Source organism: Phyllobates terribilis, unplaced genomic scaffold, assembly GCF_046119375.1.
Source record: "Phyllobates terribilis strain yellow unplaced genomic scaffold, ASM4611937v1 Scaffold_1__5_contigs__length_1240528914, whole genome shotgun sequence".
NCBI classification, from domain to species: domain Eukaryota; kingdom Metazoa; phylum Chordata; class Amphibia; order Anura; family Dendrobatidae; genus Phyllobates; species Phyllobates terribilis.
Genome location: NW_027362761.1, coordinates 1,066,037,649 through 1,066,181,827, shown reverse-complemented (window position 1 = coordinate 1,066,181,827; position 144,179 = coordinate 1,066,037,649). Strand labels below are relative to the sequence as shown.

General features: G+C 44.1%; 1 protein-coding gene across 3 annotated transcripts; it reads left to right on the top strand.

Moving 5' to 3' along the window:
- Positions 1-74,322: 74,322 nt before the first annotated feature.
- TRMT9B (tRNA methyltransferase 9B (putative)) lies at positions 74,323-131,902 on the top strand. Of its 3 annotated transcripts, XM_073645435.1 has the most exons (5): positions 74,323-74,674; positions 96,497-96,659; positions 109,319-109,473; positions 118,756-118,929; positions 128,069-131,902. In XM_073645435.1, exons 3-5 carry the CDS (start codon positions 109,320-109,322, stop codon positions 129,067-129,069), a joined length of 1,329 nt encoding a protein of 442 aa, XP_073501536.1. In that variant the 5' UTR covers positions 74,323-74,674; positions 96,497-96,659; position 109,319; the 3' UTR covers positions 129,070-131,902. The 3 variants fall into 3 exon arrangements, with proteins under 3 accessions (XP_073501536.1, XP_073501537.1, XP_073501535.1); XM_073645436.1 differs by lacking the exon at positions 96,497-96,659; XM_073645434.1 differs by lacking the exons at positions 74,323-74,674; positions 96,497-96,659 and adding an exon at positions 104,266-104,319.
- The last annotated feature ends 12,277 nt before the right edge of the window (positions 131,903-144,179 follow it).

The following is a 144,179-nucleotide window of genomic DNA, read 5'->3' as shown; positions in this document are numbered from 1 at the left end:
TTGTACATTCACACTGAAGGCATCAAAACTATGAATTAACACATGTGGAATTATATACTTAACAAAAAAGTGTGAAACAACTGAAAATATGTCTTATATTCTAGGTTCTTCAAAGTAGCCACCTTTTGCTTTGATGACTGCTTTGCACACTCTTGGTATTCTCTTGATGAGCTTCAAGAGGTAGTCACCGGAAATGGTTTTCACTTCACAGGTGTGCCCTGTCAGGTTTAAGAAGTGGGATTTCTTGCCTTATAAATGGGGTTGGGACCATCAGTTGTGTTGTGCAGAAGTCTGGTGGATACACAGCTAATAGTCCTACTGAATAGACTGTTAGAATTTGTATTATGACAAGAAAAAAGCAGGTAAGAAAAGAAAAACGAGTGGCCATCATTACTTTAAGAAATGAAGGTCAGTCAGTCCGAAAAATTGGGCAAACTTTGAAAGTGTCCCCAAGTGCAGTTGCAAAAACCATCAAGCGCTACAAAGAAACTGGCTCACATGAGGACCGCCCCAGGAATGGAAGACCAAGAGTCACCTCTGCTTCTGAGGATAAGCTTATCCGAGTCACCAGCCTCAGAAATCACAGGTTAACAGCAGCTCAGATTAGAGACCAGGTCAATGCCACACAGAGTTCTAGCAGCAGACACATCTCTACAACAACTGTTAAGAGGAGACTTTGTGCAGCAGGCCTTCATGGTAAAATAGCTGCTAGGAAACCACTGCTAAGGACATGCAACAAGCAGAAAAGACTTGGTTGGGCTAAAGAACACAAGGAATGGACATTAGACCAGTGGAAATCTGTGCTTTGGTCTGATGAGTCCAAATTTGAGATCTTTGGTTCCAACCACCGTGTCTTTCTGCGACGCAGAAAAGATGAACGGATGGACTCTACATGCCTGGTTCCCACCGTGAAGCATGGAGGAGGAGGTGTGATGGTGTGGGGGGGCTTTGTTGGTGACACTGTTGGGGATTTATTCAAAATTGAAGGCATACTGAACCAGCATGGCTACCACAGCATCTTGCAGCGGCATGCTATTCCATCCGGTTTGCGTTTAGTTGGACCATCATTTATTTTTCAATAGGACAATGATCCCAAACACACCTCCAGGCTGTGTAAGGGCTATTTGACCAAGAAGGAGAGTGATGGGGTGCTACGCCAGATGACCTGGCCTCAACAGTCACCAGACCTGAACCCAATCGAGATGGTTTGGGGTGAGCTGGACCGCAGAGTGAAGTCTAAAGGGCCAACAAGTGCTAAGCATCTCTGGGAACTCCTTCAAGATTGTTGGAAGACCATTTCCGGTGACTACCTCTTGAAGCTCATCAAGAGTGTGCAAACCAGTCATCAAAGCAAAAGGTGGCTACTTTGAAGAACCTAGAATATAACACATATTTTCAGTTGTTTCACACTTTTTTGTTAAGTATATAATTCCACATGTGGTAATTCATAGTTTTGATGCCTTCAGTGTGAATGTACAATTTTCCTAGTCATGAAAATACAGAAAAATCTTTAAATGAGAAGGTGTGTCCAAACTTTTGGTCTGTACTGTATATATATGGTATGCTGGAATAATAAACACATCTTTCTTGCGCCATTTCTCTTCAAGGGAAGTTCAGTATCTGACTCTGTCTGTCCGATATCAAAGCTTCACGTATACACTTGATTAAGTTAATTTGGCAAGGGATAAGCAAAGGGTTGGGGTCCTTTGAGCCTCACTTCCACAACCCTTTAATCGTTGTGCAGGGATCTGGACTTATACAAGGTCTCCTGGTCTGCCTGCTGGCCGATGGAGAGGGGTGGCAGGGAATGCTCAGAAATCTGCATTAAAGGAATAGAATATTCAAGCAGCAGAATAGTCTAAAACAAGTCAAGGCCAGAAACAGAAATCATCAAGCAGGGCAGTGTGCAGTGTGCAGATACTTGTGTGAACCAGAGTGAGGGATCTTATAACTGGCAACTAGAGGCAGGAGCCAGGAGTTTGGATCATGTGAGCCCTGTCCAAGGCTCATAGAATGGAGTTAATTAAAAAACCAAGTTAAGGAATGAACCCCTAAGCTCCTGGCACCGCTAATTCCAGAATATCAATTCAAACCGCTTCACTTCCACCCAGCATCACACATAATGAAGGTGCGACACTGCCCGGTGGCAGAAACAGTAGGAACGAGCACAGACATGAATGCAACAGGAGAGAAACTAACAAAATTTGCATATAGTCTGTAAATTTATAGACACATAGGGTAATTTTAATGAACACTATTAGCATACTTACAAATTCTGGTATAGTGTTCCATGTATTTAATGTAACTAAATGACATGTATGGATTCTAATGAGAGAAGTCCTGACAACATTTTCATAAACTGCCCTAATTGCTTATGTAATGATGTGTAAACCAAAGACATACTGATAGGGAATTTAGATTGTGAGCCCCAATGGGGTCAGTGATGCTGATGTTTGTGAAAGTGTTGTGAGTTAATAGCACTATATAACTGAGTAAAATAAATAAATAAAAAATAAGTGTATTGCTTACCGATCACCATCTTCTCCGGTTTCCGGTGCCATACCAGTCCCACATTAGCGCTCCTCTTCTTTGCCGGCTCACACAGTGACCATTGTGTGGGGCAGAACTACAGAACTACTTCTTTTAATATAAGCCGATGAAGCTTCGGAATGAGACTCTCTAGATTTACATAGAGAAAGCGACTTCTGGTTCACACATAAACCCTAGTGTGAGCTGCTTAGTCTGTTTACCGATCACGTGGGCAAGAAGAGCACCGGAGTCATGCTGCAAACTGTGGAAAACCCCACTATAAGTAATACACTTACACATATTGATATAGGTAATTAGGACAGTTTATAAAATATATTTTGTTTTTGCGAGTACTTCTTGAAGAATCATGAGATGAGACTAACAGCTCTTCCATACGACATCAGTGTAACTCCCTGGAATTCTATGGCGCTGTGCACACCATGTTTACAGTATTGTAAAATTCACGAGATGTTTACGCTGTTCTCATTGATATGGACAAACTTACAAATACTGTTTCATGTGAATTTTTTTAAATCTAGTTGTTTTCTTAACGATTGTGTTATTCTCATCTGCAAATTCATTCAGTTTAGACAAAGTGATTCTCATTGAGCAGACAGGGAAACATGTTTTCTGTGTAGGTGGATGAAATCTGTTTCCAAAATTGTATGTCTAGCAGCCAAAGGAAAATTTGGCATATTTCATTTCAGTTGTGAAAGAATTAGGTGTGAATTAAATGTAATCATTTTTCATAGTAACTTGATACATTGATTCACACATTGGTCATAGATGTCATCGTTACAGTTGCACATTTGCAAGATTACTTATGTAATTAAAATGTTGCATTCAGGATGTAATTGTCCTTCATTGCAGGTTGTAGAAAATTAATATATTTCATAGGTTTTCCCAACAGTCAACAGTCATCCTAACTAATTTTTTCATTCATTCAGAGACAATAAAGGCTGGCTGATTTTTGTTGCATACCGGCACAGCAAATCTTTTTAAGTGGTCGCACCATCAATTTCCCTTTGATCCTACAAAGGGCTATGAACCCTTAGGCTACGTTCTCGTGATGAATATTTGGTGAGCTATTGATGTTGCACCATTACTACTTCCTAGTATTTGGCTTTGACAAAACTTTATTGATACAGTCATGTGCAGATTACATGCATTTCTAGTGCCTTTTTAGTGCGTCTTTGTAGGCGAAAAGCACTAAAAACGATTATTATATGTGTTTGTTACTTGCTAATTTTCCACATCTAATGCAAGTCCATGAGGAAAATCTTCACATAAAACTCAGCGTTCATGTAATAGAAATTGACATATTGCGGACAGGGGGGGATTAAGAGTAGCAAGGGCCACGGGCAGTTTAGAAGGGCGGCCCCCCCCCACACACACCTGATGTATCACGTGACATGTCACATGATCCCCTGTGATAGATCATGTGATAGTTCACGTGAAATTAATTTGGCACAATTTAATATATCAATTATAATAATTTTTTTTACATTCATTTTATGACTTAATATTGAGCACAATTAAGTATGCTGACATCCCCTATATACAGTATGAGACCCTACATACAATATGAGCTGCCACAATCCTCCCATACACAGCGGGAGGCCACACGTAGCCATCTATACACAGCAGGAGGCTGCACGTAGCCATCTATACACAGAGGAAGGCCGCACGTAGCCATCTATACACAGCGGGAGGCCGCACGTAGCCATCTATACACAGCGGGAGGCCGCACGTAGCCATCTATACACAGCGGGAGGCCGCACGTAGCCATCTATACACAGCGGGAGGCCACACGTAGCCATCTATACACAGCGGAAGGCCGCACGATGCCATCTATACACAGCAGGAGGCCGCACGTAGCCATCTATACACAGGGGGAGGCCACATGGTGCCATCTATACACAGCGGGAGACCGCACGTAGCCATCTATACACAGCGGAAGGCCGCACGTAGCCATCTATACACAGCGGGAGGCCACACGTAGCCATCTATACACAGCGGGAGGCCGCACGTAGCCATCTATACACAGCGGAAGGCCACACGGTGCCATCTATACACAGCGGGAGACCGCACGTAGCCATCTATACACAGCGGGAGGCTCCACGTAGCCATCTATGCATAGCGGGAGGCCGCATGTAGCCATCTATACACAGCGGAAGGCCGCACGAAGCCATCTATACACAGCAGGAGGCCGCACGTAGCCATCTATACACAGCGGAAGGTCGCACGTAGCCATCTATACACAGGGGGAGGTCGCACGGTGCCGTCTATACACAGCGGGAGACCACACGTAGCCATCTATACACAGGGGGAGGCCGCACGGTGCCGTCTATACACAGCGGGAGACCGCACGTAGCCATCTATACACAGCGGGAGGCCCCACGTAGCCATCTATACACAGCGGGAGGCCGCACGAAGCCATCTATACACAGCGGGAGGCCGCACGTAGCCATCTGTACACAGCGGAAGGCCGCATGGTGCCATCTATACACAGCGGGAGGCCGCACGTAGCCATCTCTACACAGAGGGAGGCCGCACGGTGCCATCTATGCACAGCGGGAGACCGCACGTAGCCATCTATACACAGCGGGAGGCCCCACGTAGCCATCTATACACAGCGGGAGGCCGCATGTAGCCATCTATACACAGCGGGAGGCCACACGTAGCCATCTATACACAGCGGAAGGCCGCACATAGCCATCTATACACAGTGGGAGTCCGCACGTAGCCATCTATACACAGCGGGAAGCCGCATGTAGCCATCTATACACAGCGGGAGGTCGCACGTAGCCATCTATACACAGCGGGAGGTCGCACGTAGCCATCTATACACAGAGAGAGGTCGCACGTAGCCATCTATATACAGCAGGAGGCCGCACGTAGCCATCTATACACAGCAGGAGGCCGCACGTAGCCATCTATACACCACAGGCTGTAGCCATCTATACACAGCGGGAGGCCGCACGTAGCCATCTATACCCAGCGGGAGGCCGCACGGTTCCATCTATACACAGCGGGAGGCCGCACATAGCCATCTATACACAGTGGGAGGCTGCACGTAGCCATCTATACACAGCGGGAGGCCGCACGGTGCCATCTGTACACAGCGGGAGGCCGCACGGTGCCATCTGTACACAGCGGGAGGCCACACGTAGCCATCTATACACAGCGGGAGGCCGCACGTAGCCATCTATACACAGCGGAAGGCCAACATAGCCATCTATACACAGTGGGAGTCCGCACGTAGCCATCTATACACAGCGGGAAGCCGCATGTAGCCATCTATACACAGCGGGAGGTCACACGTAGCCATCTATACACAGCGGGAGGTCGCACGTAGCCATCTATACACAGCGAGAGGTCGCACGTAGCCATCTATATACAACAGGAGGCCGCACGTAGCCATCTATACACAGCAGGAGGCCGCACGTAGCCAACTATACACCACAGGCTGTAGCCATCTATACACAGCGGGAGGCCGCACGTAGCCATCTATACCCAGCGGGAGGCCGCACGGTTCCATCTATACACAGCGGGAGGCCGCACATAACCATCTATACACAGTGGGAGGCTGCACGTAGCCATCTATACACAGCGGGAGGCCGCACGGTGCCATCTGTACACAGCGGGAGGCCACACGTAGCCATCTATACACAGCGGGAGGCCGCACGTAGCCATCTATACACAGCGGGAGGCCGCACGTAGCCATCTATACACAGCGAGAGGTCGCACGTAGCCATCTATATACAGCAGGAGGCCGCACGTAGCCATCTATACACAGCAGGAGGCCGCACGTAGCCATCTATACACCACAGGCTGTAGCCATCTATACACAGTGGGAGGCCGCACGTAGCCATCTATACCCAGCGGGAGGCCGCACGGTTCCATCTATACACAGCGGGAGGCTGCACGTAGCCATCTATACACAGCGGGAGGCCGCACGCTGCCATCTGTACACAGCGAGAGGTCGCACGTAGCCATGTATATACAGCAGGAGGCCGCACGTAGCCATCTATACACAGCAGGAGGCCGCACGTAGCCATCTATACACCACAGGCTGTAGCCATCTATACACAGTGGGAGGCTGCACGTAGCCATCTATACACAGCGGGAGGCCGCACATAGCCATCTATACACAGTGGGAGGCTGCACGTAGCCATCTATACACAGCGGGAGGCCGCACGCTGCCATCTGTACACAGCGGGAGGCCACACGTAGCCATCTATACACAGCGGGAGGCCACACGTAGCCATCTATACACAGCGGGAGGAAGCACGTAGCCATCTATACACAGCGGGAGGCCGCACGGTGCCATCTATACACAGCGGGAGGCCGCACATAGCCATCTATACACAGCAGGAGGCCGCACGTAGCCATCTATACACAGCAGGGGGCCGCACGTAGCCATCTATACACAGCGGGATGCCGCACGGTGCCATCTATACACAACGGGAGGCCGCACGTAGCCATCTATACACAGCAGGAGACTGCACGGCGCCATCTATACACAGCAGGAGGCCACATGGTGCCATCTATACACAGCAGGAGGCCGCACGTAGCCATCTATACACAGCAGGAGGCCGCACGTAGCCATCTATACACAGCAGTGGGCTGCACGGTGCCATCTATACACAGCAGGGGGCCACATGGTGCCATCTATACACAGCGGGAGGCCGCACGTAGCCATCTATACACAGCGGGAGGCCGAACGGTGCCATCTATACACAGTGGGAGACCACGTGTAGCCATCTATACACAGTGAGAGGCCCCACGTAGCCATCTATACACAGCGGGAGGCCGCACGTAGCCATCTATGCAGAGCAGGAGGCCGCACGTAGCTTTCTATACACAGCGGGAGTCCGCACGTTGCCATCTATACACAGCGGGAGGCCGCACGTAGCCATCTATACACAGCGGGAGGCTGCACGTAGCCATCTATACACAGCGGGAGGCCGCACGTAGCCATCTATACACAGCGGGAGGCCGCACGTAGCCATCTATACACAGCGGGAGGTCGCACATAGCCATCTATACACAGCGGGAGGTCGCACGTAGCCATCTATACACAGCAGGAGGTCGCACGTAGCCATCTATACACAGCGGGAGGTTGCACGTAGCCATCTATACACAGCGGGAGGTCGCACGTAGCCATCTATACACAGCGGGAGGCCGCATGTAGCCATCTATACACAGCAGGAGGCCGCACTTAGCCATCTATACTCCACAGGAGGTAGCCATCTATACACAGCAGGAGGCCGCACGGCGCCATCCATACACAGCAGGAGGCCGCACCGTGCCATGTATACACAGCGGGAGGCCGCACGTAGCCATCTATTCACAGCAGGAGGCCACACGGCACCATCTATACACAGCAGGGGGCCGCACGGTGCCATCTATACACAGCAGGGGGCCACATTGCGCCATCTATACACAGCAGGAGGCTGCACGGCGCCCCCCCAAAGACAGCGGGAGGCCACATGGTGCCCCCCAGAGGCAGCGAGAGGCCGCACGGTGCCCCCCCAGAGACAGCAGGAGGCCGCACGCAGTCACACACATACAAACATATACAGACATATACATACATACACGCATAAACACATTTGAAACACAAAAATACATATAAACAGACATCACACAATGATATCTATACACACACACACTCACTCACCATCCCCCGGATCCCGTCGTCCAGCTCCTCTCCGGTGGTAAGTAGCAGTGCAGGGCGCGAACTGCGTGACGTCACACTAGCAGACATGGCCACGCACAGGGCCGTGTCTCCTAGCAGTGACGCGGCCGGGTCAGCACACAGGGAAGTTAACAGGTGCAGTGCTGGCCTGGCCGAAGAAGAAGCAGCGGCCGTGCGCCGCTGCTGGGGGAGCGGTCCGGGGGCCCCCCGCCTCTGACTGCCGGTATGTTCCGCGGCGCCGCACATATTATAATGAGGGCAATCTGGCCATGGACCCCCAGATTGCCCTCATTATAATCCGCCTATGATTGCGGATTTGAAACACGCACCGCAGCTCAGTTTATGCTGCATAAAAAAGGACAGTGGGCATGAGATTTCTAGAAATCCCATCCACTTTGCTGGAAGTGAAAGACACTGCATTTTTTGCACAGTGAAATGCATGGGAAGGGGATGATTTCTCTAGAAAAGGTGCCCGCATGGCGTGGGATTTCTCTAGAAAAGGGGCCCGCACGGTGTGGGATGTCTCTGGAAAATGGGGCCGCATTAGGTTGGGTGTCTCTGGAAGAGGGGACTGCTTGGGCTGAAGTGTCTCTGGAAAAGGGGGCCGCACGGGGTGGGATGTCTCTGGAAAAGGGGGCCGCATGGGCTTGGGTGTCTCTGGAAGAGGGGGCCGCATGGAGTGGGATGTCTCTGGAAAAGGGGGCCGCAAGGAGTGGGATGTCTCTGGAAAAGGGGGCCGCACAGGATGGGGTGTCTTTGGAAAAGGGGGCTGCACGAGGTGAGATGTCTCTGAAAAATGGGGGCCGCATGGGGTGGGGTGTCTCTGGAAAATGGGGGCAGCATGGGTAGGGATGTCTCTGGAAAAAGGGGTTACATGTGATGGGCTGTCTCGGGAAAAGGGAGCCACATGGGGTGGGATGTCTCGGGAAAAGGGGCAACGTGGGGTAAGATCACTGTACAAAAGGGCTCAGCGTCGTGTGGAATGACTGAAAAAGGGGCAGCATGGGGTGGAATGACTGAAAGAGGGGCAGTGTGACATCACTATGAAGAAGGGCCAGCATGGGGGTGGCATGACTATGGCAGCGTAGGGTGGGATCACTATGCAAAAGGTGCAGCCTACGTAGCGGTGTAGCTAAGGCCTGTCAAGACCAGGAGAGCGTGCATCGTGCGCACTAGGCCCCGTCAGAAACTGCGGAGCGCACAGCAGCAGAGGACAAGGAGCGTGTCGGGACCATGCCGAGGGCTGGGGTGGTGAGTAAACCAATGTCCCTGCATGAAGGGAGAAGGGGATACCATGCAGGGGCGCCGGTCATAGTGCTGCAGTAACATTTGCTCTTGAAAAGTGTCTTGATTGGTATCAAGCTTTACTAGTGCTAAGAAAACAATTTTATTAACATTGCTGGCCCAAAAGTACCAACTCTACAGTCTTTTACAACAGCTGATGACAGATTCAAGGAAATTGATAAAGACTTATTAGCTCCAATTCAGAAGTTTGGCTCCCCCGACCACATCCCCACAACTGTAGGTCAATGCTCCTATTGTCCACTGTCCTAGAGAAAGATTAAAATCCATAAGGTATCTCCAGGAAGGGGGCATTGTAGTGCCCCAAAGCTGTATGTGTATGTACCTTTAAGATGTAGCAGACCCAGCAGCTACCTTATTATGTATGCACAATGTTCTTATTCCCTTTGCAGCTAATGTACAGAATGGCTTATATATGCATAGAGTGATGTACTTATTGTGTTCTGCTATCAGATTACTAAGAGTTAATGAATTAGCCCCGCTTTCCATATATAGGAATAAGGTCACATGGTGAGACCACTTGACCAAGGTCCTGAGCTAGGTTCAGTGTGTGCTCAGGGAGAAGGAGAGAGGAGGAGACATGGTGTGGTGTCTGGTCTTGGCTGTGATAAGCTGAGAAACAGGTATGGAAACTCAGATCTCTGGTGTATGAGAGACCACAGTCCCAGCTGCAATCAGCTGTGTGATAGGACTGTACAGATAAGCAGAAGCTAGGACTCAGGAGTCACTGCACCATTTGTGTATCTGCATTATCATGCTGGAAAGTAACTGTGTTTGCTGCATTGAAATAGAAACTCTGCTGAATCATCTGTCTGGATTTACCTGTATTTGTTTGCAAGAAGTAAAGTTTACGAATAGCCTATCCGTCTCTCTGTTTTCTGGACTATCGGGTGCACAACATATCATCACACCAGGAAACAGAAGTTAAAACAGTGCACCCTGGCGTCACAAACTACATTTTCTTTTACTTTTATTCCTACCTTAGTGAAGTGGTAATACTAACACACCACCTATGTGTGACCTATGGCAGAGTAGAGCATCACTGGCATTACACATTGACCCCCCCTGACATAAAACATCAGGGACAAAGGCTGACACTCAAACCCTTTTGAAATAGATCTCATACATCTGCACATATGGAGCAGAGGAAAACTTAAGTATAGCTAGGAAGGAAAACTAATTAAAATCCTCCTTGAAGCAGAGGCTCCCAGCAGTGCCCAGGTGATTAAAACAGGATATCTATTGTGGGAAGCAGACACAGAATCTAGGATTTGTAGATTCAGGAAGCAGGGGCTCCTTGTTCCAAGATAGCTCTTCCTCCCATCAAAAAGATCCTGATGAGAAGGGTCCAGCCGTGGTGTTTCCATTTTCCAGATAGGGATATTGGGCTTAATATCCATCCAATATTGATGAGATATAGATTTTCGGTGTCGTATTCCAGGAACGGACGTGACACACTCACTCACATCACTGTGGGGCCACTAGAATCCCTTCAATTGAATAAAGGTCTGATAAATTATGCTAACCAAGTCATCTTTGGTCTCTATGTAATGGTAAAATCATGATAAAAAATATAACGTCAATATCGAATGCCTGGAACCTTCAGAGGCAAAGATATCTCGTAAGTTAGGGATTTCATAAAATCCTGAAGGGCTGAGCACATCCCACAATCCGACCCACATGAGGTCATCATGGGGAGGTGTGTGAGTGTAACTGAGCAGCTAATAAAAAGCAGTATCTGGGTGTGGACCAATTGTCAGTACCTAGGAAGACATAATTCACTGTGTGGGTTTGGTCCATTTTCTCCAATCAAAATGCTTTCCTTTGCTAGGCTCTGCGCCATTTCTGTGACCAAGTTTAGTAAGTTCTTTTGTTAACCCTTTTATTTTATGTAATTGTATATATCGTATTGTTTTGTCCCATTTTCTATCATCTTGTATATTTTTTTATAAAAGAAAAGACCCCTAAAATATAACCTTTAATAATAAAGTTAAAACAAACATATACTCTCAAATAATATTAAAATATTAGAGGGTGTATACCAATGTACGCATATTCTATCAAGGGAAGGAATAAACGTAACCAGAAAAAAATATGTAGACAGAATAAAATGTGCAAACTAGCCTGCCAGCGGAGGTTGGCACCCTAATTTGAAACGGTATGGCGCCCCGGCTCGTCAGCGGCTATTCTTTATATTTACAGGTAGTAAAACCTAATAGATAGAGACATAATATTGCTACTATCTCATAATCAGAAAATTTGCATTATTTTAGACAGATCCTTAATTCCCATAATATTATATTAATTCCTGTTTTAACGTTATTATTAAAAGTTATATTTTAGGGGTCTTTTCTTTCCTTCGGTCTACAAACTAATTGTGCTGTTTGTGACAAAACGGTAACAGCAGGGTAGATCAGCGCGACATCCCCGGCTGTGATCTTTGACATCCACCATTGCACTATGTTCACAGTAGGGATAATGTGACCGCTGCAGTCAATCACTGCCCACATTAATTATACCAGTAAATGCAGCACGTCACTGCGCCTTCACTGGAGCGATGTTAACAGACAGCTGTTGGGTACCATAGGTGCACTTGAATATTGCCTACTTTGGTTTTTAATATATTCACCAACCAGAATAAATTTCCACTGGACAATCGTATAACACACATTTACAGTATCTATTTATCTATCTGAAAATAGAAGAGAATAGTGTGAGGAAGGAAAGGAAGGGTTCATGATCCAAAGCATACCACACCAGCTGTCAAACATGGTGGAGACAGTGTTATGGCATAGGCAAATATGATGCACAATGAGACAGGGTCACTGCTGTTTACCGATGATGTGACAGTGAATAGAGGAAGCACGATGAATTCTTCTGACAGATACAGAGCTAAAATGCTCAGCTTGCTTCAGTCAAATTCTGCAAAACTGATTGGACAGTGATTCACAGTTCAGATGGATAATGATCAAAAAAGGTAAATATTCTTCTTTGAGCGTGTCAGTCACAAGACCTCAACCTGATTGCACGCTTATCCTTTACTAGAGTCAAAACTGAAGGTGGAAAGACCCACAAACAAGCAGGAATGGAGAAGTCGCCAGTAAAAGCCCAGCAAAACATCACAAGGGAGGAAACACAGTATTGAGCAAGCAAGTACATCTCCACGATTGATAACCCATACATTAGACACATCCGTGCATATTTTAGATATGTGGATGATGTGTTTATTGTATGGGCAGGCACACAATCTGATGTCATGTCTTTTGTTAGATATTTGAATGATATTAACGTTGAGAATATGAGATTTACAGCTAATTGCGGAGGAGATTTTATGGAGTTTTTGGATGTAAAAATCAATATAAAAGATGGGAAAATTTTTACAGAAACTTATAAAAAAACAACTTCTACAAACTCGCTGTTGCATTTTAATAGCGCTCATCCTTTTCATACTAAAAGAAGTCTCCTTTATAGTCAATTAATGAGAATAAGAAAAATTAACAATAGTGATGAGATATTTTTAAAACAGGCTAATGAATTAAAAATAGTTTTTTGAGGAGAGAGTTATCCTCTTTCATTATTAGACGACGCATTGGAGAAAGCATCTAAAAAGACGCAAAGAGATCTATTAAGAAGCAAGATAGGGAGTAACACGGAAGATTCAGAGAGAGTTGCATTTACTAATCTTACAAATATAGATAAAATCATTCATTCAGCAATAAGAAAAAAATGGCATCTTGTGGAGAGCGATAAAGATTTCAATGAGAAAGCAGTACAGAAACTATTCTCCTACAAAAGAAGTGGTAATTTGAGGGATTTATTGGTGAAAGAGGCAGACAAAAAGAATTGGTTAGAGAGAAGTCTCCCTAAGGGAAACTTTAAATGTGGCCACTATCCGTTTTGCCATCAACACCTGACTGACACTTCCTTTCAACTAGGATCTGTCTGATCATATCTTGCAACGTAATTTTTTGTCCCTGTCAATTTTATTATATAGGGAAAACGTTAGGACCTTTGTCCGCTTTAGGGAACACTATCGTTCCATCAGTGCAGGAAAGGGAGTCCCTAGACTTATAAAACACATGCGAGAATGTTACAATGCCGATCCGAATCTCCTTTGCTTCACAGGGATAGAAAATGTTTAATATCCCCAAGAGGTGGAAACTATAATCTATTACTACTGAGAAAAGAGGCTCGGTTGATTCTGAATACTAATGCCCAAGGTCCGCTAGGACTCAATGACAGACTAGATATGTCCGTTTTTTTATGAGTATATTTGTGAGTTTATTTGTTAAAATGTACCTTTATGGTTATCACATGATTTTAATTGTATGTGTTGATCACTGGCACTGAACAGGTGCATCGGCAGATGCTACTCACCTTGTTTTAACCGGTTCAGGACCGCCCACTGTACATAAACGTCGGCGCTGCCTGGGCTCTGTGCAGCGCCGACGTTTAAAAACGGTGGGTGGTCCCGCAGCGCTCAGGACCCCCAGGGTCCTGCTAGCACTGCGGTACCGGTTCAGAGCGATAGCTCTGACATGTGGCATCATGGGGACCTGATTGGATCAGGTCCCCATGATGTTAACCTGTTCCTATCTTCTAGATGCCGCGATCCATAGCGATCGCGGCATTTAAAAGATAGGGACAGCCGGTGGTCGGCGATCGGGACCCCCCACATACCTGTCAGCGGCGGGGATCCCGGTGCTGTGACCTCTGACATCATCGAGACCTGATTGGCTCAGGTCTCGATGATGTCAGCGTCACACCAGCCAATCAGAGAGATCACCAGGGAAGTTTGTTTTAGCAACAAACTTTCCCGGGCGATCTGCCTGATAAATGCTGTTTCTCCTCCGATCTCAGTGAGAGAGCAGAGGAGAAACAGTGTGACAAGAGCTGTCAGCCTTGCCACTGTGAAAGTAAAAAAAAAAAAGAAAGTAAGAGTTAGGGTTAGTGAGTCTGTCAGTCCTGTCAGATCAGTCCAGTCAGATCTGTCAGTCCTGTCAGATCTGTCAGTCAGATCTGTCAGTCCTGTCAGATCTGTCAGTCCTGTCAGATCTGTCAGTCAGTCCTGTCAGATCTGTCAGTCAGTCAGATCTGTCAGTCAGTCCTGTCAGATCTGTCAGTCAGTCAGTCCTGTCAGATCTGTCAGTCAGTCAGTCCTGTCAGATCTGTCAGTCAGTCAGTCCTGTCAGATCTGTCAGTCAGTCAGTCCTGTCAGATCTGTCAGTCAGTCAGTCCTGTCAGATCTGTCAGTCAGTCAGATCTGTCAGTCAGTCAGTCCTGTCAGATCTGTCAGTCCTGTCAGATCTGTCAGTCAGTCAGATCTGTCAGTCAGTCAGTCCTATCAGATCTGTCAGTAAGTCAGTCCTGTCAGATCAGTCAGTCAGTCCTGTCACATCAGTCAGTCAGTCCTGTCAGATCAGTCCGGTCAGTCCAGTCCGGTCCCGTCCTTTCAGTCCGGTCCGTTCAGTCCAGTCAAAAAATATAAAAATAAAATGGGCCGTCAGACTTATACCGCAGAGGAGGTGTATGCCCTGCTGTGTTCTGACACTGATGACAGCGCAATCTCAGATGGCGATGTGGATTTTGAGGGCTTTAGTAGCGGCGACACTGAGAGCCCAGAAATGAGCAGTGATTCTGTTCCATCCTCAAGCCCAAGGACCAGTACAGCAATAGGGGCAAATAGCGCTACTGGAGAAACGTCTCCAAATCAGGGAACACTGCCCAGTACAAGCGCTGTCCCTGCTACTAGTGAATTGGCGCACGCCAGTGTACAAGGGGCGTTGCCACATGATCTAGCATTTCCCAGATGGGAGGCTTCAGATTCGGCTGCTCCATTCAGCCCTGATTTCAACGCCATTCCTGGTATAAATGTGGAGGTGGAAGATTTTGGACCAATTCATTTTTTTAATTTGTTTTTTACAGACAGCTTGCTAGAGCATATTGTCGTGCAAACAAATTTATACGCGTCCCAATTCATAAGCCAGAATCCCCGATCTTACTATGCTAGGGAAAATTTATGGACACCAACTAATGTCCCGGAAATAAAAAAATTTTTTAGGACTTACATTTGCCATGGGGCTTGTTAAAAAACCGAGCATTCGATCCTACTGGTCCAACCACCCTGTTCAAGCCACCCCTATGTTTTCAGTCATTCTGCCTAGGACCCGTTATGAAATGCTCATGCGGTTTTGGCATTTTAACGACAATAGTCAATGCCTGCCCAGAAATGCCCCAGAACATGACAGGTTATATAAAATTAGACCCATCATTGAAAATTTGTCAGAAAAATTCTTAAGCCTCTACACCCCAACACAAAATATTTCTATAGACGAGTCCCTTGTAAAATTCAAAGGAAGACTGCACCTCAAGCAATTTATCCCATCTAAAAGGGCAAGGTTTGGAATAAAGCTCTATAAAATGTGCGAAAGTTCAACCGGATACACATCCGCTTTTCGCATATATGAGGGGAAAGATAGCCAACTAAACCCACCAGGATGCCCTACTTATCTGGGGACATCTGGAAAAATTGTTTGGGAGCTGATAAGTCCATTTTTTCAAAAAGGCTACAATCTATATGTGGACAATTATTACACCAGCATACCCCTATTTAAAAGTCTGGTTGAACACAACATCGGGGCTTGTGGGACCATCCGTAAAAACCGTCAGGGGTTTCCACAACCATTGGTCAACCAAAAGTTTCAAAAGGGGCAGTCAGGGGCTGTACGCAACGGAGAGCTGCTTGCCCTGAAATATAGGGATAAGAGGGATATTTTTGTCCTCAGCTCGATCCACACAGATGCCACAAGGGCCACTGTAGAACTAGGATCCACCACTCCGAAGCAAAAACCTGTGTCAGTCATTGACTACAACAAACACATGGGGGGTGTGGACCTTGCAGACCAGGTTCTACAGCCATACCAGGTATCAAGAAAGTCCTATACCTGGTATAAAAAGTTGGTTATTTATTTGTTTCAGGTGGCCACATACAATTCTTTTGTGTTGTACAAAAAAGCAGGAAATTCAGATCCTTTTCTTGATTATCAAGAAAAGGTAATTGAAAATCTTGTCTTTCAAAGTGTTAGCCCCGCTCATCCATTAGAATCTGAGGATGTGAAAAGACTCACTGAGCGACATTTTATTGCACTTATTCCAGCAACGGAAATGAGAAGGAACCCCCAGAAAAGATGTCGTGTATGTACTAAGAGAGGAATGAGGCGTGATACCCGCTACTATTGCCCACAATGCCCATCATTGCCAGCCTTATGCGTCACTGACTGCTTTAAAATCTTCCACACAGAACCACGTTTTTAAACTGTAAAAATGTATCCCAATTTGTCATTCAAACATTTGGTTCATTTAGTGAATGACACATTCGAGTAGAGCTCACTTAATTTCCAGGGGGGTTCTCCAGAATCTAAACCTTCCATTGCGTGCTTGTTTCTGGAAATCATCCATTGAGTTAAAATGGTCACTAAACCCATAGATGAATTCCCAGAGGGGTTTCATTTCCAAAATGGGGTCACTTCAGGGGGGATTCTTTAGCTCTGGTACTCTGAAAAGTGCCAGAACAGCATAATCCCCCCTGAAGTGACCCCATTATAGAAATGACACCTCTGTGGGAATTCATCTATGGGTTTAGTGACCATTTACCTATCTACTTATTTTCCCACCACTAGATTAATTTATACAGAGGAGTAGATTGTAAAATTCGGTCACTTGTTGTGGGTTTCCTCTGTTTAGGCACCTCAGGGGCTCTCCAAATGCAACATGGCGTCCGCTATCCATTCCAGTCAAATTTCCATTCCAAAAGTCAAATGGCGCTCCTTACCTTCCAAGCCATGCCGTGCGCCCAAACAGTGGCTTTGCACCACATATGGGGTATCAGCGTGCTCAGGAGAAATTGCACAACACATTTTGGGGTCCATTTTTTCTGGCTGCCCTTGTGAAAATTAAAAATTTGAGGCTAAAGTAGCAGTTTTGTGTTAAAAATGTGTTTTTTTATTTTCACACTTCAACATTATAAAATTCTGTGAAGCCCCTGGGGGTTCAAGGTGCTCACCACACATCTAGATAAGTTCCTTGAGGGGTCTAGTTTCCAAAATGGGGTCACTTGTTGGGGGTTTCCTCTGTTTAGGCACCTCAGGGGCTCTCCAAATGCAACATGGCGTCCGCTATCCATTCCAGTCAAATTTCCATTCCAAAAGTCAAATGGCGCTCCTTACCTTCCAAGCCATGCCGTGCGCCCAAACAGTGGCTTTGCACCACATATGGGGTATCAGCGTGCTCAGGAGAAATTGCACAACACATTTTGGGGTCCATTTTTTCTGGCTGCCCTTGTGAAAATTAAAAATTTGAGGCTAAAGTAGCAGTTTTGTGTTAAAAATGTGTTTTTTTATTTTCACACTTCAGCATTATAAAATTCTGTGAAGCCCCTGGGGGTTCAAGGTGCTCACCACACATCTAGATAAGTTCCTTGAGGGGTCTAGTTTCCAAAATGGGGTCACTTGTTGGGGGTTTCCTCTGTTTAGGCACCTCAGGGGCTCTCCAAATGCAACATGGCGTCCGCTATCCATTCCAGTCAAATTTCCATTCCAAAAGTCAAATGGCGCTCCTTACCTTCCAAGCCATGCCGTGCGCCCAAACAGTGGCTTTGCACCACATATGGGGTATCAGCGTGCTCAGGAGAAATTGCACAACACATTTTGGGGTCCATTTTTTCTGGCTGCCCTTATGAAAATTAAAAATTTGAGGCTAAAGTAGCAGTTTTGTGTTAAAAATGTGTTTTTTTATTTTCACACTTCAACATTATAAAATTCTGTGAAGCCCCTGGGGGTTCAAGGTGCTCACCACACATCTAGATAAGTTCCTTGAGGGGTCTAGTTTCCAAAATAGGGTCAGTTGTTGGGGGTTTCCTCTGTTTAGGCACCTCAAGGGCTCTCCAAATGCAACATGGCGTCCGCTATCCATTTCAGTCAAATTTCCATTCCAAAAGTCAAATGGCGCTCCTTACCTTCCAAGCCATGCCGTGCGCCCAAACAGTGGCTTTGCACCACATATGGGGTATCAGCGTGCTCAGGAGAAATTGCACAACACATTTTGGGGTCCATTTTTTCTGGCTGCCCTTGTGAAAATTAAAAATTTGAGGCTAAAGTAGCAGTTTTGTGTTAAAAATGTGTTTTTTTATTTTCACACTTCAACATTATAAAATTCTGTGAAGCCCCAGGGGGTTCAAGGTGCTCACCACACATCTAGATAAGTTCCTTGAGGGGTCTAGTTTCCAAAATGGGGTCACTTGTTGGGGGTTTCCTCTGTTTAGGCACCTCAGGGGCTCTCCAAATGCAACATGGCGTCCGCTATCCATTCCAGTCAAATTTCCATTCCAAAAGTCAAATGGCGCTCCTTACCTTCCAAGCCATGCCGTGCGCCCAAACAGTGGCTTTGCACCACATATGGGGTATCAGCGTGCTCAGGAGAAATTGCACAACACATTTTGTGGTCCATTTTTTCTGGCTGCCCTTGTGAAAATTAAAAATTTGAGGTTAAAGTAGCAATTTTGTGAAAAAAAGTTAAATGTTCATTGTTTTCTTCCACATTCCAAAAATTCCTGTGAAGCACCTGAAGGGTTAATAAACTTCTTGAATGTGGTTTTGAGCACCTTGAGGGGTGCAGTTTTTAGAATGGTGTCACTTTTGGGTATTTTCTGTCATAAAGGCTCCTCAAAGTCACTTCAAATAAGATGTGGTCCCTAAAAAAAATGTTTTTGTAAATTTTGTTGTAAAAATGAGAAATCGCTGGTCAACTTTTAACCCTTATAGCTTCCTAACAAAAAAAAATTTTGGTTCCAAAATTGTGCTGATGTGAAGTAGACATGTGGGCAATGTTATTCATTAACTATTTTGTGTGACATATCTCTCTGATTAAAGGGCATGAAAATTCAAAGTTTGAAAATTGCAAAATTTTCAAAATTTTCGCCAAATTTCCGATTTTTTCACAATCAAACGCAAGTGATATCAAAGAAATGTTACCACTATCATGAAGTACAATATGTCACAAAAAAACAATCTCAGAATCAGGGGGATCCGTTGAAGCGTTCCAGAGTAATTACCTCATAAAGTGACAGTGGTCAGAATTGAAAAAATTGGCCCGGTCACGAAGGCAAAAACAGGCTCTGGCGCGAAGTGGTTAAGTAAGTCGTATCACATCACTGCACAGTTGGACCCGTAGACGTGCTGGTTGTAGCACGAAACGTCCGCCGTCCGTTTCTCCTCACTCCCGCACACCCCCTGCGCACCGCTCCTCCGGACATGTATGCTAGATTAAAGGACTGTTAAGATTGCAGTTTGTGGTGAGTGCCACTTTTCATTCTTCTCAAATACATTTTTCATGTGATTTTCTACTGTGAAGCACCACCAAGTAATGCTGCATCTGACTAGCTGAAAACTGCAAGGGCAAATAGAGTAGCCATAAACCACCAAAAGTTAAAATTAAATATAACTTTATTTAGACAAAAATATCATAAAACCACATATGTATGTCAGATAAAACAATACAGGTTTATATATAAAAAGGAGACATGGAAGACATGATGCAGGGAGAGGCACAATCAAGTGAGGGGCATATGAATAGCGCTAAAAAAAAACTATAGAGAGGGAGTATCAAAGATTATATGGCACAATTATGCTATCAAAAGAAGCCCCCAACACATAGTCAGAGATACTAGTAAACACAGAACTCACTGTGCAGATCATAAGTGCTTACCCATAGTATGCCAAGACCGTGGACAATCCTCTCTTTGCAGCCCCTGATGCGCGTTTCGCGTGGCTGCTTTCTTAAAGGGGTATCTGGCTAACTGTTACATATAAGAGGACTTTCTATGCAGATGAGATATAGGACTGGTGCCCACATAGCTTTACTTCTATACCGCAGTATTGTGAACTGTCCATGTGTTCCACACTACATAAAAGGAAGTATTTGCATCTAAGGATGAAACATAGCTCTTATATTTATAATTATGTCAGTTTAAATATTCACTTTTGAGACTTTGGAGACTTTGGAGATTGAAGGACTGTGTAATTTTAAAAATGGTTATATTTTTGTTCAACCCCTGATCAACACCTTACGTTTGGTGAGAAAGCCCCTGACATAAGACCCCAACTACAACACCTAAAGATGCATCACCAGATGAAGAGCAGGAGATTCACTATCAGTTTCAGCAAATATTTCTAGATATAGGGATACATGCAGGAATTGTTTTGCACTTTTGCCTGGCAATCTAATCAATTATTCCTTTTGTCAAACACAACTTTGAGTCTCTAAATCTAATTTGTCTTCATTTGGTATGCTGCAGAGACGCTCTGCATAATGCATTCTCTGTGTCACTGAGGCACATCCAGAGAATCAGTTGCAGGATGATTGCAGTCACAATGTATCTGTGAGGCTGATATTAATTTTCCCTTATTTTTGTACCACTGATAAATAGTTACCACTTCACCATCCATTATTATCATTTTTATGCGGTTCAAGTATTATTGTACTCAGGTACATCTGGTGTTACTTGCTGTTCCCTGCTTTACGTAGCAATATTCTGTACTTTGGACCTTAGGATAAGAAGAAAATTCAACCATAACGCATAAATGTCAGCTACTAACAAGGAGTAAGATATAGGAAATAACATATACTTGGTCCAATTAGTCTAGGGCCCACAACAAGTCAAATTGATTCTGGGGGCCAAACCTACAGATGCATTGAAACAACATATTTATGTTCTTAGGTCTCATTCATATTTTGCATGTAGTATAGTGTACAACGCAAAATCATGATACTAAAAAAAGGAACAAAGCCATAAAGGGGTTGTCCGATACAAAAAAAGCTGTTTATAAATATCTACAGTGGGTATAGTTTTTAATTTGCGCTAAAGTAGTGGAGAAAACTCAAAGAGTAGATAAAAAGTGTGTTTTTTATTTAATACAGTTTACTATTAAAAGTATTAAAAGATATTAATAAAAACAAGGTTTGTAAAAAGATATAAAAGGATATAACACAATCACTTGGAGCTGGCGTAAGGACTAGGCAGCCCACTGGGTTCAGACGTGGAAGACCTGTAAGGGAATTAGAGAGTAGATTTATTGAACTCAGCTAGGGGGTGATAGACTTATAGTAATTTTAGTACTTAGATCCACATATACCTGGTTAGGTGGTGAATAGGTTACTGGGTACGGTGGATGCTGAGCCCCTTAGTAGTTCTGAAATTTAGATACAAGAGTTACTTGATTATATTAGGTCCTGCTAGGAGAGGCAATCCTGCAGTGATTATATCCATAGGTACCTGATATGATGGTTAGTAGAGTACTGGGTATGGTGGATGAACAGCCCTTGATTAGTTCTGAGTGGAGGTTGGGCTATAAGGCAATCAGAGTAGTAGGGGTTTATATGAATCACCAGAAGTGATAGGGGTTTATAGAAATCACCAAAGGGGTGAAGTACCTTTTATTGTTCGGGTGTGGGAGTAGTTCTTTTGGTAAAAATGGTAGTTTAATTCGATTACCAAATGATACACATCGTGTGTGCATAAATTCTGCTTCAGAGTTTCTGTAGGGTATGACTGGTGGTTCAAAATATGCCCATAGGTTTGTTAGATTAAGGTATGTTGTATACCAGTCTAGGGTCCTAAAGACCCCGTGTACAGTGGAGCTGAGTGCTCGATTTATAATACCTGATGCTAGGATCCAGGGACGTTTGGCAGAGTCCAAATGTACTCACAGTTTTGTGGAGGACGCTCCCTGAGGAAGGAAGCAGACGCTTTCGAAACGCGTTGGAATCGTCCCTAAATCCAGCTCAGTCAGCGCTAACCAGCCACCGTACCTTCCGGACCACGTGTGTGTCATGTGCCGCCACGTCACACAGGTCCTTGCAGACTCTCATCGCATAGCGTGAACATCAACCCGGAAGTACGCGAGTAGCGGCAGTCACCAGCCGGGACTCCGCTCTCGCTCCGGCTCCCAGACACTCTGTCTCCTCCACAAAACTGTGAGTACATTTGGACTCTGCCAAACGTCCCTGGATCCTCGCATCAGGTATTATAAATCGATCACTCAGCTCCATTTGATGGTGATCTGCGGGATCATCAGAAATTGGGACTTGTACTTCTCAACAACTTTGTCTCTGACTTGTTTGGAGATCTCCTTGGTCTTCATGGTGTTGTTTGGTTAGTGGTGCCTCTTACTTAATGGTGTGGCTGCCTCTGTGGTCTTTCAGAAAAGGTAAAATGTATATACTGACAGACCATGTGACACTTAGATTGCACACAGGTGGACTTCCTTTCACTAAGCATGTGACTTATGAAGATAATTGCTTTCACCAGAAATTTTTAGCGGCTTCATCGCAAAAGGTGTGAATACACATGCCAATTTTTAGTTATTTGATTCCATAAATAAAATGTATGCTTATATTTTTCTCACTTCACTAACTTAGACTATTTAGTGCTGATAAATCACACACAAATCAGATTTAAAAAATATTTAAACTCAGGTTGTAATGTAGCAAAATAGGTAAAAAGCCAAGGGGGCAAATACTTTTGCAAACCACTGTATCTTTAAGCCCTAACCACTTTTGTAATATGTTTTATTTAAAATCCCCTATTGTTTTCTCTATATAGCTAATCCCTATATACAGTTGAAACCAGAAGTTTACGTACACTTTATAAAAAGACACATATACATGTTTTTCTCAATATCTGACTTGAAATCAGAATAAACCTTTACCGTTTTTGGTCAATTAGGATTACTATAATTTTCAATATTTGCCAAATGCCAGAATAATGAGAGAGAGAATGTTTTAAGGCATTTTTATTACTTACTGCAAAGTCAAAAGTTTAAATACACTAAGATTACTATGCCTTTAAACAATTCTGGACTGCCCATATGATGGTGTCATGTGTTTGGAAGCTTCTGTTTTTTTGGCAACATCTGAGTTAACTAAAGATACACCTGTGGATGTATTTTAATGCACACCTGAAACACACTGCTTCTTTGTGTAGCATCATGGGAAAGTCTGCAGCATCATGTTGTGGGGTTGTTTTGCTGCAGGAGGGACTGGTGCACTTCACAAAATAGATGGCATTATGAGAAAAGAAGATTATGTGGCAATACTGAAGCAACATCTCAAGACATCAGCCAGGAAGTTAAAGCTTGTACGGAAATGGGTCTTCCAAATGGACAATGTCCCAAAGCATACTGCCAAAATGGTAACAAAGTGGCTTAAGGATAACAAAGTCAATGTTTTGGAGTGGCCATCACAAAGCCCTAATCTCAGTTCTATTGAAAATGTAGGTGCGAGCAAGGCGACCTACAAACCTGGATCAGTTACATCAGTTTTGTCAGTAGGAATGGGCCCAACTTCCGACCAACTATTGTGAGAAGCTTGTGGAAGGATATCCCAAACATTTGACCCAAGTCATTCAGTTTAAGGGCAATGGTACCAAATACTAATGAAATGTATGTAAGCTTTTGACTTTGCTGTAAGTAATAAAAAATGCCTTAAAACATTCTCTCTCTCTTATGGTAATCCTAATTGACTTAAAACGGAAAAGGTTTATTTTGATTTTATGTCAGATATTCAGAAAAACATGCATATGTGTCTTTTTATATAGTGTATGTGAACTTCAGGTTTCAACTGTATATATTTTAAACTTTACTTCCTTTGACGTTTAATGGGATGCCATAAGGAGGATGGCCCATCAGTCACTTCCCTGCAGCTTTTATCACTACCCCTGAAACAGTAAATCATCCCGGGGGTGGCACTGCAGTCACTTATCACAGCTTCTGTTACCATCACCCTCTAATGGCATTCCGAATCAATCGTAGTGATGGTGATGGAGGCAGGGAGAAGTGACCAGAGCTTTTTTACAGCCAACCACCCTTCTTCAGTCCATGCCGCCTTGCAGCTCCTGTGTCCACTACCTCGTTCACTGAAATGAGATGTTGTCGGGTGTAGGTGGGGGCGGTGATAGAAGCAGTGTAAGTGACAGCAGTGTAGATTTATGATACCAGCTTTGCACAAGAAGCTCCTTTTGTAAGACTTCAGAGAGTGGGATATACCAGGACAATACCATCTTCCTTGGTATCTAGCTTACATTGTTGTTATGTCTTGGTGAAATCTTTCACCTTCCTCTTCGCTTAAGTCACTAAAATTCTCTATAAAGCGAACATTCCTGCTATGAAATGTGGGTCATTTATAAATTATCTAATTTGTGAACCATTGAAAATTCCTGCCTTCAGTTTTTCCATGGGAAGTCAGATAACTTATGCTCTATGTATTTAATGTACATTTTTTTCAAAGCCTTTACAAATTGTTTCATCAGGTCTAGCTTTATATGTAGTGGTGGCAGTATGATTCTTGCTTGTGCTACCAAAGGTCCATTGATTACATTTTATCTGCAAACCACCATATATTCTCTTGGAGATCAATCTTTACTTTCCCAATGTTCATGTTTTGCTTTAATATTCGAAAGGCATAAAGCTGATGTCAATACAATGCAGCTTTCTGAATCAGTGCCCCAAATAACCCTAGCATCAGGCATAAAAACTAAGATATCAAGAATTTGTTTTTGAGCTGTATTATTACACTAAAGCAAATACAGCACTGATCAGATTAAGACTAGTGTTGAGCGAACATGCTCGACACTGCTCGGTACTCGCCCGAGCATCACGCTACTCGGGATGTTCGGCGAGCACCGAGCATTTCCGGGTTACTCGGGCGGGAGCTCGGGTCTCCGCCCTGCATGTTTGGCGCTCTTTACAGAGCCAATGAACATGCAGAGATTGCCAGCCAGTCACTGTAATGCTGCAGCCATGTTGGTTGTGGGCATTACAGTGACTGGCTGGCCGCACAGCGTCACCTCGAGTATTTAAAACTGGGCGCCGCCATCTTGGACACAGTCGCTCCGGATTAGACAGTGTAGGGACAGCGCTGCTGAATTAGGGAGAGATATAAACTGCGAAATAGTTAGTGTAGGGTCTGTAAAGGCTGCCAGAACAAACAAACAGGACTCATATCCATCCCAGATACCAGGCAGGCAGGCTGTATAGGAGACACAGTGGTTATACCAGCAAACGCTGCATTACAGTCCTGTGTGCTCCTTTTTTCATCTAAATCCTCCTTTTTTTTTCCTCCTTCACACTGTACAAATACCCGTCTTATTAACCTTTTGGTGTGTCCCCCCCCCCCCCAAAAAAAAACGTGTCTCTGATTTTTCAGACACAAATATAACTGTTGAAAATAGTCTGGTGTAGGCTAGAGAAACAGAAGTGTTGTTTTGCACTTCCACGGTTCAAACCTCTGTATTATCCATTTTGGGCCATTTGTATCTAAAAAAAAAAAACTGTTTGAGTGTGTCGCTCACTGTTCAGCCGCAAATATCTCTGTTTAAAAAAGTGTGGTATACCCCAGTAAACAATAACTGTGGTTTTGCCATCCCACGGTAAAAAATCTCTATTATTCAGGTTTTGGTAGTTTTTTCCGTAAAGAAAAACAATAGTGTCTCCTGACTGTTGTGACACAAAAATATATCTGTTGAAAATAGTCTTGTGTAGGCCCGACATCCCAGTGTGGTTTCGCAGTTCCATGGGTCAAATCACTGTACTATCCAGTTTTGGGCATTTGGTATCTAAAAAAAAGGCAGTTTGAGTGTGTCGCTCACTGTTCAGCCGCAAATATCTCTATTTAAAAAAGAGTGGTATACCCCAGTAAACAATAACTGTGGTTTTGCCATCCCATGGTAAAAATCTCTATTATTCAGGTTTTGGTATATTTTCCATAAAGAAAAACAGTAGTGTCTCCTGACTGTTGTGACACAAAAATATATCTGTTGAAAATAGTCTTGTGTAGGCCCGACATCCCAGTGTGGTTTCGCAGTTCCACGGGTCAAATCGCTGTACTATCCAGTTTTGGGCCTTTGGTATCTAAAAAAAAGGCAGTTTGAGTGTGTCGCTCACTGTTCAGCCGCAAATATCTCTATTTAAAAAAGTGTGGTATACCCCAGTAAACAATAACTGTGGTTTTACCATCCCACGGTAAAAAATCTCTATTATTCAGATTTTGGTAGTTTTTTCCGTAAAGAAAAACAGTAGTGTCTCCTGACTGTTGTGACACAAAAATATATCTGTTGAAAATAGTCTTGTGTAGGCCCGACATCCCAGTGTGGTTTCGCAGTTCCATGGGTCAAATCGCTGTACTATCCAGTTTTGGGCCTTTGGTATCTAAAAAAAAAGCAATTTGAGTGTGTCGCTCACTGTTCAGCCGCAAATATCTCTATTTAAAAAAGTGTGGTATACCCCAGTAGACAATAACTGTGGTTTTGCCATCCCACGGTAAAAAATCTCTATTATTCAGCTTTTGGTAGTTTTTTCCGTAAAGAAAAACAGTAGTGTCTCCTGACTGTTGTGACACAAAAATATATCTGTTGAAAATAATCTTGTGTAGGCCCGACATCCCAGTGTGGTTTCGCAGTTCCACGGGTCAAATCGCTGTACTATCCAGTTTTGGGCCTTTGGTATCTAAAAAAAAAGCAGTTTGAGTGTGTCGCTCACTGTTCAGCCGCAAATATCTCTATTTAAAAAAGTGTGGTATACCCCAGTAAACAATAACTGTGGTTTTCCTCTTCCACGGTTCTAATCTACTCTTTATTACCCTTTTTCCATTGATAGTGCAAGTGTAAGCTATTTTACTTCATTTACAATGGGCAAGGCGCGTGGCAAGGGACGTGGAAGTGGACGTTCTGGTGATGGTTCGTGCAGAGGACGGGGCCGTGGCCAAGGTGAAAATGTGCCACAACCAACAGCCACATCTTCTCGCTCCCACTTCTTGACCGAATTACTAGGGAAGCACAGAACAACACCAGTATTGAGAACTGATCAGTGTGAACAGGTTATTAATTGGATAGCAGATAATACTTCCAGTTACCTGGGCACCACCACCTCCGGTCTGTCTTCCACACGGTCAACTCTTAGTAGCCGTGAGTCTCGACCGCATACTCCTCCTCACCCTGATGCTCCTTCCTCCCACCATGCCGAGTGTCGTCAGACACAAGTGATTGTGGAGTACCAGCTGCAACAAGGCCGTCGATATTCAGGTCAGACTCCACACATAAGACCTCAGGAGTGGACCTGGATGTCTGACATATGTACCATCCTGACAAACTTTGAGGAGGCCACCAAGATGGTGAGTGGTGATGACGCCATCATTAGTGACAGCATCCCACTTGTCTGTCTTTTTCAACGCTCTCTGCAGAGAATTAAAGAGGAGGCATTGCAGCCAGAGTATGATGAGATGGATCAAGAAGCCATAGCGGGCGATTACACACAGCCCAGCCTCATCTCATCCCAACGTGCATTGGGGGACAATGAGGGAGAGGAGGAGGAGGAGGAGGAAGAAGAACAGGAGCTGCTATCATGCGTTGTAGACGGTAGTACCTGTACAAGTGTCATACCGTCGGTTCAGCGTCGGTGGCCTGAGGACAGGGGGGAGGAGGAAGAGGAGGAGGAGGAGGAGAGCATGGTCAGTCGTCATCTTGGTGAGGACACGGAAATCTTGCCCGTTGCCAGTCTGGCACGCATGGCTGACTTTATGTTACGCTGCCTTAACCGTGACCCTCGCGTTGTCAAAATGTTGGGTGACAGTCATTGTTGGTTGGTGACACTTGTAGACCCCCGCTACAAGGAGAACTTTCACTCTCTTATTCCTGAGGTGGAGAGGTCTACAAAAATGGGGCAGTACCAGAAGGCCCTTGCTGCAGAACTCTTAAAAAAATTCCCACCTGAACACGCTAGCGGCAGAGGTCACAGTTCGTTGCCCAACCAAGGCGTACAGGCGAGAGAGATGCAGCTCCAATCCAGCAGAGGCAGGGGAACACTGTCAACGTTCTGGGACAGTTTTCTGACACCCGCCCAGCTTACAGGCCCTGAGGCGCGGGGTACTCTCACAAGGAGTGGAAAGTTTCAAAAGATGGTGAGGGAGTACCTTGACGACTGTACCAGCGTCCTCCGTGATTCCTCTGTGCCTTTTAATTATTGGGTATCCAAGCTGGACACTTGGAATGAACTCACTCTGTACGCCTTGGAGGTCCTGGCCTGCCCTGCCGCTAGCGTGCTATCGGAGCGTGTTTTTAGTGCCGCTGGGGGAATTATAACTGATAAGCGCACTCGCCTGTCAACTGACAATGCTGACAAGCTGACCCTTATCAAAATGAACAAGGGCTGGATTGGGCCAGACTTCTCATCACCACCAAATGACAGCAGAGTAACATAAAGTCAAATCCACTGTGTTATTTCGGGAGGTGTATTCACATGCACAGCTTCACACCCACACATGGGTATACGCTTCCTCGTTTCGGCTGTTTTATCTTCTCCTTATCCTCAGCCTCCACCACCACTATACCACCAGGGTGCCAGCATTGCAAGTTCCTCTGTCCTTATTTTTGGCAGCTTTTGCTTGCAAGGCATAAGCAAATACTATGGGATACCCACTCCCCAATAATGGGACTTATGTTTGTAATATGCTGTACTGCATGGCTCTTGTAAGGGGCATTGCAAGTTGCTCCGTCCTAATTTTTGGCAGCTTTTGCTTGCAAGGCATAAGCAAATACTATGGGAGACCCACTCCCCAATAATGGGACTTATGTTTGTAATATGCTGTACTGCATGGCTCTTGTAAGGGGCATTGCAAGTTGCTCCGTCCTAATTTTTGGCAGCTTTTGCTTGCAAGGCATAAGCAAATACTATGGGAGACCCACTCCCCAATAATGGGACTTATGTTTGTAATATGCCGTACTGCATGGCTCTTGTAAGGGGCATTGCAAGTTGCTCCGTCCTAATTTTTGGCAGCTTTTGCTTGCAAGGCATAAGCAAATACTATGGGAGACCCACTCCCCAATAATGGGACTTATGTTTGTAATATGCCGTACTGCATGGCTCTTGTAAGGGGCATTGCAAGTTGCTCCGTCCTAATTTTTGGCAGCTTTTGCTTGCAAGGCATAAGCAAATACTATGGGAGACCCACTCCCCAATAATGGGACTTATGTTTGTAACATGCTGTACTGCATGGCTCTTGTAAGGGGCATTGCAAGTTGCTCCGTCCTAATTTTTGGCAGCTTTTGCTTGCAAGGCATAAGCAAATACTATGGGACACCCACTCCCCAATAATGGGACTTATGTTTGTAATATGCTGTACTGCCTGGGCCGTGTGTACACGTGTGTGGGATACCCGGTGCCGGGTCTCTGGGGTCTGTAGTCTCCGTGGCGGTGACCCGGTCCCGTGGCTCAGGCTGGTCAAAGCAGTGGCAGTCTTTCTTAGGTTTTGAGGTTAATTGTCCGACTGCGCCACCCGTGGATTGCGGTCAGGGAGTACCACCGCTGCGAGGCAGACCGCTGAGGCTGGTATTGTGTGCGCAGCAGAGAATGGGATAACTCCCCACGGGAGGAGTGTAGCCTCAGGGCAGTGAGTGTGGATGATGGGGGTGATGGTGCACGAGCGCAGCAGGAACGACTCAGAGTCTTTGCAGTGAAGTTCAGGGTATTTACTGATGATTATAAGGTAGACCCTCCCGGGAGTACTGGCTAGCATAAGAGACCTGGTCAGTCTGTGAGCAAGCAGGAGTTCCCCTGGCCAGGTGGAGTTGTAGGCCTCCCCGTCTGTCTGCACTCTTCCTGGCTACCTTGCTGTAAGCGGGTAGAAGTAGCCCATGTCCCTGAGTGTACCGTGTAGTGCTCACCCGTATGGCTGGTGACTTCGGGCCTTCTGTTAGCCTCCGCTCCACGACGGCGGTGCTGGTCCCTTGCTTGTGACTGAGCCTCCGGGCTTCTATGGCCAGAGGACCTGAAATCCCCTGCCGGCTGGTTTCTGCTGCTGGATATATAAGTCCTCACAGCCTCGGACTCCTGTGTCCGGTTCCTATTGTCTTCTGCCAGGGCGAGCTCTGCTCAGCTTCCAGCCCCTGGTCTTTAGCTCCTAGCTCCTACAGAGCTCCTTGCTGTTACTTTCCCTTGCTCTCACTCTGACTCTGACTGTTCTCTGTTCTTTGACTCACTCAACCCCGCCCCAGATCCAGTTTATAAGGGCAGAATTCTCCCCTCCCAGGACTGGGGCAGGAGGATGTTGCATGTTTAAGGGATCCTGACCAGGAAACCTCCCACTTGCTCTCCGACGTAATAGCTCTATTACTGTGGTGACCAGACCCCTGGGGTGCCACACATGGCTCTTGTAAGGGGCATTGCAGTTCCTCATAATTTTTGGAAAGCCTTCCATTCACTGCTTAGGCCAACAGTGCACAGGAGACCCAGTTGCTATAAATGGAAAAAAAGGTTTAGTTAACGCCCTCTGACCTCCATGTCATTTCCAAGGGGCATTGGAGTGCCTCGAAATTTTTGGTAGGCATTGCACTCACTGTATGCCCTATAACTGTGTAGCCGAACCGCTCCTTTTGTTACAGAAACATATCCTACAAGACATATCTGGTTGACTGGCCTGATATTGATGTGAATGGTCCCTGTTCTTCCTGCTCTTTCTCCTTTGCCACTACCTCATCCATCATTTATCACCTGAAGCTTTGTTTTAACGGGAGTCATAGAACTTGGATAGTAGCAGGAAAACATCCAGCAATCCTCGGAGGAGGTAGGATATGCGCCAAAACGCTGACCACCTCAGGCCTAGCCGCTACTACATACATGCGCTTGCATTACAACAAAACAAAGCAGATGCTAACTTCTATCATCCTCATCATGCTCCTCACCTTGGCACTCTCAACTCCCCTGATGGAGAAGCCAGGGCCCACCGGAGGAGTCTGATAGTCCGGTGGGCTCGGCCAATGCTGCCCTAAAGCAGGCCAGGCTAAGAAAAGTGTGGGAAAGGTTACCGGGACAAATAGGGGTGGCTGGGGACCGAGTATGGACACCCGGCCACCCCCTGAAGGCTGGGGAGCAAGCGGGGACACCCGGCCACCAGGAGGCTGGGGACTGAGTATTGATACCAGGCCGGAGACACAGCCATGGCGTGGTGGCCAGATTCCGCCTCCACATGCCTAAAAGGCCCAATTTAAAGTGCAAGCAAGCAAGCAGTATGGTATTGCAGCCTGGGGTGGGTGGGTGGCAGGCTGCATACTTGCGCTTGCATTGCAAGGAATGGGAGAGGTACAATTGAACACTGCCCTGGGACAAGGACTTGAATGGGGATAGTTGCAAGTCTGCAATGACAGGTGCAAGGTGGGAGGCATCTTCGCATGTACCATGAACAGGGGTTTGGCATGCACACACTACAGCGGAATAGGCTCTCCTTCCCACTAAATGCACTGGGGAGGGCACAGGTAATGTTTTGGTATACGCGCTTAATCTTATGTGTAAGGCACACCAGGACAAATAGGGGCGGCTGGGGACTGAGTATGGATACCTCGCTGCCGAAGCAGCCATGAGGTAGTGGCCAGCTTCGGCCTCCTCCAAACTAAAAGGCCCCATTTCAAGTGCAAGCTAGCAGTATGGAATTGCAGTCTGGGGGTGGGTGGGTGGCAGGCTGCACACTTACACTTGCATTAAAAGAAAACATAGCAGATGCTAACTTCTGTCATCATCATCATGCTCCTCACCTTGGCACTCTCAACTCCACCGATGGAGAAGTCAGGGCCCACCGGAGGAGTCTGGTTCTCTGGTGGGCTCGTCCAATGCTGCCTAAAGCAGGCCGGGCTAAGAAAAGTGTGTGGGGGGATGTTCCAAGGAGAAATAGGGGCGGCTGGGGACCGTTTATGGCCCCCCGCTGCCCCCAGGCGGCTGAGGACCGTGTGTGGACACGCGGCCGCGGGGCGGCTGGGGACCGAGTATGGACACCCGGCCGCCGGGCGGCTGGGGACTGAGTATGGATTCCAGGCCACCATCACAGCCATGACGTGGTGGCCAGATTCCGCCTCCACATGCCTAAAAGGCCCAATTTCAAGTTCAAGCAAGCAAGCAGTATGGTATTGCAGCCTGGGGGTGGGTGGGTGGCAGGCTGCATACTTGCGCTTGTGTTGCAAGGAATGGGGGAGGTACAATTGAACACTGCCCTGGGACTAGAACTTGCATGGGGATAGTTGCAAGTCTGCATCTTCTGATGCGGCAAGGATCACTTATGATGGGCACACTTTTAGACAGTGACCTGTGAGTCAGAGATGCTTCCAGGGGTCTTCCCCATGCTGTTCCCATGTCTTTTCAGCACTTTATGCATGTGTCACACAGCACATGGCCAGATAAGGTTGTAAAATGTTAAAATGACATTTCCCGGTGAATGCATTTGTCATAGTTGAAAGCAATACAAAAGTGCAAAAACGCATAAAAAATGCTACTTGTGAACATAGCCGAAGGTGTGGAGGAGTATTTTTGTTTTTGGTGATTTATTTTAACTTATACACAAGTCTTTTCCCTGGAAAGGAACTTCCTTAACATATTTCACAGGAAAAAAGTTTCACTTTCGTTTTTGAACGTTTTATTGTGAGCCCGTAAAAGTGGCTTAATACCTCTGACCACGTTGTTGACAGCAGTGACCTGGGGGTCAGAAATGCTTCCTGGGGCGATCCCCATGCTGTCCTCATGTCATTTGAGCACTGTCACTATCGTTTTGGGCACTTGTTAGGCTTTTAAAAGACTGCCGGGGGTGCCACCGCAAAAATGCTCGAGTCTCCCATAGACTAACATTGGGCTCGTTGCTCGGGTCGAGCACCCGAGTATCACGGCGAGCTCGGCCCGAGCTTCAAGTACCCGAGCATTTTAGTGCTCGCTCAACACTAACTAAGACACACACAGAATACATAACATCCAGGGACTTGCAGGTGACTCCATTAAGTTCAGACCACCATGTCTTCCTTTCCTGCCCACTGCAGAGTTTGCTAGAGAGAAATTTTGGGCCCCTCACTTCTCCAGCTCATCCTTTCTCTCAATAACAACACAACCCCTTCTATCCTGTAACACAGCCATCCTTATGCTTTCACTAATTCTTCTGTGCCTAGTGCTGCCCTATCTACGCCCAATACTGTATGTGGAATGTTTTCCAATGCCCCCAAGTACTATACTGTAAAAAATATTGCCTGAAGCCATGAATGCAGATAAAAGCAGGGCTATGCCTAGAAAATACCAGGCCCCATGGTAAACTTTAAGGACCAAAAATGAATCAGACTTCAGAGAATATCCAAAACATATTTACAACCCAGACCGTAAAACTAAATTCACTCCCTGAGGAAGCGTTTGCGAAACGCATGTTGGAGGGTGAGGTGTAGGATACAGTGTCCTTGGAAGCATTGGGTCTGTAGTGCCCATTATTATTCTCATTTATCAGGTCACTCAGTGACAGATATGATAGGTTTGCAGCTACTAGTGCCTCTATTATGCACTTTATTGTTGGAGGTTCTTTTATGAATTAATCTTTCATACTGTTTGTTGAGAACACCTTATCTTTAATAATGTTCAATAGTTTTGATCTTTCATAATATGTATTGAGTGCACTAAGCACTATATTGCTGTGTCACTTTCACAATTAATTATCATCTACTCATCAACTGTGAGAATTGTGATACATGTTTATTCCCATCATTATTTATACGCTGTGCTTCTTTATCTCTACTACTTTTTTAATTTTTCTGTTGTGTCAGGGAAAATATCTATCTTTGTACCGTGTTAGCCAGTAGATAGAAAAAAAATTTAGTTTTGAGTGTCCTCAGTGGTTGATACGTTTTAATGGCTAACTGAAAATATGGTAACAAATTGCAAGCTTTTGAGACTACTCAGGTCTATTTGATGAAGAGGCCTGAGTAGTCTAGAAAGCTTGCAATTTCTTACCATCTTTTCAGTTAGCCATTAAAAGGTATCAACCACTGAGGACTCTCAAATCTAAATATTTTTCCTTTTGTGTCATTAATTATTTTTTAATTGTTCATGTCTAGTTCACTCTATATAAACCCCTTAATGACTTTTGACATACCTGTACGTCATGATCAGATAGGGGCTCCCTACTGATGACGGATAGGTACGTCATGGCGATCGTGCTTGGCACGATTTTCACCGGGAGCTGGGCTTACGTGACAGCCGAACCCCAGCTCTCACATCCAGGAGCAGTGCCTGCACTTCCCCTGGCTGTTTAACCCCCAAATTGCTGCGATCAATATCGATTGCAACATTTAGGAGGCTGGGAGTGGGAGGTGGCTCCCTCTCCGGCTCCCCCACAACGTCACCGCGAGGGTACAATTGTCGTTATGGCAATCTCAGGTCGCCATAACGACCTTGGGTCTGCCAGCTATGGAAAGCCTGTTAGACCATACTGAGAGCATGGTCTAAGAGGCTTCTGTGTCATACTGACAGGTATAAAGCATTGCAATGCTGGTGCATTGAAATGCATTATATGAGCGATCAAAATGATAAAAGTTAAAGTTCCATAGAGGGACTAGTTAAAAAAGTAAAAAAAAAACATAAATAAATCACATAATAATAATAAAAAATATATATATTATACCTTAAATACGTATTTTTATGTAAAAAAAAAAGTACACATATTTGAGATCGCTGCGTCCGGAACGACCTGATCTACAAAAGTGTCACACTAGTTAACCCCTTCAGTGAATACTGGAAAAAACAACAACAAAAACAAGGCAAAAAGCTATGCTTTTTCATTATACCGCCGAATAAAGAGTGGAAACGTCATCTTATCCTGCAAAAAACAAACCACCATACAGCTCCATCAGTGGGAAAATAAAAAAAGCTATAGCTCTCAGAATAAAGTGATGCAAAAACAATTCTCTTTTCTATAAAATAGTGTTTATTGTGTAAAAGCAGCAACATATAAAAAAATTATATAAATTGGTGTCGCTGTAATCGCACTGACCCAAAAAATAAAGCTGTCATATTAATTTTACCAGATGCAGAATGGCATAATAATAATAAAAAAAATAATTCCTGAATTGCTATTTTTTGTTCATTCTGCCTCCCAAAAACCAGAATAGAAAGCAATCAAAAAATGTTATGTGCCCAATAATGGTACCAATGAAAATGTCAACTTGTCCTGCAAAAAACAAGCCCTTACATGAATCTGTCTATAGGAATATAGAAAAATTATAGATCTCAAAATACGGCGATGCAAAAACTTGTTTTTACAAAAAAAAGCATCTTTTAGTGGGTGATTGTTGCCAAACATAAAATAAACACTTGAAATAGATCACTCTGTTTGTAATGACTCTATATAATATATGAGTTTCACTTTTTGTACTGAAGAACTGAAATAAATTAACTTTTTGATGATATTCTAATTTAGTGAGATGCACCTGTATGTCTCTATGCCTGTGCATTACTGCTTGTGCAGGTAACAGACACTGACCTGCCTGCCCTGGCAGCCTTTATTAGGACCATGGCTGTTGCAATTTCCCAGACAACCACAGTTATTGAGGGATCTACAGTTATCAGGTCACAGAAAGGGTTAAACCTCATACATTTTTGTATTTTCTCCTGTTCTGCTGGATGGTAGCTGTCATTTAGAGCTGTTCTCCAGTGGGTGATTGTGCGGGGCACATCTTCTGTGACCTTCAGCGTCACCATTAGGTGCCTACAGGCTGCTGAGATGTAAATTCAGTACTGCAATATTATAGGTGGATTGTAAAGTTAGACAAGTGTTCATTTCTAAAAATGACAGGCTGAAACGTCTTGTATAAGTTGTGGAATAAATCATAGAATCATAGAATCATAGAATGGTAGAGTTGGAAGGGACCTCCTGGGTCATCTGGTCCAACCCCCTGCTCAAAGCAGGATTCACTAGATCATCTCAGACAGATGTCTGTCCAGCCTCTGTTTGAAGACGTCCATTGAAGGGGAACTCACCACCTCTCGTGGCAGCCTGTTCCACTCATTAATCACCCTAACTGTCAAAAAGTTTTTTCTAATATCTAATCTGTGTCTCCTCCCATTTAGTTTCATCCCATTGCTTCTAGTCTTTCCTTGTGCAAATGAGAATAAAGATGATCCTTCTACAATGTGACAGCCCTTGACATATTTGTAGACAGCTATTAAGTCTCCTCTCAGTCTTCTTTTTTGCAAGCTAAACATTCCCAAATCCTGCAACCGTTCCTCATAGGACATGGTTTGCAGACCAGTCACCATTCTGGTCGCTCTTCTCTGAACTTGCTCCAGTTTGTCTATGTCTTTTTTAAAATGTGGTGCCCAAAACTGTACACAGTATTCCAGATGAGGTCTGACCAAAGAGGAGTAAAGACCGATAATGACTTCACGTGATCTAGACTGTATGCTTCTGTTAATACATCCCAAAATTGTATTTGCCTTTTTTGCTGCTGCATCACACTGTTGACTCATGTTCAGTCTATGATCTATTAGTATACCTAAGTCTTTTTCACATGTACTGTTGCTTAGCTCTATTCCTCCCATTCTGTATATGCTTTTTTCATTTTTATTGCCCAGATGTAGTACTTTGCATTTTTCCCTGTTAAAAACCATTCTGTTGGTTGCTGCCCACTGCTCCAGTTTATTTAGGTCTTTTTGAATCTTCTCTCTCTCTTCTCTAGTATTAGCTATCCCTCCTAGCTTTGTGTCATCAGCAAATTTAATCAGTTTACCCTCAATTCCTTCATCTAAATCATTGATAAAGATGTTGAACAATACAGGTCCCAGGACGGAGCCCTGTGGTACCCCACTTGAGACATTCATCCAGCTGGATGTGAAGCCATTTACAACCACCCTTTGAGTCCGATCACTAAGCCAGTTATGAATCCACCTAACAGTTGCCTGGTCCATTGCATACTTGGTCATTTTTTCAATAAGGATGGTGTGAGATACTTTGTCAAATGCTTTGCTGAAGTCAAGATATACTATATCTACAGCATTTCCCTGATCCACCCAGTCAGTGATTCTGTCATAGAAGGAAATTAAGTTAGTCTGACATGACTTGTTAGTTACAAACCCATGCTGACTCTGGTTAATCACTTCATTCTTATCCATGTACTTACATACATGTTGTTTAATAATTTGTTCAAAGATCTTTCCTGGTATAGAAGTCAGACTCACCGGCCTATAGTTCCCTGGGTCCACCTTCTTCCCCTTTTTGAAGATAGGAACAACATTTGCTCTTCTCCAGTCTTCTGGGACTTCTCCTGTTCTCCAAGAATTTTCAAAGATTATGGAGAGTGGTTCTAAAATTTCTTCTACGATCTCCTTCAGTACTCTGGGGTGTAATTCATCTGGACCTGGAGACTTGAACTCATTTATGTTAGCTAAATATTCCCTCACAATCTTTCTGTTTACAGATAACTTGGATTCCTCTATTCCTTTAAAAGGACAGTGAAGATCAGTTGATGTTACATTTTCTTTCTGAGAGAAAACAGATGCAAAATAGGAATTAAAAAGTTCGGCCTTCTCAACATCCTCTCTTACCATTTCTCCATTTTCATCCTGTAAAAATCCTATAGCATCTTTGACTTTTCTTTTACTTTTGACATACCCCCAAAATCCTTTTTTATTGCTTTTGACATCTCTTGCAAGCCTTAATTCATTGTCAGCTTTAGCTAACCTGATACGTGCCCTGCAGGATCTGCAGACTGCATTATAATCTTCTTTAGATATGCCTCCCTCTTTCCATTTAATAAACATTTCTTTCTTTCTTTTTAGCATGTGTTTAAGTTCTGTGTTCATCCATCCTGGTTTCCTTAAATGCTTCCCATTCTTCCTACTTTTCGGGATTGTTAACGATTGTGCTTTGAGAATCTCATTTTTAAAAATTTCCCATCCTTCCTGGACATTTTTGTCCTTAAGGACATCCAGCCATTGGATCCCTCCTATTCTCTTTCTGAGTCTCTTAAAATCTGCCTTTCTAAAATCTAACCTTGAAGTTTGAGTCTTCACATGTCTTCCTCCTCTAGTTATCCAAAATTCTATAATAGCATGATCGCTGCCTCCTAGGGTCCCAGCCACCTTTACCTCCTCAACCATTTCCTCCCTGTTTATAAGGATTAGATCCAAAGTAGCAGATCCCCTTGTTTTCTCCCCTACCTTTTGGAAGATAAAGTTGTCAGCAAGAGAGGATAAGAATTTGCTTGACCTGTTAGTTTTACTTGAGAGAGATTCCCAACAAATGTCTGGATAGTTGAAATCTCCCATGACCACTACGTCATATTTTTTGGAGAACTTGGTCATTTGATACATAGAGTTCATCCATATCTTCAGCTTGCCCAGGTGGCCTGTAGTAAATGCCTACAATGGTGTCCTTTCCGTTGTTCTCTCCTTGTATTCTTACCCAAACAGTTTCCACAGAACTCCCAGTCTCTGAAGCTTCAATCTCTGTGCAGATATACGCTTTTCTAACATACAATGCAACACCTCCTCCTCGTTTATCAAGTCTGTTTCTTGCAAATAAGTTGTATCCTTTTAGCCTTTTATTCCAATCATGTGTATCGTCCCACCAAGTTTCAGTGATTCCAATGACATCATATTCCTTTTCCTGCATTAGTAGTTCCAATTCTCCTTGTTTGTTGCCCATGCTTTGTGCATTTGTATAAAAACATTTTAGTTTGTGATTGGTTTCTCTTCCTCCCATATTTTTATTATTTACATTGTTTTGTCAACTGATTATCAACACGTGAGTGCCGGGATTTTCTTTCTCTACAGACATTTCTAAAAATAAGACTGTCTTGAAGCGAATGCAGATCCTCCCATGCGAGATCCCCTGGGATTATAGTCAAAGTAGACGTCCTTTGTACTGAAACTCTTTTATGATTATATATATTTTCGCATATTAAATACGGCTTCCAAGTTTCTTGACTGCATGATTAAATAAATCAGTCTTTCCAGTTTAATATGTGTTGACAATTTTTTCAAGCTGAATAAATCTTTAATCTACCATGAAGCAGATGCTAATTTTATTTACCCCCCAATCCTACTGTTATCAGGATTAAACAGTAAACATCTATATAATTTAGGATTATATTAAATGTTTTATTATACAGAAGAAGATGATCCGGATTTATAAAATGCGGGATCATACAGGAAAATCTAGTTAGTGGCAGGGAATATAGGGTTTTCCTAATGACTTTTCAGTGTTATGTAGTGCATGATCCAGAGTGATCCGCTGAAATGTCATATTCCATATTGAATAAGCCGTCTGATCTGTAGTCATCATGTTATAGAACCCGAGCAGCCGAGTAGACTGATATCTGGAATTGTTGGAAAAAAATTAGTAAAATCAGTTTAACCCCTTTCTGACGTGAGTTGTAATAATAATACGTCTCTGTGCCCTGAGCCTTACTGACCAGGTACGTATTATTACGTCTCAGCGATCACGGCTGCACACAGGCTGTGCGGGCACGATCGCTGCCGGGTGTCAGCTGATTTTCACAGCTGACACCCGGCACTCAGTGCCAGGAGCGATACCCGCACAGCTCCCGACACTTTAGCCCCCTAAATGTTGCGATCGCATAAACCACAGCAATGTTAGCAAAACAAACACAGCCTTCCCAGCCTGAAAGGAAAAACAAAACATAACGTATGGCACAGTCCTTGTTACTACTGGTAACCTTCCGCTTCAGGAACAAACAACCCAAGGTTTATCTTTCCTTCACATGACAATACAGCTCCAGAGCTTGTGTCTCCAGGCGCACCCCACCACAAATGCTCTAAAAGGCTGGAAATTTATCCTCTGAATGTTTTTCCACCTACAAAGAAAGGAGAGGTCTGTAATTTTTATTGTAGGTACACTTCAACTGTGACAGACAGAATCTAAAAATAAAAAAACATAAAATCACATTGTATGATTTTTAAATAATTAAATTGCATTTTATTGCATGAAATAAGTATTTGATCACCTACCAACCAGCAAAAATTCTGGCTCTCACAGACCTGTTAGTTTTTCTTTAAGAAGCCCTCCTGCTCTGCACTCATTACCTGTATTAATTGCACCTGTTTGAACTCGTTACCTGTATAAAAGATACCTGTCTACACACTCAACCTATCACACTCCAACTCTCCACCATGGCAAAGACCAAAAAGCTGTCTAAGGACACCAGGGACAAAATTGTAGACCTGCATAAAGCCTGGATGGGCTACAGGACAGTAGGCAACCAGCTTGGTGAGAAGGCAACAACTGTTGGCACATTTATTAGAAAATGGATGAAACACAAGATGACTGTCAATCTTCCTCGGTACACGGGAGGACCTGGTCAATGACCTGAAGAGAGCTGGGACCACAGTCTCAAACATTACTGTTAGCAACACACTCACACCAGCACATGTCCAGCCTCGTTTGAAGTTCATCAATGACCATCTGGATGATCCAGAGGTGGCATGGGAGAAGGTCATGTGGTCAGATGAGACCAAAATAGAACTTTTTGGTATCAACTCCACTCGCCGTGTTTGGAGGAAGAAGAAAGATGACTACAAAAACAAGAACACCGTCCCAACCATGAAGCATGGTGGGGGAAACATCATACTTTGGGGGTGATTTTCTGCAAAGGGGACAGGACCACTGCATTGTATTGAAGGGAGGATGGATGGGGTCATGTATCACGAGATTTTGGCCAACAACCTCCTTCTCTTAGTAAGAGCATTGAAAATGGGTTGTTGTTGGGTCTTCCAGCATGACAATGACGTGAAACACACAGCCAGTGCACCTAAGGAGTGGCTCCATAAAAAGCGTTTCAAGGTCCTGGAGTGGCATAGCCAGTCTTCAGACCTGAACCCATTAGAAAATCTTTGGAGGGAGCTGAAACTCAATGTTGCCTAGCGAAAGCCCCAAAAACTGAAAGATCTGGAGAAGATCTGTATGGAGGTGTTGGCTTAAATCCCTGCTGCAGCGTGTGCAAACTTTGTCAAGAACTACAGGAAACGTCTGACCTCTGTAATTGCAAACAAAGCTTTCTGTACCAAATATTAAGTTTTGTTTTTCTGTTGTATCAAATACTTATTTCATGGAAAAAAATGCAAATTAATTATGTAAAAATCCTACAATGTGATTTTTTGATTTTTATTTTTAGATTCTGTCTGTCACAGTTGAAGTGTACCTACAATAAAAATTACAGACCTCTCCATTCTTTGTAGGTAGGAAAACTTGCAAAATCGGCAGTGTATCAAATACTTATTTTCCCTACTGTAACTGTGTGGAGGTAGAGGGGGTGGTCTGTTAAGCTGTAGGGTAGACAAAACTGGTGTGTAGTAACATGATTTATGTCAATAAAGTTTTCTCAAAGCTAAGTTCTGAGCAAACGGAAAGTTTCCAAAACAAACTAGTTTTATTTAACCCTTGACATACCAAAAAAAGAGAAAAAAGTGATAAAACATATGTAAAATGCAATAAAAATGCAAGCAACATAAATTAGCTAATTGGTGCATAAATCCTTCTGAAAATCCGCAGCATTAAAACTGCACCAAATATGCACCAAGAGAACTCAGACTAAAGGGTTTTTAGGACATTCTACTCCCAGCACCCACACCAATTAGTTGATTAAAGGGTCTCAGTCATCGGGAATAAATAGTACAGGTGCATCTCACTAAATTAGAGTATCATCAAAATGTTAATTTATTTCAGTTCTTCAAAACAAAAAGTGAAACTCATATATTATATAGAGTCATTACACACAGAGTGATCTATTTCAAGTGTTTATTTCTGTTAATGTTGATGGTTATGGCTTACAGCCAATGAAAACACAAAAGTCATCATCTCATTATCTCAGTAAATTAGAATAATTAACAAAAAACACCTGCAAAGGCTTCCTAAGCGTTTAAAAAGGTACCTTAGTCTGTTTCAGTAGGCTGTACAATCATGGGGAAGACTGCTGACTTGACAGATGTCCAGAAGGCAGTCATTGACATACTCCACAAGGTCCCAGAGTTCCAATTTTCATTTGGAAATCAAGGTTCCAGAGTCTGGAGGAAGAGTGGAGAGGCCATAATCCAAGCTGCTTGAGGTCTAGTGTGAAGTTTCCACAATCAGTGATCGTTTGGGGGGTCATGTCATCTGCTGGTGTAGGTCCACTGTGTTTTATCAAGACCAAAGTCAGCGCAGCCATCTACCAGGAAATTGTAGAGCACTTCATGCTTCCCTCTGACGACAAGCTTTTTGGAGATGGAAATTTCATTCTCCAGCAGGACTTGGCATCTGTCCACACTGCCAAAAGTACCAATACCTGGTTTACAAAACAACAGTATCACTGTGCTTGATTGGCAGCAAACTCGCCTGACCTTAACCCCATAGAGAATCTATGGGGTATTGTCAAGAGGAAGATGAGAAACACAAGACCCAACAATGCAGACGAGCTGAAGGCTGCTATCAAAGCAACCTGGGCTTCCATAACACCTCAGCAGGGCCACAGGCTGATCGCCTCCATGCCACGCCACATTGATGCAGTAATTAATGCAAAAGGAGCCCCGACCAAGTATTGAGCGCATTTACTGAACATACATTTCAGTAGGCCAACATTTTGGATTTTAAAAACATTTTTCAAGCTGTTGTTGAAATAAATGAACTTTTTGATGATATTCTAATTTAGTGAGATGCACCTGTATATTTGTATAGGAGTGCTTATTGAATTAAAGCCAATTTAATCAATGGCCAGATTTAATCTTATACAATCAAGCAGTATGGCTTACTCTTTATTTTCTATCGAGCTTTCATCTTGTGCAGAATATAATATAGGACCTGGCTGATTGCCTTTATAGATTGTATGTAAGACCAGTAAGTTAGGAGTAAAAGCTTAGTAGAAAAAGAAGGGAGGAGTGTAGCAAAGCAATTCTTCCACCTCCTGAGGCAGGTTATTATAATCCGCAGAACAACAGGATGCCTACTTTTCAGTTTCACGAGATTACATCCAGGATAAACAGTGGGTGTTTCGCTTCGCAGAGAAGAGGCTCTTAAATCTTGGTGATTATTAGACTGTCAGTAGACGCTGATGGGTTAAAATGACTGGTAATGTTCAATAATAGATTGGAACTGCTCGAATAAATAACAAACCACTTTAGAGAAAATGGCAAATTATTTGTAAGGAACTTAAATGGCATGAAATTGAAAAGATTTTGAGAACATTTTGTGGACATATGAAGATGCAGAGGATATTGATGTTAAAACTTTATAAATGAGCTGACATTTTTACTTTTTTCACTGCAAAAAGTTAATATTGTTAAAATTCTAATTTGCTCTGTGTTTCTTTTTCTTGTCGATCTTTTTCTATAGTTTTGCCATTTTTTCATAAGCAATTTTTTTTTTTTCCATTTTAAGTCTTATTAGTTTTAATCTCCACCATTAGAAAAACGTTTGTGCCTGTAAATGAACTTCCAATTTTCATGGATGATGGATAAGTTACCGTCTGAGCATTAAAAAATTCAAGTACAAAATAATGCATTACAAATAGTCTGAAAAACCATAAAATGGTAGAGATGGTAGTTAGATCTACAGTGGCCTGTAAAAGTTTGGGCACCCCTGGTCAACATTACTGTTAGGCTGTGTGCCCACTATGCGTTTTTTAAGCGTTTCCGCAGCGGCAATTCTGCCGCAGAAATGCTTAAAAAACTCTTGGTAGAAGGTCTGCAATGTTCCCCAATGATAATCCGCATGTGCTGTGCACATGCTGCGGAAATTTCCGCTGCGGATTATCATTGCGGAAAAATCCGCAGCACTACCAATTATTTTGCATAATCGCGGCGTATTCGCCGCCATTGACTTGCATTGAATTGCTTAATATCCGCTTGACTACGTGTGCACATGCGGATATTAAGCGATTCAATGTGCAGATGGTACCCGGGAAGAGAAGAGAAGACTCTCATCCAGACCCGGGTACCATAGTACCTATAAAAAAAAAGAATTTAAAATAAAAAAATACATCATTCTCACCCCTTATAATGCTCCATACAGAATAATGGACCACATATGATGCTCCATACAGAATAATGGGCCTCATATAATGCTCTATACAGTATAATGGGCTCCATATAATGCTCCATACAGAATAATGGACTCCATATAATGCTCCATACAGAATAATGGGCCCCATACAATGCTCCATACAGAATAATGGACCCCATATAATGCTCCATACAGAATAATGGGCCCCATATATTGCTCCATACATAATGGGCCCCATATAATGCTCCCTACATAATGGGTCCCATATAATGCTCCCTACATAATGGACCCCATATAATGCTCCCTACATAATAGGCCCCATATAATGCTCCATACATAATAGGCCCATATAAGGCTCCCTACATGATGAGCTCCATATAATGCTCCATACAGTATGGGCCCCATATAATGCTCCATACAGGAAAAAAAATCAAATACTCACCTCTCCTCGTTCCTCGCTGGTTGCAGCTCCAGACTCCTCGGCGGTGGCGTCTTCCCGCTCTCTGCACTGCGATGCTTATAGCAGAGGGCGCGCTGTAGTGATGTCATCGCGCCCTCTGCTCTGAGACGTCACAAGTCAGCAGACACGGAAGACACCGGAGCTGCAGGTAAGTATTCCAAGTGCTGGGACACTGAGCAAGCGGAGAGCTGGCTCTGGGCTCCGACGACTTACTGGCCCCTTAGTGCACCTGTGTCCCCGACGGCGAGTGGGCCCTGGCACTTGCCTGGGTGCACTGGGTGGTGACGCCAGCCCTGCTTTTGTTAATTCCTTTTTTGGAATGTCGCCTACCCTTTTGATATCTATCTATCTTCTATCTATGTTTCTCAGGGGTAGCTCTCCTTCTTTGTTTGTATCATCTATTCAGGTATTTATAGATTCAGGATGTTTATATTTTCCTTCCTGTCCTTAATACTCCTTTGTGTTAGACCTTCCCGTTCCCTTTACAGGCGACATTACTCGCTTCCTGAAAATGTTTCTATAAACCATGATAAAGCTGCTCCATCACATTTACACTTTCATAGTGTGATACAATCCAGTTATTCTTCTGTTGGTGACTTGTATCTATTTGAACAGAAATTTTAATTCCAATCGGTATTTCTCTATTTTATGACATTTTTCCTGTACATGGCACAATTTTGTGAACTTTATTGTAAATAGTACATTCCAGTATACTGACTTTTTCACTAGAGGGCACTGTTCTTATTCATTCAGTAAATGACATTTACACTCTACCCGACTGCAGTTGCATTATAGTCACTATTCTTAGAGAATGCATACTTAACAGAAACATATCTGCTGAGGAGGAAGACAAAGCTACCACCCAAGGCCCACTTGCATGATGAGGCCCACCTGGACTCCTGGGTGAGCCCCACTTTCAGCTGCATCAGTGGCGTTCACAGGATACCGATACAGTTAAATCTTGAGGTAGTGCATGAAGAGTTGGGCTCCCTGTGCTATTACTCTGTATTGTAAGCAGCAGGCCTGCAAAATAGAGTAGCTATGCAAGACTTCAGCATCCTTGCACATGACGTCATACTCACCCCATCGTGGCGATTGTGCTCGGTCGCTGATTGTGCAGGAGAGGACTGACTGATACGAGGTCAGAAACTTAAAGTTAGGTAAGTATATAGTTTATTATTTTCTTCTGATGTATTAACTTATTAAGAGATCACTCTGGACAGTATTATTGTTACGCTACCGGGTGGTGGAACCACTGTGCCGTGGTACAAGGAGGGACTGGAGGGGCGTAACTAGGGGCCTCACCCGGACCGACCTTGGCTATATGGCGGCTTAGTCGACTCCGTGAATCAAAGAAGGACCAGAAAGCTGGACCAGGTGCTACTCCGGGACTGACCTCATGTGAGAGCAGGCGACTCTCATGGGATTGATGGCTGGCACGACTGGTAGACAGGCAGGTGGACACGGCTGATTGACAGGCTCGTGGGTACGGGTAATAGACAGGCTGGCGGGCATGGCTGATAGACAGGCTGGCGGCACGGTTGATAGACAGACTGGCGGGCACAGCTGATAGACAGGTTGGCGGGCACGGCTGATAGGTTGGCGGGCAGAGCTAATAGACAGACTGGCGGGCACGGCTGATAGACAGGCTGGCAGGCACGACTGATAGACAGGCTGCGGATAGCACTGGGACCTGACAATCGTGTTAAACACAAACAGACAACATTGCTCAGGCACCTCCATATTGGCGGAGGTGCCTTATATAGTAGATGCCCTCCGGCCATTGGCCGGGGACATCTTAGGATGGTGTGCGCGCGACCCCTTTAAGAGACAGGGAAAGCACGCACCCTAAGCACAGTGCCCGGGATCTGTGCTCGTCGCGCGCACGCCGGGCAGACTCAGCGTGGGAGCCGGAAGGAGGAGCGGCGCACACAGGACCAAGACCGCGGCGGTAAGGTGGTCGGCATCCCTGCCGGGGGAGAGAGGCAGAAGGCAGAGACGCCGGCGCTACAATTATTATTAAATTACGGGGCACACCAGGCACTATTAACATTGATTAAAGTCAAACTCAGCAGAAGACTGACTAGAAGAAGTCGTCATGGTCGTCTGGGACAGAAGGAATAGACAGAATTGAACAACTCCCATCAGAACTGTAAGTCACTATAAATAACTGTAATATATTTGCTTATAGGGTTGAGCTAGTATCCACCACTATCTGGTCACTCACCATAGTTGGAAAAATACACCCACTCAGATGTGTCTCGCCCTCTCTTGCTTAACTCCTAGCTACACATCTGATACATAATATAGAAGCAACACATTTAGATTTTTGTTAAGCAATTTGTAATTATGCATAAGGAATAACCTTAAAGGGGTTTTCCACTTCTCAGACAACCCCTTTTCAATTGCTATATTCCGCTAAGTAAAATAACAATAGCCTATAGTCACCTCCAGTGCCAGCTCCATTCCAGGGATGTTGGCACCTGGTCTCCCAGGGATTGCGTGACCCTGTGATGTCACATGAGCCTGGCAGCCTGTCTTCTGGGTGCCAGTTTCCGAAGGAAGTTAAAGTGAAGTGGCTGCTGATTGGCTGCAGGGCTCATGTAGCATAATAATGTCACGCGAGCCCTGGGAGACCCGGCTCCAACCTGGAATAGAGCTGGCACTTGAGTATCGGCTGTTGTTATTTTACAAGGGAGAATATAGCAATTGAGAAGAGGTTGTCCAAGTAGTGGACAACCCCTTAAGTTGTAATTACCAATTCTAGTTGCATTAGGACACTACTCTAAGGGCTGTCAGTGTGACTGATGTGTTGTATGGATCCTTTTTATTGCACATGTAGATACCTATAGGCCCATACTATACTTCTGTGTGGCCCTAATTTCTTACAGAGGAATGCAGAGTTTTTCTGGTCAATTGCTTGCCACATTGGATAAATATTCTCCACTTGTCTCTTAGAATACAGTGTTGTATGAGAGAACCATATTGGAGAGAACAAAGTGGAAAATTATTACGACTAATGTGTTTTACTCCAGTTTATATTTGAAGCTTTCTTGAGTAAGATGCATCCAATTTTTTGGCAGAGCGCGCCTCTACATTTGATGAATCATGGGCTAATGGTGACCCACAGGCAGAACTGTATACCAACTATGAGAACTATGTTTTATAAATTATAGCAAATATGAAAGCTGCTTTTGGCCACTTGCCCCTTCTGCTAAGTCATGACTACTTTTTTTTTTAAATGGCAAAAGTGCCATGAAAAATTGGTTATTTTATGTCAGAAAACTGGTGCAAATGATTTGCTAAATTGCCCCAAAATCACTTGAAGACTCTGGTACAGAAGTTATTATAAAGGGACTTTTGTTTAAATCAGTTTTACATATGGATGCATTCCCATTATTCCACCTAATCTGATCAAAGTGTTTGATAAATTTGACTAATCTTTAGATATACCACTTCTGTCTAGAGCTGCTTCAGGGGTTCCTGCAAACGACCGTAAAAATCAGACAAGTGCTATCCGTCGTTTTGATGGATAGCAATCGTCCCCATATTATTCTATGGGGCCGTGCACATGCTAAGGAAGAAAATAACAGCTTGCACAAGTTGCATCCGATTATTAGATTACACTCGGCCATTCATGTCTTTGTAAAAAAAATCTGACCACACTTGGATGACATCTGAATGCGTTCGGATTTTCACGGACTGAAAGAATGGAGAAGATGGAGATCTATTTATTTTTTTATTCTCCACATCCAAGAAAATCGGGTAACACTGATCATACTCTCATCAAACTCTGATTAGAGTGTGATTAGCATAATCAGCCCTATTTTCTCGGATGAGAGAAAAATGGTTGTGTGACCCCAGCCTTATTCTTATAGGATCTCTTCCATACCGGAGTGAGTTTGCAACTGTTTCGTGAATTTTTTAGTAAATGTTTGTGAAGACACAGGGGTCTTCCTGGGCAAAATACTACTCGGACAACACAGGGGGAGGGTAAAACAGTGAGGCAATACTTTATTGAACCACCAAACAGACAATAAACATATAGAACAGTCCCAGCAAATAGCCAAGATGGTGCAAAATTACACAGTCTCACCCTTTCACTGGCCTGCCGGGAGTAGAGCAGCTGCGACTTTGGGACTTCAAGGGCCAACTACCTCAACCAGTGGCACCTCTCTTTGGGTGGACACCCACAGAGAGGAGGTAGCGGCAAGCTTAGGAAGCTGACAGTCCATTGAGGAACGTAGCCAGGAGACCCGAGGGTCCCAACCTGGCTTCTTCGAGTGTATCCATGTGTTCCAGGTGACCGATGGGTCCCAACTTGGCTACCCCAAACATATCCATGGAACCAGGTGACCGGTGGGTCCCAATCTGGCTTTCTCCGAGCGTATACATGGGTTCCAGGTGACCTGTGGGTCCCAACCTGGCTACCCCAAACATCTCCATGGAACCAGGTGACCGGTGGGTCCCAACCTGGCTTTCTCCCGAATGTATCCATGGGTTCTGTGATAGTCAATGGAGCAGATCTGTATCCCTCTGGATAGAGCCACGCTGTCCTGTAGAGCTGTCACGTAGAGTGCTCCTTTGATTTTGTAAAACACTTCTGATGCAGAGGCATATCTCCCTTATATGGTTCACATTTGTCCTTCTATATATTGTCTACAGGTCAGGGTGAGGTGAGATGAGTTTAACTCTCCATTGTTTGAGCATTTAATCGATCTGCATAGCTTATACTCCTCTGCTCTGCGAGTCAACAAGCCACAGGGCCCACACAATGGTTAATCAGCATATTTAGCAAACATTCATTGTTCAAAGACACTGTCCTCCAGAGATAACAGTCAATAAACTGTAGGAGCTGATATAAGATGTAAATAACAGCCATTAATCAATTAACAAATATCAACTCAACCTACAAGAGAAGTCAACATTCAGATTTATGACAAAAGTCCATGTTTCTTGTCCCACCCGAAGAAAGAAACACATAAATTCAAAAGTCAACATAAAGATAAAGGTGTATGGCTCCTGGCCTACTGAATTTAGACGTCTGGATAATTAAGATTAAAAGCTGTGTTGTCACAATGTTTAATGAAAAAATCTGGCTTGTAGCTCATTTGCATAGCTAACCACACCCACTTTTAAATCCAGTTTTAAAAATTTTATAAAGTGGCATAAAATAGCAAATTTTTGTGTCAAAACAGTATGTAACAAAATTTGCAACTTTTTGACACCAGAAAGCTGCAAGAAAGCCTTGGTTCCTTATGTCTGTCACCATACAGGGTACATGCATATGGCTTTGTTATGTGCATAAAGTCTAATATTTGTCAGAATGTGCTGTTAGCCGTGTTTCATTTATTATTTGGGGAAAGTCACTTTGTAAAATATAATGCTAGCTATAGAAAGTCAGGCATACTAACAAGTTATTAACTTGCGGTTAATGCATTGTTGCCAATGAGGAGGTCAGACGCAATTACGAGGTTAAAATAATCCGTTGAAATTGCGTCAAGTCTGCTCAGAATAATCTTAAAAGCTCATTAAAAGAACTGTGTGAAATAATTCTCAGAATGAAGCCAGGGTTTTTCATTCACTGATTTATCACTTCTCTAACATAATGTAATAGAAATTTCTCTCCAATTAACTTCACTCTACCTAGTCTGTTATAGAGTAGAAGAAACAATTGAATCTAAAAGTACAAAGAAATACTGCCAGCCACTAACATATGTGGTAAAAAATTTTTTTTTCCAGTTTTTTACATAATTATAGCTGCGCTGGATTTCTTTAGTTAACCCCTTAACACGGAATGACGGATATATCCGTTATGAACACGTCACTTAGTCCTCTATGATGGATATATCCGTCATGAGCACATGTCACTTAGTTCTCTATGATGGATATATCCGTCATGAGCACATGTCACTTAGTTCTCTATGATGGATATATATGTCATGCTGATCGCAGGTTACAGTTTCTGTGGCAGTTTGATCAACTGCAGGAGGCCCACTATAAGGGCTTGTTCACACCTCAGTATTTGGTCAGTATTTTGCATCAGTGTTTGTATAACAAAACTAGGAGTAGAACTTACAGAAAAAACTATAATTTAAAGATTGACTGCGGTGCTCTGTTTTGGAGACATTCCTGGTTTTGGCATACAAATACTGATGAAATACTGATCAAAAGTACTAATGTATGAATAAAGTCTTACACGCAGCCAGGCTCCAGCTAGGACCGGCATTCTTGTTGATACTAGCAGTCTAACCCCTTATATGCCGCTATCAAGAGTGACAGCAGCACATGAGGAGTTAGGGCAGAGTCAGGTGGCCGTACTACTTGTGTGAGGATCGCATTGCCATGCTTGGACTGGCCATTGGCACTCCTAACCTGAGCGTGACAGCATATATTTCTAAGCAGCAGTCACTCTCAAGTCAGGAGTGCCAATGGCCAGTCCGAGGATTGTGATGCGATCCTCGTGCCAGTAATACGGCCATCTGACTGCGCCCATAGACAGAGGGATAGCGATCCCTCATTCAGCCCATTGGCCACCCACCGCAGTACGATAATCATATTGACCCATAATATAAAAATGTATTATTATTAATCACATTTGGTGAATGCCATAAAAAATCATAAATGGAGGGCTGTGCAGCCCTCCAAAGAAATGCCACCCCACAACATTACTGACCCACTGCCAAACCGGTCATGCTGAAGGATGTTGCAGGCAGCAGATCGCTCTCCACGGCGTCTCCAGACTCTGTCTCGTCAGTCACATATGCTCAGTGTGAACCTGCTTTCATCTGTGAAGAGCACAGGGCGCCAGTGGCGACTTTGCCAATCCTGGTGTTCTGTGGCAAATGCCAAGCGTCCTGCACGGTGTTGGGCTGTGAGCACAACCCCCATCTGTGGACGTCGGGCCCTCATACCACCCTCATGGAGTCGGTTTCTAACCGTTTGTGCAGACACATGCACATTTGTGGCCTGCTGGTGGTCATTTTGCAGGGCTCTGGCAGTGCTCCTCCTGTTCCTCCTTGCACAAAGGCGGAGGTAGCGGTCCTGCTGCTGGGTTGTTGCCCTCCTACGGCCCCCTCCACGTCTCCTGGTGTACTGGCCTGTCTCCTGGTAGCGCCTCCAGCCTCTGGACACTATGATGACAGACACAGCAAACCTTCTTGCCACAGCTCGCATTGATGTGCCATCCTGGAGGAGATCCCACAGAAGACCATCTGCAACCTCATCAGGAGCATGCCCAGGCATTGTAGGGAGGTCATACAGGCACGTGGAGGCCACACACAATACTGAGCCTCATTTTGACTTGTTTTAAGGACATTACATCAAAGTTGGATCAGCCTGCAGTGTGTTTTTCCACTTTAATTTGGGGGTGACTCCAAATCCAGGCCTCCATTGGTTAATAAATTTGATTTCCATTGATGATTTTTGTGTGATTTTGTTGTCAGCACATTCAGCTTTGTACAGAACAAAGTATTTAATGAGAACATTTCATTCATTCAGATCTAGGATGTGTTATTTGAGTGTTCCCTTTATTTTTTTGAGCAGTGTATATATATATATACAGTGGGGAAAAAAAGTATTTAGTCAGACACCAATTGTGCAAGTTCTCTCACTTAAAAAGATGAGAGGGGCCTGTAATTGACATCATAGGTATACCTCAACTATGAGAGACAAAATGAGAAAACAAATCCTGAAAATTAATTGTCTGATTTGGAAAGAGTTTTTTTTTCAAATTTTGGTGGAAAATAAGTATTTTTTACAAACAAGCAAGATTTCTGGCTCTCACAGACCTGTAACTTCTTATTTAAGAGGCTCCTCTGTCCTCCACTCATTACCTGTAGTACTGGCACCATTTTGAACTTGTTATCAGTATAAAAGACACCATTTCAAGTCACCATTCACCAAGTCAGCATTTCAAGGTCTTGGAGTGGCCTAGCCAGTCTCCAGATCTAAACCCTATAGAAAACCTTTGGAGGGAGTTGAAAGTCTGTGTTGCCCAGTGACAGCCCCAAAACATCACTGCTCTAGAGAAGATCTGCATGGAGGAATGGGCCAACATACCAGCAACAGTGTGTGCCAACCTTGGGAAGACTTACAGAAAACAATTGACCTCTGTCATTGCCAACAAAGGATATATAACAAAGTATTGAGATGAGCTTTTGTAATTAACTAAATACTTATTTTCCACCAAATTTGTAAAAAAATTTCTTTCCAAATCAGATAATGTGATTTTCTTATTTTGTCTCTCATAGTTGAGGTGTACTTAAGATGTTAATTACAGGCCTCTCTCATCTTAAGAGTGAGAACAATTGGTGGCTGATTAAATACTTTTTTCCCCAATGTATATACATATATATATACATCCTGTTATGTGTATATACGGTATATATATGTATATATATACAGTACAGACCAAAAGTTTGGACACACCTTCTCATTTAAAGATTTTTCTGTATTTTCATGACTATGAAAATTGTACATTCACACTGAAGGCATCAAAACTATGAATTAACACATGTGGAATTATATAGTTAACAAAAAAGTGTGAAACAACTGAAAATATGTCTTATATTCTAGGTTCTTCTAAGTAGCCACCTTTTGCTTTGATGACTGCTTTGCACACTCTTGGCATTCTCTTGATGAGCTTCAAGAGGTAGTCACCGGAAATGGTTTTCACTTCACAGGTGTGCCCTGTCAGGTTTAATAAGTGGGATTTCTTGCCTTATAAATGGGTTGGGACCATCAGTTGTGTTGTGCAGAAGTCAGGTGGATACACAGTTGATAGTCCTACTGAATAGACTGTTAGAATTTGTATTATGGCAAGAAAAAAGCAGCTAAGTAAAGAAAAATGAGTGGCCATCATTACTTTAAGAAATGAAGGTCAGTCAGTGCGAAAAATTGGGAAAACTTTGAATGTGTCCCCAAGTGCAGTTGCAAAAACCATCAAGAGCTACAAAGAAACTGGCTCACATGAGGACCGCCCCAGGAAAGGAAGACCAAGAGTCACCTCTGCTTCTGAGGATAAATTTATCCGAGTCACCAGCCTCAGAAATCGCAGGTTAACAGCAGCTCAGATTAGAGACCAGGTCAAAGTCACACAGAGTTCTAGCAGCAGACACATCTCTTCAACAACTGTTAAGAGGAGACTTTGTGCAGCAGGCCATCATGGTAAAATAGCTGCTAGGAAACCACTGCTAAGGACAGGCAACAAGCAGAAGAGACTTGTTTGGGCTAAAGAACACAAGGAATGGACATTAGACCAGTGGAAATCTGTGCTTTGGTCTGATGAGTCCAAATTTGAGATCTTTGGTTCCAACCACCATGTCTTTGTGCGACGCAGAAAAGGTGAACGGATGAACTCTACATGCCTTGTTCCCACCGTGAAGCATGGAGGAGGAGGTGTGATGGTGTGGGGGTGCTTTGCTGGTGACACTGTTGGGGATTTATTCAAAATTGAAGGCATACTGAACCAGCATGGCTACCACAGCATCTTGCAGAGGCATGCTATTCCATCCGGTTTGCGTTTAGTTGGACCATCATTTATTTTTCAACAGGATAATGACCCCAAGCACACCTCCAGGCTGTGTAAGGGCTATTTGACCAAGAAGGAGAGTGATGGGGTGCTACGCCAGATGACCTGGCCTCCACAGTCACCAGACCTGAACCCAATCGAGATGGTTTGGGGTGAGCTGGACCGCAGAGTGAAGGCAAAAGGGCCAACAAGTGCTAAGCATCTCTGGGAACTCCTTCAAGATTGTTGGAAGACCATTTCCGGTGACTACCTCTTGAAGCTCATCAAGAGAATGCCAAGAGTGTGCAAAGCAGTCATCAAAGCAAAAGGTGGCTACTTTGAAGAACCTAGAATATGAGACATATTTTCAGTTGTTTCACACTTTTTTGTTAAGTATATAATTCCACATGTATTAATTCATAGTTTTGATGCCTTCAGTGTGAATGTACTATTTTCATAGTCATGAAAATACAGAAAAATCTTTAAATGAGAAGGTGTGTCCAAACTTTTGGTCTGTACTATATATCTATATATAGATATATATCTATATCTAGATATATATAGTGTGACAAGGTCACTGGCAGAATACTGGAGGCTATTAGCTTCAGTGATGTGAAACGTGGAAGTCATCTTCTGCATGGTAGGTGCAGAGAGGGTTAAGCAGCCATATTTAAAAGGGCATATTTTGTGTGAATGGCCATAGTGAGGGCCGGGGGCCATTCACCATATCTCCATCACAAGGTGTGATCTGGGCTGTAAACAGCCAGCTTTGCGACTCAGGTGTAGTTCAGTATCTGGAGAGACTTGCTCCAGAGAGGAGCTTGCATGTGTTGTGCTGAACCGTGTGTGGCTAACCCTGAGTGGACGGACTCCGGCCGATATACGGACTGTGCTGAATCTTTGGATTTTGTTTTGCCGTTATGCCGAATGGGCTTTGTTTACCTTACGAACTCTAGGTTGGTTTATGACGTTTAATAAATCAACCCGAAACTTAAAGAGACAGTGTTCCATGTCTACCTCCATGTACAGCCGAGCAAGCAGCTTTACCACAATAGATATAGATATAGATATACAATGCATTATGGTTCCTGGAGTGTGACATTGAAAAAAAGAAAATAATTTTCTTTGCCCTAAAGGCCTAAAATGAGCACATCCCAAATTTACTTTTTTTTTTAAACTTTGTTGCTGTCAAAATAAAGTAGATATGTGAAAATATAAATTTCTTCACATATTAGTAAGTATTTAAACATATATGAGACATATGGGATGAAATATGAAAAAAAAAAATTTTCTTTATTTTTATTTTAATATACATATTATAGTGGCCTACTCTTGCCGCATAAATATAGAACAATATGTTAGAAAAAAAAACAAATGTCATAATTTCTTGGATACATAAAATTTTTACAGAGTTATTAAATATAGTCACTAGTAATGAGCGAGCACTAAAATGCTTGGGTACTCGTTGCTCGAGTCGAGCAAACTGGAATACTCGGGTGTTCGACCCGAGCAACAAGCCCAGTGTAAGTCTATGGGAAACTCGAGCATTTTTCAGGTGGCTACCCATGGCGGTCTGCAGAGGGCTTAAAAATTGCCCAAATTGATGGGAACAGTGCTCAAATGACATGGGGACAGCATGGGGAAGACCCCTGGAAGCATTTCTGACCCCCAGGTCACTGCTGTCAGCAACGTGGTCAGATTATTACGCCACTTTTATGGACTCACAATAAAACAAAACCAAAATGGATTTTCCTGAGAAATATGCTAAGGAACATCCTTTCCAGGGTAATGACTTGTATATAAGGCAAAATAAATAACCAAAAACAAAAATACACCTCCACAACTTGTGCTATGTTCACACGTAGCGTTTTTGCACTTTTGAATTGCTTTCAACCAAGACAAATGCATTCACCAGGAAATGTAATTTGAACATTTTACAACCTTATCTGGCCATGTGGTGTGTGACACATCATCAGACACATGCATACAGTGCTGAAAAGACATGGGAACAGCATGGGGAAGACTTCTGGAAGCATCTCTGACTCCCAGGTCACTGCCTAAAAGTGTGCCCATCATAAGTGATCATTGGCGCATGCGAAGATGCCTCTCGCCATGCACCTGTCGTTGCAGACTTGCAACAATCACCGTCCACGTCCTTGTCCCACTGCAGCGTACCCCATTCCTTGGAATGCAAGCGCAAGTATGCAGGCAGCCAGCCACCCACCCACCCACCCACAGGCTGCAATACTATACTGCCAAATTTTTGACAGCTGCTTGCACTTGAAATGTGGCTTTTTAAGTTCATGGAGGCAGAAGCTTTTCACAACCTTATGCCGGCGGCGGCCGGGTGTCCATACTGGGTCACCAGCCGCCACTATATTTCCCGATATCGCCTCTGCCTTCCACAAGCACGGGTCCCACAACATTACCCGTGCCCTCCCCAGTGCACTTACTGGGAAGGACCGCCTAACCACAAACACGTGGACAGGTGAATGTGGCCAGGGATGGTACGGAGCCAGTCCACAATTTTTTTTGCTAAGAGTTGTATTTAGCTCGGTGAAAGGACTGGAATAGAGGGAAACCGTATGTACCCTTTGTGTAATTTCTCCCAGGAAGTCCTGTAATTGAGCTTGTTGCAGAAGCAATGGCAGCCCGTCCAACATCAACTCGCACTTGTCGTGGTGCTTTGACACACACACATTTCTTTGCGCATTTAATTTCTTGAATACAGAGTTGGACAATGGCCTGATCTGTAATGCGTTTTGAGAAATAACATGCATAAGCATGGCCGATCCACATTAAAAAAGCAGCCATAGAGTGTCCGGGAACCTTCCCCCACACTTTTCTTAGCCAGGGCAGCTTTTTGGCAGGGTTGGACGGGCCCACCAGAGAACCGGAGACTCCTCCGGCGGGCCTTGGCTTCTCCTTCAGGAGAGTTCATAGTGCCGAGGTGAGGCCATGATGATGATAGAGGCCACCATCTGCTTAGTTTTCTGTTACTTGGAATGCAAGTGCAAGTATGCAAGTATGCAGCCAGCCATCCACCCACCCACAGGCCGCAACACTAAACTGCCAGATTTCTGGGCAGCTCTTTGCAATTGAAATATGGCCTTTTAAGCTCGTGGAGGCGGAAGCTTTTCACAACTTCATGTCGGCGGTGGCCGGGTGTCCATACTCGGTCCCCAGCCGCCACTATATTTCCCGGTGAATGTGGCTAGGGACGGTACGGAGCCAGTCCACAACTTTTTTTGCTAAGAGTTGTATTTAGCTCGGTGAAAGGACTGGCATAGAGGGAAACCGTATCTACCCTGTGTGTCATTTATCCCAGGAAGTCCTCTAAAGCTGCCTGCACTTGAAATGTGGCCTGAACATTACTGCTGGTACTTTTCTGTGGGAATTTGCTTGCCTCCTGCCAGCCTGGAATATTTCCAGCAAACTATGGTGCGACGCCATGGTATTAGCACAGCCCCCAGTACCAGTAGCGAAGCCATCCCCAATTTCCTTTTCAGAAATTTTATTTGGTAGACTGAGTGGCTGCCCAAATACATTTTCTCACAAAGGAGCTGAAGATAGAGTGGCAGTAGGTGAAAGTTTCTCCAGCCTGTTAGATATTAGAGGGTGAATGGCAGCACATTGGATCAGTGGTTAGCACTGAAGCCTTGCAGCGCTGGGATCCTGGGTTCAAATCCCAGCAAGGTCAACATCTGCAAGGACTTTGTATGTTCTCCCCGTGTTTGCGTGTGTTTCCTCCTCAGTAAAAAAGCAACCATAGACTATCCGGGAACCTTCCCACACACTTTTCTTAGCCAGGACTGCTTCTCGGCAGGGTTGGACGGTCCCACCAGAGAATCCTCTGGTGTGCCTTGGCTTCTACCTCAGGAGAGTTCATGATAGCTCTAACTTTGCAGCTGCTATGGGGCTCTTGAGCGGGTGAGAAAGGTTAGCCCTCAGAATCAAATCCTCTGGTGGGCACAATGTTTTTCAATCTGAAACAGCTTCTCAGTGAGAGTTGTATTTCACCACAGCCATTTTCTTTAGATCAGTGAAAGGACTGGCATAGAGGGAAACCGTATCTTCCCCGGCTGTCATTTCTCCGTCACCAGGTTCCGCCCATTGTCACACACGACCATGCCTGGCTGTATGTTCAGCGGTGAGAGCCACAGATCAGGCTGTTGTCTGGCTGTATGTTCAGCGGTGAGAGCCACAGATCAGGCTGTTGTGTTACAGCTTTCAACAACTCTGCAGTGCTGGACGGTTTGTCAATTAAGCATTAAGCATGTTATCTTCAGCACAGCCTGTTGCCGCTTGGCCAAGGCAGTGCTGCAGTGCTGTCAGCTTGTGACTGATGTGGTCATTTCGGAGATGGAGGAGGAGGTGCATGAGCTGAACAATGTGATTACATTGAGGTTAAATTGGTGATGCTGTTTTTTATACTAAAGAAAGATCCTATTATTTTGTTTTTTTTACGTTATTTTTTAAGACAAATGCATTCACCAGGAAATGTCATTTTATTTTAACATTTTACAACCTTATCTGGCAATGTGGTGTGTGACACATCATCAGACACATCCTTTTTTATTTATGATGGAGGGACTCTGAAAGTCATAAAGCCTATTTTTATAGGGACATCAGACGGCCCTTACTATTCTTAAAAGGCCAGCAGTCGGCCCTAGCTATTGTTAGAGAGCCTTCAGCCGGCTATGCTTTGTTGTTCCCATTATTAACCAGTGGGTCTCCTATACTGTTATTGCGTATCCAGTGACTGCAAGGCTGCCAAAAATTTGGACGCAACCCAATACGCCTTTGAAGAGACATAGAGGAGGGTCTCAGTAAAAAAAATGTTCCCATTATAAAGGAGCAGGTCTCCTATAGTGGTAATGCCCATGCTGTGACTGTAAGGGCTGCCAAAATTTGGGAAAAACCCCACTAAGAATTTAAAGACACATAGAGCAGGGCCACAGTAACAAGGTACGACATGTTCCCATTAGAAAGGAGAGGGTCTGCTATACAGTTATAGGGTATGCAGTGAGTCCAACGGCTGACCAATTTTAGGAAAAACCCCACTAAGAATTTAAGGACACATGGAGCAGGGCCACAGTAACAAGGTACGACATGTTCCCATTAGAAAGGAGAGGGTCTGCTATACAGTTATAGGGTATGCAGTGAGTCCAACGGCTGACCAATTTTAGTAAAAACCCCACTAAGAATTTAAAGACACACAGAGCAGGGCCACAGTAATGACAAATTCCCATTAGAAAGGAGAGAGTCTCCCATAGTGTTGGCCTATGCAGTGAATGCAAGGGCTGCCAAAAATTTGGAGGCACTTCAATGCCCCTTGGAAGAGACGTGAAGGAGGGCCTCGTAAAAAAATTTTCCCATTAGAAAGGAGTGGACCTCCTATACTTGTAATGCCCATGCACTAAGTGTATGGGCTGACAAACATTTACCCCCGGGGGTATACATGAACATACTGTCTAAAAAACTTCTTTTACGGGCATCATAAACACCCTTTAAAAAAATTATGTGGGTGTTGCATCATGGACCACGGTCACCCTGGTGATATGGTGGTGGAGGATGAGGATGAGGAGAAGGAGGAGGACAAGAGAAAATAGCCAAAATCAGGAAGGGTGTACCCATGTGTGGGTGTGAAAAGGTGCATGGGAATACACCTCCCAAGAAAAGACACTGGATTTAAGTTTATGTTACGCTGCTATCATTCGGTGATGTTGAGAAGTCTGGCCCAATCCAGCCCTTTTATAACAGTCAGCCTGTCAGCATTTTCAGTTGATAGGCGGATGCGCTTATCAGTTATAATTCCACCAGCGGCACCAAAAATCCTCTCTGATAAAATGCTATCGGCAGGGCAGGCCAGAACCTCCAAGGCTTAGAGAGCCAGTTCATTCCACGTATCCACCTTGGATACCCAATAATTATAAGGCACAGAGGAATCACGGAGGACGTTGGTACGGTCGGCAAGGTACTCCCTCAACATCTTCCCAAACTTTGCACTCCTTGCGAGAGTACCCCGCGCCTCAGGGCCTGTGCGATGGGAGGGTCTGAGAAAACTCTCCTAGAACTTTGACAGTGTTCCCCTGCCTCTGCTGGATTGAAGTTGTGTCTCTCTTGCCTGTACTCCTTGGTTGTCCAATGAAGTGTGCCCTCTGCCGCCAGCATTTTCAGATGGGAATTTTTTTAATAGTTCCACAACAAGGGCCTTCTGGTACTGCCTCATTTTTGTAGACCTGTACGCTTCAGGAATAAGAGATATAAAGTTCTCCTTGTAGCGTGGGTCTAGAAGTGTCACCAACCAGTAATGACTGTCACCCAAAATTTTGAGAACGCGAGGGTCATGGGAAAGGCAGCGTAACATAAACTCAGCCATGCGTCCCAGACTACTAACAGGCAAGACTTCCGTGTCCTCACCAAGAGGATGACTGACCATGCTCTCCTCCTCCTCCTCCTCTCTGTCCTCTGGCCATCCACACTGAACAGATTGTATGACAGCTGTGCAGGTAGTACCGTCTATAGTGCATGATACTAGCTCCTGTCCTTCCTCCTCCTCCTCCTCTTCCTCATTGTCACCCAATCCACGTTGGGATGAGATGAGGCTTGGCTATGTGTAATCACCCTGTATGGTTCCTTGCTCCATCTCATCGTGCTCTGCCTGCAATGCATCCTCTTTGATTGTGAGCAGAGAGCGTTTCAGAAGACAGAGAAGCGGGATGGTGATGCTTATTATGGCGTCATCGCCGCTCACCATCTTGGTGGAGTCCTCAAAGTTTTGGAGGATGATACATATGTCTGACATCCATGTCCACTCCTGAGGTCTTATATGTGGAGTCTGAACTGAATACCGACGGCCTTTTTGATGCTGGTACTCAACAACGGCCCTCTTCTGCTCACAAATCCTTCCCAACATCTGCAGTGTAGAGTTCCAATGCGTCGGGACATCACACACCAGTCTGTGAGCCAGAAGCTGCAAACGCTGCTGAAACACTGCAAGGGTGGCGGAAGCTGTAGCTGACTTTCTAAAATGGGCACACAGGTGGCGTACTTTAACATGCAGATCCGGCAGCTCCGGGTAGGATTTGAGAAGCCGCTGAACCACGTGGTTAAGCACATGGGCCAGGCATGGTACGTGTGTGAGCTCGCCTCGCCTCAGAGCAGCCACCAGGTTCCGGCCATTGTCACACACGACCATACCTGGCTGTAGGTTCAGCGGTGTGAGCCATAGATCTGCCTGCTCTTTCAGAGCTGTCCACAACTCTTCAGCATTGTGCGTTTTTTCACCTAAGCATATTAGCTTAAGCACAGCCTGTTGCCGCTTGGCCGAGGCAGTGCTGCAGTGCTTCCAGTTTCTGACTGATGTGGTCATTTCGGAGATGGAGGCTGAAGAGGAGGAGGAGGCTGAGGAGGATAAGGTGCAGGAGCTGTAGACCGTGGGGGCAACTCTGATTGACCTAGGGCCCACAATCCTTGGCGTCGGGAGGACGTGTTCCGTCCCAAGGTCCGACTGGGTCCCGGCTTCCACTATGTTAACCCAGTGTGCCGTCAGCGAGATGTACCATCCCTGCCCACAAGCACTTGTCCACGTGTCCGTGGTTAGGTGGACTTTACCTGTAACTGCGTTGTTGAGAGCATGGCTAATGTTTTGGGACACGTGCTTGTGTAATGCGGGGACAGCATACCGGGAGAAATAGTGGCGGCTGGGGACTGAGTACCGAGGGACGGCTGCCACCATCAGGTTGTGGAATACTTCCGTCTTCACGAGCCTAAAAGGCAACATTTCGAGCGCAAGCAGTCGTGAAATGTGAGAATTTAGCGGTGTGGCTTGTGGGGCATTGGCTGCATATTTGCGCTTGCGTTCCAAAGACTGGGGTATGGACAACTGAACGCTGCGCTGGGACAAAAACATGGACGTGCTTCCTGATGCTGCTACTTGAGAGTGTGCAATGACAGGTGCAGGGCAGGAGGCATCTTCGCATGCACCATGGACAGGGGATTGGCTTGCATGTACAACAGTGGAAGAAGCAATGGTGGCACCCGCAGACACTGTTCCTGGACCCTGGGGTTCGGCCCACAAAGTCGGGTGCTTTGCTGCCATGTGCCTGATCATGCTGGTGGTGGTCAGGCTGGTCGTTTTGCCACCCCTGCTGATGCTGGCCTGGCAGGTGGTGCAAATGGCCTTTTTGGGGTTATCAGCGGAGTCTTTAAAAAACAACCAGACTCGGAAAGACCTAACAGTTGTACTGGCCACTTCTTTCGTGTTGGTTTTACGGGGAACGGTTGCCTGCCTTCTGTCTGCGGCCACCACACTGCTTCTTCCTGCCTGTTGGGGTGCTTTGCCCCCCCCCCCCGTGTGCTGCTGTCCTCGCTCTGCATGTCCTCCTGCCAGTTTGGGTCAGTCTTCCACTTCCACACCCTGGTCCTCCTCCTGACTTTCTGGCAATTGTGTCTCATCATCGTCCACCTCTTGTGACACTTTCCCACCGTCGCCTTCGTGAGACCGTGGCTGCTCAAACATTTGGGCGATCTCCTCTTGCCCTGCTTCAAGTGGACCGGGTGAGAGGCCCGAATCTATAAATGGAAAAGTGAACAGCTCTTCAGAGTGTCCAAGTGTGGGATCAGTTGTCTCTAGGTACACAGCATGGTGGGAGGAAGGAGGATCAGGGTGAGGAATATGCGGTCCAGAATCACGGCTACTGAGACAGGGTGGTGGTGGTGGTGGTGGCTAAGTGACTGGAAGCATTATCCGCTATCCAACCAACAACCTTTTGACACTGCTCTGGGTTCAATAGTGGTGTGCTGCGGTCCCCTAGGAATTGGGACAGGAAGGTCAGGCGAGAAGATGTGGGTGTTTGCTGTGGCACAATTTCGGCTTGCCCACAGCCTTGTCCTCGGCCTCTGCATGCACCATTACCATCACGTCCAGTACCCCGTCCCTTGCCACGTGCCTTGCCCATTTTAAATGGAGGACAGTATCTTCCACGCTCACTACAAAGACTGAGTTTGGAGCGAACTTATATGTGATCCGTGTGACAGAGAAAACAGTGTTTTAAATACCTGGCCGGTAGGTAAGTAGTTTGAACAGCAAACTGCGATGAATTGCTTCAATGACACATTAAAGGAAATTTTTAATGGAGGCCAGAAATGGCAGTATTTTCTGACAACGTATATGTGATCCGTTTGACGGAGAAAACACAGTTTTAAATAGCTGGATTTCTAGCGCTCTAATATGGAAAGGACCTGAAATCAGAAGTGATGATGTCCGATTCTTTAGTCGCTAGATTGCAGATAGCAAGGTTTCAGAATACAAGGAGCATTGCAGATGGTTGTATTTGCGGCATTTTCTCAAGCAGCTTCATCAGGTGCGGCTTCCAGTGAACATGTTTGCTTCGTCAAGAGTTTGTTTGTGGAATCATCGACCTTCAGAACGTGTTTGTAAATATCAAGTGTGTTTTGTACAGGCAGTGTTAGTACGCAGTATTGAGCCCTATTCCACAACTGCTTTAAGCTAGAATATGGCAAGACCCTCTCAACTAAGTAAAGAGAAATGACAGTCCATCATTGCTTTAAGACATGAAGGTCAGTAAATCCGAAAATTGCTAGAACCTTGAAGGTATCCTCAAGTGCAGTTATGAAAACCATCAATCATAACGATAAAACTGGCTCTCGTGAGAACTGCACCAGGAAAGGAAACCAAGAACTACCTCTACTGCAGAGGATAAGTTAAGATCTATGGACTGGACACAGATTTTCTTGACAATCTGCCTCTGGAGCTTATTTGAAATGAAAATGAACATTTCCAGTGTGAGACATGCAATAACTCCTCTACTGATTTACATGTCTCACACAAGTAATACCCACTTTCATTTAAAATAAGCTTTCAATGCAGATTTTTGGAGAGATCTGTGATCTGCCCATAGATCTTAGGTCATTTACACGTCAAGAAAAACATGGATTTGTCAGCAATAAGACATTGATATCAGATATAACAGATATCAAGGTATCAATATTATTCAACACTCTATGACCTGCATGTCCACGTAGAGAGTTTTGGAAGGTTGATCCTACTAACAGATTCCCTCCTTTAGCCCTAACCCTGGCACAGGCAGGGCAGCTTTGGACCTGCAGGGATCACAGAGGGATTTTTATAGTCAGTCATTCAGTCTGCAGGCAACCTTAAGGGTCCCCAACAGACAAAGAGTGGCGATGAACAAGTGAAAGTTCCTGTTCTTCCTTCATCCCCTTTTGCATTCTGGTGTTTTTTTCCAGGATAATTTAATTCTATAGTTGTCTCTACTGAGAAGCTTTGTGAACTCTACAAAGGTCTTCAAAAGGCGACAAGCGTCCCTCATCAGCTGCCACCGGTGGATTTCAAAGTATCCCATGCTCTCGTTTGGATGCTACATAGTTTTTTTCGTCACTGCTTTTCGCTGTTCATACAGATGCTCCAACATATGCAGCATCAGATTCCAGCTGGAAGAGACATTGCAAATCGTGTGGCACTCTAGCAGACCGTTCTGTTTGCAAAGCCAAGAGGGTGTGCTTTGTCACATAAGAATGGTTGAAATGAGCAGACACTTTCCTGGCTGTAGCCATCATCTTCCTCAAGCAAGTATATTTCTGAAAGAAACGTTGCACTATTAAATTCAGGACATGTGCCATGCAGGGAGTGTGAGTTGCTTTGCCCTACTGTAAGGCAGCCTAAATTTTCCAGGCATTGTCGCTCATGACAATTTCCAGCTGCAGTTGATGGGAAGCCAGCTAGCGCAAGATTTTTAGCTTTATGCACAGCAACTTGTCCATTATATGGCTTTTGTCCCATCTGCTTTCAAGCTGTTAAACCGCTTTGAACTGCTTTACCTTGCATGGGTAAAAAAAATGAGGTCAGTGTGTTTATGCAACGCTGTGCCTTGTAGCTGTTGGGGATGGGGTCATGTCTATTGAGTAGGATGCGGACGGGGTATAGTTGGTGACAGATAACCGCGGACTGGCGGTGGAAACAAACATAACGCCCAGTAGCAAAGGCTTTACCAGCTATCCAGATTGTTGTGGCACATAGCAGCCGCTCAAAACATTCACCCAGTGAGCTGTGAAACTCATATTTTGTCCCTGCACATAGTTTTTGCTCCATATGTCTATGGTGCCGTGCACTTTGGAGCTAAAACACAATTCGAGAGAGCAGCTTATGTTCTCCTGCACGTGAAAGCACATAATAAGCACTACTTATAATGGCAACTAGGTATCGTCCAGTGAGGCTGGGAACAAGCAATAATTTCTCAAAAGACAGCTGCATCACCAGCAACTTGACCAGATTAGAGTTACGGTGACACACTAGTGGAAGACTGAGAGCGCACGCCTATCAGAGATGGATATCTGCAGATGCAGGAGGAGAAGGAGGAGGAGTTGTATTCGGAGAATGAAAAGCAGTAGAGCAGGATGTCAATGATGGTTTTAGTAACACTGACCATGCACGACTTGAGGGTATGGCCCGGCTGACAGAAAGAGGTGCAGGAGGAAAAGGGGGAAGAGGACAACCTGAGGCTTGCTCTGATTACTATCCAGCTTGCTTTTCAAAAACAAGCAGGTGATATTGCTTCATCTGCTGATGCAGGACCATAGTCCCTAGTCTGTATAAACCAGGGCATCCCTGGTTTATTTTGCTCGCAGAGACTGCAGTCTACCAAAAGATTGTTTGGCTGCAATGTGCAAAAAATGTTCAGGCATGCTCCTTGGCACCATCGCAACATGACCTTACAAGCTGTGTTGACCCTAGTCCACCAACAGCACATGCGGCATCACCAGCTTCAGAACTGACTACAGAACAAGCAAATTTTGCCCCCGAATACATTTTAGCCTTTTTTCTCTTTCGCTGTTTGATGCTGAGGCAAGCACCCTCCTCCTCTTTTGACATCAACTCCTTGGATCCATTGTCTATTTCCCACAGAATCATCATCATTGTCTTCCCTGGTCCAGTTAGCAGTTGCCTGTGTGTTGGATATGGCCTGAGCTCCTTGCCCTCCCATCAGATTCCCTCTTCAGGATTTGCACTGGCTCAGCGTGCTACTACCACCATGGCTCCAGAGCCGGCAACACAGATAGGCATTAGGATCATGTCCTCCATTGCCTCCGACCCCATGTCATCCAAGTACAAAGGCTAACTGTTCATCTCTTCCAGTAAACCAACTAGAAGGAGCTGTTCTGGTGTAATATCTTCTTTAGTGCCCCAGGTGCTGTGGGATTGGGAACTATGGGGCAGATCAAAAACAGAATCAGACTAAACTGTTTCTGGCGTGCTCAATGCAAGTGTACTGCGTGAGGCCGGAAACAGTCTAGTTGGGTTCTGTTTCTGATCTGGATATTGCATACTTGTGGTCATGTGACCGCTATTCCCAGCACTGACACCGGAGAATCCTCACAGCACTCAGTGTGCGCTATGTGAGGCTTCACAAGTCTGCAGTCACATACAGTGAGATTGTTATGTCACGTGAGCCCTGCGCCCAATCAGCGCTGGTGTCACTGTCCCCACCTCCGGATGTATAAGTAATCAAGAGTAAGAGCGGTCAGCCGCAGCCCTGACTTCCTCTTGATTACTTATACATCCAAAGGAGAGCACAGTGATGCCAGCGCTGATTGGGCGTAGGGCTCATTTGGTATAACAACCTCACGTGAGCCCAGGGAATGTAAGTGCCAATAGCGCTGTAAAGGCGCCGGCATGGGACGTGAGTATAGGTGTAACTATTTTAACGGGTGGAAACAATCAGATTGAGAAGTTGTCCTAGTAGCGGACAACCCCTTTAAAAAAGTCTGCAAATGATGAATTGGGACCTAAGTCTTTCCAGTTTTATAATACCCTTAGGGCTCGCTCTCACTTGCGATGCAATCGGACAAGTGCAAATCAATAAAAAATCGGATTGCACTTGCCCCAATGTTACCCTATGGTGCAGCTCACATCTGTGATTATTTTCTCATGCAGATTCGGCAAGCAACAACAATTCTGTCATTGCATCCGCAAATCGGATTGCACGCACTCGACTCCCGCCGACACCGGCAACAGAGGAGATGGAGAAATTACTTTCTCTGTCTCCTCCGCAGTTGTGCTGCGATTCTCTCATGTGAGAGGGTCGGAGCACTGATACTCGGCTCCCGCTCGCAGCAAAGCAGGAGCCAAGTGTCATTAGCACATCAGGTCCGATGCTCTTGCATCGGATGTGATTCGTTAGTGTGACTTCGGCCTTATAATGAAAATTACCTTGCCTTTGGACCACCCTTTAAGGCTGGTGTCTACTGAAATCTAATATTACTCCACCCAGCAGGTCTGTCTCTTTAAATTCTCAAGATGTTCACTGACCAGTTTGACAAATAGCTCTATATCTGAGCTGAGACTTGGCAGTGGAACTTTATTTAATTTGCTGTACAGAGGTTTACTCAATATTCACCTTCTTCCTCTAGGAATCCATCTTTGGTCCACTGTGTAACCTTTGTAAAATCAGGTTTCTTGCAAATAAATGAACATCATTGACTGCTGACCATCCACACAAGAGTATACAATGGAGAAGCTACAGATGTAAAATAAGAATAAATAAAGCAGGAAAGAGGAAAAATCATGACCTAGAGGACCATTCCAGCCAAAGTTGTAGAGTTGACCATTTAAACGTACTAATTAAGCTTTCTATGCCCAAGCTAACTAGTGCACCAGTGAATGCTCTGACTATAGATCTAACTTTCCCCCACTAATCCCATACACTAACATAACTGTGACATGTATTTCTTAGTAATAATGATTCCTTTCCAGGCACATTGTGTACGCTGCGCCCAGATTTTCTTTGGCCTGGGGTCACACCACCATATTTCTCTCATCTGGGAGAATAAGACTGCTTATGCTAATCACAGTCTGATCACAGTGTGATCCGATTCTCTTTGATGAAAAAATGGGAAAAAAAAATTCTCCATCTTCTCCATCCTGTCAGTCTGTGAAAATCAGACTGCACTCAGATGTCATCCGTGTGCAGTCCGATTTCTGTGACAAACCCATTGCCTTGTATGTGACGCGCCCCCTGGGCCTGTGCTGTGCAAGGGGATACCCGGAGCCGGATCGCTGGGGGTTGTAGTTCTCCGTGGCAGTGACCCGGTCCGTGCCCAGGGCGGTCAAACCAGTGGCAGTCTATTTGTATTGTAATAAGTGTCCGACTACGCCACCCGTGGATTGAGGTCAGCTGAGGCTGATGTTGTTTGCGCAGCTGAGTATGGGATGACTCCCCACGGGAGAAGTATTGCCTCAGGGCAGCTAATGTGGATGATGGTGGTGATGGTGTGAGTGTCCCAGTACTGATGGTGCTGGTGCGGCGAGGAACCACAGAGACGTGCAGTTGCAGTTTTCAATGCTTTACTCACAGTTCTTTATCAGGTCACTTGTGCGCAGTTAGGACCGCCCGAGTCATGCTGCGTCCACCAGGTGAGGGACTCGGTCAACTCCCAGGCAATTCCGGAGTGTGGTTCAGAGCTCCCTTCTCTTTCCTTTCTCTGGCCGTCCCCACCAGTGACCCACCTTTGTTCAGCTTCCTCGGGCCTTCTGTTGGCGAAACCTCTCTTCGGTTTCCCTGACCCTATACGGTATGCCTTTCTGGTGGATGTAGTGAGGGGTCGCACCAAGATGTGGTAACAACCTCCGGTCTTTGGCTGAGGAATCTGTTGCCTCCACCAATTTGGGTTCCGGTACCCTGTTCTGCCAACCCTTCACCCTGTATCTCCTCTGGGCATATGGGGTTCCTTCTGTCCTCGTGTCTCTGGGCCTTTCTCTGTGTTCCTTGCTTCCTTTCTCCTCTGTTCCAGTTCCTTTCCTACTTTCCTTTCTGTTCCTTCTTCTCTCTCTCTCTCTCAGGCTCCAGCCTCCTGACAAGGCCTGCCTGCAGAGCAGAGCCCATGCAGGGGCTCTGCTTCCTGTCTTCTCCTCAGACTGTCTCCACTGAACTGAACCCTGATCTAAGATGGTGCCCACCTTTTATACCTCCTTCTGACACCCGAGCCCAGGTGACTTGCAACCAATGGGCTCCTGCCTATGCCCAGAGACCCACCCCTATCTGCTCCTACACCACTGGGTTTCCCTTTCCCCGCCCCACTCCAGCCAAGGACAGAAGCTGTCGTGCCTGCACTTCTGTGGGAGCACCGTTGAGCTGTCCCTCGGAAATGGGGTGTGTGTGGTGCATGCAGCTAAACGAGTCCTGGTCCACACTCCATCCTTACCCGGGAGTGGAATATCACACCTCTGGTCTGAGGTGCAATACCCCTGTAGCAGCCAAGCCCTCGGGGTGCTACATTCCCCCCTGGTAAATCACTGCACATCCTCGGGCTGGAAAAGAGCAAAGACAATTCAAAAACATGCAATACTTTTTCAAAACTTTTCACATTAGAAACCAGCCGGCATTATTCAACTTCCCTTTATGGGAAACACTTTCTCTTTACTAGACATTATACTGCACTTTTAATATTACTGGAACTCTTTTGTCATATAACATTTTCTAGCAGCATATAAAACTATTCAGCATATCAAACTTTTTCTGGTAAAACATTTTAGTAGATTCTCTTCTTCACTAGCCACTGTGCAACTTGCGACCAGGTAAAGGTGCAACAGTCCATTTAATTCCGAGGTAGACGTTGCAGTTTTTGTATAAAACCAGTAGGGGGCGCTTTAAGAAGCGCAACTATATTCAAGGGATGGCCGCTCTCAGTCCTCGGCCAGTGGGGATAGGGGAATGGCTGCTCACAGTCCTCAGCCTGGTTAGGGATTAGGGGCACACAGGTAACAGTTCTTTAACAGTTCCATACTAGTCCCAACGGGGACCACACTTCAATCAGCAACAGTTCTTGTACCCTGACGGGTAACTATATACAGTTCCACTTTACCGTTCACTGGTAACGGTGTCCTCCTCGCTCTTCCGGGTAATCTTCAGGTCCGTCCGGACCCTCGGTGTACTCAGTTTCTGGGCGGTACTGTAGTTCCTCTTCCGTGAGCCGGTGAACGTGGAGGGCGTACGGTCCCTTGGCACCCTTGTGCCGGGTGAAGGTGACCACATCACCCGGGTAGAGATCGCGTCCGCGGTGTCCCTCTGGCAGGTGGCTCTCGACGTCCCTGCGGGTGACAAAGACGTCGCCGGGGGTTCGATGGTCTCGGATAAAGCCCCAGCCATGCTCCAGCTGGAACTTTATTAAGGTCCCGTTGACTCGGGGACCGCGGGCGGCTCGGGGGTCTTGTCGGGCCCTGCGCTTCTGCTCCGCGCTCCGGGCCTGCAGCTGTTCCTCTCGGATTCGCCTCTCCCGCCGTTCCCTTTCAAATACCTCCAGCTGTTGACGGCAGCTCTCCTCACGCCGGGCTGCGTCCGCCCGGGTCTCCTGGGTGAACCCCATGAGATTCTCACTGGTGGGATCCCATGCGAATTGAGTGTCCTCCAGCGGGAGCGGAGCGATTTTGGCGGGCTCCGGAGCCGGGATCAGAGGCTCACACACGGGTCGTTCCCTCCGGAGACGGGGGTTGACGTACTCCGGTGGCCACACGAAGGGCAGCCCGTCCGGGCTGGTATGTTGCGCAAAGAGGTCTGCGCCCAGGGGTCGCACCACGGGCCTCGGTCGGGCAGCAGCGCCCGGGGGTACTCGGCCTTGCGACCAGGCCGGGGAATTTCCGGTTGGGTCTGGGGATGGCACTGTTGAGGAAGAGGGCGCTGGAGGGGCAGCGGCGCCCGGGTTCACCAGGCCTTGCGACCAGGCCGGTGGTACTTCCTCTTTTGCCGCGCCCGGGGTCGATGGGCGTGGCGCGGAACAGGGCGTGACCGCGGCTCCTGCCGCTTGAGGCCTAGTTGGGAGCAGTGGCGGCGCGGCAACGGGTGTGGTGAGTAGGGCTTCGGGCTCTGCGACGGGAGGCTGGGGCAGGCTTACAGCTGCTGGGCTCGGGGTGATGACGTTCCCATTACCTGCCTCAATCCTCGCGGCTCCCTCCGCGGCGTCGTCTCCGGCCTTCGTCCCTCCTGCACCATCCTCAGAGGCAGGCGTGCTCCAGGTTGCGGGTGGCGCCTCCTGCTGGCGGGTTCCAGCCTGCCGGGCCATCTCCCTTCTCCATTCGGCCAGCGCATCCTGCTGTGCCCGGACCATCCTCCGGTCCAAGTCCTCCAGCGCAGCCTGTGCACGCTCCGGGTCTCTGGGGAGCTGCGCCAGGATCTCCACCAGGCTGTCCGGCGGTGCGGCCTGCAGCAGGCTCCGGACCAAGGTGTTGGCACTGCTGGACGCTTCCTCCATTTCCGGGTGCGGTCTGTCCAGACTGATCCAGACTGCGCCCTGCCCCACAGTTTTCTTCACTTCCCGCCCCCATTGGGGGTGGTCCTGGGGCAACTTGGTGACAGTCAGTTTCAAGGGCAGCCCTCCCATGCTGATGGACATCTCCACTGCTGCATTCATGGCTGGTGGGGGCGGGCTCCTTCTTTGGCGCCACTCTGGGACCTGGCCCACGATCGGAGGTGGCTTCCTGCTGTCCTTTGGTGCGCACATAATGGCGTCCGCTCTGCCAGGGCGGGAAAAACGGATGAAGATGGCGGGAAACGGTCCAAGATGGCGTCTCATGGCGGGAATCGGCTCCGGGTGGCGGGAAACTTCTGGAAATGGCGGGAGACTTCTTTTTAAGGTACATGTGCAGTTTTCTTCAGGCACGCAATACCCGCTTGTGGCGGGTTGGTAATGATCCTGCCGACTACGCCAAAGTTGACGCGCCCCTGGGCCTGTGCTGTGCAAGGGGATACCCGGAGCCGGATCGCTGGGGGTTGTAGTTCTCCGTGGCGGTGACCCGGTCCGTGCCCAGGGCGGTCAAACCAGTGGCAGTCTATTTGTATTGTAATAAGTGTCCGACTACGCCACCCGTGGATTGCGGTCAGTGGGGACCGCCGCTGCGCTGCAGACCGCTGAGGCTGATGTTGTTTGCGCAGCTGAGTATGGGATGACTCCCCACGGGAGAAGTATTGCCTCAGGGCAGCTAATGTGGATGATGGTGGTGATGGTGTGAGTGTCCCAGTACTGATGGTGCTGGTGCGGCGAGGAACCACAGAGACGTGCAGTTGCAGTTTTCAATGCTTTACTCACAGTTCTTTATCAGGTCACTTGTGCGCAGTTAGGACCGCCCGAGTCATGCTGCGTCCACCAGGTGAGGGACTCGGTCAACTCCCAGGCAATTCCGGAGTGTGGTTCAGAGCTCCCTTCTCTTTCCTTTCTCTGGCCGTCCCCACCAGTGACCCACCTTTGTTCAGCTTCCTCGGGCCTTCTGTTGGCGAAACCTCTCTTCGGTTTCCCTGACCCTATACGGTATGCCTTTCTGGTGGATGTAGTGAGGGGTCGCACCAAGATGTGGTAACAACCTCCGGTCTTTGGCTGAGGAATCTGTTGCCTCCACCAATTTGGGTTCCGGTACCCTGTTCTGCCAACCCTTCACCCTGTATCTCCTCTGGGCATATGGGGTTCCTTCTGTCCTCGTGTCTCTGGGCCTTTCTCTGTGTTCCTTGCTTCCTTTCTCCTCTGTTCCAGTTCCTTTCCTACTTTCCTTTCTGTTCCTTCTTCTCTCTCTCTCTCTCAGGCTCCAGCCTCCTGACAAGGCCTGCCTGCAGAGCAGAGCCCATGCAGGGGCTCTGCTTCCTGTCTTCTCCTCAGACTGTCTCCACTGAACTGAACCCTGATCTAAGATGGTGCCCACCTTTTATACCTCCTTCTGACACCCGAGCCCAGGTGACTTGCAACCAATGGGCTCCTGCCTATGCCCAGAGACCCACCCCTATCTGCTCCTACACCACTGGGTTTCCCTTTCCCCGCCCCACTCCAGCCAGGGACAGAAGCTGTCGTGCCTGCACTTCTGTGGGAGCACCGTTGAGCTGTCCCTCGGAAATGGGGTGTGTGTGGTGCATGCAGCTAAACGAGTCCTGGTCCACACTCCATCCTTACCCGGGAGTGGAATATCACACCTCTGGTCTGAGGTGCAATACCCCTGTAGCAGCCGAGCCCTCGGGGTGCTACACATGGCCGACTGTGATCTGATTTACATGCATGCGGCAATTTTTTTTCTCGGACAGACTCGGCGGGAGGAAAAAATTGGACATGTGCCCGGCCCCATAGAATAACACTGGTCCGAGTGCGATCCAGTCTTTTGTTGAATTGTACTTGGAACGAATATACAGCCGACTGCACCTGTCCTGAGATGCTGCCATTTCCATTCTTATAATTCATTGTACTTATTCGGCAATGGAGACTTTTGGGAGCAAACATGAGATGTGACTGAGGAGGAGCACTGTCTCCTGTGTGACCTTCACACAAGCAGTAAGACACAAGTCCTGATATCCGTGATGAGACCTTCTCCTTATCCCCATGATGAGACCTTCTCCTTATCCCCATGATGAGACCTGCTCCTTATCCCCATGATGAGACCTGCTCCTTATCCCCATGATGAGACCTGCTCCTTATCCCCATGATGAGACCTGCTCCTTATTCCCATGATGGGACCTGCTCCTTATCCCCATGATGAGACCTGCTCCTTATCCCCATGAGACCTGCTCCTTATCCCCATGATGAGACCTGCTCCTTATCTCCATGATGAGACCTGCTCCTTATCCCCATGATGAGACCTGCTCCTTATCCCCATGATGAGACCTGCTCCTTATCCCCATGATGAGACCTGCTCCTTATCCCCATGATGAGACCTGCTCCTTATCCCATGAGACCTGCTCCTTATCCCCATGATGAGACCTGCTCCTTATCCCCATGATGAGACCTGCTCCATATCCCCATGATGAGACCTGCTCCTTATCCCCATGATGAGACCTGCTCCTTATCCCCATGATGAGACCTATCCCCATGATGAGACCTGCTCCTTATCCCCATGATGAGACCTATCCCTATGATGAGACCTGCTCCTTATCCCCATGCACCTTGCAGAGCTCCTTGTGTGAGCAGAGGCAGGAAAAGAGAAGCAGCAGCAGCAGCAGCAGCACTAGCAGCAGCGGTCCCCGCCCCCTCCTGTCCGCGGCTCATCCTGCCTCACTCTCTGGAGCTGCCAGTGCTGGGGATCACTACAAGGAGTCGGTCCTGCATCCTGCTGCTGCCGGCTCCGGGCTGCCGACACTTCTCTGCTGTCCCCGGGCTCGCTGGCAGGCGGCAGAGCTGCAGCAGGACGGTATGGAAGGGGCACAGCCTGCCAGCCTGTGCAGCCGGAGCTTCCATGGTGGCAATGCTGGGCACTGACTGCAGAACACGGCAGGTAATTCATGCAGAAAGCGGCTCGTAGTTTAGTGTTTGCTTCTAAAGGAGAAGGAGATGAAGTAACACTGTGGAGACGGGAGAAGTGTCATTAATAGCCCAAATATGTGTTCAGTGTCAGAGCATCTAGTGATGCCCCATAGATGTGTGTGTATAAGTATCTGGAGGGTATAGGTATAAAGGGGGCAGTAATAGACCATGTATGTGTATCTGTAGGGTATAGGAATAAAGGGGCCGGTAATAGACCATGTATGTGTATATGTAGGGTATAGGTATAAAGGGGCCGGTAATAGACCATGGATGTGTATATGTAGGGTATAGGTATAAAGGGGCCAGTAATAGACCATGTATGTGTATCTGTAGGGTATAGGTATAAAGGGGGCAGTAATAGACCATGGATGTGTATATGTAGGGTATAGGTATAAAGGGGCCAGTAATAGACCATGTATGTGTATCTGTAGGGTATAGGTATAAAGGGGGCAGTAATAGACCATGGATGTGTATATGTAGGGTATAGGTATAAAGGGGGCAGTAATAGACCATGTATGTGTATCTGTAGGGTATAGGTATAAAGGGGCCAGTAATAGACCATGTATGTGTATCTGTAGGGTATAGGTATAAAGGGGGCAGTAATAGACCATGGATGTGTATATGTAGGGTATAGGTATAAAGGGGCCAGTAATAGACCATGTATGTGTATATGTAGGGTATAGGTATAAAGGGGGCAGTAATAGACCATGGATGTGTATATGTAGGGTATAGGTATAAAGGGGCCAGTAATAGACCATGTATGTGTATCTGTAGGGTATAGGTATAAAGGGGGCAGTAATAGACCATGGATGTGTATATGTAGGGTATAGGTATAAAGGGGGCAGTAATAGACCATGTATGTGTATCTGTAGGGTATAGGTATAAAGGGGCCAGTAATAGACCATGTATGTGTATCTGTAGGGTATAGGTATAAAGGGGGCAGTAATAGACCATGGATGTGTATATGTAGGGTATAGGTATAAAGGGGCCAGTAATAGACCATGTATGTGTATATGTAGGGTATAGGTATAAAGGGGCCAGTAATAGACCATGTATGTGTATCTGTAGGGTATAGGTATAAAGGGGCCAGTAATAGACCATGTATGTGTATCTGTAGGGTATAGGTATAAAGGGGGCAGTAATAGACCATGGATGTGTATATGTAGGGTATAGGTATAAAGGGGCCGGTAATAGACCATGGATGTGTATATGTAGGGTATAGGTATAAAGGGGGCAGTAATAGACCATGGATGTGTATATGTAGGGTATAGGTATAAAGGGGGCAGTAATAGACCATGTATGTGTATATGTAGGGTATAGGTATAAAGGGGGCAGTAATAGACCATGTATGTGTATCTGTAGGGTATAGGTATAAAGGGGCCAGTAATAGACCATGTATGTGTATCTGTAGGGTATAGGTATAAAGGGGGCAGTAATAGACCATGTATGTGTATATGTAGGGTATAGGTATAAAGGGGGCAGTAATAGACCATGGATGTGTATATGTAGGGTATAGGTATAAAGGGGCCGGTAATAGACCATGTATGTGTATATGTAGGGTATAGGTATAAAGGGGGCAGTAATAGACCATGGATGTGTATATGTAGGGTATAGGTATAAAGGGGCCAGTAATAGACCATGTATGTGTATCTGTAGGGTATAGGTATAAAGGGGGCAGTAATAGACCATGGATGTGTATATGTAGGGTATAGGTATAAAGGGGGCAGTAATAGACCATGTATGTGTATCTAGGGTATAGGTATAAAGGGGCCAGTAATAGACCATGTATGTGTATCTGTAGGGTATAGGTATAAAGGGGGCAGTAATAGACCATGGATGTGTATATGTAGGGTATAGGTATAAAGGGGCCAGTAATAGACCATGTATGTGTATATGTAGGGTATAGGTATAAAGGGGCCAGTAATAGACCATGTATGTGTATCTGTAGGGTATAGGTATAAAGGGGGCAGTAATAGACCATGTATGTGTATCTGTAGGGTATAGGTATAAAGGGGCCAGTAATAGACCATGTATGTGTATATGTAGGGTATAGGTATAAAGGGGCCAGTAATAGACCATGGATGTGTATATGTAGGGTATAGGTATAAAGGGGGCAGTAATAGACCATGGATGTGTATATGTAGGGTATAGGTATAAAGGGGGCAGTAATAGACCATGGATGTGTATCTGTAGGGTATAGGTATAAAGGGGCCAGTAATAGACCATGTATGTGTATATGTAGGGTATAGGTATAAAGGGGGCAGTAATAGACCATGGATGTGTATCTGTAGGGTATAGGTATAAAGGGGCCAGTAATAGACCATGTATGTGTATATGTAGGGTATAGGTATAAAGGGGGCAGTAATAGACCATGTATGTATGTGTAGGGTATAGGAATAAAGGGGGCAGTAATAGACCATGTATGTGTATATGTAGGGTATAGGAATAAAGGGGGCAGTAATAGACCATGTACGTGTATATGTAGGGTATATGTATAAAGGGGGCAGTAATAGACCATGTATGTGTATATGTAGGGTATAGGAATAAAGGGGCCAGTAATAGACCATGTATGTATGTGTAGGGTATAGGAATAAAGGGGGCAGTAATAGACCATGGATGTGTATATGTAGGGTATAGGAATAAAGGGGCCAGTAATAGACCATGTATGTATGTGTAGGCTATAGGAATAAAGGGGGCAGTAATAGACCATGTATGTGTATATGTAGGGTATAGGAATAAAGGGGGCAGTAATAGACCATGTACGTGTATATGTAGGGTATAGGAATAAAGGGGCCAGTAATAGACCATGTATGTATGTGTAGGGTATAGGAATAAAGGGGGCAGTAATAGACCATGTATGTGTATATGTAGGGTATAAGAATAAAGGGGCCAGGAATAGACCATGTATGTATGTGTAGGCTATAGGAATAAAGGGGGCAGTAATAGACCATGTATGTGTATATGTAGGGTATAGGAATAAAGGTGGCAGTAATAGACCATGTACGTGTATATGTAGGGTATAGGAATAAAGGGGCCAGTAATAGACCATGTATGTGTTTATGTAGGGTATAGGAATAAAGGGGCCAGTAAAAGACCATGTATGCGTATATGTAGGGTATAGGAATAAAGGGGGCAGTAATAGACCATGTATGTGTATATGTAGGGTATAGGAATGAAGGGGGCAGTAACAGACCATGTATGTGTATATGTAGGGTACGGTTATGAGTATATGGGGGCAGATATAGCCCATGTTGTATTTATATATAAGTATATGTAGGGTATAGGTATGAGTATATAGCCGTAGATATAGGCCGTGTATATAATTATAAGTAGCATATAGGGGGCAAATATAACATGTGTATATATATGTACAGTACAGACCAAAAGTTTGGACACACCTTCTCATTTAAAGATTTTTCTGTATTTTCATGACTATGAAAATTGTACATTCACACTGAAGGCATCAAAACTATGAATTAACACATGTGGAATTATATACTTAACAAAAAAGTGTGAAACAACTGAAAATGTGTCTTATATTCTAGATTCTTCAAAATAGTCACCTTTTGCTTTGATGACTGCTTTGCACACTCTTTGCATTCTCTTGATGAGCTACAAGAGGTAGTCACCGGAAATGGTTTTCACTTCACAGGTGTGCCCTGTCAGGTTTAATAAGTGGGATTTCTTGCCTTATAAATGGGGTTGGGACCATAAGTTGTGTTGTGCAGGAGTCTGGTGGATACACAGCTGATAGTCCTACTGAATAGACTGTTAGAATTTGTATTCTGGCAAGAAAAAAGCAGCTAAGTAAAGAAAAACGAGTGGCCATCATTACTTTAAGAAATGAAGGTCAGTCAGTCTGAAAAATTGGGAAAACTTTGAAAGTGTCCCCAAGTGCAGTTGCAAAAACCATCAAGAGCTACAAAGAAACTGGCTCACATGAGGACCGCCCCAGGAAAGGAAGACCAAGAGTCACCTCTGCTTCTGAGGATAAGTTTATCCGAGTCACCAGCCTTAGAAATCGCAGGTTAACAGCAGCTCAGATTAGAGACCAGGTCAATGCCACACAGAGTTCTAACAGCAGACACATCTCTTCAACAACTGTTAAGAGGAGACTTTGTGCAGCAGGCCTTCATGGTAAAATAGTTGCTAAGAAACCACTGCTAAGGACAGGCAACAAGCAGAAGAGACTTGTTTGGGCTAAAGAACACAAGGAATGGACATTAGACCAGTGGAAATCTGTGCTTTGGTCTAATGAGTCCAAATTTGAGATCTTTGGTTCCAACCACCGTGTCTTTGTGCGACGCAGAAAAGGTGAACGGATGGACTCTACATGCCTGGTTCCCACCGTGAAGCATGGAGGAGGAGGTGTGATGGTGTGGGGGGGCTTTGCTGGTGACACTGTTGGGGATTTCTTCAAAATTGAAGGCATACTGAACCAGCATGGCTACCACAGCATCTTGCAGCGGCATGCTATTCCATCCAGTTTGTATTTAGTTGGACCATCAATAATTTTTCAACAGGACAATGACCCCAAACACACCTCCAGGCTGTGTAAGGGCTATTTGACCAAGACGGAGAGTGATGGGGTGCTACGCCAGATGACCTGGCCTCCACAGTCACCAGACCTGAACCCAATCAAGATGGTTTGGGGTGAGCTGGACCGCAGAGTGAAGGCAAAAGGGCCAACAAGTGCTAAGCATCTCTGGGAACTCCTTCAAGATTGTTGGAAGACCTTTTCCGGTGACTACCTCTTGAAGCTCATCAAGAGAATGCCAAGAGTGTGCAAAGCAGTCATCAAAGCAAAAAGTGGCTACTTTGAAGAACCTAGAATATAAGACATATTTTCAGTTGTTTCACACTTTTTTGTTACATATATAATTCCACATGTGTTAATTCATAGTTTTGATGCCTTCAGTGTGAATGTACAATTTTCATAGTCATGAAAATACAGGAAAATCTTTAAATGAGAAGGTGTGTCCAAACTTTTGGTCTATACTGTATATAAGTGATATGATATGTAGGGTATAGGTATGAGTATATTGGAGGCAGTACTAGCCCATGTATGTAAGTATAATATATGCAGTGATATATAGGGTGTAGGTATGAGTATATAAGGGCCAGATATAGCCCATGTATGTATCTATACAAGTATAATGAGTGCAGTGATATGTAGGTATAGGTATGAGTATATAGGGTGTAGTAATAACCAGGGCTGTGGAGTTGGTAAGCCAAACCTTCAACTCCTACTCCTCAATTTCCATGACACTGACTTCAACTCCACAACTCCGACTCCACAACTCCGACTCCACAACTCCTACTCCACAACTTCGACTCCCTCATACATGGCTCATGTTTAAGTGATAAATTTACTGTAGCACAAATTCATCTCAGCTAAAAGTCTAGACTCTTAGATCAGGAGTAGGACAGACATTTATAGGACATTTCATAACTTTCCCAAATTCTTATGAAAAAATATTCCCCACAAACTGCATTGAATTACTGTACCCAATTTATTATATATTTTAGGAGTTGGAGTCGGTCCATTTTATACCGACTCCGACTCCTCCAAAATGGGCACTGACTCCGACTCCATGACTGCGACTCCACAGCCCTGGTAATAGCCCATGTTTGCATCTGAGTATAGAGCATGCAGTGATATGTTATATAGGGTATAGACTTGATTGCATAGGGGGCAGTAATATGTGATGTATGTATGTGAGTACACAATGTGCAGTGATATGTGATGTAGAGCAGAGGTCCCCAACCGCCGGTCCGCGGACCAGGACCGGGCCGTTGGGGTTTTTCAGCCGGTCCGCGGGGAGAGGGGGCCCCTCCAGCCTCCAGCAGGGCCGCCATCAGGGCATGACTGCCCTGACTCCAGTATGGGGCCCGGCCGGTAGGAGCCCCCTCGGAGCCCCCCTCTTGTGCGTCTCTCTCCTCATGGGGCCCCCGGCCGCATGCTAAGCGCCGGGTCCGGGACATCTTAGCGCTGCGCTGCTGCGGCAGCACCTTCATGATTCCCCTGACTTCCGGTCATGTGACGGCGCCGTCACATGGCCAGAAGTCAGGAGAACCAGGTGTCAGCGATTTGGACGAGCGCCAGGATTCTGCAGGGATCGCATGGGGGTAAGTATAACAAGTTTTATTTTTTTTTTAAATACAATTAACTAGGAGTGGGGGGAATGGGAGATGCACATGGGGGGAGGGGAGAGATGAGAGATGCACATGGGGGAGGGGAGAGATGAGAGATCCACATGGGGGGGAGGGGAGAGATGAGAGATGCACATGGGGGAGGGGAGAGATGAGAGATCCACATGGGGGGGAGGGGAGAGATGAGAGATGCACATGGGGGAGGGGAGAGATGAGAGATCCACATGGGGGGGAGGGGAGAGATGAGAGATGCACATGGGAGGGAGGGGAGAGATGAGAGATGCACATGGGGGGAGGGGAGAGATGAGAGATGCACATGGGAGGGAGGGGAGAGATGAGAGATGCACGGGGGGTGAGAGATGCACGGGGGGGTGAGAGATGCACGGGGGGGATGAGAGATGCACGGGGGGTGGATGAGATATGCACGGGGGGTGAGAGATGCACGGGGGGGATGAGAGATGCACGGGGGGGATGAGAGATGCACGGGGGGTGGATGAGAGATGCACGGGGGGGTGAGAGATGCACGGGGGGGTGAGAGATGCACGGGGGGGATGAGAGATGCACGGAGGGGATGAGAGATGCACGGAGGGGATGAGAGATGCACGGGGGGTGGATGAGAGATGCACGGAGGGGGATGAGAGATGCACGGAGGGGAAGAGAGATGCACGGAGGGGATGAGAGATGCACGGGGGGTGGATGAGAGATGCACGGAGGGGGATGAGAGATGCACGGAGGGGGATGAGAGATGCACGGGGGTGAGCTGCACATGGGGGGGTGAGAGATGCACATGGGGGGGTTATGTTTACATAACTTTGTTGCCTTATGAAGGGCGGGGGGGGCCCCAAAAAATTTCTTGCACAGGGGCCCACTACAGTCTGTGTCCGCCCCTGGGATGAAGTAAATGCAGCTGAACAGCAGCTGTCAGGACAGCTGCCCTGTCCTGCTGCAGGGCGTGATGGGGCCTCAGTGATGCGGCTCCTGGCACAGCACATTATGTGGGGCTCCTGGCATAGCTCCTGGCGGGGACCTGGTCTACACTATATGATAAGTATGCACTAAACTCCAAATCCCTCCATTACCCCGCCCCCATATGACCAAAGCCCCGCCCACCCCACCCCCTCCTTGCTGGGCCATGGAAAAATGATCTTGCTTCAAGCCGGTCCCTGGTGCAAAAAAGGTTGGGGACCACTGATGTAGAGTATAGGTGAGATGTGAGTATTGAGAGTTCAGTAATATCCAATGCATGTATACAAGTCATATATTACCGTATTTTTCGGACTATAAGACGCACCTAAGTTTTAGAAGAGGAATATAGAAAAAAAAATGTAAGCAATAAATGTGGTCATGATGCACTGTCATGGGGGAGGGGATCTGCTGCTAACACTGTTATAGGGGTAATAGCTCCAATTCTGTACTAATATCCCTCATCCTGGTATGCGTGGCACCCCCCTCATCCTGGTATGCGTGGCACCCCCCTCATCTTGGTATGCATGGCACCCCCCTCATCCTGGTATGCATGGCACCCCCCTCATCCTGGTATGCATGGCACCCCCATCATCCTGGTATGCATGGCACCCCCATCATCCTGGTATGCATGGCACCCCCATCATCCTGGTATGTATGGCAACCCCCTCATCCTGGTATACATGGCACCCCCCTCATCCTGGTATGCATGGCACCTCCATCCCCCTCACACAAAAAAATAAACACTTCTACTCACCTTTCTTCCCTTTGCTCCAGCGTCGCGTCCTGCTCTGCTGCCAGCACTGATCTCACTGTGTGAGTCACGCATGATGTCACTGCCATGCGCGCTCACACAGGGAGATCAGCTGCCGGAATAGTCACTGCTCCCCAAGACCAGGACTATTGGCGTGGAGATCAGTGACTTCACTCTCCTTAATAGCGGGCGCACACTGTAGCTGTGCCGCGGCTCCTGCAGCTGCCGGGCAATCGCGTGTGCCCGCTTTTAAAGAGCATGAATATTCACTCCCTCTCCACTCTCATGGGCATGGAGAGCAGTGAATATTCATTTTCTTTAGCAGCTGCTCCAAAATTTTGGAGTCAGAAAAATTCGGTAAGTAGGGTACAGGCGTGAGTATAGAGGGTGCAGTGATATCTCATGTGCGTGTGTAAGTATAATGTGTGCAATGATCTTTTATGTAAGGTAAAAGTATGAGTTTAGATGGTGCAGTTATAGCCCGTGTATGTACAGTATGTAAGGATAAAGTGTCCTGTGAGTGATATGTTATATAGGCTTTAGGTATGATTTGCCAGGGTGCACTAATAGCCTATGTATGCCTTGTGTGTAGATATAGGGCGCAGTGATATACTATATACTGTATATGCAGCTATGGGGAGTGCAGTAATATCATACACATGGCTTGGGTATGGATATGGAGGCTGCAGTGATATCTCATATATGGTTTGGGAATGAATATACTATGAGCAGTGGTTGTAGAGCATTGGGCTCTAACTTGTGGGTCTTTAGACCATCTGGGAATTCAGGAGTCGTAGTTTTGGCGAGTCAGAGGGTGAAGACCACACGTATAGCGGGGGTATTGATATCCTGAGTACGTCTAGGACTTGGCTAGGATGATATTCTATGCATGCCATCAGTATAAGTGCAGCGAGTGCACTGATGCATCTCTTTGACATAAATGTAGAGAATACAGTCATATCCCATGCATGTATTTGGCATGCTTCCTGGGTGCAGTAATATCTCATGCATGTGTTGGATATGGGCATAGAAGGTGACATAATATCTCATGCTTGTCTTTGGCATTAGTGTACAGGATGGTGTGATATTCGCTGGGCAACGTGGGAGTCATATTTTTCTAATACTTGAGGAGCCAGTGGATAAAGACCACAGGTATAGAGGCTGCCATAGTATGGGCAGAGACTAGAGGGTACTGAGATATCCATATCTTTGGTAGAGGAGGCAGGAATATCCCATGCGTGTTTGGTATAAATTTATGTTAAATGTTAAAAAATAATAATATCCCATACATGAATATCAAGAATGCATTAATAATTCATGTGTAGAATGGATATTGGCATAGAGGTTATAGTAACATCTCTTGCATGACTTTGGTGTAAGTTTACAGGATGCTGTGAGTGCACAGTCATACTTATGTGTAAGTGATGTCCCATGTGTGAGTGTATGTTATAGTCAAGACTTCCATACTGATACGTGAGTGTACAAGAGCTGCTACTTCCCCTTTATTTCTTTGTGATATTTCTTGGTCCCAAAGAATTGAGTGACACCCTGTGCGCTGCATGTAGGGTGAATAGTGGCAGGCGCTGCATGTTGGGTGAATAGTGGCAGGCGCTGCATGTAGGGTGAATAGTGGCTGGCGCTGCATGTAGGGTGAATAATGGCAGGCACTGCATGTAAGGTGTGAAGATCTGAGATTTTGGGTTGTAATAATCACCTAGGCAGGTTAACGATGCAACAATATTTTATTCCTTGCATCCAAGGTTTTACAACCACTCCAGGTAAATGGCCAAAATATTTGCCCCCAGTCCATAAGATCCCCTCTCCGGGGCGGTAGTTCCACTGTCTTTGTATCAGGCAATACTCACTGTCTACCAACTTTTGGTTGGCCCACAGATTTCGTATCTCCAGCCAGTATAGTCTGTAGCCACATTCCACACTCCTTCAGACGGCAGATAAAAACGATAGACGCACAGGTATCCAGTAGCAAAGGTCCTTAAAGCGCACCTGTCTGCAGGATTGTGCTCAGTAAACTACACTGCTCAAAAAAATAAAGGGCACACTTAAACAACATAATGTAACTCCAAGTCAATAACACTTCTGTGAAGTCTACCTGTCCAGTTATGAAGCAACACTGATTGTGAATCAATTTCTCCTGCTGTTGTGCAAATGGAACAGACAACTGGTAGAAATAATCGGCAATTAGCAAGATACCCCCTATAAAGGAGTGGTTCTGCAGGTGGTGAGCACAGACCATTTCTCTGTTCTCATCCTTTTTGGCTGTTGTTTTGGTCACTTTTTCATTTTGCCATTGCTCTCACCCCTAGAGGTACAGTAGCATGACGCGGCGTCTACAGTACAACCCACAGAAGTTGCTCAGGTAGTGCAGCTCATCCAGGATGGCACATCAGTGCGAGCTGTGGCAAGAAGAGTAGCTGTGTCTGTCAGCACAGTGTCCAGAGCATGGAGCTGATACCAGGAGACGTGGAGGGGCCATAGGAGGGCAACAACCCTGCAGCAGGACCGTTAGCTCCTCCTTTGTGCAAGGAGGAACACTGCCAGAGCTCTGCAAAATGACCTCCAGCTGGCGACAAATGTGCATGTGTCTGCACAAACGGTTACAAACCGACTCCATGAGGGTGGTATGAGGGCCCGACGTCCACAGATGGGGGTTGTGCTCACAGCCCAACACCGTGCAGGACGCTTTGCATTTGCCACAGAACACCAGGATTGGCAAAGTCGCCACTGGCGCCCTGTGCTCTTCACAGATGAAAGCAGGTTCACACTGAGCACATGTGACAGACGTGACAGTCTGGAAACGCCGTGGAGAGCGATCTGCTGCCATCCTCAACATCCTTCAGCATGACCGGTTTGGTAGTGGGTCAGTAATGGTGTGGGGTGGCATTTCTTTGGAGGGCCGCACAGCCAGAGGTAGCCTGACTGCCAATAGTTACCAAGATGAGATCCTCAGACCCATTCTGAGACCATATGCTGGTGCGGTTGGCCCTGGGTTCCTCCTAATGTAGGAAAATGCCAGACCTCATGTGGCTGGAGTGTGTCTGCGGTTCCAGCAAGATGAAGGCATTGAAGCTATGGACTGGCCTGCCCGTTCCCCAGATCTGAATCCGATTGAGCACATCTGGGACATCATGTCTCGCTCCATCCACCAATGTCACTTTGCACCACAGACTGTCCAGAAGTTGGCGGATGCTTTAGTCCAGGTCTGGGAGGAGATCCCACAGGAGACCATCTGCAACCTCATCAGGAGCATGCCCAGGCGTTGTAGGGAGGTCATACAGGCACGTGGAGGCCACACACAATACTGAGCCTCATTTTGACTTGTTTTAAGGACATTATATCAAAGCTGGATCAGCCTGTAGTGTGTTTTTCCACTTTAATTTTGGGGGTGACTCCAAATCCAGGCCTCCATTGGTTAATAAATTTGATTTCCATTGATGATTTTTGTGTGATTTTGTTGTCAGCACATTCAACTTTGTACAGAACAAAGTATTCAATGAGAATATTTCATTCATTCGGATCTAGGATGTGTTATTTGAGTGTTCTCTTTATTTTTTTGAGCAGTGTACATACACTTGTCGGATGGGCGACATTACACTGATTAAAATGATACCTTGGTTGATGAAATCCATCCTGTGGTTCTTGTGTAATCTTTACTTTCAGTTTGGACATAATGATATGCTCGTGCTTTGTGGTGGCCTGTGGGGGGCGCTCTATCTAGTTCTCTACTTGCATATTAATTTGTATGCTCTTATGACAGCTCACTGTGCCTTCACTTACCTGCCTCCTATTTTACCTAGCCCCGCACTACTAGATGCATTATGTAAAATAGGAGGGAGGTCCATGAAGGCACAGTGAGCTGTCATAAGAGCATACAGATGAATATGTAAGCAGAGCTCAAGATAGAGCGCCCCCCACAGGCCCGCCCCGAAGCACAAGCATATCATTATCTCCAAACTGAAAGTAAAAATTACACAAGAACCACAGGATGTATTTCATCAACCAAAGGTATCATTTTAATCCGTGTAACGGCACCCACCTGACAGTATATGTAGTTTACTGAGCACAATCCTGCTGACAGGTGCGCTTTAAGAAAATTAATCAAATCCAGTCAACATATCCCACAACTGTAGCACGTTTATCCAGCCCAGTTGGCGACCGATCTCCAAACTCTATAGGCCATCCATCCATGGGCTCCAGGACCTCAGCCTAGATCCACTCCCTTCGATGTCATTCCACCACCAACTCCTTGACTAAACATGAGGCTTATTGTCCTCCCTTCCTGGGATAAGCCCCCTGGATGGTCAGAAGTGTTCACACCCTTTCCCTTAAACATTTGCTTTTAGCTCAAAGAATGAAGAATATTGCAGAAGCCTATCACCTGGGACTCCATGTGAGACCCCCTGTGGTGGCGGCTCCTTTTGGTCTACTATCCCCATCCATACAATAAGGGCCCCGTCACACTAAGCGATGCAGCAGCGATCCCGACAACGATACGACCTGTCAGGGATCGTTGCTGCATCGCTAATACATCGCTGGTGAGCTGTCAAACAGGCAGGCTCACCAGCGATCAGGGGAGCAGCAATATCGTGGAAAGAATCGTTCCACGATGTCCTGCTCCCGTTACCAGCCTGCTGCAAGCAGGAGCAGGCTGGTAACTATGGTAAACATCGGGTGCCTCCACGCACCGTAGCAGAGTGGTATCCATGGTAAACAGCGGGTTACTAAGTGCGCGCGTGCCCCTAGTAACCCGATGTTTACCATAGTTACCAGCCAGATCGTTGGTCCCGCTGGTCACACACAGCGATGTGTGCTGGCCAGCGGGAGGCCAACGACCAAAAAATGGTCCAGGACACTTTGCAACGATCAGCGACCTCACAGCAGGGGCCTGATCGTTGCAAAGTGTCACACACAGCGACATCGCTAGTGAGGTCGCTGGTGAGTCACCAAAACCGTGACTCAGCAGCGATATCGCTAGCGATATCGCTATGTGAGACGGGGGCTTAAGACCTGGCTGAGAGAACAATGACTTGAGGCCCCTGAGATACTGATGAGATTAATGGAATGTTTACTTTACATTTCATTTAGCAATCTCCTGTCTGACCTTATCTGTACATAAGATCCACCCAGCAGGTCTCCCCCTGCTTACTGTCACTGAATGGAAGCATTGATTCCTGAGGCTGAACTGATGAGCAAGCAAATCTCTAATAAAGCACAGCAAGCAAATCTCTGATAAAACACAATGATAGGATCGACGGAACTGGTGCTCCGTGCTGGAAAAAGTCTGCATCCCTTAGAGCCGTGCACTCCGCGCCACGTGCATTGGTCCAATAGTCTTAGAACAAGGCCAGCTCCTCACATAAGGTGAACAGTGTCAGGCGCCGCACGTAGGGTGAACAGTGTCAGGCGCCGCACACACTTTCTGTGAGATTAATGACAGTATTTTGCTATGTAAGTCAAAGCCTAGTGAATGAACTGAGAGATGTGACCTCTGAAGCATGGCATAGTTTATTGTCGGGTGCAGGTGACCTCCAGGGACATACACAAAGGTCATTCTAGTAGTAGAAAAATTATGATTTATTTACCAAGAACTGAGGCTTTAAAATCTCCAGCAGCTGCTAAGTGATTTCTCAGCATTTATCTGGCACAGATGATGTTAACCACGCAGGACATGACCATGTAATAGTCTGGAAATGAGGAGATGATTTAATAGTGAAATATATAATTAATAGGAAACCTTTATAATTCAGTGAGAGTGTTTGGGCATTTGGTAAATGACATAAGACTATTGCAGCGAGGACGCTGGCAGCAGATGTCTATTGCAGTCCAGTCACATTTGGGAAATCATTTGGCTGTGTGCTTCTATTTGTGTCTACCCTCCAGCATTGTGTGGCTAAAAATATTTTCTGCTTTATTCAAGGAGCACATGCAAAAATCCAGGTGTTTCTAGACAACATGACCCAAAGGGATTAGACGGGATTATGATAAAAGGTGTAGTCCAGCAACCACTACGAGATAAGATATTGTGGATGGCAGTTGCCGCAAGACTGTCAAAGGTTATACGACTTCATTCATATCACGTGTGTCGTACAATTTAAATTCAGTTAAGGAAACGTGGCTGGGATCCCAAGTCTGATAATCCTTCACTATAACATTAAATGGTCACGGTCGTTTCAACAAATTTTGCACAAATCAATAGCAGAAACTTTGTAATGTATGAGGATTCTGATTCATTTTCTGCTTATCAGTCGCTTTTTCTCCTCCACTGCCTTTTGTATTCATCATCCACTCTGGAAAACAGTTAATCTCAGTTTTGTTCAAAAGAATTCTATGAAGTGGGGGTAGTGAGAAAGCAAGCAGAGGCAGGCAGATTATACTGAAGTTAGTGATTTAGATTATTTCAGAGCTGGATTCACAGCTACATTGCTCAGTGTTGCTGTGTAATGTACTCTATGGTGGTGCTGCTACTTCTGAATGCCAAAATGCTGGATACTGTGTTACGCTGAGTCACTACTCACGGGCAAGTCGTGAGAAAGGGTAGTTCGAAGGTCCGAGGTCAAGTTCCAGGAGGGCTCGTAGTACAGAGGGGTAAGTCAAAGGCGTGGTCAGGAAACTGTCCGGGGTCAAATGCCAGGAGGGTGTGTCAAAACCAGGGGGTACAACAAACGGATAGTCAGAGGTCAAATCCGGGGTCAGATGCCAAGAGGGTACGTCAAAATCAGAAGGGGGAATCCACAAGAATAGTCACGACAAATCCTAGGTTTGGCAACAGGTTCAGAGGAAAGAGACACAGAACTAAGCTAAAACATCCAGCTAAGCAAAGCTACAACTGACACAGACTACCACCAGGTAGCCAGCTAAATACCTTGCAAATGATTCAGGATGGGAGACACCTGGGGGAAAACGCCTACAGACTAAACCAGATGGACAGCAGGGCTTCAATCAAAATGCTGACAGCCCAGCACAATCCAGATTCCATAGGGCGGCTGAGCTGTCACTCACAGCGTCCCTAGGCCACAACCAGTTATGAAACCATGACAGATACAAGTCATGTATGGTCAGAAATCGTGCTATTCCATCTATACACAAATACGACCGCCTATTCTAAAAAGTTACCTGAAATGAGTGATGCGCATAAAATTGGCTTATTCCTGCATTATAACACAGTCCTTGATGTTCTGGAAAATAATTTCTTATAAAAGGCAAATTTTTATGTGTAGATTAGCCAGGGCTAGTCTTGTTTTAGATCCCATAATCATATCCAAGAGGGGCGTCCTTCTAACAATTCTCAGCATTTTAAAACTGTCGGAGAGCTCGTCTGCTATTATTCCTTTCAAAACACAATATTGATTTTGTTTGAGTGTGTTTTTGGATGAGGCCTCATACAGGAGGCAGCTCAGGGGAACCATGAGATCCCTCTGAGTCCTTCCTTAGTACTGAGCAGCTAGGAATCCACCATTTGGGGCTTCGACAGTCCCCAAAGTACCTTCATGGGTGAAGACCTAGTGCTGCGCCGTATGACATGGAGACGTAATATGGCTGTGTACATGTGGCCTTGCCTACAGGCACCCTAACAGAGTGGTCCACTATGACAGCCACGTGTACACAAATTCACCCTTGTAGGAATGTCTGTAGCCGCCCAGAGAAGCAATAACACAAATATGCACTAGATTTATTAGATAGAACAGTGGTACATAATATGGAACTGCTGGAGTCGTGTTCCTGTCGGCTCCATCTTGTTCGCTCAGGATAACATAAATTACTTATTGTAGCTATAACATGAGATGAAATTGGACTTTTGTGTTTCATTCCCTGCAGCCTTGATAATTGTATATTTTCCTTTATGATGGTCGATGTGAAATCATTCACTATAGAGATTAGAAAGGCGTGGGTGGTTTCCTGAATCTTTGCTGCGTATGGCATGGGTGGGCAAACATTTCTGACATTTCAGCTACTTTTTGTCAAGCACCAGAAGCGAAAGAAGGACAAAGGACTGGGCATAGTGACGTGAAAGGTTAATGTGGTCCTGTATTATTCACCCAATGTTCCTGGCAGTAGGCTCTGTGTGCCATGCTCGGTGCCCCGGACAGTTGGCAGCAGTCACACATTCCTCTTACCATCCAAGTGACCTGCATAATACTGATGACCCACAAATGTCCCGTCTAAAGGCCTTTACACATTAGACAAATGTTGGCAGAGCCAACCAACCATGTGATATGTTTGGGGGCTTCCCAACTCTCCCCAACAGATGATATCACTGAAGATAAAGATCAGGCATTTGAAAATTTCAAGGGAAATACCGGTAGGTCTAACAGCGTCTTTCTCCCCGCGCTCGGCCTATTGAAAATACAGCTGAGTGTTCTGGTTTATGGGGGAGTTGGGAGAGATAGTTGGCCGACGGTTATCCCATGCGTATGAACGCAGTACAAGTAAATGGGGTCTTCAAAATCCAATTTACAAATTGCGAAATTAAATCTGCATGAAAATAAGAATACAGTACCGATATCAAATCTGTAGCCTGCTCATTCCTTTACATTTCAGATTTAACCCAATTCTATGCTTTGTAATGAAATAGCGTGAAATCCACAGATGAAATCCATAGGAACACATGTGGATTCTGTCACAGATTTGTTGCGTATTTTTCGTGGATTTATGTCGAAATCTGCCTTGGAAACATTCTGAGACATACAGGTGCATCTCACTAAATTAGAATATCATCAAAAAGTTAATTTATTTCAGTTCTTCAATACAAAAAGTGAAACTCATAATATATAGAGTCATTACAGAGTGATCTATTTCAAGTGTTTATTTCTGTTAATGTTGATGATTATGGCTTACAGCCAATGAAAACACAAAAGTCGTTATCTCAGTAAATTAGAATACTTTATAACAACAGCTTGAAAAATGTTTTTAAAATCCGAAATGTACTGAAATGTATGTTCAGTAAATGCACTCAATACTTGGTCGGGGCTCCTTTTGCATCAATTACTGCATCAATGTGGCGTGGCATGGAGGCGATCAGCCTGTGGACCTGCTGAGGTGTTATGGAAGCCCAGGTTGCTTTGATAGCAGCCTTCAGCTCGTCTGCATTGTTGGGTCTGGTGTCTCTCATCTTCCTCTTGACAATGCTCCATAGATTCTCTATGGGGTTAAGGTAAGGCGAGTTTGCTGGCCAATCAAGCACAGTGATACTGTTGTTTGTAAACCAGGTATTGGTACTTTTGGCAGTGTGGACAGGTGCCAAGTCCTGATGGAGAATGAAATTTCCATCTCCAAAAAGCTTGTCGGCAGAGGGAAGCATGAAGTGCTCTACAATTTTCTAGTAGATGGCTGCGCTTACTTTGGTCTTGATAAAACACAGTGGACCTACACCAGCAGATGACATGGCTCCTCAAACCATGACTGATTGTGGAAACTTCACACTAGACCTCAAGCAGCTTGGATTGTGGCCTCTCCACTCTTCCTCCAGACTCTGGGATCTTGATTTCCAAATGAAAATTGGAACTCTGGGATCTTGTGGAGTGTGTTAATGACTGCCTTCTGGACATCTGTCAAGTGTGCAGTTTTCCCCATGATTGTGGAGCCTACTGAAACGGAGTAAAGGACCTTTTTAAATGCTTAGAAAGCCTTTGCAGGTGTTTTTTGTTAATTATTTTAATTTACTGAGATGACTTCTGTGTTTTCATTGGCTGTAAGCCATAATCATCAACATTAACAGAAATAAACACTTGAAATAGATCACTCTGTTTGTAATGACTCTATATAATATGAGTTTCACTTTTTGTATTGAAGAACTGAAATAAATTAACTTTTTGATAATACTCTAATTTAGTGAGATGCACCTGTACTATTTATTCATGATGACTGAGACCCTTTAATCAACTAATTGGTGTGGGTGCTGGGAGTAGAATGTCCTAATATTATTTTTGATAATATTTTAATTTAGTGATATGCACCTGTATGTGAACATGGCGTAAGTGTTAAAGCCCACATGTTGTTGTCCCCTTTTTACGACCTTTCTTGGTCCTCCCGGGTTGTGCTTGGCCACTCTGTGCCGTGTCACCTCTGCTTTCCTGAAGTGCCTTCAGCTTTAGCCAAAACAATTACGGTAATTGCAAGGTTCTGTATTGAAGAGGTTGTCCGGACACAATATATTGATGACCTATCTGCAAGATGGGTCATCAATATCAGATCGGTGGGGGTCCAACACCTGGCACTCCCACCAATCTGATACTGATGACCTATCCAATGGATCAGCCATGAGTAGATTCTGCCCGGTCAATATTTTCATCAGCTTCTGTCATCCCGTGCACTGCTGTTGTAGTGACTATTGTAATAATATATATTGGAATCTCTGTAGATTTCTTTTTAATCATTTTAACCACGAAATTACCAAAAAAGGTCTAGGAGGATCTGTAATCATGATAAACTATGTCTATAAGCATCCTCCGATTATGAGCAGACCGCTGCCACCGCGGCAATACGTATGGGTGGTAATGGGATGTGCGCAGTGTGTAGCGATAAATCTTTCATGAATGTTGGCTATAAATACATCGCTCCTTTTGTGCTTCCTGATTGCCCCAGACGAGCTCTGTAAAATGCCTGTGATGGACATGGAGGCTGTGCTTCTCTCATTCATGCTGTCCATTGATTTATGGTCTAGCTCTCAGCAATGTTCTGGATGAGCTAGAAATAATGAGTGCAAACAAAGCTTTTACTTTAGCCATAGAAGACGACAGCAGGGAAGACATGATAGCTTATACCGGGTAACCTTTTCACCTCGTTAGTGACACAAAGACCTACATCTTGGAGCTCGTAATTAAATCCTGCCCTGGAAGACTAATTGTACTTTCCTGCGTTCTGTACAGTGAACGTGGGATTGATGGTGATAGCCTTGACATTAAATGAATGACTGGTGAAATCTAATTTTTGGTGCTTTTTATTTTAATTGTCCATGGTGCTAAATATATTTAAATAAAATCCTGAAGTCTTGCAGTTTTCACTGCAACCTCTGAACCTTGTAATAGTTTTCAGTAGTCATTTCATTTTATTAATATCAGAGGATGGATTACAGTGAAAGGTATCGCCTCTATATAGATAACACAGAGTGCACCATTCACAACAGGTGAAGGTCACAGCTCACCTCCTCCTCTGCACAATGACCTCTGCACAGATCACAGAGCATGACCACAACACTTTCTCGTAGGAGTCAATGAACACGAAAAAAAAATATAGCTAATATATTCTCCTTAAGGAAGACCTGTCACTAGGTCAGTAGTGGCTAGTTTTTGCTCATAATGTATTTCCACTGCTCCCCTGAGCATTCGTTTTTTTTTTCTTTTAATCCAACATACAGTCCCAGAGACATGGGCCTTTTTAATTAGTGCTGATTTTTATGGTCTTTGCTGAGGGGGCCGCGGCACACAGTATTCTCTGGAGTAAAGACTACAGCAGTGTTCCCCAACTCCGGTCCTCAAGAGCCACCAACAAGTCATGTTTTCAAGATTTCCTTAGTATTGCACAGGTGACAGAATTCTTGCCTGTCTAGGTGATACTTGATCATCAAAAATACTTGGTACTCAGTAGACTAAAAATTTAGACTGTCTTTGGTGATCTTAAAGGGAACCTGTCATGTACTATCTACTACCCCCATTGCTTTGTTAGTGATTGAATGTGCATCACTAACAAGCTGTTTTCATTAAAATTGGTGGTATTCTAATGATTCTATAACATTTTATTACTTATATCCTACCTGCTCATTTTCAGTCGCAGGGGGGTGATCCTCGTATTCAGAGTCGCAGGGGGGTGATCCTCGTATTCAGAGTCGCAGGGGTGTGATCCTCGTATTCAGAGTCGCAGGGGTGTGATCCTCGTATTCAGAGTCGCAGGGGTGTGATCCTCGTATTCAGAGTCGCAGGGGGGTGATCCTCGTATTCAGAGTCGCAGGGGGGTGATCCTCGTATTCAGAGTCGCAGGGGTGTGATCCTCGTATTCAGAGTCGCAGGGGTGTGATCCTCGTATTCAGAGTCGCAGGGGTGTGATCCTCGTATTCAGAGTCACAGGGTGTGATCCTCGTATTCAGAGTCGCAGGGGGGTGATCCTCGTATTCAGAGTCGCAGGGGTGTGATCCTCGTATTCAGAGTCGCAGGGGTGTGATCCTCGTATTCAGAGTCGCAGGGGGGTGATCCTCATATTCAGAGTCGCAGGGGTGTGATCCTTGTATTCAGAGACGCAGGGGTGTGATCCTCGTATTCAGAGTCGCAGGGGTGTGATCCTCGTATTCAGAGTCGCAGGAGTGTGATCCTCGTATTCAGAGTCGCAGGGGTGTGATCCTCGTATTCAGAGTCGCAGGGGTGTGATCCTCGTATTCAGAGTCGCAGGGGTGTGATCCTCGTATTCAGTCAGGGGCAGGCGCCGCACACAGTCACTGCTGGCACTGCCCATGTATTTGAAATTTGCTCCCGGCGAGCGCTGATATTTGTGGGGCGCATGCGCAGTTTTACATGTTCGGCTTCGGGTCCTCACGCTTGTGCAGTGAGGCTGTGTAGTTCACACGCGCGGGAAGCAGCGGGTCATAGCGCATGCGCAGGAAGCAGCGGGTCATAGCGCAGTGAAGCTGTGAATTACACAGCCTCACTGCACACACGCGGGGATCTGAAGCCGGACATGTAAAACTGCGCATGCACCCCACAAATATCAGCGCTGGCCTGGAGCAAATTTCAAATAAGTGGCCGGCACCAGCAGTGACTGAATATGAGGATCGCACCCCTATGACTGAATATGAGGATCGCACTCCTGTGACTGAATATGAGGATCGCACCCCTATGACTGAAAACGAGCAAGTAATACCACCAATTTTTAATGAAAAAAGCTTGTTAGTGATGCACATTGCATCACTAACAAAGCAATGGGGCCAATGTAGATAGTAGCTAGGACGTGACAGGTTGTCTTTAAAGAATCCCTCCCCCAAAAAATAGTTGTATGGTTTGTAATCCATAGGGTAAATAATACTGACATTATTTTTGGTTGCTTTATTCCTGAATTATTCACTCCGTCTTCGTCTGATGCTGTATCACGTGACCTGCACTCTGACGACCTGAATTGTGTCCTATCTAAGGTCCAAAGGTCAGTTTCTTCATGTACAAATCCCAAAACAATCAGCACACTGGTGGTAGGGTGCACGTGGAAAAATAGATAATGTAAAGTCAAGAGGGCCCCGGCACTCACATTTTTCTTGATTCTTTTACTTAACAAAGCTGAACGCGTTTCAGCCCATCCAAAGCTTTCATCTTCATGTGTCTCAATGTGACATTCTAGTCCTCAGAAGAAGAGTTTGTGTGATTCAGATTTGTGGTACAGCGGATGACTGAAATGGAATGGATACCTCAGAAAGAAAGCCCCCAGTGAGTACTATTTATGTTATGTACAATTCCCCGTACAATGTAGTACAGTAGTGCTAAATTCAACAGTGTGTCACTTGTCAGGCTCTGTGCTGTTGTTTACTTACAATGAAGATTTTATCACTAGAACATTATCATTGTCCAGACTAGCTGCCTCATTTTAAATCATCCGACTCCTCCCCCTCCTGCGATAAGCAGCTTATTGTTACTAGACAATGTAAACAGAAAGCTTTGTTGTGGGTGGGGTTAGCTTTCTCAGCTCTGCTGCATTGCTAAATTATCTGATTGCATCACAAATGCTGCACCCAGTAAATTAAGTTATACATTGTTGAAATCAGGGTCTCTTTTCCTACATTATTCTGCTTTCAGATGAGGTAGCAAAAGTTTGATGAATGATTCCCTTTAAGAAAGGTTTAATGGGTTTTTCCCCTTTCAACTTTTTGTGTAAATTCATCCTACAGTAGCTGTGATAAAAATAACAAACTCATCCTGATCTCACCTTCCCCAGGTCCGACACTGCCTCTTCGCTGCTGCTCCAGGCATAATGTACAGGCTGCAGTGTTTATGTACAGATGATGTCACATCCGCAGCGCTGCAAGCAATCACTGAGTCCAGCAGCTCATGCCGTCTACATCTCCACTGATATAGAAGCAGTGCCGGACCCAGGGAGGGTGAGTAACGGAAGATTTGGTTATTTTTTTATCATGGCAAGGACTAATTTGTTCTAAAAGTTAAAAGGGGAAAACCCTTTAACTATTTTGTTTGATCCCTTTCTTACAAAAGCCATAGACTATTTGCTCTTTCTCTCCACATAGCTGTATGAGGACTTATTTTTTGCGAGACGAGTTGTAGTTTTAATTACACCATTTATTTTACCATTCAATGTACTGGAAAACGGGAAACAAATTGCAAGGCGACATTGAGAACAAAAATTGCAATGCCACAATTTTTGAGGGGTGGGTTTGTCTTTACAGCATTTGCTGTTCTGTAAGGGTGACCCAGCAATGAGACCGAGTGGCGGCTACTGAAAAACTGCAATTCTGGCATTTGAGCTTCTCCATTGACTTGTATTGTAAAGCAGAGAGCTTGTTCTGAGCGGACAATTTTGAATATTTTTTCAGGAGGTTTTCGGTGGCTGAATGCACCTGATAAAAACACCTAACAAAGGTAGGATCCCCATTAATGGGTTAGGTTGTTATGGGCAGCAACAGTAGAACGACAATATCATGAAGTACTGATGAGGGTAGGGTGATAAACTGGGGTTACTGGAGCAAAAACAAGCAGAACAGAGGTAATAAATGTCCGGCAGAACAAGAATACAGTACCATAGAATAGATGTGAGCGTAATCAGTGAAGCCAGGGGGTCCGGTAACTGTACAATGTAATCGGGGAGACCAGACAACCGTTCAGGAGCGGCTGAAGATCAGCAATACTATCACTAAACAAGTTTTACCGTTCTCCTGACACTTCTGCTTTCTTTGCTTCTTGAAAACTCTTACCCCCGTGGCTGTCTGTGCAGAAGAATATGAAATCTATGGGGAAAATGTAAGATTGCCATTTCATCTACCTGTTTTAGGATGTTGGAGCAAAATTCACCCAGTGGTCTATCTATTAGGAGACGCCTCATTACTTTTAAAAAAAATTGTTGCATCTTTGACACCTGCTAATTTACGGCTGATTTTGCTGTATCTAAAAGTAAATTCTGTTTTTTTTTTGTGGGATTTCCCACCCTGCTAGAGGCTGATGTTGATTACCTCTATAATTTACACCTATTTTTCGTGAAATTTTGTTGACCACGTCACATCGAAAAGTGGCAAGAAGGGTAAAAAGTTTTGTGCTCAAATGCATGAACCAAATGGTTGTACTTTCATAAGTCAATGTAATCCTCCCATAGTTTGAGTCCAGTGTCCCCCCTATCTCTCACCTCCTATCCCCTCCCATCAGGGCTTTGATTGACTGGATGCTGTGTGAGCAGAAATAGCCAGACATAACAATGTAATCCAGCTGTGTGTCATTAGAACATTACATATTATACGATCATTAGTCGTGTTAAGTTTCCAAATCTCGGTTCATAGATGCTGTCACTTAATCTTGTTTTGGAGACGTCTAAGCCTCAAGGTCAGCCTTGTAGTGTATGCTAGGCTTATACATCATGTATTCATGTGTTTTTTATGCATTGCATTTTAAAGTACCAGCAAAATGGATGAGCTTTAACTTAATCTCATCCATACGCTGCTTTTTTTTTGGTGCAGCGTTCACATGGACATTGTTTTTTTTTTTCATTTGTTGCGTCAGTTTATGCAGATTTAGCGCAGATTTCATCTTTTGCAATGAAAATGGAAAAATTTACAATAAAATCTGCATGTAACACTCACAGAAAGACTGAAGATATGCTGTGGAAAAATCCATGCTTCAGGCTGGTGTTCCCATATGGCTAGCCATTAAGTCCTCGTTCACACATTCAGTATTTGGTCAGTATTTTACATCAGTATTAGTAAGCCGAAACCAGGTGAGTAACAATCAGAGGAAAAGTATAATAGAAACACGTCACCACTTCTGTATTTATCACCCACTCCTGGTTTTGGCTTACAAATCTGAGGTAAAATACTGACCAAATACTGAATGTGTGAACGTGGCCTTAGTGATTTTCTCAGGACAACAATCCCTGTCCGTAAGCCCTATCTATGTGCACGTATTGATGTGTGCCCTCAGCAACTCTCTGTGGCAAATGTTACAGGTCTATGTATCCCCCATGAACTTTGCTAGGTTGCATAGCTTGAACTAGTCATAATGGAGCCATTTGCAAGTCAGAATAGGAAATACTATGAGTGTGAACAGCAACGCATAAGGACAATGCAATAACTGAGCTGCAACAGCAGAACCCACGGCATTTTATTACATTGTGGAAAAGAGGTTTTGCTTGTGGAACAGGCCTTTCAGCCTACTTGTAATGAGTTTTCTTTCACTTAATTAAATACTTACTTGGACTGAACCAATGAATCGGCTAAAAGTATAAATGACTGAACCAGAATTCATTTAGCCAATGACACTGATGTATTACATGGAAATGTAGGGAAAGTAGTATTTTGTACTCGGGTTCGTGACGGTGTCGGTGTGCTGTATTGACTCACAGATGCTATCACAGAATATTGTTTTGGAGACGTCTAAGCCACAAGGTCAACCTTGTAGTGTCGTGTCACATAACCTTGCTATATCCCCTAGGGCATGAACACATTTGTCTTGCAAAAACATAGATGTGCTTGGAAAAGAGAAATTGATATTTCTGTGTTTGTGCAGGATTACAAGAGATTTATATGCAAAATTCTGTCGCCTTTCTACAAGGAGCACATGAGGCTGGTGCTTCTGCCAGAGACACAGCGATAAAGGTTTTTATCCATAGTGGTTAAAGGGGTTATCTGGTGAACACAAGTGATCACCTACCCGAGGTATAGGTGACTGGTTGGCAACAAACTGCTGGGATCCAACCTCTGGGACCTGCACCTTGAGAACAGGGAATTTTCATCCCCAATAGGGAACTTTTATCCCCATTACAAAAGACACGACAAGTCAGACGCCAAACCTGTGCTCCATTCATTCCCTATGGGTCTGCTGAGTAGTGCGCTCGACTTTTTCTTGGTAGCCCCATAGAGAATGAATCCAGCAGCAGTTGGGCGTATGACTTGCCGTTCCTTTTGTTAAGGGGTATAAAAGTTCCCTAATGAGGAAGAAAATTCACAAATATCCTGATTGGTGTGGCACCCAGCTTTGAGACACCCACCGATCAGCACAGTATCACCTATCCAAAGGATAGATGATTACTTGTTCCAACTGGACAACCCCTTTTAAGCTATAGCACTCATAAAATTAATCAAAATAACCTTAGATATACAGTTACGTCCAGTGACACAAGTTTTGGCATTTTAGCTTTTTACCAAAATATATACAAGATACAGTTACATAATCAATATGGGCTTAAAGTGCAGATTCGCGCCTTTAATTTGAGAATATTCACATCATAATTGGAGTAAGGGTTTACTAATTACAGTTCTTTATTATGTAGCTGTTTCTTTTTAAAGGGATGAAAAGTAATTGGAATATTATCTCAAAAGGTTTTTAATGGACTGCATGGGCTTTTCCCTTGTTAATCCATCATCAATTAAGCGGGTAAAAGGCCTTGAGCTGATTCCAGGTGTGGCATTTGCATTTGGAAGCTGTTGCTGTGAACCCACAACAGGAGCTCTCAATGGAAGAGAAACAGACCGTCATTAGGCTGAAAAAAAAAAGAAAAGAAGAAATCCATCGGAGAGCAGAAATGTTAGGAGTGGCCAAATCAACAGTTTGGTACATATTGCAAATAAAGAGCTCACTAGTAAGCTTGGAAACTCAAAAAGGCCTGGAAGTCCATGGAAGACAACAGTGGTGGATGATCGCAGAATCCTTTCCATGGTGAAGAAAAACCCCTTGACAACATCCACCCAAGTGAAGAACACTCTCCAGGAAGTAGTTGTTTCAGTATCTAAGTCAGCCATAAAGAAAAAACATCATGAGAACAAATAGAGCGTGTTCACCACAAGGAGCAAACCATTAAACAGCCTTAAAATTAGAAAGTCAAGATTAGACTTTGTCAAAAAGCATCTAAAGAAGCCAGCCCAGTTCTGGAAAAACATTGTTTGTACAGATGAAACTAAGATCAACCTGTACCAGAAAGATGGTAAGAAGAATGTTTTGAAAAGGCTTGGAACGGCTCATGATCAAATGATCAAAATGGAACACACCCTCTGTAAAACATGGCAGAGGTAGTGTGATGGCATGGTCATGTGTGAATTCCAATGGCACTGGGTCACTAGTGTTTATTGATGATGTGACTGAAGAAGGAAGCAGCTGGATGAATTCTGAAGTGTACAGGGCGATACTTTCTACTCAGATTCAGCCAAATGCAACAAGGTTAATTGGTTGGCGCTTCACAGCACAGATGGACAACCCAAAACATTCTGTGAAAGCAACCCAGGAGTTTTTTACTACAAGAAGTGGAATAATCTGCAAAGCCCTAGTCAATTCTCAGATCTCCCATCAAGCAGCATTTCACATGCTTAAGACAAAACTTGAGGCAGAAAGACCCACAAACAAGCAACAACTGAAGTCAGCTGCAGTGAAGGCCTGGCAAAGCATCACAAAGGAGGAAACCCAGCGTTTGGTGGTGTCCATGGCTTCCAGACTAAAGACAGTCATTGCCTGCAAAGTACGAAAAATGAACATTTTATATTTGGTAAAGTTAATTTGTCCAGATCCTTTTGAGCCCCTGAAATGAGAAGGCTTTGTAGAAAAATGGTTGCAATTTGTAAACATTTCACAGAATATTTTTGTTCAACGGCTTCAAAGGGAATCTGTCAGCAGGTTAGTGCTATGTAATCTGAAGACTGCGTGCTGTAGGGGTTAAAACACCGATTTCAACAATGCCTCTCTTATCAAGCTTATTGTTTGCTTACAATAATTGTTTTAGCACCAGGAGCTTATCATTGCTGTGACTAACTGGTCAGTGAGCCCTGGTCCAACACTCTACCTCCTGTGATGGGCACCTCACGGTCTATGGACTTTGTACATCGAGATCCTGGTGTGGGCGAGGTTAGCTTTCTCAGCTGTGCTTCATGCTCAATCTAAAAGCTCTTGATTGTTGTCAGAACAGCTGCACCCAGTAATCTAAGTGATACATCATTGGATTCAGCTTCTCTTTGCCTACATCAGTTTGCTCTCAAATGAGGTAGCTAAACCTGCTGACAGATTCCCTTTAACCCCTTTACGACATATGACGTATAGGTAGGTCATAGGTCGCCTCACCCATCTCTGTTGCGGATGCTGAGCCCGCATCTTTTCCGGCACATGACAGCTGATCTGTACCGCTGTCATGTGCCCTAACAGCCGCGGGTGGAATTACGATCCGTAAACCACGCATCCACAATTGCGATCCGCAAACCACGCCCATCAGCATGATCACATGTCACATGATTGTGGGGCACCGATAGATTGTCATGACAACCAGGGGTCTGCAGGAGACCCCCGTGCTTGTCATTGCAGATCTGCTATGTGCGCTTTATTTTTAAATTGTCGCCGCACTTTGAATTTTTTTCCTGTTTTCCAGTACACGATATGGTAAAACCAATTGTGTCTTTCAAAAGTGCAACCCGTCCTGCAAAAAATAAGCCCTCACACGGCCATATTGACGAAAAAATAAAAAAGTTATGGCTCTGGGAAAAAGGGGAGAAAAAAAATGAAAACTGAAAAACTGAAGGTGGTAAAGGGGTTAAAAGCGAAAAACAATTCTAGAATTGTGATTTGTTTTTGAAATGTCACTGCATTTGGAATTTTTTCCCCCATTTTCCAGTACATTGTTAATATGAATGGTGACATTCAAAACTATATCATCATCCTGCAAAAATCAGGCTTTCCTATGGCTGTGTTAACATACAAAATAAAAAATGTATGGCTCTTGGAAAAAGGGGAGGAAAAAACAAAAATGCAAAAATGAAAAATTCCCAGGTCCTCAAGCAGTTAAAAATTCCTCTCACAAGAATGTTCCTCCGTAGGTGTTTGAGAATCTGCCAAACCTTTTTACTCTCAATTCATGTAATTATTACATGTACAGTACTGTACTTCTAAACCTCCCTGTGAGGTAAAGCGAAAAATCGAAATCCTTGTTTCCGGGTTGGTCCAATTATCCTCTGCGAGAAAGAGACATGAAAAAGATTTCTGAAATAGAACCACCGCCATGAAATCTTATCACACATTGAAAGATTGAAAATCACTCGTTTTCTGATCAGCGGGGGATTTTACCCTCGGCAGGATATTAAGAAATGAGATCTCCAGAGTTACTGTCCTTAGAGGTAAATGGCAATTGTGATGAAAAGGAAATGATAATCGTCCTTTCATCCCACCAGTTACGCAAACTACATCCTCTTGATGTCAGATATAGACCGCTGATACAATAAGCTGTCATTTTGCCTGGCATTGCATTGTTTTCTATGACTTACTATGTACTGTACTTATTATTTAAAGGGATCCTGAATCATGATACATGAATCATTCACAGCTTGCATAGTTTACTCTGAAAAGCTGCAGTGTTTCAGAGATAACATGCTTTGAAGAGCCGGATAGGGACTATGTGTCTTAGATGACCAGTCCAACAGTCCGGTTGCCAGTGGTTTCCCCCTCCTCACTCACCTACAATGACTGATTTTTCCCTATACACAACACATGCAGGGAGAGACCTGTCAATTATGGGGAGTGGGGCAGGAAAAAGCTATGGGGTACTGAACACTTGCACTTATTGTCTGAGTCCTATAGTTCCCGGTTGGCTTGTCAAAGTATGTTTTTTTCTGAGACGCTGCAGCGTTTCAGAATAAATAATAACTGATCCAGACTGTGATTAATGCTGCCTGTGGTTTAGGCGGCATCAATCAAGTGGCAGGATCCCTTTTACATGAAAATTGTCATTAGATAGCAAATTTTTGTATAAGGGACCACTTTTGAAAATTCGAAGATAGTGGAGAGCATGACAATCAGGTCGGTTCCTAGTTATGTTATATTAATATGTGCATCAAAAGCAATTCTGAATTGTGCTAGGGAATGATGGCAGCAAGGTCATGCTTTTCTACAGATTTTGAGTGAAAGGACAGATACACCTTAAATTACTTGGTTTCCACTGCAGACCAAGTAGTGGTAAAGCCCTAAACGTTATTCCTTTTACCAAACATTTATATCTACTTGCACTTCAAGTGTAGGGTTGCACGGGCGATGGTGTCATATTGCAACCCTTAACAACAGTAAAGGGGTTCCTCTGGGTATGTGTTGTTAATCTCTCCAAATATTTCTATCTATGGCTGTAGAGAGAAAGTGTAGATCACACAGGAACCCAAAGCCCATGATAGTGGCAACAAAGAAGTCAGTTAACCTAATAAAAATAAACTTGATTTTACTGTGAAACTTAAAAGAAATGTATAGACAGTTGCTAGCTGGTGCAAAGCTTACTTGTTGCATCTTCTGCATTGAACAGAGGCACCAGCTTCTGTTATCACTTCACTTATGAGCAATATTTCAATAACCAGGCATAACGAATCTGAGCTTTTTTATATATTTAGACATTTTCCTCTCTTCTGCCCACAGCCCTTTTCTGTGCAATATTCATGCCCCAGACTGGCAAGCCCAGTCTTCTTTCACTAACCCTTTAAGGACTGGCCTACACATTGCCTTAGCCTAACTTTTTTTTTTTGCTGTGTCAGGTTCCCCACAAATGCACAGCTATACCATCCTGGGCTCCCAGCTCCATACCTACTTCAGGTGAGCTCTCCTTTCTCTCTACTCCACTTTCAAGGGCATCAAGTGTGTTCTGACCGTGTGGGGCCAAAACTGCCACTTTTACTATTCATTTACTTTTGCACTCCCATTTTTTCCTCTTCCCACACACATACTGTGTGACCTAGACTATCACACTGTCCTTCTGGACTCCACACTGAACACTCTGAACAGTAAACTATATCAGCACCCAAGGGTGATTGACAAAAGAAGTGGGCAGGCTGAAACAGAGCCTGGCTGTATGAATGCATCCAGGTATATTATTCCCTGAAACACTTCGGCATTTCGGAAAATACATACTTTGAAGTTCTAGCCAAGGACCATAATTGAAGACCAGACTAGTCCAGCTCTTCCCAGCAGGTGATTGAAAGTCTTGCCCTCTTGGAGACCAGACTAATTTGGCTCTTCCCAGCCGGTGATTGAAAGGTTTCACCCTGTACATAGTGAAAGACCTGTCAGTCATCTGCAGTAGCTCTGGAAACAGCCGGCCCAGGGTGGAGCCTCATCTCTGGCTATGGTCCACAGCCAGTTTTTGAAGTATACAGTGCAGACCAAACGTTTGGACACACCTTCTCATTTAAAGATTTTTCTGTATTTTCTTGACTATGAAAATTGTACATTCACACTGAAGGCATCAAAACTATGAATTAACACATGTGGAATTATATACTTAACAAAAAAGTGTGAAACAATTGAAAATATGTCTTATATTCTAGGTTCCTAAAAGTAGCCACCTTTTGCTTTGATGACTGCAAAGCACCCCCACACCCTCACACCTCCTCCTCCATGCTTCACGGTGGGAACCAGGCATGTAGAGTCCATCAGTTCACCTTTTCTGCGTCGCACAAAGACACGGTGGTTGGAACCAAAGATCTCAAATTTGGACTCATCAGACCAAAGCACAGATTTCCACTGGTCTAATGTCCATTCCTTGTGTTCTTTAGCCCAAACTAGTCTCTTCTGCTTGTTGCCTGTCCTTAGCAGTGGTTTCCTAGCAGCTATTTTACCATGAAGGCCTGCTGCACAAAGTCTCCTCTAAACAGTTGTTGAAGAGATGTGTCTGCTGCTAGAACTCTGTGTGGCATTGACCTGGTCTCTAATCTGAGCTGCTGTTAACCTGCGATTTCTGAGGCTGGTGCCTCGGATAAACTTATCCTCAGAAGCAGAGGTGACTCTTTGTCTTCCTTTCCTGGGGTGGTCCTCATGTGAGCCAGTTTCTTTGTAGCGCTTGATGGTTTTTGCAACTGCACTTGGGGACACTTTCAAAGTTTGCTCAATTTTTCCGACTGACTGACCTTAATTTCTTAAAGTAATGATGGCCACTCGTTTTTCTTTACTTAGCTGCTTTTTTCTTGCCATAATACAAATTCTAACAGTCTATTCAGTAGGACTATCAGCTGTGTATCCACCAGACTTCTGCACAACACAACTGATGGTCCCAACCCCATTTATAAGGCAAGAAATCCCACTTATTAAACCTAACAGGGCACACCTGTGAAGTGAAAACCATTTCCGGTGACTACCTCTTGAAGCTCATCAAGAGAATGCCAAGAGTGTGCAAAGCAAAAGGTGGCTACTTTGAAGAACCTAGAATATAAGGCATATTTTCCGTTATTTCACACTTTTTTGTTAAGTATATAATTCCACATGTGTTAATTCATAGTTTTGATGCCTTCAGTGTGAATGTACAATTTTCATAGTCATGAAAATACAGAAAAATCTTTAAATGAGAAGGTGTGTCCAAACTTTTGGTCTGTACTGTATTTTGTCTGCAACACTGGAGCATTTCAGAGAGTAATATACCTGGTTGCAGTAGTGCAACCAGACTACAATTTATGGTGCCCGAAGTTTGGGCAGCAAGAATCATCTGACAGGTTCCATTTAACACAATACATTTCAACAAGTAACAGGTATACAATCTTTAGTGGGAATGCTAATCATCTTCCACTCCTATACGGAAGGGTAAGAGATCAGGAGATCACAATGATGCCCCTAAGGAAATTCCATTTTTTAGTCCTTGGATTGGAATGCATTTTAATTTTTTGAAATGTAGGAATTTTATTACTTTGTCACTGGATAAATATGCTTTAAATGAGTAATATTGCAATATTTCTATGTTTATGTCCGTTGCTGACATATATACGGTACTTTGCAAAACATATCATCTAGAACAGGGATGTCAAACTTGAATTGAACAGAGTGCCAAAATGAAAAACTTGAACAAAGTTGCGGGTCAACCAGTATACAGTATAATGGGTCCACAGAGTCCTCCATACAGTATAATGGGCCCACATAGTCCTCCATACAGTATAATGGGCCCACATAGTCCTCCATACAGTATAATGGGCCCACATAGTCCTCCATACAATATAATGGGCCCACATAGTCTTCCATACAGTATAATGGGCCCACATAGTCCTCCATACAGTATAATGGCCCCACATAGTCCTCCATACAGTATAATGGCCCCACATAGTCCTCCATACAGAATAATGGGCCTCACATAGGGGTGGCGGTTCTGGTGTCGTGGGCCAAATATAATCACCCTGCGGGCCAGATTTGGCCCATGGGCCGGAGTTTGACATGTATGAGCTAAAATGAATGTGCTAATAAATTAGACAGGACAAATTTCTGAAACATTGCTTCATAGAAGCGAATCGCAAAACTAGGCCATGTAGGACTTTTTAATTAATTTAGCTTGCGCTACACTGGAGGGGAGACTAGCTCACGGCTCGTATTGTATGCCGGCATTAGTAAATGTACCACAGTGCTCCAGGAATAAAATGTATATATCTGTATTGTATTAATATATTGTATTTTTTTACTTTAATGTTTCCATAGCAATAAATGACATACTAAGTGATGAAAACAGACAAGTGATATAAATAAAGAAAAATATACTATTTGCGACCTTGCAGTCAAATGACTGATATGAGAAAATCCATGGTATAGAGTAGTCTCTTCAGTTTTCATTATTTTCTCAGTAACCTTACTGACAGTAACTGAAACTAAAAAGTGAAGATGAACAAGTGAAGTCAGTTTGAGGGTGTAAGTCAGTATTTTCCAACCAGGGTTCTCCAGATCACTGCATCAAGACCTGTCGCTTTTACAATTTCGAAGGTAAACAGATTTCAGTCTGATCCTTTGTGGAGCAATATTTTATCTGAACCAAATTATAGAAATAGACAAGAATCACAGAATAGTTGTTCTCCTGGAGTGGTTATTTTTCATGGGGTTCACCTGCGATAGAAGGGTTGAAATCCACTGATCTAAGTCAATTGTCATCAATCTGTGGGTCTCTTGATGTTGTGATGCTACAACTCCCAGCATAGGTTCTGCTTCACATGTCATTCCTAAACCATGTGTAATAAAAGTATTGGAGATTTTAACATCTATTTATACAGCTCTAGATAGACATTAAATAGGAGGACAGAAAGAACATATATTTGCCCCTGGACATTTGGTACTATGCCAATCTCCACTTTTTCCAGCTAGGATTTCTTCTAGGCATTGTAACATAAATTTGGATGTACAGTACATGTTTGCCATGTGAGCAATAATGATGTGAGGCACTAATGTTAAATGATAGGACCTCATTTGCCGTCATCCTTCCAAACTATTCCGAAAGGGTTTAGTTAGTCCAGCCATCTTTTACTTACAGTTCTTTCTTCAGATTGTTGACCCAAAGTAGCAGAGACAACTTTGAGATAATACTTATAGAGCAGGGGTGGACAGTTAATTGTCATAAGTGGCTACAAGGGAGACCATGACTGTTGTTGACGTCAAAACCAACAGGCCAAATCACTACTCGGACATCCCTTTCTCAATCACTATGTTCCCCCCTCATAAAATAATAACAGCTTTACTCACCTCCAGTGTCAGCGCCATTCCAGCGGTGTCGGCACTGGCTCTCCCAAGACTTGTCTAACATTATGTCACGCGAGCCCTGCAGCCAGCCAGCCGATGTTTCACTGCCCCCTCCTTTTTGACAAATCAGACATCCAGAGGAAGTGAGAGCCGCAGGTGACTATAGCGGTTATTATTTTTTAAGGGCTAAACATAGTGATTGAGAAGTTGTTGTCCAAGTAGTGGACAACCCCTTTAATTTTACTCAACATTATTATAATAATTATTATATATTAATTGGATTATTTAAAATTTAGAGAAATTCAGTATTAGCTGCTACTGTTAATACATTCATGAAAGGGCTTATTGTAACTTGGATTCTTACCAGTAGCAGCTAAACAAAACTATATAATTTACTGCTTTTTATAAAATTTCTAAATCATACTACTCCTGTTATTCACCCTTAAGTGTCTACAAGTGTAGATGTACCTTGATCAATAGCTCCCTCCACACAGTATGATGCCCACACAGTATGATTCCCCCTTCTTCCCTCTACACACAATTTGTTGTTCCCACAGCCTTGCACATAATATGATGCCTCCCACAGCCGCACACACACAGTACGATTTCCCCACAGCCTCCCCATACTATATGAGAGCCCACACAGCTCCACTACACAGTATGGTGTCTCCCTCCCACACACAGTATGATATCCCCACAGTCACTCATATACAGTATGACACTTACACAGTTCCCAACACACAGTATTATTCCCCCACAGTTTCCTCATAGCCCATGATGTTCTGCTCCTTTCGGTGCAGCATGTGGACTGAGGTGTGGCACAGCAGACACGATCTAGTGATGTCATCGCTCCCGCTGCACAGAGACTCGGACACAAAGGCTTAGAAGGAGCTGGCTGCATGGTGCGTTACTCCACTGTTTCCAGCCCTTTGGTTGCCCTGGTCTGCATCCCAGACAAGTACAGCCATCCATTATCAAGGATTATAGACAAGCTCTATCAGAAAACTCATGGTAATTAATGTATTAATAATTAACCCTTTTTATTCTGTCAAACATTCACCATATCTGAAAAGAGTGTGAAATATGAACATAACTAAATGTCACTGCTCTTTTCCAGCATGGACTATGAAGCCGCCCAGCTGGAGAATCAACATGTGCACAACGTGTATGAGAGCACAGCCCCGTACTTCAATGAAGTGCAGAGTAAAGCATGGCCAAAGGTTCGACAGTTTCTGCTGGACCAAAAGCCAGGCAGTCTCGTTGTTGATATAGGTAAGCATTTCTTATTTTAATACAATATAAAATAATTTATGCCCCTTATTTATTGTAACACATCTAATGTAAGGAATTTTCTATCTTCTTTTTTTGCAAATTCGGTCATTTTATTTCTACTATATTAAATTTATCTTAGACTTTTTGATTAGCATGCTTAAGCATACATACTTCCAATCCGTGGCAAATCAGTAAGAGTTACAGAACTGCTCAGTGCTGAATTGTATTTGTCTATTTGTCTCTGCATATCCAATATTACAATGAATGCTGGAAGGAGAAGACACAGGATCCACCTACTCCTCCAGCTCTCTGCACAGTGACCTCTGCACAGGTCACGGAGCATGTCTACAACACACTTCAATGTTAGTTTTTTTTGTCCAGCTACCTACTGTAAAGTAAAATTCTTTTACTCTGGCTACTCGTGTAATCTTGTATGCAAAATAATAAATATATGTATATATAAACCAGAAGAGCCTGACCAGCACCTCCTAGTGTGAACTGATGCCAGCTGCTGTAACTGTAAAATATAAAAAAATAATGCAGCAGCACTCCATATGGCCAAGATACGTCTTAACAATGAAAATATTAGATCTAAACTGTTTTTTTTTTTGCTCAGCAACAAATACTTACAAAAAACAAAGGTTTTTAGCGCATAAATTGGCCAATTCATGTGTGCCCATCAACCACGGCAAGGTAACCTCCCCCTGATGGGTAACTACTCTACCTTACATGCCACTTTTGGGCTACAAGCTTACAACTAAATGGACAAACGTCTTCTTCTGGGCTAAAAATACCTACATATAAAAAGTCCTGTAGATTTTGGACTAAAAGACCCTCAGACCTTATTGATTGTGCAGTGTTATTCAGTGTTGTACCCCATTATTGAGAAGATTATTGAGAGAATTATGTAGCTGCAAGTTTCTCTCTATCTACCCAACATTGATCTGAAGTGATGACTGAAGCCACACTGGTTTCACCCCCATGACCGAAAGCTCGTGGGAGGAACACAGTTTATTTCGTCCCGGCACTGGGGCTCTAAGTGTGGGTGCTGGGCAGGTTCAAAACGCTGTTGATTTGCAGATTAACACCATATCTGCAGGTCAAAGTGTTTTTTTTTCACGTGACTGGCTCCCTTTAAAAATATTGTCCAGGTCTAAGATAGTGATGCCTTGTGGGGGTCAGCTCCCCTTCACTACAGCTGACCCCCATGACCACCTGAGCTGCAATACCTGAGAACAACCACTACACAGTGTACAGAGCTGTGCTATCTGCTCCATACGCTGTGTTCTTTTGGTGGTGGGACCAGGTAATAGGATCTTAGTCATGGACAACACCTCTAACAGAATAGCCCTGTATGCACGGAATCTGGCACTATCTTATACAAGTCAGTGGTGTCCTTTGGAGGCTGGTGGTATCCGCTGTAGGAAATGTATCAGCCTGTTCTTTTTCAGGATAAACCACTGAGCAAATGTGATCAGAGCCAAAAAGTGATGTAGTTGACATGGGCAAAATGTATTATGTGCTGTAAATACATTATTCACTTATTTTGACACTTTTGGAAAGAGACATAATTGTAAATCAGCCATTAAGTTAAATTGCAAAGAGAAATATATTCAACTTACTTAATAAATTGTGCTAAGGTTTTCACGCCATTTTGTAATATTTTTTGCACTATATTCTCCCAGTCACAAATTCATCCATGCTATAAGTATTGCAAAGCTCTTCTGCTGAATACTAATTGACCCCTTGTGTGATAATAATTGTTCGCAAATGTTATGTATATTTCTTCAGGATCCTTGACAGGCATCTTACTGGCTGTAGCCACCTGAGCACTGAGTAATAACAGCCTTCCCGAACAATGACAGAAATAGACAATAGATAAAAATAGGCTGCGACGTGTGACAGTGCCGAGCTGACACTTTAGTGAGCGCGATTTATCCTGCATGAAGAACGAGCGATCGCTTCTTACACAATGCCAAGAGAAAGGAGGAAAGGAGGGGCGCAGAAATTATTGCCGAGGCTGAGGATCCTGCTAGTGAATGCAAGGAGTTTCATAGTCTGGAAGTTTTATCTGTTCTGCACTTCAGACTTGTATTATTTATTGACTTTAAGCACTTTATTTTATGAGTAATTCTAACATTTTTATCCATAGATTTGTGTGATAATATATCATAACATCTGTGGGATTTATGGGGATTTCATATAGAATTTTTCCAGAAGTTTGAATCTATAGTGGTGTGAAAAAGTGTTTGCCCCCTTCCTGATTTCTTATTCTTTTACATGTTTGTCACACCATTCAGAGGTGGACTTACTGGTGTGTTTTGGATCGTTGTCCTGCTACATAATCCAAGTGCACTTCAGCTTGAGGTCACGAACCGGACAGTCACATTCAGGATTTTTTGGTAGACAGCAGATTTCGTGGTTCCGTTTACCATTGAACTCAGTTTCCCAAAGATTTAATTTCATAGTAAAGGGAAAAAGAAATCCAAACCTACAGGGCCCTGTGTGAAAAAGTGATTGTCCCCCTTCCACCTTAAAACATAAATTAACTCTGGTTTATCACACCTTTGGGGAGCTGAGTTCAATTTCCCTAGCCACACACAGACCTGATTACAGCCACACCTGTTGTCAATCAAGAAATCACTTAAATAGGACCTGCCTGGCAAAGTGAAGTAGACCAAAAGATCCTCAAATGCTAGACATCATGCGCGATCCAAAGAAATTCAGGAACAAATGAGAAACAAAGTAACTGAGATCTATCAGTCTGGAAACGGCTATAAAGCTATTTCTAAAGCTTTGGGACTCCAGAGAACCACAGTGAGAGCTATTATCCACAAATGGAGAAAACATGGAACAGTGGTGAACCTTCCCAGGAGTGGCCAACTGACAAAAATTACTCCAAGAGTGCCGAGATGACTCATCTAAGAGGTCACAAAACACCCCACAATGGTAGAGTTCCAATACGAAAACCACTGCTGAGCAAAAAGAACATAAAGGTTCGTCTCAGTTTTGTCTGAAAACATCTTGATGATTGCCAAGACTTCCAGTCCACCTCTGAATGGCTTAAGAAAAGCAAAATTAAGACTTTGGAGTGGCCTAGTCAAAGTCTTGACCTTAATCCGATTGAGATGCTGTGGCATGATCTTAAAAGGGTGGTTCATACTTGGAAACCCTCCAATGTGGCTGAATTACAACAATTTTGTAAAGATGAGTGGGCCAAAATTCCAAAGCTTTATAAAGATTCATTGCCAGTTATGACAAATGCTTGATTGCAGTTGTTGCTACAAAGGTTGGCCCATCCAGTTATTAGGTTTAGGGGGCAATCACTTTTTCACACCGGGCCCTGTAGGTTTGGATTTCTTTTTCCCTTAATAATAAAGACCTTCATTTAAAAACTTCATTTTGTGTTTATTTGGGTTATCTTTGTCTAATATTTAAATTTGTTTTGTGATCTGAAACATTTAAGTGTGACAAACATGCAAAAGAATAAGAAATCAGGAAGGGGGCAAACATTTTTTCACACCACTGTATAAACCTTTTTTAAAAGTGTTGTGCATAATAAAAAACATGACTCCTAAAATAGTGCCACTCCTGACTGTGGGTTGTACCTGATATTATAGCACTGGTCCGTTAAACTGAATGGGATTCAATTGTACTACCACACAAACTGTAGGCAGGCGCTGCACTGTTTTTGGAAGAAAGCAGCAATATTTTTCCAAGGCTAGGAACACTCTGCATTCAGCTGTGGTTTGATGGCTTCTGACCGAATTCCTGAAAAACAACAAAGAACCGAGCCATTCATTACAGTGAGACAGACAGAGTTCATATAGATTCGGAGTCTGCTCCTTTAACGTAAAGGGTGCCAATACCAGTGACACAGCAAGCTTTATGTTTTTCTATTTTTCAATGCTATTGTTTTTTGTTTTAAATTATTATTATTTTTTTTGTATTTAACACAAGTGCTCTATGCAAAAAACTGTTTCACTTGATTAATTTTTTCAGGAGATATTCCACATTATGTACTTAAACTTTATGGGTGCCAATAACAATGAGCAGGATTGTACAGTTAAGAAAAGAGTCACCTTTCTGAGCAGTGCCTCGGTGGCTGTGGTTGGTGCTGCCCAAAAATGTTGATCGTCAACAGATGAAAAAACGGACAGACTCCACAGATGGACGGCTTATGGCTGTTATTGTAAAAAAAGATGGTGGCTATATCGGTCACTGTTTTTTTTTTTTGGGGGGGGGGGTAAATATCAGAAATGTATTTTTGTATGTTATGGATTGTTGGGTTATTCTCACTTTAACTGATCAAAATAAACAAGTGAGATGGGAAAATTTACGTTTTTCATTAAGTTGCATAATAATTCAACACACTAATAGTTGCCCAATAATTCTGCACACATAGATATTCTCCTAAGAGAGACAAACCTTCACTTTTACTTTCTCAAATATTCAGGTTTATTAACTTTTTGGCTTGACTCACAGCACGGTAAATGTTCAATAATATTAACCCCTTTCCGACCTTGTCAGTAATAGTACGTAGCTGCGCCCTGGGTCTATAATGCGGTCCCTCGACTGAAGTCGCGGTGATTGCATTAAATTTCCGGCGCCACAGGTGTCGTCGCCCCCCGCTACCACGATCGCTGTGATTGGCTGTTCAATTCTGAACAGCCAATCACAGCATTTCTCACTGTTTCCTGCAATAAGATTGCCAGAAACAGTGATGTGCAGCCTAGGATCGGTGCTCCTAAGAGCACCGATCATAGGCTGTTGCTTAGAGACCCCAGCCCTCTCCCCAACCACTGTGATAGGTGCGATCGCCGATCGCACCGCTCATAGCGTGACCGCGCAGTGACAGGGCGGTCACGGGGCGGTGACCGGCTTGTGACCTGCCTGTCACCCCCCAAAAACACCCTGTAGTGTATGTCCAGGCCCCAGCTGACTCTGATTGGAGTGATCGATGATGACATCACCTTGACCATAGGTGACTGGGCGGTCATGGGGCGGTGACCGGCTTGTGAACTGCTTGTCACCTCTCCATGACCCCCAGTAATGCTCCCCAGACCTTAGCCATCTCTCATTGGTGCGATCGATGTCATCATCGATCGCACCAATCAGAGTACCTGACCGGGAGGTGACCGGGTGGTGACTGGCCTGTGACCTGGCTGTCACCCCCCTGTGACCACCCTGCAGCCCCCCTCGCCTGCCTCAACTCCCCTTCCCCATCCCCTTTTTCTGCCACCGAGCGCGTTTTTTTTTTTTGTGCGTCCTGCAGCAGCCGAGCGCTGACCAGTGACTGCTTCACTGATCAACGTCCGTGCTCGATGTTTTCCAGGACTTTTTTTTGTCACTGTCCATTTTTTCTCCCCCACCCCCCCACATTTGCACCACCTCTGTGCGTGCATCCAGCAGCCGCTGATAGTTGATCGGTGAAGCAAATCACCGATCACCACTTGCGCTTGTTACTTTACATTTTTTTTTCCACTATCCTTTTTTCTTTTGTAGAGAGCGGTCGCGCTGTCCTATTGTGCACCGCAGAAGCCTGTGAAACCACAATCGCCGCTCCTGCTACAGAAGACATCTGACAGAAGACATCTGTAAGTAGGATTTTTTGATCCGTCCTCATCCACCCCAATCCCCCTTCCCATCCGCCTTTCTGCAACCAAGTGCTGATCATTACTTGATCGCTTGACTCTTGTTTTTTGTTTTTTCGTGCTTTCTGCAGCGGCTGAGCGCTTATTAGTGACCACAGATCACTGATCCGCACTTGTGCTTGCAGTTTTACACTCCCCCTCATTTGCACAACATCCGTGCGCACACCCAGCCGCTGCCGAGAGTTGATTGATGACATAGTTCACCGATCCGCACTCGTGCTCGCTGTTTGCACCACCTACGGTTGTTCCTTTTTTTTTTCCAGAAAAAAAAAAAGTTCACACCAAGCACACTGACACACACACACTCTAAATAAAGTACTGACACACACGCACCACATACACAACAAAAAATGTCCCGCTCATCCCAAACTTGCTATTCAGCGGAGGAGGCATACGCTTTCCTTGCCTCCAACACTGACAGCGAGGGTGGGGATCCCACCTTTCTTTATTTTCCTGATTCCTCGTCGTCCTCCTCTTCTTCTTCCTCATCCTTTTCCTCCTCAGGTGCTTCTGGACCGCCACGCAGTCATCCCAGGAGAGAAGATGAACCAGTGTCCCCTACTACTGACCCCGTATGGACCTCGCCCCCCGAAAAGTATGAGCCACTGATTCCTGATTTCGTGGCGGTATCAGGAATCAAGTTTGGCACCACCGGCCTCATAGACTTTTTCAAAGTCTTTTTCTCTGGGGATTTTGTAAACCTCATGGTGGGCCAAACTAATTTGTACGCTCATCAATTTTTGGAACCAAACCCCTCTTCATCGTTTTCTAACTGGTCTCCTGTAGACGCAGTAGAAATTATAAAGTTTTGGGGCCTGGTCCTTCATATGGGGATCCTGAAGAAGCCAGAAATTTGACAATACTGGAGTGTTGACGTTTTGTATAACACTCCAGTGTTCCGAATGGTCACAACCCGGAAACGTTTTGAGGCCATCCACAAGTTCTTGCATTACAACGATAATGCAAGGTGTCCTGCATGCAGTGACCCAAACTTTGATTATCTTTTCAAAGTTCGGCCAGTCATCGAGCACTTCAAAAGCAAGTTTGCTAAAGTGTACATGCCCCAAAGGGACAACTGCGTAGATGAGTCTTTAATCCATTTTAAGGGGCGGCTTAGATTCCAGCAGTACCTGCCCAGTAAGAGGGCCAGGTACGGAATCAAGCTGTATAAACTGTGTGAGAGTACCTCAGGGTACACTCACAAGTTTAGAGTTTACGAAGGGAAGGACTCCCGGATTGAACCTCCTGAATGCCCCCCTGTCCTGGGAGTGAGCTGGAAAATTGTGTGGGATTTGGTGCTCCCACTGCTGGATAAAGGTTATCACCTGTACGTGGATAACTTTTATACAAAGCGTCCCGCTCTTCAAGTCCCTCTCTGCGCAACGTACCACAGCCTGCAGTACTGTCCGCAAAAATCAGATGCCTCCCCAATTGCTAATTGGGCAGCTGCTCATAAGGAGTGAGAGCAGAGCCAATGTAGTGACCTCCTGCTGGTGGTCAAGTACAAGGACAAGAGGGATGTCCTTCTCTTGACCACCATACATAGTGATGGCAGCACCCTCAGCACTGTACGAGCTTTCGCTACACATGTCGTCAAACCAGGCTGTGTAGTGGGGTACAAGTATATGGGGGGAGTTGATCTCTCTGATCAAGACCTTCAGCCGTACAGTGCTTTGAGAAAGGCCAAGGTATGGTATAAGAAGCTGGCTGTGCACATCGTTCAGATGGCAATGCACAGCGCTTTCCTTCTGTCACAATGTGCAGGCCAGACTTCTACGTCGTACCTTCACTTCCAGGACGTAGTTATTAAGGCCCTGATATTTGGTGACGGAGCGGGCCCCAGTACTTCTGAAACTGAAGGACTTTGAATTGTACCAGGCCAGCATTTCCCGGGAGAGGTCCCTCAAACAGGAAAAAAAGGTAAGTCACAAAAGAGGTGCCGAGTATGTTCCAAAAGGGGAATACGCAAGGACACCACTTACCAATGCGACACCTGCCCCGACAAACCTAGCCTGTGCATGAAAGAATGCTTCAAAAGGTACCATACTTCCATTCACTACTAAATTAATTTCTGACGTATGGCAACCTGATGAGCACTACACAACTGACTTAGTGTTCGTCAGGTTGTCATATGTCAGTTGTATAGTGTTCGTCAGGTTGTCCTACACAACTGACGTATGACACTACATTATAAAGTTCACAAATCGGGTATCGGTTCCAAAAAGGGGGCACTTGTTGGGCATTTCCACTGTTTAGGCACATCAGGGGCTCTGAGAACGTGACATGCGCCCGCAGACAATTCCATCAAAGTCTGCATTCCAAAGCGTAACTCCTTCCCTTTCGAGCCCTGACATGCGTCCAAGCACTAGTTTTCTCTAACACATGGGGTATCAGCGTACTCAGGAGAAATTGCACAACAACTTTTGGGGTCCAATTTCTCCTGGTACCCTCGTGAAAATAAAAAAATTGCGGCTAAAAGATCGTTTTTGTGGAAAAAAAATATTTTTTTTTCACGGCTCTACATCATAAACTTTTGCGAAACACTTGGGGGTTCAAAGTGCTCATTACACATCTAAATAAGTTCCTTAAGGGGTCTAGTTTCCAAAATGGGGTCACTTGTGGGTGGTTTCCACTGTTTAGGCACATCAGAGGCTCTCCAAACGCGACATGGGGTCCGCTGTCAACTCCAGTGAGTTTTGCATTGAAAACGTCAAATGGCGCTCCTTCCCTTCCGAGCCCTGCCATGCGCCCAAACAATGGCTTTCTCCCACATATGGCGTATCAACGTACTCAGGAGAAATTGTACAACAACTTTTGGTTTCCAATTTCTCCTGTTACCCTCGTGAAAAAAAAAAAATTGGGGTCTAAAGTAAAATTTTAGTGAAAAAAAGTTAAATGTTCATTTTTTCCTTTCACGTTCAATTAATTGCTGTGAAGCACGTGAAGGGTTAATAAACTTCTTGAATGTGGTTTTGAGCATCTTGAGGGATGCAGTTTTTAGAATGGTGTCACTTTTGGGTATTTTCTGTCATAAAGACTCCTCAAAGTGACTTCAAATGTGACATGGACCCTAAAGACAATGGTTTTGTAAATTTTGTTGTAAATATGAGAAATCGCTGGTCAACTTTTAACCCTTATAGCTCCCTAACGAAAAAAAAATTTGTTTCCAAAATTGTGCTGATGTAAAGTAGACATGTGGGAAATGTTATTTATTAACGATTTTGTGTGACATATCTCTCTGATTTAAGGGCATGAAAATTCAAAGTTTAAAAATTGTGAAATTTTCAAAATTTTTGCCAAATTTCCGTTTTTTTTTGACAAATAAACGCAAGTGATATTGAATAAATTTTACCACAATCATGAAGTACAATATGTCACGAAAATAATCTCAGAATCAGGGGGATCCGTTGAAGCGTTCCAGAGTAATTACCTCATAAAGTGACAGTGGTCAGAATTGTAAAAACTGTCCTGGTCATTAACGTGCAAACCACCCTGGGGGGTAAAGGGGTCAGATATTAGTTTATATAAATGATACTTGTGAATTGTCTGATTGACTTGTCCTCGTATTTGGATAACCGTCACATGTGATATTTATTAATACCTGTACATTCTCATTTTGTCATTGCAGGTTGTGGTACAGGAAAGTATCTCGGCGTGAACTGTAACACGTACAATCTTGGTTGCGATTACTGTGAACCTTTAGTGGAGATTGGTAGAAATAACAACCTTGAAGTCATGGTATGCGACAACCTGAATCTCCCTTTTAGGGATAAGTGCTTCGACACTGTCATCTCTATTGGAGGTAAGCCTGATATTTGTGTATTCCTACAGATTATAGACTGTGCAGTGAGAGCTGGCAAATAATGCTGCAATCTGTACCTATCCGTAAGTGATACATTTCCATTACGCTGGCACCTTTTAATCTGGATAATCCAGCACAAGACAAAAATAGACTTAAGCATGGAATATTTTGTTGGTGTGTTATTTATAGTTAAGTGGAGAAGTTTTTGAAATTCCCTCAAAAAAGCCGGGTTCAGACGGCTGTATTACATGGTCTGCATGTGGGCCACAACGCAGGTCTACTGACCCGAGCTGACAACCTCATACGTGCATTTGAGGATGTAAATTCAGGAGACCCACCGTCGGGCCGGGCATTGCGGCCTATATACAGACCATGTAATACAGCCTTCTGAACCTTGTCTAACACGGAGGGCAGTCTTACATCAACAAGCATTTTACTACTTTTTAAGAGGAGTTTTCAATGGATTTCTTTTATTTTAAACTCAAAAAGAAATATATAAATTCAGAAAAACAAGGTCCTCATTGGTCGGACACCTAAATAATGGTAATGTGTTCTGGTCTCTGAGGATCAACAGAAGGCAGAATTGCTAAGCAGGTTCTTCAGCTTTCTATATGCCAAATTGGAGAGAACTGTGGATGTGGTTGATCCCAGTGGCCTTAACATGTCATCTAATGTACTCAGCTAAATAATTTTATGTAACTTAGCTTGGACAATGTCTGCAATGTGAACAAGGCCTTGCGTTCAGATGGGCTGCATCAAAACTGTTCTTAAAGCACGACACCAGCGTTTTTTTTTTTTCATTGCTGGAGTGACCCACCGGCGTCGCTTCTGTTCTGCAGCGCTATCGTTCTGCAGCTTTTGACACGGAACTCCGAAGCTTCATCACAAGCTCTTAATGCAAGTCTATGAGAGGCAGAACGAGTGTCAGGATTTCTGTTGGCTTCTACAGTTTGACCACTAGTGGCCGCTATTGTTCACTTTAATACTGTAATTGTGCTGCAGTTTCACTCCTTACCACTGGAGGCTGTTGTTGTGTTCTGCAGTTGCCCCTTACCAAGATGGTGGATTCTGAATCTGTGGAATCCATCATGTTTCCTGTATGGGCCTACTTAAAGCCACATGGATCACTCAATAATTGCTTGAGTATTGTGTCTAGCTGTTAGCCTAGTTTTTGTCTCCAGCTTCTGAACATTCTTACCCAGACTGTTCTAATTTATCTAAACCAGTATCGTAACAACGAGGCTCTCCCATTGATCATTGATCTCTAGCTCGCTCCAGGAAACACTGGAGCAGCTGGCTGGTCACAAACTGCAGGAGACGGATCGGAGCAGGGCGAAAACAAATGAAAACGCCGGAAGGTGAGTATCAGACAGGGGGCAGGGGACTTGGATTTTCAGCACCTCTCCACTGGCAAACTACTGGAGGAGAGATATGTAGCACTGAGATTGTAAGCTCTAGTAATATAAACATTGGAAAAATGTTCCAGCACCTGAAGTGATGAACAGTTAATCAGCCATGTTTAGTGCTAGGGTGATTAAACACCTATAGAGAGGGAGGAGGTCAGAGGATAAACTCCCAGCCTTTTAGAGCATTTGAGGTGGGGTGTGTCTGGAGGTAAAAGCTCTGGAGCTGTATTGCCATGTGTAGGAAATCTAACCCTTGGGTTGTTTGTTCCTGAAGCGGGAGGTTACCTGTAGAAACAAGTACTGTGCCACACGTTATGTTTTGTTTTTCCTATTAGGCCGTGTTTGCTTTTGCTAACATTGCCATGGTTTATGCAGTTCCCTTAATAAACTTCAACAGAAGATTTAAAGAGATAGTGTTCCTGTGTCTAGCTCTATGTGCAACCGAGTGAGGCGATCTACCACGGCCCCTATACATAATTTTTAGAGATTCTCTAATGACTGGTTCTTTGCCGAGTGACTGGCACAAAGCTAATGTAGTTCCTCTTTTTAAACAGGGCTCCAGGTCTTTCCCAGGTAATTACAGACCAGAAAGTTTGTGTGAAAAATGTTCAAGTGGCTTATAAGAGATTATATACATGAGTATGTGATAGAAAATAACATTGTAAGGATCACCAGCATTATTTTATTAAGGAAGTTGTCAAACTACCCAAAATTCTGCAGTTATTATTAAGAGATTAGTAGAAACCTAGATAAAGGGTTGGCTGTGAATATAGTGTTTGACACTGTCCCACACACAGCACTGAAATTAATGTCTATAGGATTAGAAGTCAGGTTTTGTATTTACAGTATGTCAAAAACTGTCTCAAAGCGCACACCCAGAGAGTCAAGGTGGATGACTCTGAATGGTATCTGGTTATAAGTGGTGTATCCCAGGGGTTCAGTGCTGGGTCCATTATTATTCAACTTCTTTATTAATTATGTAAAATATATTTTGTTTCTATTTCTGCACATGACACCAAGTCAGTGTAGTCTATGGAGGATGTTCATAAGTTACCAGCTGAGTTGGCCAAAAAAGAGGAATTGGGCATCCACGTGGCAGATGAGGTTCAATGTGGAGAAATGTAAAGACATACACATGGACACTAATGATATGTGAATCCATAAGTTCTAGGGGGAGTGAAACGAGGAAAGTTACTTGTAGAGAAGGATCTGGATGTACTTGTAAATCACAGACTAAATAACAGCATGCAATGTCAATCAGCGGCTTCTAAGGTCAGCCAAGATACTGTCATGTATTAAAGGAGGTATGAACTTGCGTAACAGTAGTGTAATATTACCACTTTAGATAGTGTTAGTGCAACCTCATCTGGAATATGCAGTTCAGTTCTAGACACCAGTTCATAGAAAGAATGCTCTGCAGTTAATAAAGAAAGAAGATACATAAACCGTATTTTTCTATAAGACGCACTTTTTTCCTCCAAAATTTTGGAGGAAAATGGGGGGTGCGTCTTATAGTCCGAATGTTGGGAGGGGGGGTGTATATATATGTGGGGTGTGGGGGGGAGCAGTAGCGGTGGAGGAGCGGGGCACAGGAGGCAGCAGCCGCCCGCTGCTGCCTACACTGTCCCCGCTGCTAAAGAAAATGAATATTCACTGCTCCCCATGGAGCACTGAATATTCAAGCTCCTTAATAGCGGCACACAGTGTAGCCCTTGGGCGTGGGGAGGGGGTGAATATTCATGCCCTTTAATAAGCGCGTACACGCTATAGCCCGGCAGCAGCGGGGGCCACAGCGCGGCTCCGCTGTGTGCCGGCTATGAAGGAGAGTGAAGTCACTGCTCCTCGCGCACACAGTCCCTGCGTGGGGAGCAGTGACTTCCGGCAGCTGATCTCTCCTTATGAGCCGCGCATGGCAGTGACGCCATGCGCGGCTCACATGGAGAGATCAGTGTGGGCAGACAGGATGCAGCGCTGGAGGAGAGAAGAAAGGTGAGTAGGAGTGTTTTTTTGTTTTTTTTATGTGCAGCATGATGGGGATTAGGGGGACCATGCATACTAGGATGAGGGGGCCATACATACCAGGGTAAGGATGAGGGGTGCCTTGCATACCAGGACAGGGATGAGGGGTGCCATGCATACCAGGACAGGGATGAGGGGTGCCATGCATACCAGGACAGGGATGAGGGGTGCCATGCATACCAGTATGGAGGGGTTCCATGCGTACCAGGATGGAAGGATGCCAGGCATACCAGGATGGGGATAGGGACCACGTATAAAAGGAAGGGGGGGGGGCATATATACCAGGATGGGGGATATTGTCAGAATTGGGGGACGTTACCCCTATACCAGTGTCAGCAGAAGACCCCCTCCCCCTTAAAAGTGCATCATGACCACATTTTTTGCTTAAATTTTTTTATTTTCCTCCTCTAAAACCTAGGTGCGTCTTATGGTCCGGTGCGTCTTATAGTCCGAAAAATACGGTAACTGATAAAGGGCATGGAGGTTCTTCGTTATGAGGAAGGATTAAAGGGAATCTGTCACCATATTAGGCTATGTAAACTTTATTATTTGGGGTAAGAGGGGGCATAACTTTGGAATGGATGGGAATCAGAGGAGCAGCACTAGTTGGAGGAGGTACTCAATTTAAATAAAAAAAATCCATTGAAAGGTCCTCTTCAGGCATAATACTAAGTAGCTGCAATTTCTATCTGGTGCTGCATATATTGTCTTACTCTCAGCTTTCCTAGACTCACCCCTATTGGCTCTATATGGAGATGTCATGAATTGTGATGCCACCGTCTATCCAAATTATAAAATAATCATTTATGTAATGTGATGATTCCTCTAAGGGCTCGCACTCATCAATGTAAATAAAATTGCTCTGATGCTGTTCCTGAAAAGTAGTACAAGTGCCATGCGAGTTCAATGCGATTTTTCTCACCTAACATCCGTATGACATCCATATGACGTGTATGCAATCCGTATGCAAGGCATTTTTAACATCAGCTTTTGCATACAGTAATTTTTTGTCATTTCAATCTAGTTTTCTAAGCAACAAAAGAATCTTAAATACAGATATAGAAAGAAATATGTCGGTGAGATATATAATCAGTGCTTTACGTGTGTAGCTCACTGTACATGCATTTAGCTAATAAATAAATAAAGGAAAAAATGGCCTGGGGTCCCCCTAATTTTTCTTAACCAGCTGAGGGAAAGCAGGCAGCTTGGGGCTGGTGTTATTATTCTGAAAAGGGGCCACTAACCATGGATCTTCCCAGCTTATTAATAACAGCTCACAGCTGTCTGCATAGCCTTTACTGGTTACTGAAAAGAGGATACCTGCCAAAAAAATGACTTCGGGTTCCTCCTATTTTTAATAAGCAGCACAGGCTAAACAGACAGCTGCGGGCTGATATTAATAGGCTGGGAAGGGGCCAGGGATATTGGCCCCCTCCCAGACTAATAACATCAGCCCTTAGCTGCCCCAGAAATGGCGCATCTAGCCAATTATCTCATTTAGCCTTTTCTCTTCCCACTTGCCCTGGTGCGTTGGGCGAATTACATCCTTGCCTCTGATCAAACACAAACATGTCTCGGCTTTTTCTTTGCACATCCATCTCTTAAACTCCTGTTACTGAATGAAAATCATTACTTTTGTAAAACTTTCTTATTTCCTTGGTGATTATGTTGTGGAGGATTACAATGACATCTGAGAGGAAATGATGAGTATAGTGATGACTAAGATGTACCTGCTTATTATTATGACTTTTATTCTCAGCTTAATCTTTCTATAAATACCAATAACTAAAATACAAGAACATCTTACTTCGTCATTCTCAGTTGAAGCTATTTATCTGCCCGTATTGAGTCATCGATGGTGCTTACTCTACCCTTAAAATAGCATTACAACCTAAGCACATAAAAGAAGAAATTATACATTTCTCTAATGTATTTTCAATATTAATTCCTCATAGCTTTTAAGCTATTTGCTTGCTGTTATTTAATAGAAATCTTCATTCTTTATTTCCACGACTAATAAAGCTCTTCCTTGGTAATGTAATGGACACTTGCGTGTAGGACTTGTTAGGGTGTATTCACAAAGATGTTTTTTCAAGAGTTTTTGAAAACTCTCCAAAAACCAAGAAGAGTTCAAAAAACACAAGTTGGAGAGTTTCTACTCCAAAAGCTCTTGGAAAAACCTCACTGTGAACATACTCTTAAAGTATGTGCATACAGATTTTATTTGAATTGGTCAAAAACATATAGTTTTCTAGTGGATATTGGTTCAGGAAACGCTACTTCTTTGGGGAGTTTTTCGAGTTCTACATTTCCTGAAGCACTTTTGAAGAGTTTTTTTCAGCAATTTGAGAGAGTTTTTTCCTGAAGCATTTTTTGCAGACTTCTGATTGGACAGTGCCTAGTTTGGAGCAGATTCCATTAGGAGCCACTTCAAAGAAGTGACATGCACTTTTTTTTTTTCTCCCACCATGGAGATCAGTAGAAGATGCTGAAAAGACAGACTGAATATATGAACATCAAAGCGGTTTTACTATCACCGTATGGATAGCGTATTACAGCAATCCCGCCAGGTATTATTACCAGGTGTTATATAGACCCGATGACGCTAGGCGGCCAGCCAATTGCTGTAATGCCACAACCAACATGGCTACGGCATTACACTGCATGTTAATTGGCTGTCTTAGGAGTGTCAAACATGCGAGGCGGGGAGCTGAGCTCCCGCCCGAACATCCCGGAAATACTCGCTGAGCATGTCGAGCTGTGAGATGTTCGGGTGAGTAAAGAGCAGTTGCGAGCACGCTCACTCATCACTATTTATAATGCATTTGTTTGACCGCTGATGTAATGATTTGATATTCTCCATCTCTGGTATGGACTAACATAGCTGTAGCAGGCCTGGAGACCTTGGTTAGACAACATAAAGGTCTGGAGCTCCATTTTTATAAACTTGCCTAAGCCATGCTTATTTTGGAATATAAAAAACATGGAAAAAAAACCCTGTTTCACAGATGCACTGTATTTTTTGGACTATAAGACACACTCAGGTTGTAGAGGAGAAAAATAGAAAAAAATTGAAGCGAAAAATTTGGTCTTGATACACTGTTGTGGGGGAAAATCTGCTGCTGACACTGTTATAGGGGTAATGTCCCTCAATTCTGTACTAAAATCCCCCATACTGGTATACATGGCCCCCGTCCTGGTATACGTGGCCCTCATCTCCATCCTGGTATACGTGACCCCCATCCTGGTATACATGGCCCACACATCCTGGTATACATGGCCCACACATCCTGGTATACAGGTATACATGGCCCCCCCATCCTGGTATACATGGCCTCCCCATCCTGGTATATATGGACCCCATCCCCATCCTGATATACATGGCACCTATTCCCACCCTGGTATACAAGGCTCCCCATCCTGTTATATATGCCTCCCCCATCCTGGTATGTATGGCCCCCTCACGCCGCACTCATCAAAAAATAAAGGATTCTAGTCACCTTCCCTCTGCTCCACCGTTGCGTCCTGTTCTGCCAGCAGCTGACATCAGCGTGTAAGCAGTGCATAATGTCACTGCCATGCGCTCTCACACGCCGAGGTCAGGTGCCAGAATATTCACTGCTCCACACACCCGGGACTATGGCCGTGGGGAGCAGTGAATATTAATTTTCTTTAATAGTGGGCACAATGATTAGCCGCTGCCGCGGTTCCTTCAGCGGCTGGGCGATCACGTGTTTCTGCTATTAAAGAGAATGAATATTCACTTCTCCTCGTGCCCATGGGAGTAGAGAGCAGTGAATATTCATTCTCTTTAATAGCAGGCACACGTGATTACCGAGCAGCAGCTACCAGTGTGTACGCTATTAAGGAAAATTAATATTCATTGCTCTCCTCTCCCATGAGCGTGGGGAGCAATGAATATTCATTTTCTTTAACAGCGGGCACAGTGTTAGCTGCAGCAGGCGGCTCCTGCCTCCTATTACACACTCCTCTGCCACTTCTCCCACCCACTATCCACTGCGACTATAAAATGTACCGTACAATTTTAGATGAAAAAAGTGCGTCTTATAGTCTGAAAAATATGGTAATACTTTAACCAGTGCAAGAGAAAGCCATTTACCCCCTGTTATTAACCAGGCGTATTTTTGTTTTTTCTCCATACATGCAGTGTAAAGAGTTGGAAACATTTTTCCTTTTTCAAATATTCAAATAATTTTTGCATCTTTTTTTCGTGATACATGCAGCCTAATTTTTGTTAATTTCATTTTTTCTTTTTTTTGCGAATATCAGGCGATATTGGTGGAGAAATAAAGGAAATACGTGTATGTTGTAAACATTTTGTATTTTCTTTATGACCACAAAGGATTAATAAAATATATTCAAAGATTTGTTCACATTTCTGTAACAATTATTTTTATATATAGGGCTAATGTATATTTTATGATGCTGGGCTAGTAAACACAATTTAGATTGACCTCAGCTTTTATTTTTTTATTTTGCTTTTTATTTATTTGTTTTTCATTTATTTCACACATTGTGCCCATAAGAGCATAAAAGAACTTTTAGGGTAAAGGAGAGCATTTCAACAATTTTTAAAAAAATTGATTTCCTCTTTAACTGGGGCTAACATATTAGCACCAATTACAGGGGAAATTCCACCTCCTGACTGTGTAGGGAGAAATACCCCTAGGATCCAGCAACTCTTGCTCCCTCACTATACCCAGTGATCCTATGATCACTGGCTTCGAATGAGTAAGTGTCATCAGCGATAGGGAAGACAGTGATGTTAATAAACTGTATTTGCCTTTTCTATGGGGAGTCTGGCTGTTTCTGACACTTGGGTCTCTTCTCCCACAGCTGCTTAGTGACTGTATGTAGAGGGGCAGAGAGTTGTGATATACTGCAGGATGGAAAGGGGTAAAGGAGGCTGAAGGAGTGCTCTATCACAGAAAGGGCTGCATGTAAAGAGGCCAAGAGGAGTGATACACTTCAGGATAAGGCTGAAAGGAGAGATATACTTCAAAGTGTAACTGTCTAGAGGAGCTGAGAGTAGTTGAGCGGTGTTTATTGCATCCTGCTAAGAGATCAGTGGTGTGAAACTACAAATGCTGCTCTGTTGATGCATGACACAAAAGATAAACCTCTGTCATATGCATCAACTTAGCAGCATTTGCAGTTTCACATCACTGGTCTGTCAGCAGCAGAAAACAAGCATAGCTCTGCACTGTCTAGTTATTACAAGCTCTATTGTGGAGGGCTGCAGTACAGTTGAGCTCTGAGAGAAACCAGCTAACAATGATTTAAAAGATAAAATCAGTAAAGCAGAGAACTCCATAGGAGCACAGAGTGCACAAAAACATAAGGTGTATTCTACACTTAGATTACCTTGATTTAGTTTGATGAAAACTTTGAGAAAAGAGGGAAGGGATCTGCAGCATTGAAGAGAAGCAAGTGCTGGTGGAAATTTAGTTTTTGCTGATATGAATAGGATTGCCCATTCAGCTATGTGAAGCTGGATGCACAGAGGGGCAGGGCAAGTATACAAATGTACAAGAAAACAAACTTTATGTTGGCCTTAGTCTGCGTTTTCTGTGCTTTGTGAAAAATAGTGAGATAATGGGAAACACCCTTTGATTTAATTGTAGAGCTGGTCATATAGTTATAAATAACTTTCTAACAATAAACGGTAATGTTTTCTGTGTTTTTTTCCTTAGTTATTCATCATTTTTCTACTAAGCAAAGAAGAATTCGGGCAATAAAAGAAATGGCAAGAATTTTGCATCCTGGTGGTCAGATAATGTTGTATGTTTGGGCAATGGAACAAAAAAGCCGTCGGTTTGAAAAGCAAGACGTATTTGTGCCATGGAACAAAGCGTTACTGCCTCGACGGAACACAGAAACAAACCAGTGTGAAAATAAAGAAGATTCCAATACTAAATCTTATGACATCAGCTCAAAGTTGGTTCACCAGTCAGAGAGCATCAACTTACATAACTTGCAGCAGACTTTTGATTCTAAGCAATTACACAACACTAGCACCTGTAGAGCAAGCGAAACGTGCTGCATGAAGTTTCCTAATGACGACAGTAGACTCTACAGTGCTATTGGAAAATCTATTCGGTCATGGTTCTTCTCCAGATCCCTTGATGAGTCCACCTTGAGGAGACAGATTGATAAGATGAAGTCGCTTAGCCCTGTCAGCGGATGGGTGAATAACGCTGTTTCTGTGCAACCTTCTCGACACTGTAGTCTGGACCTTGGACACCAGAGGCTCCTACTAAAGGAGACCAGTTTTGACAACGATGATGTTTTTATTAAAAGTGAAACGGTCAAAAAACATCAATGGTTTCTGGCTTTAGATCCCTCCAAAAATGGAAGACACGTTGGTTTGGTTCGGAATGATGTAAAGCAAAACTTCCAGCCAGATGTCAAATACTGTAACTGTATTTGTAGCAATGAAGGTGATTCAGGTACCCAAAACAGAGTCTTAAAGAGAACTTCAACCACAGAGTCCAGCGACTCAGTTTTGGATGAGACCGTGGCAGCTAGTGACCAAGAAGCAGATGCTTTTGACTCTAAGGCATACATGCGCTATTATCACGTTTTCCGAGAGGGAGAACTGCGTAATCTCTTGGAAAACAATGTTCCAGAACTTACCATTATAAGTTCTTCTTTTGACCATGGTAACTGGTGTATAATTGCAGGAAAAAAATAATCCTATTCTACAAGAGTTCCCATTTTTAAAGGGAACCTGTCACCAGGTTTGTCCCATATGAGAAAAGACCACCACCTTGCAGCCCTCATATACAGCATTTTAATATGCTGTTATAAGCCCCCGATCTGGCCTGCAACAAAACAAAAGCAAGTTTTATTATACTAACCTGTGGAGCGGTCCGGTCTAATGGGCGTCGCTGGTCTTGGTCCTGCGCCTCCCTTCTTCTTTCGATGCCGCCCTCCTTCTGTGCTTCATGTGGATGACACGTCCTACGTCATCCACACAATGTCCCCGACATCGTGATCCTGAGCAGGCATACTTCTCTGCCCTGACTAAGGCAGAGTAAAGTACTGCAGTGCACAGGTGTCGGGGCTCTGACCTTTCACATTGCATGCACACTGCAATACTTTACTCTGCTTTAGTCAAGGCAGAGAACTATGCCTGCGCAGGAGCGCGATGCCGGGGACACTGTGTGGATGACGTAGGACGTGTCATCCACACGAAGCACAGAAGGAGGGATAGACGGCATGGAAAGAATAAGGGAGGCATCGGACCAAAACAGTGACACCCATTAGACCCGACCTCCCAGTAGGTGAATATAATAAAAGGTGTTTTTCTTGTCTGCCAGATCGGGGGCACATATACTGCATATTAGGATGCTGTATATGAAGGCTGAAAGGTGGTGGTTTTATCTCATATGGGACAAACCTGGTGATAGGTTCCCTTTAAATGAAGTCATGGTTAATTCGCGCTACTAAGTTTTATTCTATTTCCTTTTTGTACTGCAGAAATAATAATTTTTGTTATTTATTTTATTTTTAAATGTGCAAATAGCAATACTTGAAAATATGTTTTATACAGATTAGCATCAGATTAGCTGATTATTGGGTATTTTTAATATTCTTGTTATAAATATTCTTTCATTCATTTTTTAACAAGACATGGTTAGCGAAGCAATACTAATTATGGAAAAAAGACATCATTACATGAAGGTTTTATAGTTGTCACATATCATTAGTGGTAATTTATCTGTATCTGTCCTGTAGTTAGTATGACCAGAATAATTAGACATTTTTACATTACTATGATTGGTATTATTATAGTTATTATTCTTTTACTATAGGAACTTACTGAAGAAGTACCACTAAAGTACTGCACATGGTATACAGCAAATAAATGTGTATTTCAGGGCGCCTTCCACATAGGAGTTGGCTTTGATTTTTCAGTATTTTTGCTATGTTATTTCTGTGTTGTTTTTTTGCAATACACTGTGGAAAGATGTTAGTTACAAGTTTATAGCAAAGTGTAAAGTTTGAAAACACAAATAATCCTGGTCTACACACTTGTCAGGGTAGTTGTACTTTATGTAGTGAATTCCACAAGGTCCATTGCTTATTAATTGTTAAAATTGCAACAAATAGTCAATATATATAGTCCCTCACATTCAGTGTTCAGCAGGGGCTGGTCATTGTTGTTGTCTTGGGTGAAACAGCCAAGAAGATTATGCAGTATAAGGTGGGAAAACACCCATGAAATTTCCAATGCAGTTTGAGATGCCAAAGCCAAAATGGACAAGGAGAAGTAGATGTCCTTTCCTTATTTTTCCGATCTCTTTGAACCCACTCCTGGCTTTGGCTCAAAACACTGCATCAAAAATGACCACAAAACTGCTTGTGTGATTTCTGACTAATGGTACCCATACATCATAAGACTCTTGGTTAATGGATAGTTTTCTCTCCAGACCTCATGCACAAATAATCTGCTTTATTTAGTGTTTTTGTGCTTTCAAAGGTGAAGGAATGGTGAACTTGATAGACCTAGGTCATTTTTTAACCTATGTAACTATGTAAAGGGGTTAGGTGACTAAGTCATTGCCATATACCACTCTTAGAGATCAAAACGATCAGGCTTTTAAATATAACCAGCCTATCCTTATCCATATAAAGCCAGTTTTCCATTATAAGGGCGCATTCAGACATCCGTGCAAATCCGTCCAAGATTGTACTACAAGGCGTGGACTGGCCGCGGGTCTCCCGACCCAAGTGTGACGGCTTCATAGCTACCATGTTCGGGTTGGGTAATCTGTAGCCATTCCGCGCATTACGGTCCAATCTCAGACCGATTTGCACTGATATCTGAATGCGCCCTTAGGAAGAGTTTATAGAGGCTCTGCTGCACGACGTCACCTCTGCTCTCCGCTGCCAGAAGTGGGGACAACACCGCCAGGGAAAAGCGAAGAGGAGCATAGACTGCAAACGCACTAATATACCCACAAGTGCTTATAGGCCTAATTTGCATGGGATGAAAACGTGAATTTCTGCGTAACAGAGCCTGGATAACAGCTGAAAAGTTATTGTTGGAAATGCATTTTCCTGCCCTATCCTGCTGTAAGGCTGCGTGCCCACTATGCGTTTTTCAAGCGTTTTTGCTGCGGAATTACCACAGCGAAAACGCTTGGTAATACGTGCCCCATGGTCCCCAATGATAATCCGCATGTGCTGTGCACATGCTGCAGAAATTTCCGCTGCGGATTATCATTGCGGAAAAATACGCAGCATGTCCATTAATTTTTCGGACACGCAGCAGTAATTGCCGCCATTGACTTGCATTGAATCGCTTAATATCCGCATCACTACATGTACACATGCGGATATTAAGTGATTCAATGTGCGGATGGTACCCGGGTTTGAAGAAGAGGAGACTGTCCTCCAGACCCGGGTACCATAGTACCTGTTAAAAAAAAGAATTTAAAATAAAAAGTATACATTATACTCACCTTCCGATGTCCCCCGGTCTCCTCTATGGTGCGTCCTGGCTCCACGGTGGCTCACAATGGTGTAAAAGGACCTTCCATGACATAATTTAGTCATGTGACAGGTCACGCGACCGCTGACGTTGGCGGTTGGCGTTGACCTGTCACATGACTAAATAACGTCATGGAAGGTCCTTTTACACCACCGCGAGCCGTACAAGAGACCGGACGCACACAAAGAGAGAAGACCGTGGGCCATCAGAAGGTGAGTGTAATGTTTTTGTTTTTACCTTTTTTATTCTTTTTTTAACTATTAACTTGGTCACACTATATAAATCCATGCCGGTTGCATGGATTTATATAGTGTGACCAAGTTGTCAAGCACTTTCCAAGTGACGCTTCTGCCTGGCAGGAAAAACGCATGTAAAATCCTCATGCATTTTTCCTGCCAGGGAGATGCAGAAAAAATCTGCAGCATTTCTGCATCGTGGGCACTTAGCCTTATTCGTGTTTCTCTGCAGCGCTTCCACAGGGGAAATTAGGTTTTTCACAAGTCCAGTTTGGGTCAGTGGGCTCTGCTGTTGATTTAAAGAACTTGACTTGATGTGCCAAGTCTTTTAGTGTGAAATATGCGCTATGTAGCTTCTTTCTACTTTAGAAAATAGATGGAAGGGAGGCCCAGGGTATTTGAAATAGGTTTTCAGATCTAAATAAATCTTTTAAAGAGTAACTAAACAATTAAGTGGTTTTTTTTTTGTTTTTTGTTAATTGCCAGCAGATCAATGGAGGTCTTGGTCTTGAGACCCCTACTGATTTCCCCAAGATGGCTTAGAAATGTGCTGCTGTTGGCTGAGTGCACTCACTGAGTGGAGTTTGGATTCAATAGAAAGCCGTGTGTTCCAAACTGCAGTCATAGAAAGTTCCTGAGATGCACAATTCTCAGGGGAGATCTGTGGGGTCTAAGGATGTAGACTCCCATCAATCTGTAGGAAATTAAAGTGCATAAAAAAGCTGTTAAATGTTTAGTTATTTTTAAAAAATACAGCACCAATTAAAAAGACCTATATCAGCAATGCATCGTGAATTATGGACCGTTACTAAAGTGTTAGTGTTTTGTTTTAAAGTGGACAATGCAATAAAACATGCTGCTCTGTACAGTTCGTTCTTGTTCATATTTGTAAAGTAGTGATGTCACTCCTGTAAATTATTACATATTTCTTGACTTGTTCATTGTGCTATGTGTATTTGTCAGTAGATTTGTAATGATCACCTCATTCAAGGATCTCAAGTGTTTCAAATTGAAACTCATATTGTAAGGAATAATGTGTTGTATAATGCAAAGACAGAATTAATAAATGCAGTTAATTAGCTGTAGTACTCACATTTTGAAACATACATGCTGTTAAATGTTTTCCACTTTTAGGCAGAGTACACATCTTGCCTTTGTTCTTTGATGTGACACCAACAGCAGCTCCCAACATATACTGTATATACAGTGAAGGAAATAATTATTTGATCCCTTGCTGTTTTTGTAAGTTTGCTCACTGACAAAGACATGAACAGTCTATAATTTTAAGGGTAGGTTAATTTTAACATTGAGAGATAGAATATCCCCCCAAAAAATCAAAATCACATTGTATAAATTAGATACTTATTTCTCACTGCAAAATGCAAAAAATTGTATTTGATCCCTCTGGCAAACAACACTTAGTACTTGGTGACAAAACCCTTGTTGGCAAGCACAGCAGTCAGACGTTTTTTGTAGTTGATGATGAGGTTTGCGCACATGTCAGGAGGAATTTTGGTCCGCTCCTCTTTGTAGATCATCTCTAAATCATTAAGATTTTGAGGCTGTCGCTTTGGCAACTCGGAGCTTCAACTCCCTCCATAAGTTTTCTATGGGATTCAAGTCTGCAGACTGGCTAGGCCACTCCATGACCTTAATGTGCTTCTTTTTGAGCCACTCCTTTGTTACCTTGACTGTATGTTTTGGGTCATTGTCTTGCTGGAAGACCCAGCCACGACCCATTTTTAATGTCCTGGCGGAGGCAAGGAGGTTATCACTCAGGATTTTACGGTACATGGCTCCATCCATTCTCCCATTGATGCGGTGAAGTAGTCCTGTGCCCTTAGCAGAGAGACACCCCCAAAACATAATGTTTCCACCTCCATGCTTGACAGTGGGGACGGTTTTCTTTGGGTCATAGGCAGCATTTCTCTTCCTCCAAACACGGCGAGTTGAGTTAATGCCTAAGAGCTCAATCTTTGTCTCATCTGACAACAGCACCTTCTGCCAATAACTCACAGAATCATCCAGGTGTCCATTGGCAAACTTCAGACGGGCCTGCACATGTGCCTTCTTGAGCAGGGGGACCTTGTGGGCACTGCAGGATTTTAAGCCTTTAAGGCGTAATGTGTTACCAATGGTTTTCTTGGTGACTGTGGTCCCAGCTGCCTTGAGATCATTAACAAGTTCCCCCAGTGTAGTTTTAGGCTGTTCTCTCACCTTCCTCATGATCAAGGATACCCCACGAGGTGACATTTTGCATGGTGCCCCAGATCGATGTCGACTGACAGTTATTTTGTATTTCTTCCATTTTCTTACTATTGCACCAACAGTTGTCTCCTTCTCACCAAGCGTCTTACTTATGGTTTTGTAGCCCATTCCAGCTTTGTGCAGGTCTATGATCTTGTCCCTGACATCCTTAGAAAGCTCTTTGGTCTTGCCCATGTTGTAGAGGTTAGAGTCTGACTGATTAATTGAGTTTGTGGACAGGAGTCTTTTATACAGGTGACTATGTAAGACAGATGTCTTTAATGCATGTAATAAGTTGATTAAGAGCGTCTAACTGGTCTGTAGGAGCCAGAACTCATAATGGTTTGTAGGGGATCAAATACTTATTTCTCACTGCAAAATTCAAATAAATGTATCTAATTTATACAATGTGATTTTTCTTGATTTTTTTGGGGGGGATATTCTATCTCTCAATGTTAAAATTAACCTACCCTTAAAATTATAGACTGTTCATGTCTTTGTCAGTGGGCAAACTTACAAAAACAGCAAGGGATAAAATAATTTCCTTCACTGTATACACAAATCCTGTCATTAGCCCAAAGGCTTTAAAAGGCTTTACACTATAAGAAAAGTTGACCCATATAATTTTATGTATTTATAGGAGTATTCCCATGTCCAAGATCCTATCCCAATATGTAGTAGGTATAATAATAATATTAGTAAATACCTCCAATTAGAAATGTAGTATAGTTCTTCTGATTCACTATGGTAATTGACATAGCAAATCAGAAGAACTGTACTACAGTACATGTCTAATTGGAGGTAATTTCCAATATTATTATTAATACACATACTACATATTGGAACCACGAGTCTCAAGAACATAATCAGCGAAAAAACACCTGCAACAGATTGCAGATGGATATCACTGGGGCAACCACTTCAAACCGCATAGAATTAAATAGAAACAAATGAAGTCTTAAAAGTTAATGCAAAAATATATGAAAACTTTATTAGTACAAAACATAAATATAAAATCTATAAGTACAAAAGATGTGTGTAACGGAGTAGAGATAAAGAAAGGCAGCAAGGGCACAAAGAGGTAGAAGAAACAATATGACAATTATCAAGATAAATGGGACTTGGTGTCAAGTAGAATATAGGGGGGAGGACAGGGACAACAAAACCTAGAGAGACTAATATCAGACCATGCTGTGGAGCTTAGTGCCCCATCTCCTAGTAATACAAGACCACAATTAAGGCTACAATGCCCCTCTCGTAAGCCTACACCATAATGGTGTGGCTATATGGTCTCAAAAAAAAATCCCCATACATGCCCAGTCAATGTCCACCAAATCATTACCTCTAAGAGTGAAGATGCGCCCCACCAGGTGGTAAGGAAGGCTAGTGCCTCTTCCCTCCCGACGCACGTTTCGCAGGGAACACATCCAGCTTTCTCAAGCTTTCTTTATCTCTACTCCGTTACACACATCTTTTGTACTTATAGATTTTATATGTATGTTTTGTACTAATAAAGTTTTCATATATTTTTGCATTAACCTTTAAGACTTCATTTGTTTCTATTTAATTACATACTACATATTGGTATAGGATCTTGGAGATGGGAATACCCCTTTAAAGAACCACTGTAGCATTTTTTTTATTGCAGCGCAGGAGTGGTGCAATTAATCTAAGTTTCCTGCTCATAATATTTCACTTGTCAAGCGCCGTCTTTTTTATTAGCACCGCTCCGGTTTGTAAGGCTCTCATAGACTTACATTGAGTGCTTTTGACTGTTACCTCTGGCTTCCGGTCAGTCAGAAGTTCTGGTCACAGGATGATGATGATGGTGGTGGATCGGAGCGGTGCCGGGAAGAGCTGAAGATAGCGGCTGGTGAGTATAATACTAGGGGTCAGGGAACTGAGATTAGTGACACCACTCCAGTGCAGAAATCATATCATAGATCAGTTAATCTATTATTGGCTTATGCACAATGATGTTTTTTTGATAACGTGACAATTGCCCAGAGTTTTTTGTTGCTGCTTAGAAAGATTTTATGTTTGGGGTGAGATAACAAAAAAAAAATAGATTGCCTGGTCTTCCTTGCAAAAAGAAAGTCAGGTACAGCCAAGTGCAATGGTTAATCCCAGCTGTGGAGTTGATCAGTACTCCCTAGCTAATATATCATTATCAGCATATGCAGGTTCCGCAACCTAATAAGGGATTTCGTCCAATTCCTTAGCTTGGCTAACGGCGCGATTAGACTACACGACCTGTGGCCAAAAATTCATGGCGGGTAGGATACTGTACAAGCCTGTTTAGACAGACGCAACAGCTGATGCGCATAGAATGATCGTCACTACATCGTCCTATGCACATAGAATATCATTGTTCTCGGCAGCACATGTCCTGTTTACACAGGTTGATGTGCTGCCCAGAGCGATGATCTTAAAGCAAGCTTTGCATTTCGCCTGCTGGACGAGCTTTCTGCATCTGCACCTGACCAGTGATGTGTGTGGAGGGGGCTGGCTGATTTTAGTAGCTAAGTCAACTCCTTCTCTGTCTATAAATCATCAGTGAGCAGGAAGGAGCGGCTTAGTAATGGAAGTGCGCCAGTCAGCCCTGGTGCTGTGCTGATACATTGAGCTCTCGTGTGTTGAGACCAACACCGAACTGACGCTGGCAGCAGGACATCAGTGCAGCTCTTATAATAAAAGTATGTTGCTATGTGTCTATATTTCTATTTTATACATATCTAATTATCTTTTTATAGCTGGACAATAACTTTTTTTTGTACAAATAGACAACTTTTTTTTTCATTTTCGCCTTATTTGTGACTACATTTTTATATTTTTTGCCTCAGTGCAGCTGCATTAGGTCTTGCTTTAATAATGCTGCTTATAAATTATTATATGTACCAATTTGGCTTATAAAAGTCCTGGGATAGTGGTGGTGGCACAAACTACAGACATCTTAAAAAATACTAAAGCCAATTCCAACCTAATAGCTTAGGTGCTTGATACAGCAACACCTGGATTATACTTATAATTAGAAGTGATTGCCATAGTATCTGTGATATTTTAGAAAGAAGCACTCATCACAGGGATCTTGACCTTGTCACCGTTACCTTTCTCGCTCCACAAAATCTTACAACCCATTCTGCATTCATTACGGATTGTTATTTATTTGTGGAATGGAGCTGACATCATGTCTAGTGCTCACAATGCGTGCTACATGTCTTTTTATTGCTGGTAAAAGTCTGCCATCAGACAGACATGGTAGCATATTTGTGGACAGACAGATGACAGAGATGCTTTCTTCTGTCATCGGAAACATTTATCTGCGTGAATTTCTCTTGTGGATTTGCCCACGCTTGTTTTTTTGGCTGGATGTGAGGGTTCTCAGGACTGGTCATAGCACGTCTGACACTTACAGCCATAGACATGTATTATTTCATGTGTATGAACACAAGAGATAAGAATGCATGGCTGGGGTGCATATAGCATCTTGTATAGACTTCTGTATGTGTTTCATTTATACTATATCTGTGTGTTACATATATTTTTGCAGTATAAAATACATTTCGACATCTGCATGAAATTAGTGTTTACTATCACTTACAGCAAACAGAAAATCTATAATTGAAAGATGCGCAATTATTACCCTTATTCATAAAAAGGTATAAAATGCCGGGGCAAATTTATCGAGAAATTATAGTCATGTATAGAAGGGAATCCTAGGGATTCTGATCTGGGTATCCTACCCACAGATTTTTAAGGGGCTTACAGTTAAAAAATGTAGGGTAAGATGCACAGTAGTGTGAGCGGTCTCTCCTTACAACAACACCCCTGATATCTTCAGTATTAGATAATAAAGATAGGGTGGACAGCAGTGTGAGCAGCCTCTTCTTACCACAGCACTCCTGGTATCTCCACTATTAGATCAGAAAGACAGGATGGACAGCAGTGTGAGTAGCCTCTTCTTACCACAGCACAGCTGGTATCTCCACTATTAGATCAGAAAGGGTGGGCATCAGTGTGAGTAGCCTCTTCTTACCATAGCACTCCTGGTATCTCACTATTAGATCAGAACGACATGTTGGACAGTAGTACAAGCAGCCTATTCTTACCTCAGCACCCTTGGTATCTCTAGTATTACATCAGAAATACAGGGTGGACAGCAGTTTGAGCATCCTCTTCTTACTTCAGCACCCTTGGTATCTACAGTATTAGATTAGAAAGACATGTTGGACAGCAGTGTGAGCCGCCTTTTCTTAGGTCAACAGCCCTGGTATTTCTAAAGACAGGGTGGAAAGCAGTGTGAGCAGCCTCTTCTTACCTCAGCACCCCTGATATATCCAGTATTAGATCTGAATGACAGGATGGACAGCAGTGTGAGCAGCCTCTTTTTACATATGCACCCTCAGCACCCCCTGGTATCTCCAGTATTAGATCAGAAAGCCATGGTTGACAGCAGTGTAAGCATCCTTTTCTTACCTCAACATCCCTGATATCTCTAGTACTAGATCAGAAAGACAGGGTGGACAACAGTATGAGCGCCCTCTTCTTACCTCTAGACCACTGGTATATCCAGTATTAGATCAGAAAGCCAATGTGGACAGCAATGTAAACAGCCTTTTTTTACCTCAGCAACTCTGGTATCTTCAGTATTAAATGAGAAAGACAGGGTAGAGCAGCATCTTTAGTGAACACTTCTTGTATTTCCAGTATTAGATCAGAAATTCTGAGTTTAGTGTGAGTGACCTCTTGTTACCTCAGCACTCCTAGTACCTCCACTATTAGATCAGATATAGAGGGTGGACAGCAGTGTGAGCAGCCTCTTCTTACCTCAGCACCCCTGGTATCTCTAGTGATAGATCAGATAGGGTGGACAGCAGTGTGAGCAGCCTCTTCTCCTCAGCACCTCTTGTACCACCAGTATTAGATTAGAATAGTCTACATATGAAGGGAGGGCAAAGAAGCTTCCTACTACATATGCTCACAAGCACCAATCCTATTAACATTCTAAGACAAGTTTCTGTGAGCATAATAAGGCGGTGGACATTTTTATACATACTACAGTGATTAACTCCCTTGAGTAAATGAGTGTGATTTATTAATTTATTAACCCCTTCCCACAAAAGGACATTATACATTATACGTTATATTCATGTGCTGGGAAGGGGTCCTCGTGTGGAGGGGGCTCAGGAACTTGGCTCCCTCCACATGCGGAAGATACAGACAATATTATATCGCCACGACCTGTCTCTTAACAGCTGTGTTCCGGCTGCGGTGTTTAACCATTTAATTGCTGCTGTTGATCTCTGACAGCGGCATATGGAATGTGCGCTATTGCCTGCATGCATCGTCCCCCTGCAACGCGATCGTGAGAGACCAATGGGTTACTACGACAGCCGGGGGTCTGCTGAAGACTATCATCTCATAGTGAAAATCTCAGACTACTATGGAGCTCAACCTATGTACTGCAATATACTGTAGTTTATAGTATCAAATGATTGCTGGTTAAAGTCCCCTAAGGGAACTAAAAATAATGTGAAAAATTAAGAAAAAAGTTTTTAAAAATAAAACTGTTTTTTAAATATAAAAGTTCAAATCACACCAATTTTCCTTTATTAAAAATAAAGGGACATAAAACATATTTGGTATTGTTGCATTTGTAAATGTTCGATCTTTTAATATATGGAATTAATTAACCCAATTGGTAAGCACTGTAAAGACAAAAAGTGAATCAAAACACTAGAATTTGCCTTTCTTTGGTCACCGCCCTAAACAATTATAATAATAAACAATCATAGCATCGTATGTACACCAAATTTTTATCATTAAAGATGTCAGTTTAACACACAAAAAAACAAGACAAAACTCAGCCCCATCAACAGAAAAAACTAAAAATGTTAAGGGCTTTGAAAAATGTGAACACAAACCAAAAATTATTTTTTTTTGCAATATTATTTTTTTTCCATCACTTAAATAGAAAATAATTGATGCATATTTGATATTGTCATAATCATGCTTTCGGGTCTTTTTTTTTTACCACACAATGAACACCGTAAAAACAACTCCCCCAAAAAACAATGGTGGAATTATTTTTTCACCATCTCACCACACTTGGAATTTTTTTTCTGTGTTTTAGTATATTATATGGTAAAATAAATGGTGTCATTCAAAACTACAACTTGTCCTGCAAAAAACAAGCCCTCACATGTCTGTTGATGGAAAAATAAAAATATTATGCCTCTTGAAAGAAGACGAGGAAAAAAACAAAAGTGCAGATGTGAAAAATCCCCAGACCTTTCAAGGGTCAATATAGAGTTCTACAAAATTCCCAGTTCTCTACCATTGTGCTTAGTAGAAGACTTGCTAACTAAGCTTAAATTAGCAGTGAAGATTAGTCGAGGAGGAAATCTGGAGAGTCTAGCCTATAAGTCTAAAGTTTTAGTGGAAAAAATATTTGAAAACTAGGGTCTATGGCAGGGGTCCCCAACCTGTAGCTCGGGAGCCACATGTGGCTCTCGGTCCCATGAATTGTGGCTCGCGGCAGTCTGCCATCTTGGTGCGTTAGCTCCAGGTCAGTGAAGAGCACATTTCAAAATGGTGAATTTTGTGAGTAGCCCTGCACAGATGAGCAGATCTGGATGTACATACAGTACAGACCAAAAGTTTGGACACATCTTCTCATTTAAAGATTTTTCTGTATTTTCATGACTATGAAAATTGTACATTCACACTGAAGGCATCAAAACTGTGAATTAACACATGTGGAATTATATACTTAACAAAAAAGTGTGAAACAACTGAAAATATGTCTTATATTCTAGGTTCTTCAAAGTAGCCACCTTTTGCTTTGATGACTGCTTTGCACACTCTTGGCATTCTCTTGATGAGCTTCAAGAGGTAGTCACCGGAAATGGTCTTCCAACAATCTTGAAGGAGTTCCCAGAGATGCTTAGCACTTGTTGGCCCTTTTGCCTTCACTCTGCGGTCCAGCTCACCCCAAACCATCTCGATTGGGTTCAGGTCTGGTGACTGTGGAGGCCAGGTCATCTGGTGTAGCACCCCATCACTCTCCTTCTTGGTCAAATAGCCCTTACACAGCCTGGAGGTGTGTTTGGGGTCATTGTCCTGTTGAAAAATAAATGATGGTCCAACTAAACACAAACCGGATGGAATAGCACGCCGCTGCAAGATGCTGTGGTAGCCATGCTGGTTCAGTATGCCTTCAATTTTAAATAAATCCCCAACAGTGTCACCAGCAAAGCACCCCCGCACCATCACACCTCCTCCTCCATGCTTCACGGTGGGAGCCAGGCATGTAGAGTCCATCCGTTCACCTTTTCTTCATCGCACAAAGACACGGTGGTTGGAACCAAAGATCTCAAATTTGGACTCATCAGACCAAAGCACAGATTTCCACTGGTCTAATGTCCATTCCTTGTGTTCTTTAGCCCAAACAAGTCTCTTCTGCTTGTTGCCTGTCCTTAGTAGTGGTTTCCTAGCAGCTATTTTACCATGAAGGCCTGCTGCACAAAGTCTCCTCTTAACAGTTGATGTAGAGATGTGTCTGCTGCTAGAACTCTGTGTGGCATTGACCTGGTCTCTAATCTGAGCTGCTGTTAACCTGCGATTTCTGAGGCTGGTGACTCGGATAAATTTATCCTCAGAAGCAGAGGTGACTCTTGGTCTTCCTTTCCTATGGCGGTCCTCATGTGAGCCAGTTTCTTTGTAGCGCTTGATGGTTTTTGCAACTGCACTTGGGGACACTTTCAAAGTTTGCCCAATTTTTCGGACTGACAGACCTTCATTTCTTAAAGTAATGATGGCCACTCGTTTTTCTTTACTTATCTGCTTTTTTCTTGCCATAATACAAATTCTAACAGTCTATTCAGTAGGACTATCAGCTGTGTATCCACCAGACTTCTGCACAACACAACTGATGGTCCCAACCCCATTTATAAGGCAAGAAATCCCACTTATTAAATCTGACAGGGCACACCTGTGAAGTGAAAACCATTTCCGGTGACTACCTCTTTAAGCTCATCAAGAGAATGCCAAGAGTGTGCAAAGCAGTCATTAAAGCAAAAGGTGGCTACTTTGAAGAACCTAGAATATAAGACATATTTTTAGTTGTTTCACACTTTTTTGTTAAGTATATAATTCCACATGTGTTAATTCATAGTTTTGATGCCTTCAGTGTGAATGTACAATTTTCATAGTCATGAAAATACAGAAAAATCTTTAAATGAGAAGATGTGTCCAAACTTTTGGTCTGTACTGTATACTGGTCTTAGGGGTTTAGAGATAATTTAAATATGGTACACTGGAGACCGAAGGATACTGTCACAGGATGGTGTGTTGGGAGTGCTTGATGGGAGAATACTGAATGGGGGTACATTGGAAGAACCCCTGTATCCTGGTATTCTGTTTTGGGGTGATTTCTGTGGTTATCATTATACCCGTAACGGGGCTTTGGTTGCCACTACTGAGAGGGGGCAGGAGCTGTATGTGGCTCGCAACCCTCTCTTATAGCTGAATGTGGCTTGCGTCCCTCTCTCAGAGCTGAATGTGGCTCTCAATGTCAGAAAGATTGGGGACCACTGATCTAAGGGCTAATGTTTCTCCTTGTGGAAAATGACATGCCAGTGTAAGGAGACTTATAGGCCATGCAATGCTTCTCTGGTAAATTAAATATGCAAATTGCCTCTTCAGAGAGGAAGAGGACTTGAACTTTAGTGCCACTTACTGGAGGTAGCAATCCTAAAAGCCCTGCGTCAAGCCAAACCAGAATCTCCATTTGCAGACATGTGGCTCATTATTGACTTTTTGTTTCTTCCAGTAGGTGGCACTAGAGTTCAAGTCCTCTTCCTCTCTGAAGAAACAATTTGCATATCTGAGTACTAGGAATGCCATATTTTCTTGGTGTATCACTCAAGAGGAAAAAGTCAGAACAAGGTAGAAGGTGATGAACCGCTATGAATACTTGTACAAATCCCCAGCAGAAAAAAAGGAGCTGAGTAAGTGTGGACTTGGCCACGGATATAGAAGGATGGTATTTTATCATGCATGTGCGTTAACCAGACCATGCAGTGCATTAGAGTGCAATCTTTTCTTTTTGGTTGTTGAATAAAGATCCTCTTTTGTACAGGAACTGCTGACTTTAAGTCCTGCTACATTATACCTATTGAATTCAAGCCAATGCAGAACTGTAATTTAGTTTCTCCACATTCAGGTCTAGACTTGTCTGTGAATTTAGGATTATTGTCATCATTGTCTTGGTATATCTCCCAATTACACTTCAGCTTATGATGAGAATACTGGACATTCTTTTTAAAGGGAATCTGTCAGTAGGATTTACCCTCCTAAGCTGTCTATGTGGGCATGTAGTTAATAAAAAGTTAAAATAATTTCCATTCTTTTAAAGGGGTTGTCTGGTCTTATCAGCGGGCGCGTTACTGCAAGAATGTGATTTGCATACATGCTGTCATGTGCTGACTATATGGGTGGGGTCTTGCTTAATGCAAGTGTATTGAGCAAGGCTGGATGCAGGCTAGTCGGAATGTGGCAGGGAGTATGTGTAGCACCCTGAGGATTCGGCTGCTACAGGGGTATTGCACCTCAACCCAGAGGTGTGATATTCCACTCCCGGGTAAGGATGGAGTGTGGAACTGAGCTCGGTAGGCTGCATGCACTACATACATCCCATTTCCGAGGAACAGGCCGACGGTACTCCCACTTAGAAATGTGCAGGTACGACCGAGTCTGTTCCTGGCTGGAGTGGGAGGGGGGTGGTACATCCCAAGTAGTGTAGGGGCAGATAGGGGGAGC

What these genes read in the sequence shown, in the direction of transcription:
- TRMT9B (XM_073645434.1), top strand. Translation starts at nt 104,273, where the DNA reads ATGCACAGCTATACCATCCTGGGCTCCCAGCTCCATACCTACTTCAG. An exon ending in CAGCTCCATACCTACTTCAG is followed by an intron (nt 104,320 to 109,318) that starts GTGAGCTCTCCT and finishes GCTCTTTTCCAG; the next exon opens with CATGGACTATGAAGCCGCCC. An exon ending in CACTGTCATCTCTATTGGAG is followed by an intron (nt 118,930 to 128,068) that starts GTAAGCCTGATA and finishes TTTTTTCCTTAG; the next exon opens with TTATTCATCATTTTTCTACT.